The 133,680-nt window shown below is 33.0% G+C and overlaps 7 protein-coding genes and 3 pseudogenes across 13 annotated transcripts; 6 read left to right on the forward strand and 4 right to left on the reverse strand.

Annotated features, from left to right (window-relative positions):
- Window positions 1-10,531: 10,531 nt before the first annotated feature.
- LOC107421030 (amino acid permease 3) lies at window positions 10,532-15,331 on the forward strand. Of its 2 annotated transcripts, none has more exons than XM_016030155.4 (7): window positions 10,532-10,686; window positions 12,936-13,062; window positions 13,285-13,518; window positions 13,611-13,704; window positions 13,847-14,061; window positions 14,179-14,318; window positions 14,439-15,331. In XM_016030155.4, exons 1-7 carry the CDS (start codon window positions 10,681-10,683, stop codon window positions 15,090-15,092), a joined length of 1,470 nt encoding a protein of 489 aa, XP_015885641.1. In that variant the 5' UTR covers window positions 10,532-10,680; the 3' UTR covers window positions 15,093-15,331. The 2 variants fall into 2 exon arrangements, with proteins under 2 accessions (XP_015885641.1, XP_060673352.1); XM_060817369.1 differs by having other exon boundaries at window positions 10,536-10,686; window positions 12,933-13,062.
- Window positions 15,332-21,499: 6,168 nt separating this feature from the next.
- LOC107421025 (auxilin-related protein 2) lies at window positions 21,500-28,137 on the reverse strand. The gene is made up of 9 exons (XM_048475995.2): window positions 27,060-28,137; window positions 25,934-26,133; window positions 25,640-25,857; window positions 25,383-25,518; window positions 25,162-25,259; window positions 24,659-24,724; window positions 24,173-24,262; window positions 23,331-23,507; window positions 21,500-21,952 (listed from the first exon to the last, which is right to left on the reverse strand). The coding sequence occupies exons 1-9, from the start codon at window positions 27,614-27,616 to the stop codon at window positions 21,914-21,916; spliced, it is 1,581 nt and encodes a 526-aa protein (XP_048331952.2). The 5' UTR covers window positions 27,617-28,137; the 3' UTR covers window positions 21,500-21,913.
- A 4,319-nt stretch (window positions 28,138-32,456) lies between these two features.
- On the forward strand, window positions 32,457-34,021 carry LOC125422925 (probable receptor-like protein kinase At1g11050; annotated as a pseudogene).
- An 11,824-nt stretch (window positions 34,022-45,845) lies between these two features.
- LOC125423097 (probable receptor-like protein kinase At1g11050) lies at window positions 45,846-48,267 on the forward strand. The gene has a single exon (XM_048476466.2). The coding sequence runs from the start codon at window positions 46,107-46,109 to the stop codon at window positions 48,006-48,008; it is 1,902 nt and encodes a 633-aa protein (XP_048332423.2). The 5' UTR covers window positions 45,846-46,106; the 3' UTR covers window positions 48,009-48,267.
- Window positions 48,268-55,084: 6,817 nt separating this feature from the next.
- Window positions 55,085-57,677, forward strand: LOC107421103 (probable receptor-like protein kinase At1g11050). The gene has a single exon (XM_016030262.4). The coding sequence runs from the start codon at window positions 55,658-55,660 to the stop codon at window positions 57,593-57,595; it is 1,938 nt and encodes a 645-aa protein (XP_015885748.1). The 5' UTR covers window positions 55,085-55,657; the 3' UTR covers window positions 57,596-57,677.
- A 13,574-nt stretch (window positions 57,678-71,251) lies between these two features.
- On the forward strand, window positions 71,252-74,287 carry LOC125420187 (pentatricopeptide repeat-containing protein At1g77360, mitochondrial). 2 transcript variants are annotated; one of them, XM_060817409.1, is made up of 2 exons: window positions 71,252-73,206; window positions 73,796-74,287. In XM_060817409.1, exon 1 carries the CDS (start codon window positions 71,632-71,634, stop codon window positions 73,072-73,074), a length of 1,443 nt encoding a protein of 480 aa, XP_060673392.1. In that variant the 5' UTR covers window positions 71,252-71,631; the 3' UTR covers window positions 73,075-73,206; window positions 73,796-74,287. The 2 variants fall into 2 exon arrangements, with proteins under 2 accessions (XP_060673392.1, XP_048322706.2); XM_048466749.2 differs by having other exon boundaries at window positions 71,252-73,202; window positions 73,790-74,287.
- A 258-nt stretch (window positions 74,288-74,545) lies between these two features.
- Window positions 74,546-77,783, reverse strand: LOC107421122 (uncharacterized). 2 transcript variants are annotated; one of them, XM_016030291.4, is made up of 5 exons: window positions 77,646-77,783; window positions 76,564-76,722; window positions 76,127-76,178; window positions 75,812-75,878; window positions 74,546-74,850 (listed from the first exon to the last, which is right to left on the reverse strand). In XM_016030291.4, exons 2-5 carry the CDS (start codon window positions 76,717-76,719, stop codon window positions 74,760-74,762), a joined length of 366 nt encoding a protein of 121 aa, XP_015885777.1. In that variant the 5' UTR covers window positions 76,720-76,722; window positions 77,646-77,783; the 3' UTR covers window positions 74,546-74,759. The 2 variants fall into 2 exon arrangements, with proteins under 2 accessions (XP_015885777.1, XP_015885778.1); XM_016030292.4 differs by lacking the exon at window positions 77,646-77,783 and adding an exon at window positions 77,435-77,630.
- Window positions 77,784-77,865: 82 nt separating this feature from the next.
- LOC125423125 (protein translocase subunit SECA2, chloroplastic) lies at window positions 77,866-97,811 on the forward strand. Of its 4 annotated transcripts, XM_016030289.4 has the most exons (36): window positions 77,866-79,587; window positions 80,112-80,167; window positions 80,847-81,119; window positions 81,247-81,483; window positions 82,282-82,401; window positions 82,505-82,633; window positions 86,818-86,952; window positions 87,043-87,112; window positions 87,231-87,295; window positions 87,412-87,532; window positions 87,703-87,794; window positions 88,021-88,086; window positions 88,272-88,336; window positions 88,432-88,519; window positions 88,649-88,714; window positions 88,855-88,970; window positions 89,197-89,287; window positions 90,267-90,350; window positions 90,457-90,549; window positions 90,658-90,753; window positions 90,859-90,944; window positions 91,979-92,057; window positions 92,158-92,271; window positions 92,475-92,570; window positions 92,644-92,707; window positions 92,814-93,103; window positions 93,777-93,832; window positions 95,080-95,197; window positions 95,321-95,401; window positions 95,720-95,799; window positions 96,189-96,243; window positions 96,322-96,391; window positions 96,538-96,730; window positions 96,840-96,963; window positions 97,397-97,471; window positions 97,579-97,811. In XM_016030289.4, exons 1-36 carry the CDS (start codon window positions 77,880-77,882, stop codon window positions 97,738-97,740), a joined length of 5,514 nt encoding a protein of 1,837 aa, XP_015885775.3. In that variant the 5' UTR covers window positions 77,866-77,879; the 3' UTR covers window positions 97,741-97,811. The 4 variants fall into 4 exon arrangements, with proteins under 4 accessions (XP_015885775.3, XP_024930652.3, XP_015885772.3 ...); XM_016030286.4 differs by lacking the exons at window positions 77,866-79,587; window positions 80,112-80,167; window positions 80,847-81,119; ... (1 more) ...; window positions 82,282-82,401; window positions 82,505-82,633 and adding an exon at window positions 86,279-86,685; XM_016030287.4 differs by lacking the exons at window positions 77,866-79,587; window positions 80,112-80,167; window positions 80,847-81,119; ... (1 more) ...; window positions 82,282-82,401; window positions 82,505-82,633 and adding an exon at window positions 86,279-86,685 and having other exon boundaries at window positions 96,550-96,730.
- Window positions 97,812-98,042: 231 nt separating this feature from the next.
- On the reverse strand, window positions 98,043-101,347 carry LOC125423127 (amino-acid permease BAT1 homolog; annotated as a pseudogene).
- A 2,071-nt stretch (window positions 101,348-103,418) lies between these two features.
- LOC125423106 (amino-acid permease BAT1 homolog) lies at window positions 103,419-111,143 on the reverse strand (annotated as a pseudogene).
- Window positions 111,144-133,680: the final 22,537 nt, after the last annotated feature.

Below are 133,680 nucleotides of genomic sequence, written 5' to 3' on the forward strand. Positions count from 1 at the left end.
CAACTAGGTTTGATGGCGTCATATCCTCAGTGACCAATTAAAAACAGAAAGAAAGTAGAAGCAGGGTATTACACAACATGAAGATCTAGGCTGCCAAAACAATGATTAAAAATTAATCTAATATTTTAAAACCAATTGAACATGAAAGGAAAGAAAATAATGAGTATTAGAGTCCTACCAATAATTAAGGGACAATTTTTTCCTATAGACTAACATGGCATCTTAAATGTCCTTCGGCCGCTTCTCTCCCATGGGTACTTCATAAATATATATATATATATATATATATATAATTTTGAAAAGCAGTTCAAAATGTAAATTTTTTTTTTTTCAAAAAGAAAAAATATTGTTTTAGGGCTGATCTATTCACACATTATATAATTTGCTAGACATACTACTTTTGCCAATGATTTTTTTTTTTTTCCCTGAAAGTACGCATTGATAGAAGGTTGGAATTATACTTAAGAATTGAAATAAATATAGTCCAAATTATGTATATCATATGAACCACTATTGTTCACATTATGTAACTACACTGTAACAACGGATCATTATTGTTCACATTATGTAACTACACTCTAACAATGGATACCAAACGGATCAATAATGTCCAAATTATGTGTCATTTTTTAACAAAAAATAAAAATATAAGTTTGGATTGTGTAAATTGAAAAAAGCGTATGCACTTTAATGTATATGCACTGAATAAATTATATAACTATACTTCCAGAGATAAATTTGACATATCTGTGTTGGAAGCAAAAATAAAATTTAATATTAATATTTATATAATATAATATGTTTAATAATTTTTATAGTGTAAATGGAGTTGTCTATTATTTTTACCACCTTTGTTTTTTTTTTTAAAAAAAGAAAACTATGGTAATTATAGTTCGATACTCATACCCATTAAGTCAATGTATCCTTCATATTAGACAGTTATTGCAAATCCATATTAGATAATTATTGTCAATCCCAAATCCCAATTAATAACAACGATGACACGACAAAAAACTGGAGAAATAGTAGAATATAAAATATTAATTGATATTAAATAAAAGGGAATATTTCATTTATATTTTTTAAGGTTTAGAATAAATATAAAAATATTTTTAAATTTGTGATAAATTATCCACATCTTTTGATAGCAACCGAAATTACATTTATATCTTTAGTATAATTAAAGTACCTTCTTGAAATGTTTTGTTCTTTTTTTCTTTTGCCAAAATTAAATTTTTTGATGAATTTACCAAAATTAATTTAAAAACTTGAAGGTTTTGTTAATCTGTATTTTTAATTATTTTATTTAAACTATATGATAGTTTTTCAATTTAAATACAAAACTATGTAATCATGTAAACTTTTTAACTGAGTAAACTAAATATAATAAAATATATTATAATTTATCAAATATATTTAATTAATTTTTTTATTATTTAACCATAAATGTGAATGATTTACCACTTGAACTAATCTCATCTGATATTTAATTAAATGTACTGTAAAACATATAATTTACTTACAAAAGCTTATGTAATTAAAATTATCATATATAATTTTTTTAAGAAATAAAAGAAAAACTATTATAATTTAATTAAAAATAAAAAAATTGAAATCTTCAAATTAATTAATACACAAAAAAAAAAAAGAAACAAAAGACATTTAGAAATAATTTAACTTTAGTAGATATATATAAAGATAAATTTAAATTATTTCAGAGAATGTATATAATTTATTTAAAACATAAGAATAATTTCATATTTATTCTAAATTTGAAAGGATGTATATAAAATATTTGTTATTAAAAAATGAGCCCATAATATATATAAATATATATATATATATATATATATATATATATATATATATATATATATATATATATATATATATGTGAGTGGAAATGTGTAGCATAAGGAAGAGAAGAAAACATATTAGTGACACAAGGTGATGGGGAGAGAGAGAGAGAGACGTGGTAAGACTCATGAATCACAAGTCGTTGTGGTAGTCGTCCTGCACCATCACCACCACGGCCACCAACACCACCACCAAGGCGAGTCGCCGCGTGATGGGGGGATAAGTCAATCAGTAGTCCACTCCAACCCTACCCTCCATCCTTTGCACTTGCTGTCAGGAAAAAAACAAAAACAAAGGGGTCAATTAACAGAATTCTATCAAAAATAAATAAAAATAAACGACAACGTACAAACATAGATAATAAATAATAAAATCAAAAACTGAATCAAACGTGTTGTTGGTATGTGTATTTTTTCCAAGTTGCTGCTGGTATCCTAAATATCCATCATCCATCACAACATATATTAACTTAGAGACTCAGATTAGAAGTTGTAATGGAAGCAGAATAAATTCCAAAATGATTTTTTATTATTATGGGAGTTTTATTATTATGAAGAAGAAAAAGCAGGCGACTGCCATAGTTGACCGGCGTCTACACGAATGGATTATGGATATATAAGTGCATCAATGAGAGTTAAAAAAGAGTTTGAAATTTCATATCTGCTCTCCTTCTTCTTCATCATCCAAAAGTGGGTCCCATCTTTACACTGATCAATGGTTGACTGTTTGCAAAACCATCCATCGTGCACATCCCACTTTTGCAGTTTTCATTCCTACCATCGTACCCTACCTTCCACCTTCTCCAGTTCCCCACTTTCTCTACTTTTTTTCTTTTAAATTAATTTTCTTCTGCAATTTTCAACTTACTTTTTCTTAGCTCTAATCTCCCTAAGTTATTATAATTGATTTTGATGAATAACATTCATTTTTTAATACATAATTTCAAATTGGTAATATAAATATGTGTGTGTGTAATGATCTATTTTTTTTTTTTAATTTATAAAGTGTGAACTGATCACAACTAATTTCATGATCAATTTTCAATATGGAATCTAAAGATAGCATGCATGATTTTAAACTATATATATATTCGAACAGTCTCTTAAAATATTCATATATATATAGTTAATAATATGTGCATCGTATTAACATATTTTTCTTAGTACTTTACAAGACTCGCGAAACATGCATCCTCGATCTAATTATTTCATTACGGTTTCCACGTACAAAACAACAAGGATTAGGTGTCATGCATAGTGTCTGACATATAGTCTATAACATTATGAACTTCTTTTTCATTTAAAGAATTAAAAAAAGGAAAGAAAAAGAAAAGACTAAGTTCTAATCCATGCATATCAAAAGAGAGTGTTATTGTGCTTGCTGCCTCTTAGTTCAATTTCCGTTTCAAAAAAATAAAAATAAAAATAAAAATTCTTTCTCACAATTTTCTTCACTGACTTTGAATTCTATAATCCATTTTCTTTATTTTACCAACCAGCTTTGAATAATTGGTCAAATATCATATGAAAAATTGTCTTAATTTGTTTACAACAGTATATGTGGAAACTTGTCACATGAAAGATGGGGCAGTAGTACCTAATTCTCTTTAACAAAAGTGAAAACCTTTGACATTTCTTTTGTAATTTTTTCTACCTATACTTCCTTACTATATACTTAGAAATATCTTTCTTTCACAATTTTATGCCAATAATATTCAAAACACATGAAAACTTATAAGTTCTCTCTCAAACTTTCTCCAACAACTTGCTCTAGGTGACAGAAAAATATTCCTTCTTATCTCTCTATAGAATTTCCTACCAAATACATATCATATCAATATATTAGACAGCTGAAATTTGTTTAATATACGCACATATAATAGTAATTGAAGAAATTTTGGTAATTTAATTAGATACATAAGTGTTTAGCTTCTTTAGGGTTTGAATTTAATGTTAATTTATAATTTTAGTATATAAAGCTTGTCCTACTATCTCTCTATATGTAAAACTGTCATCATTGCATACATACATACATATATATATATATATATATATATATATATATATTATAGATTCACATTCAATGTTTAGTTTGTCTCTTTCTTTTTTAAATATTATGAAGTCAATACAAAATTAATTAATATAAGCAAAATTAGCTATTAAAATAGCATTGTAAGAAAAAAATTTCTTAGACAATGATCTCAAATTCGAATATTCCACCTATCACGTTAAAAATAATAATAAGAGAAAATAAATAACATTGTAAAATAATGGAAGATACATATATGTACATGTATAGTATAAAAGCACACATACCATTATAAACACTTTTTTTTTTTTTTTTCGCTAAAGAAAAAAGATGCCTCTTGGTAGTATCATAGACATCAGACTGTAGCCCTGCACCACGTAACATCGCTGCATGAGGCCATCCGAGACAATAACGAGGTTTGCCAAGATTCGAACTTCAATTCTTAAACTTGCAGATGTGAAGGATGAATGATTTTTTTTCACTAAGCTACCACTTCAGTGGTATTAAGAGACACACTTTTTGCTCTTATATATGCCTTTAATTCATTGCTTTCTTACTGACTAGTAAGGTCTAGCATGATGGAAGCAAGTAAACTCAACTTTTTACCTCAATATCAACATAATTCCAGACATACAGCATTCCGAAGGTCTTCTTTCTAAAATTCAATAATTGTAGAGTACTACGACGAATGGGTCCCTTTTCAGTACATTGTATTTCTGGTCACTTAGTCTTTTTTGCTTTTTCAAATTATCAAACAAAAAATTATGACCACGTTCACAATGTTCATGCTTTATCAATATCCTTTAATAACTAAAAGTTTTGAGTTATAAACAAGACAGATAACGGTGCTATTCTGTTTTCGCTGGAGGTTACTATAAAAGAAAAACATGTGAAAGGATATGGGGTATGGACTGTGGGGTTATATATGCACTGAAATTTGCTTTTTGTAGAGCATGATTGTTGTCCAAATTGTCAAGTATGTATTAACTTTAGTTCTTGGAAATGCCACAGATTAGAGTACTCTTAAAATTCAATTATTATTTAAATTTATACCAACCATTTTACTATATATATATATATATATATATATATATATATGTATTCTAATTTTCTGCCTCTTTTTACATGGGTCATTGTGTTTTTCCTTTCTATAATTAACCATGAAATCTTGAAGTGTTTAAAACTTTTTTTGTTTGTTTGTTTTTGATAAAGAAGTATTTAAAACTTATATCAGTTATACCTGTACTCCTTTCTCTATTATATATATATATAAAGTTATTTTGCTATTAATTCCAAGGTACTAAGAACTTTGCCGTTCAAAAAAAAAAAAAAAGAAGGTATATAGGACTTTGAGGTGTAAAGTAAACAACAAAATGTACCAAATATTATGCTAAGTTTGACCCAATATTGTTAGAGGCTTCTTTTCTTTTCTTGTAATGTATATATGATGGTTTTTCCCACCCAAAATTAAACACTATATACCAAAGATTTATAAGATTAATTCTTTATGATTGAAGATTACTACCGTCTATCATTAAAGTTTGACGCTTAATTTTGTGTTTCATGCTCATTCATTTACTTATATATATACAAATATTTCCAACATTGATGATGCTCTATGGACTGAGATTTTAATATATTTGATAAATAGGAAAGATAGTGAAGAAGATATACATTATCCATTTTAGATAACTCAAAAGAATATAAAAAATTTTGAAATTATTAGCCTTGGAATTGATGCTCTTGAGAGCTTGAGATTATATTGATCAGGCTATATTTTATATAGACAGCATAAATATGTAAATAGTGATATATATCTTTGTCACAGATTCGAAATTTGAATACCCTTTTTAAGAGACCCTAGGCAAATTGGGGAAGACATTTTTTGTATACTAGGCATAAAGGAATAGCTTGAGTAAAAATCCGAAACTACTTAATTTCTTTGTTCATAAAGCAGCAAAATGTTGTACTCTGATTATGAACGTAACCAAGGGAAAAAAAAAAATATTGGGACAGAGCATAGATTTTTTTGGATTTAATTAGTTTTAACAACCTAAATTTACAACAAAATTAAAGTCCAATATTGTTTAGAGTTATTCAATAAAAAATATTAGTAATAAATATCCAATTCAAATGGGAATTGTTTACTATAGTTAAATGCTAATTGTGACTATAATATGAATGGGGGAATGTGGGGGGGATTTAGGAAAAGAGAAGGTTTGGATATCCATATCTGAGGCAAGCAACTGGGGCTTAAAAAAAATTCTTGGCAGGAGATATATTTTTTTTTCCAAGTAAATTAATTGTCAATTAAAAACCCCCCAACTGGGCATATCCTAGAGAACAACCAACCCAATAGCTTTTAATCTTAGAAAACTGTTTGATGGGGAAAAGATGTGGATAACCATCTTGGAGTATATTTATGGCGTTTAAGACAAAAAGGGCTATCAACTTGAAACCTGCTTTTTTCTCTAGAACATCCACTGTGATTGGTCCCCTCCCCTTGTTGAGTATTAGATATGAAAAAAAAGAAAAAGAAAAAAAAAAAAGGACATTTTCTTTTATTGAAAGGTGCTTCACAAGCGCTTTGCATAAGAGTAGGACACTCACTACAATTTTTTATATTCTCATTGTTTCTTTTTGGGAGATAAAGAAACAATATACATAATAATCTAATTTCGTCTACCTTCTCCGATAGAAGATCCGCAGCATTTTCAAACATTCAGCTGTGCCTTGAAGACCCTTTTGACTGATGTCAGGTTGGGTCTGATTTTTCTCCCATATATATCTTAACAGAAAATAAATTTTATTTTATTACCAACCGGCTGTAATTTTACTTTCAAATATTTAGTTTGTTTGTTTGTTCCTTTTTTTCTTTTTTTGGCTAAAATACTTTGTTAGTTTTATTTACAATGATTATAACTAATGAAGTGCATGGAAATTTACCCCCCCCCCCCAAAAAAAAAAAAAAAAAAAAAAAACCGTGAACTGCATGAAAAGCCCCTTTCTAACTTCCAATATTTATTTAATTTATATATATATACATAGATCCATTTATGTACTTTATATATATATATTACTGTTTTTTTTTTTTTTCTTTTTTGCTTTTAGGTTTGTTGATGCTCTTTCTTTGACACATGTACGCTTCATAACAGCAAAATCATTGTACATAATATTCCTCTGTTTCAATCAAATATATATCTTTACAAAATATATATATATATATATATATATAAGAGTGATTGAAACGGATCCGTTCCAATCACTCTTTTCCTCTATCTTTTTAGTGAAAAACTTCCAAACGAGTCACAATCAAGTGGCAAATTTCAAAGTGAACAAGCAATTAAGTTGTAGAATTTTTGTGAAATTGTCATTTTCCGAATAGATCATTATTGGTGTAAATGTAATACGTACATATTCAGAGAAATGAACCACCTGTAATCTTCTTCACATAAAGTCCTCTCATATACATTCGATTATTTCTTAGTTTCATTCTCTTTTCACACTATCTATCTATCTATCTATATATATATATATATATTAATAATATTAGTTTAACATGTGCACTAGGCTCCAAAATCTGAGGTCACCACGAAATGCTACGTTTAGCCTAATGAAATATATTAAGCTCCATAATTTGGTTGGCACATATCGTGCCAAAATACATACAATGATACCTCCAAATATGGTAGTTTAGTGAAAGAAAATCGATTAATGTTTGGTATTTACAATGATACCTCCAAACATGGTAGTTTAGTGAAAGAAAACCGATTAATATTTGCGGTTGCAAGTTCAGGAGTTGAGATTCAAGTTTTGATAAACTCTATTATTTGAATGGATGGTCCGATTCTATTAATTCAACAAAACTTTGGCATGATGCATATGATACTACCGTGAAGCATCTTTTTCTTTTTCATTAAAAAAAAAAAAAAAACTACTTTAAATCAAAGAAGACCAACACGGTTCCTCATTTTCTGCCTGGGACTTCAAACTTTGTGATTAGATAGTATATCCAGAGTGCGACTTTTTGTCTCTAGCTTATCTATTTCTCTATTGATAATAATCATTTGTACATTAAATTTCTTAGACGCTTCGGATAAATCAACAAAGAAAGTTGATCAGTCTCTAGTCAATGTGGAAATTAATTTATCTAAGTAAAGATTCTCTCCTAAGATAGAAAATTCAGGTCTGGAGAGGATTCTTATCCTTTTTATACATCTAAATGCTTGTAACCAAGTACTTAATTAAGCAACGTGAGGATGTGATAACTTGATTTTGGTCAAACAGCAAATACTTGATTGATATATACAAAATTTACCAGTTGGGAAAATAATTTATAGTTTATGTTGGAAGTCATGTTGACGTGGAGATTGTAAATAGCTAATCAAATTACTATGAAAATATGTAAATCTCATTTTTTTTTATGTCTACATCATCATGTTCACTAGAATCAGATGAAAATAAATCAATATATATATAAATATATAGTTTTAATTTTTTATTTTTTTTCCAAAATTATAATGGTAGACATATTAAAATAAATAAGTATTGTGTTGTATTAGATTTTTAATTTTAAATGAATTTATTGTATCGCCTATAGCATTTGCTATATATGTTACTATATATTTATATGATTCATTATATGAATTTAGTAAATAGTTTCCAAAAGAATAACTATAACATAATATTCCTAATGAGGGACATCTGTGTTGATTGATATATCCTAAACGAGATAGAACCCCATCTTGAATTTGGCTTCCTCTTTGTTATTTTCAGACCCTTAATTATAATGACTTTTCCTCTAATGAATCACACTAATTTTATAGTGGGATGGTCAAAGCATGAATCTAAATTGGCCATGGAATTAATATTTCTCCAATCAATTTCTGTACAGCTAGAAAGTTCTCCTTCCATTTAGAGTTGAAAGTTATGCATCAATATCGACTAGCTAACACATCATAGCTTTTCGGGTTAAAGAATAATTTTTCAGTCACATAAATAAATTATATTTGTCTGCAAACTTTTTTTGAGAAAACAAATTAACTTGATCAGCTACCTTTGTTAGCAATGGAAAAAAGAAAAAAGAAGGACAGAATTCACAAACATTGAGTTGGGTTTGCCACATGTATCGACAAAATGAATTAAACCCCACATATCCTAATTATTTAGAAAATCGAAACATCAATGAGACAAAAAATAAATAAATAAAAACAAAAAAAATAATTACTTAATTATGTTTCCCTCAATTTCATTAAAGGGGGGTTTGTCCACCTTTTGCTTTTTCTTTTATCTTTCTTTCTATATATATGCTTGGAGTCCTTGGAGTTGGGACAAAAATGTTTTCCATATTTACATTTCACTAAAATCTGTTCTTCTAGTATGTAGATCCATACATATTAATAATGAATTCAAGTTTGGTATTTCCAAGTATGTTTTAAAAGAACGGTTCTCCAAAAAAAGTAATGATATACGGAATATTAGAGAAACATAAATAAACTTTTACAATATGTTTGGTTTTAAATACTTAAATTTTTATTTCCTAATTTGTCAAGAGCATTTGCAATTGATATCGAACTTTTCCTTTTGTCAAAAAGACCCAAAAAAAAAAAAAACAAAAAAATTAAATAAAAAATGAGATTGAACTTTCCTAATAGGAAATATCACTTCAAAACTTCAATGATTAATTTATTTAATTAAATAACTTCTTTGGTAATTAATATAAGTAGATAACTACTATACATTCAGTGAGCAAGTTTGGTTAATTTAATTTATGTCAATCGATCTCATAGACTCACATGTAGAATGATATTGTGAATTTAAATCCACATCCCAAATATAAAAAAAAAAAAAGGGCTCACAAAGAAGGGTTAATTAATTGTTTGGAATAATTATTTAATTAACTGCTCTATTTCAAGGACAATACTGCATAATTATTCTTCTTTTCAGAAGAAAAGGACAATTCTGTAAAATTGGTTTCCTAATTCTCTTTCCCAACACACATACAAATTTTTTTTTCTTTTTTCAGAAAAACAAAAAAACAAAAGAAAGGATGCTCTATGCAGGGGAGCTACGAAAGTCATATTAATAAATTGATTAGTAAAAAGAAAAAAAAAAATTTGAAACTTGAAAGATACTCGAAAGTTGCTTTGTGTAATAACCTCTCTTTCCTAAGTCATTGGGAACTAAAGAATAAGATACTGCTCTTGTCCACCTATCAATGGGAATTATTTGCTTCTAATTATCACGATCATGATCATGAACGCCAATGAAGAAAAATAATGGACAACCCATTGTCTCTCTGAATTATTGCAATTCTTTTAAGATCACTATCACATAAATTAAAGAAGCATTTGACTGAGAACATGAATATATATGTATATATACAGAAATTATATTATTATATATGTAGCGTTCTCAATGGCTTATACATAATCTTGGTTATTTATGGGAATAAAAAAAAAAATAATGAAAGAGAACCATATTCTATTTTTCAGTAACGGTGGATGAGAAGCCATACACGTGGGAATAAACTTTGATTCAAAGGTTATCCTTTAAAGAGATATATTATTTTATAGTTTTTGAAATTCTTTTGCTCTCTCATTACTAACTATAAAATGCTAGGAAATTTAACACACATAGGCACCAAGAGAGTTTTGTAACCAATACTTCTTATAGAAAGTATAGTTCAATTCTATCTATTCTCTTCTGGGTTTTCAATATTCTTTCTGGTATATATTTTCAATTTCTTGAAACGAAAGAAGGCATAGAAAGTTAAACGGAAAGAAAGGAGTAAGCATGAAGGTAATGGTCTTAAGAAGCTTCAATTTCCTAGCTTTAATTTTCATGTGAGTAACATTTTGATCGACATGCATATTATATATACAATATAAATGTTGAAAAAGTTTATTTTGGCATGCAAACTTCGATGTGCTTATTAATTAATTAAGGAAGCCATAAAATTTGGCATGCATAATTAATTTTCATATCGATGACTCAAATAAATATTGTAGGCCGGGATATGGGTGGAGTGAGCTAAGCAATAATTTGAGAAAACGATGTAGATTGTAGATCCATAAAGTTTAAATGCATGCATGCATTCATTCATATGAGAAAAAGAATATAACAGAAAACTGAAAAGGGTTTACAATGTCTAATTAATATAAGAGAGATGTATAAAGAAAGTATATATTTATTTTGAAGTAAATAAAGAATAAATATACACACAAACCCTACGCGGAAAAAGGTTAACGTGGGACTAGTCTAGTACTTGTCCTCCGCCAGTAATAAAAGTAGTATTTAGGAATCTCACTTTTAAAACCAAAAAATTGTTTTTTTCTTATTTTCTGTTTTCAAAGTCACATGGCCAAGGATGGACCCAGAAAAACCCACATTCCAAATTCAGAACTGGTATTCTTTAGTTTCATGCTTATCTCTTTTGTTTTTATTTTTATTTTATTTTCTTTGGGATTTTCAATAAATATAATGCTTCTTACTCCAATACAAAACTTGTATTCCACCAATTAAACCTATATAAATAGCTTATTATATCCAAAAATAAAAAAATAAAAAAAATTAATGTTACTTAGAAATAATATTCAAGTAAGAAGATATTTTTTTTTTTTTTAAATTTCTACTTCTCTGCCTTGCTTTTGGTCCAATAAGGGTAACATCTTTGCCTTCAACTTCAAATTATTTTTTTCGATAAGTTTTTTATTCTTTTAAATTTATTTTGAGTTGATTAATTGCCAGTAACTTTATTTTTATGAAGGATTTTATTGTGGATGTCAAATATTTTTATACCAATAGATTTCACTTACGATTTTTTTTTTAAAAATTTGTATGAAATTATTATTTAGTTTTATATTACCTCCGACTTAATTTCATCGATCTGCCACCGCACATGGCTATACCTACTGTACTGTATTGTTTCTGGAAAATTTTCCTACAGGGTTAGTATTGAAAAGAAAAAAGCAGAAAGATATATAACTATTATATTTTTGTAGCAAATATATATATCTCTATATATTTTTGCTTGAATGTAGCAAATATATATTAGTTATACATAATATCGCAGAATAGTTTGCATGTTGACTACTCCATCTAGATAAAAAATACAAAAGGGATAGGGGCAAATAATAGGTATAGCTTGTAAATATTTGCAATGCTGTGAGGTTTCTTACGAACAACTACTACTATACCTGTATTATTTATAAAAAAACAAATAAATAAATAAGGATTGTTGGCATTGGGTAAAAAGAGAAAATATCTAAAAGAAGTTTATATATGAATGTTGAAAAGCAGAGCGAACGGTGAGTGAGAAGGTAGTGAGGGTAGGAAAAAAAGTGGTAAAAATCTTCCCCCAAAAAAAAAAAAGAAAAAAAAAAAAAAAAGAGGGAGTTTCAAAAGCAACACATAAGAGTCAAATTGATTGACGAGAGCTTTTGTCTCCACACGCACACACGGTATTGGCGTCGGTCGTGTGGGACATACGCCCTCTCTTTGTCTTTCTCTCTCATGGGTGTTATTAGACCACGTGCTCGTCTTTGCTGGTCTTTGGGTTTTCCATGTTGCTTGCTTGGGTTATATATACCCCACCCTTCCCATCCTTCTTTCTCCATCCCAAATTCAATTTCTTTTCTCTTCCATCTCTTTCTCCTCTGTTTCTATCTAGCTCTGTTCTTCAAGCTCCACATCTACTTGGGTTTTTGTGATTTTCTTGGTTTGTGTGTCAATCTCACTGTGTCTGTGACTTTTAACTCTCTGACTTTGGCTTATAACTTCCATTAAAGAAGAAAACCCATCTCTTTTTTTTTTTTTTTTTTTTTTTGTTTTTTGATCCTTTTATCTTGTCCATCAATTTTCTTATGCATTTTTTTTGCATTTATATAAGTTGAGAGACTTTGAGAAGATTTGCATATAAAGATTGTTATAAGAGCTACTACTTTTCTATACAAAAACAAAAAAAAAGGAGAAAGAAAATTAAAAAAAAAGAAGAAAAGCTTATCTTTTTGTTTTTTCTGGTTGTTTGTCTTTCATAAACAAAAAAGAAGATGGGTGATAACACTAGCTCAAAGAACAACCAGCTTTCCCACCACCAAGTCTTTGATGTGTCACTTGATGTTTTACCTCAACCTGGTTCCGAGTGCTATGATGATGATGGCCGTCTCAAACGAACCGGTAAGACCAAAAAAAGAAATAATAATAATAAATAAATTGTTTCCATTCTTGAACAAAATGAAAACACTTTTTTTTTTTTTTTTTGACAATGCAGAGTGATAAACAATTTGGGTTTTTTTTTTTCCCCCTTTAATATGAGTCATTCATTTTGTGTTGTTCACCAAATTACATTTTTTTTGTTTTTTGTTTTTATTTATTAATTTTTGGTTTTGGTTTTGGCAGGTACTATGTGGACAGCAAGTTCTCACATAATAACAGCAGTGATTGGTTCAGGAGTTCTATCTTTGGCATGGGCAACTGCTCAGCTTGGATGGATTGCTGGTCCTGCTGTTATGATCCTCTTCTCCTTTGTCACTTACTACACTTCTTCTCTTCTCTCTGTTTGTTACCGTTCCGGCGACTCCATTACCGGAAAAAGGAACTATACTTACATGGATGCTGTTCGATCCAACCTCGGTATGTTTATTTTTCTATTTTCCCAGTTGAATTGTGAGGTGAGTTTCTATTCAGAAAAAAAGTTACTGAAATTGAATCGTTTAAAATTTCAGGTGGAGCTAAGGTCAAAATTTGTGGACTTGTTCAGTACTTGAATCTTTTTGGAGTTGCCATTGGTTACACAATAGCAGCATCTATAAGCATGATGTAAGAAAAAAAAATTTTTTTTTGATAGGTGTTTGATTTTTTTTTTTTTTAAATAGTATTTTTATGGTGGAAAAAAAAAAAAAAAAAAAAAAGATAAATGTAAAAGTACTAATCTTTTGTTTTTTGGGTATTGATAAAACAGGGCAATCAATAGGTCTAACTGTTTCCACAAGAATGGTCATGAAAATCCATGCCGTATAAACGGCAATCCTTATATGATTGCTTTTGGAGCCTTAGAAATCTTTTTCTCTCAAATTCCTGATTTCGATCAGCTATGGTGGCTCTCCATTGTTGCAGCAGTCATGTCCTTCACTTACTCAACAATTGGACTTGGTCTAGGAATTGCTAAAGTTGCAGGTCTAGTAACATTTTTTTATAGAAATCTTTTATTGAATATTATAAGTTTGAAAATTTGAAAAATTTTGTTCTGGGAATCTAACACTTTGATTCCTAATTTTTCTTTCAATCAAACAGAAAGTGGAAAAATCATGGGAAGTGTAACCGGAGTAAGCGTTGGAAGTATAACTCAGACACAAAAGATATGGAGAAGTTTCCAATCACTTGGTGACATGGCTTTTGCCTACTCTTACTCTATCATCCTCATTGAAATTCAGGTATACATATATCTTTTTCTTTGCAACCAAAAACAAACACATTTTTGTTACCTCTTAGAAAATTTAATCCAAACCATTGAACTAATTAATAATAACTTGGTTAAAATGAAAAAAAAACAGGACACAGTCAGATCCCCACCAGCAGAATACAAGACAATGAAGAAGGCAACTCTAATTAGTGTAGCGGTGACAACACTTTTCTACATGCTCTGTGGCTGCATGGGCTATGCTGCTTTCGGTGACCTGTCTCCTGGAAATCTTCTCACTGGTTTCGGTTTCTACAACCCCTTTTGGCTCGTTGACATTGCAAATGCCGCCATTGTTATCCACCTTGTTGGTGCATACCAAGTTTATTGCCAACCCCTTTTCGCTTTCATTGAGAAAAAAGCAGCAAAACGGTTCCCGGACAGCGAATTCATAACCAAAGATATCAAGATCTCAATCCCGTTTTCCCGCCCTTACAACCTTAACCGCTTCAGGTTGGTTTGGAGGACACTTTTCGTGATCATAACCACCGTGATTTCGATGATCCTACCGTTCTTCAATGGCGTTGTTGGACTACTTGGGGCTTTGGGATTTTGGCCTTTGACTGTCTACTTCCCTGTGGAGATGTACATTGTGCAAAAGAAATTGCCAAAATGGAGCACAAAATGGCTCTGTCTCCAAATTCTAAGTGTCGCTTGCCTTATCATATCTATAGCTGCTGCAGCTGGTTCTGTTGCTGGTATAATTGATGATCTCAAATCTTTTAAACCATTCACAACCAGCGAATAATATGAAAGAGATTTCAGCATTGCTGTTCAAGGAATTGGCCATTTAGGATCTCAATTCTTGTTGATGTTCATAACAAGGCTCAAGAATTGGTGATGTTATTGTTGTTGTAGCTTTTGTCTTGGTTATTTTTCTAGTCTTTGAAAAGAAGTACGAAAGAAAGAAAATGAGGCCATGTATATATGTATGTATGTGAAACCAAAGACATGAGTCTCTATCCAAGTAATGTTTTAATTTTTCTCTTTTCTTTTTTTTTTTTCTTTTTTTTTCAAATTCCAAATACAAAGAAATCAATCCCAGAAAAAAAAAATGTAATAATATCTGTCCATTTAAAAATTTCTTCATACATAAATTTCCAGCTAGCTTCCAAGTTCCAATCAAACTCTTAACCCCATCAATTACATTGTGAAAAACCGGTTTTACTCCACTGAAAAAAATTGTTAAAATAATAATAATTGCAAAGTTAAATGGATTTGAAGCAGTATTGCAGATTTGATCAACTCGTGACATGTTCTAGCTGTAGGAATCAATAAAAGGTCAAAATGCCTAATTTGCACATTAAAGAGCCTTTAATAAACAATAAGATTTTTGCGCCTCTGCAATTAATCACCATTGAAGGTGCACATATTGATGAACACCCACTTGCTAAAAACGAAAACGTGACCAATCAAAAACCAACCAATGATTACTGTGGTTTAAGAGTGTTTGGTTTGAGAGAAAGTGATTGATCATGAGATGGGAATGATATGGGAAATCTCTCAAGCTTAGCTCGTGACCACAGGAGTACAAAATTATGATTTTTTTTTCTGAGAGGATCTAAAATATGTCCTTGGTGTAGGGACCAGTAATGGTGAACAGAGACTCAGCTACCAAAGCATCTTTACAATGAACCACCCATATCATATCAGGCCCCACCACCAATAAGTGAATAGTGGATGATAAAATTTATTACTGAATATCAGATATATAAGATATGGCAAATAAAATAATAATAATAATAACAATAATAGTAATAATAGTGGTATAAGTATGCATTTGAAAAAGGATAGGTTAAAAAGAACTTTATTTTATAAAGAATATCCTAAAGGGCACTGACAATTACATGAGAATTGATACTCCTCAGCCATCCATAGCAAACGGGTTTTGGTTTTGAAAGGTTTTACTCTGTCAAAATTTTCTTGTCTCGCGGCCCTAGAATTAGTTGTATCAAGAAGAAAATTACAAAAAAGGCATAGGAGAAAATTAGTACAAAGAGGAAGTGCAATTTGAGACAAAGAGATCAAAGACTTGTATTAGTTACCTGCCACCACCCACTTAAGGATTTCATTAATGTCAAACACTTAAATTAATTTCTTAAACAACATCGATATCATTGACAAAGTTTGAGAATGGTTTTCAGTACCAACCAATACATCAAATATAAGATTCCAAGCTTTATTGAACTCATTGTCATCTAATTATTGTCTCTAAAATGTAATAAATTTTCACATTATTTGAGCATTCACTTACAAATTAACCTGACGTAAAATAAAAAAATAAAATGCAATAAAAGGTTCAAATTAAGAAAGAATCTTTATTCATATAAGTATGGGAATTTCTACCGTTAGATGATTATTTATGCAGTATGTAAGATCATTCAAATGTTACTTATTTTATGAATAATGTTACACAATTTTATGGATTATATATCTCATCTTAATCATAGAAATTTAGAAGCTTTCGGGTTTGAAAACAAAGAATGATGAGTGACACACACTTGAACACGTAGAAAGGTAGGGGGTACATAATTTAGCAATTTGTGAACGGTCAAAAACAAATGCCACGGATCCACTGCCCACCACCATTAATTTGCTACTAAATGTGAAATATCCCTTCCTTCTAAAATTGATGTGTTTTTTGGCATATATTTCACACGGAACTCTTAGTGACAAAGACTCTTGCAAAAAGGATTGTACAATGCATGCATATATATATATATATATATATATATATATATTCCATACAGTGATAGATTACTTTCAGATTTTCAAAATCAATAGGGAGAGGAGAAAAGGTGATGTTACAAAATATAAAAATACACATCATGGATTATGAAAATGTGTCATCGAGAAGACCAAAAATCTTGGATTTTGAATATGATTATGATAATGCAATTGAAAGTGCTGTCCACTTATACACTAATACATATAATATATATATATGTATATATATGTACACATGAGCAAAGAAAAGAGGAAAAGGATGGAACATGTAAGTGACAATATATATAGTGGGAAAGAGTCAGCTAGCCATAGCGGGCTGCCCCGGCCGCCACATGACAGTCGTTATGGTTGGTAAGTGGTAGACCCTTCATAAAGATCGGATACTGCTAAAGAATTCTTGTTAAAGAAAAAATGTAAAACTACATTTTTTGCTGAGTGGGTTGGTGGTGAGGCTTCAAGGAAATGCCTCTTAGTTTCCTTCCCATTTTGCTTTTGCTTAAAGGAAAAAAGAAAGTGCTATTTATTTAATTATTTATTTATTTTCCTGTTGATAATGGGATCATATGAAGAAGAATCTCCAAGATTCAAGGGGACGGAAAGATTCTCTAATCCATTTAGTGGAAAGACAAAGGTGAAAAATTATGATGATAAATAGGAAACCCCAAATTTGACGGAATGGTTTTCTTGTTTAAAAAATTGATTTAAGCATGTGTACTTGGACGAAATCAATCAAATTGGGTTGGAAGCAATTGCTTTGAATCAAGAACTAATTCATTGCAAAACAGCTTATTCCCACAAAAATTTGTGAACATATGCCGATAGGATATAATAATTAAGTTCTTTAATTCTAAATTAAGCTTTGAGGGATTATGTAATTTACAGTTCATGTAATAATTACGAAAACGTTGAAGAAAAGTACCTTTTGGTAAATGTGACAGTGAAATTAAGAAATTTATCAATAAATTCAATAAATGAAATGATTTTTTTTTTTTAACAGTTGGTAGCCATGTTTGAAAGCCATTGAAATTGAAAACAATGTTTAATTAAGTTGGAAAATATTTACGCTGAAGAAAATAAAAATGTCTTCCCACAAGAAGGTTGTTATTTATTTATTTATTTATTATTTATTTAAATTTTTTTTTAATGATTCCCACAAGAAGATTCATAAATATTGATTGATGTGGCAGTGGTCAACTACCCATATGATTTTTTAAAAATTGAAATTATGTAACCTGAACAAGTAAAATTAACAAATATAATATTTACATGTTTCTCATATCGTATGTGAGGATTTCTTATATGGGTTTCATGAGTTTTTTGGTTAACATCAAATTTACTTTCACAAAGGTAAATTACATCTACCAATTTCTTTTAGGAATTAACTTATCAGTTAATGTGATAATATATTCATAAATGGAAAAAAAGAAAAAAAAACAATAATAGGAACTAAGATAGAAAATAAAATTTAACAACAAATCGATGAAATATTCTACATACATTATTTATCATATCAGCTCTCTTTATATATATATATATATATATATATATATATATTGAGGATGAAAAGATTCCAAATCGAATTATTTGTCCAAGATACAATATCTTTTTTGCCACTAGATTGTCTGTGCAGGACCATCGTATAAATTGGTAAACATGTCAGGTGTTTAGCGTTAGTTATTTGTTTGATAATGTCTAGATATATATATATTTTAAAACTGTTGAGAGAAATATAGAAATAATGTAATATCATTTCAGTCTTGAAATGGAAAAAGAAAATGATAATTGGTAGGAATGAGAATAAGAAATTTCAAGTCTGCAAGAAATTTCAAGTTGAAGCCTTGAACGTGTGGCTATCATTAAAAATAAATAAATAAAAAAACCAAAAAAAAAAAAGAAAAAAAGAAAAGAAAAAAGGTTGAAGGTATGGAATCCTTGCTCAAAGCCCATCCTGTTTGAGGTAGCTCCCTTCAATAAATACCCTAATTATTTTATTCCAAAGTCCTCCAGTCCATCGCCAGCCTATTTTTATCTATTCTCAATTACTTCTGATTTTTCTAAAGGTGCCTAACCTTTGAATCTACTTATTTGTTTACTGGAAATTCGATTTGTTTTTCTCTGAGCTTTCCAGCTCAACTAACCAGTTGAAACATCCAATATGTTAATTACAATGATGACATCAGCTATTATTTATTTATTCTAAAACTCTTAAATAATTGTCTTCGGAATGAAAAAAAAAAAAAAGAAAAAAAGATGTCTTTAATAATTAAGGTTCTGCACTTCAGCAAATTACTGAATTACCATATGCTAACGTAGGATGTATTTAGGATTTACACTTAATCTCTAATCAGATCAATCTAATAATATTATTTACTGCATCATATCAACAGTATAGATTTAATTTAGAAAACTTCTTTTTATATTTCAATAGAACTTTATACACTATATAGATTTAAGCTACCATTTAAATATGGACAGTTTTATCTACACTACAAAATATACTAATTGCTTTATAGTTTTAATAATTTTTTGGTTTTTAATAATACCCATGAATGAAATATCTTAAATAGTATTAAGTAATAAAAAATATATCATTAGATATACCACAACTACATGCAAATGCCATTCACTTTTACAAGTAAACCTATATTATCTCTTTTACAATTTAGAAAAAATATAAATTCTAATCAGATTGATGATTTAGAACAAATATATATATATATATATATAGGATAATACTATGGTATGGTTCGTCCGCATACGAACCCGCACCAAAAACAATGTTTTTAAGAAAAAGAGTCGTCTTTGCTGTTACACAAACAAAGCAAATACAACGTTTTTTTTTTAAAGCATCGTCTTTTGTACGAATCCGCATATGGATAGACCACACCATAGACACGTGCTATATATATATATATATATATAAATTAAGTGACTGTTATAAGAACATCTTCGATGATTTTCAATTGAAATTTATATAGCATTGAATATGAAAGTTATCTATCTAATAAACAATATCTATTAAAATTTTACTCTAATAGATTTTGCTCATAATGGAATTAAATAAATGACTATGATATGTACATTTTTAGATAAATATCTTCTTCTTTTTTCTCAATGCATTATACAAAAAGAGCGTGTGAGTGGGGTTCTAATTTGTTCAAAACAAAAGAAGAGAAGAGAAAAAAAGGAAAAGAAAGAAACAGAAAAGATGCAGACGATATGTAGAGTGAATGAGCAAAATCATAAGGAAAAATTAAATTAAAGAAAAGAAATGGGTGAAGAAAAGGACAGGGAGAAGGAAGGTTCTGATTTTGCAAAGATTTAAGGAATGGACTATGGATGGCCTTTACAAGTTGTAGAGTTAAAAGAGCAGCCACTGATCTAACGTGATCAACGTTTGCAATTTTGGATTGGACTGGAAAAAAAATAAATAAGTAATGAATAATAAATAACTTCAATTTTTTTTTTTCCTGCTCTTAAGTTTTCTGGAAACCATTAATCATATATAGCTTTCGGAAAAAAAAAATAAAAAAAAAATAAAAGGTGGAAAGAATCAAAACCAACAGCAACAAGTGGTTTCAAATCGTAGTTTTATGAGAGGAAAAAGAAAAAAATTGTTTTTCTTTATTTTATCATTTTATTTCATCAAGGGTCTTAAGGGAAAATATGAATTGTAATATATGTAAATTTAATTCTAAGTCATTAAAGATAAAATATGTATAAATTATTAAGTTAAAGCTAATAAAAATAATTTTAAAATGGATATGTATAAAGTGTAGTGCAACTTATATGTTTTGTGGTATGTATAAAATCACCTTTTAAACATATAAAAAAATATAAAACTTTATACAATATTCTTGATATTAAATTCATACACTCCCAACTAATTTTTTTTTTTAAATAAATCAAATACCACTTCATAAAAATTCCCCAAGAAAATTGATAATTGATATTGTCCAATGAATCAAAATGCTTTAAACAAAACTGAAAAAATCAAAAACTCTATAAAAAAATTTTTTTCCAATTAGAATGCTTTTGTAGAACTAAAAAATATATTTATAAGGATACTCTGTCAAAATTATGAACATTTTTAAAAATATTTAATTGTATATTTTTAAAAACGTTTAATATATTCAGTTACATATTTTAAACATATTTAAATATTTATCTCTAAAATAGACTAGAACTTCTCTTTAATTTATTTCAAAAGTGCAAAAAAGGAAAAAAAAAAAAAAGTCACTGTAGATTTAATTTTAAAAGATACATACAACAAAATTGAACAAGCCAAGACAAATCCATTTTTTTATAACTAGTAATTTTAGTTTAGTATTTATCATGTCGAATCAGATCGACTTGACAAATTTTTTTTGTATATATATATGTATATAGAATCCATGATTTCAATCCAAAACTACAAGCTATAAAAAATTAAAGAATTTCAACCAAATGTCATTAATTTTGGAGAAAAACAAAAACACTTCAAACAAAATAAGTTACTATGAAATCTAACAACTGTTACAACAGTAGTAAGAGCCTCTTCCCATTCCCCACCCAACTCTGAATTTTTAAGCAAGGAGAGTCTACATGGTTGAATTTGTTCGACAGGGGAGCATCCACCATTAAAACTGTAAAAATTTCTGTATGACCTTTAATTTACATGATAAAAAATCTAGGTATTTTTGACCAATTATCTCAACGTACAATATCTTCTAGCAAACATCACCAAATGCAATCCAGCCAAAAGCAGCATTTTTGGAAGCTGCAAAGCAGCAGCTCTACTAGAACAAGATAAGGCAAGACTGCTTCTTTGTATGAAGGGAAAATTGGATGATTCATAGGAAATTATCTTAGTTCTTCCACGTTGAACTTGTTCCAAGCTTCCTGTTTTCGTATCAAATTGAAGGGAAAAGAAAGTTGAATATGAAAGTAATCACAACTAATGCATCTATAGCTCTCATTCAAAAAGAAAGATTCTTAAAAAGATAAAAAGGTTAAATTGGTAAAGCGCAAGAAAGATTATTCAACAGCTAGATACAGGGCAGAGACAAAGCATCCATTGTGCAAATTAAACAGTATATGCTACTTTTCCTAGAAGACAAGACATCAATATTGCAAAACAGAGAGCATTCAATTTTTCAAATTGATTTTCTGGGACCAATCTCCCAGAGTGACACAAGGAAGCAAAAACTACAAAACTGAAACTCGCATAAAGCTCGACCAACTACCAATGCTTCAACTGAACTACACCTGGCAGTTTGTTAAGTTGAAACTAACTAGCACAGTTAAAATGGAAAGAAAAGTTCCACCTCCAACCATGCATTTTGCAATTCAATTGAGTACAGATTTCCTTTTCAGAGACCATGCATGAACATTTAAGATTCGAGATGAGTCAATTGAACTTATAACACAATTAAGGCACACAAGTGTGAGTATGGGTAGGTAGTCTTGGAATTGGTGAGCAGGAGGGGGGAAGGAAGTAAATGATAATAAAATAAAATGGTTCCTTTATATATCACAATAACTGCCAAATACCCCATGAAGGTTGCACTCAAGATTCTAAGAGACTGTTAAATCATGACAGAATGCAAAAAAGGACGCTGCCTCAGGATAAAACCTAGAATTATAGAAATTATTAATGCATAAAAATGTGATGGAATATGCACCACTAGACTGTTAAGATGTCTCTTTTCGAAGAAATCCCCAATAATTGTATATGTCAGTCTGCCAGCTTCATACTTCCTTACGGATCAAGACAGTCAAACATATGGCCAGGGTAACATAATGTAAGAAATATTAACATTCTCATATAATTGTCTGAAGTTCTGACAAAGCAATCTACAAAATGCATATGTTAATCATTCAAATAAGGGGAGAGGTGAGACCATTTGATGTCTTTATCTAATGCAATGTCTTGAATTTCAAGAGCATTCTTTTATAGCTAGTGCATTTTCACTGATAAATTTCAATAGGTGAGTATATCATGATTGAGTCTAACACTTTGTATTAAATAGAAGAACCACTATACATCTACATAGACAAAAGTTGTTCACATAGCTAGGGAGAAAATCTCTTTCTATGTTAGCTAGGGAAAAAATCTCTTTCTATGTTTCCTCTGATGACATCACCAACACACATACTATCATTGACTCTCTTATAAAAACCAATATAAGATGCATTTTTCAAGGAAAATACAAAACGAAGGAGGTTCTTAAAGTAAATTCCCTATATTTGATAAAATTTTGCTATAGTGATTATTTACCTTAAGGATATCAAAAACCTTCTCTGCAGTATATTTTTGTTCGAGACTGGCACCTTTCTGTTGAACCTTGTCTGGATGGACACACAATGTGGCCTTCCTATAAGCCTTTTTGACAGAGACAGAAGTAATCAAATCTGTCAGTGAAACTGGCTCCCAGCCACATTCAGGCCAAAGCACCTGTTCAATATTCCAGAACAAAGGGATTAACTGCTGCAATGGAAGGTTATTGTTTAATGAAAAAAGATAAGCTGCAATTCTAGAAAGCTCAGGAATAAGGAGTAAATCAACATTATACAAGACACCAAATGAAAGTATGATTTCATAAGAAAAACATTTCAATGTTCTTGCAAAGAATGCAATTCGATGCAAACTTCCAACAATACTGCAATGAAGAATTTAACTGAAAATATTTTCTTATAAAATTTATGAAGGACCTAGCAAGCTTGAGATTTGAACTTTTCAAACTCACCAACTCCAAAGAATACCGACATAATAACCCACAATTTCAACCAGTTTCCTAAAAGAAAAAGAGTTGGACAATTTAAAAAGGTTCTAGAACAACACAAGTCTTTACTAAACTGGGCCATACACACATTTGCTGGTGTAAATCATAAAATTCTTTTCCAATTACCAAATTTCAGAGCTAGTTAATCTACAATTCAATAAACAACAGATTCTAAGACACAGAACAGAAACATATCCTTCCTTAAATCAATTCGAATTTTTAATGTAACAATAATAATGATAAAAAGATAAAATAAATGCCAAAGCGGATTGTTTCTTATGCACTAAAGCACTGGACAATATAAAAAAAAAGCATAATATACAGTTAAAGTGCATACATAATGCAATGATGATAACAGTGCACGCATATTGCCTTCTTTCCCTGCAGCCCAGCGTTTTATTTGTATGTCCATAGTCTCAGCAATTCTCTGCAAGTGAAATTAAAATAGATGTATTAATTTTACAAGATGTGATGTCAAGTAAAAAATTTAGAAATAAACAACCAACCAACCTTGACCCTAACCCACAAAATATATACAACATACATAGTCTTTCTATGGTGTGGATATCCGCACGTTTTTAACATGCAGATACACTTAAAGACAATAGTTTTCAAAGAAACCGTCACCTTTAAGTAGATGTCCACAAGCAAACGCACCTTAAAATTATATATATATATATATATATATATATATGTAAATATATATATACAAATATCACATTAAGATTGAAGAAAAATAATAAATCAACGATGTGGAACATCGTTATTATATGATAATCCTCAAGTACCATCATAATGCTAATATAAGAGCCCAACTACTTACACGCCTCTCTTCTTGCTCGTTTTGAGATAGACGGTCACGCTGGTTCATATCAGCAACAGCTTTTGCCTGGATCACAAATAATCAAAAAACTGTCATTTAGTAGTGTGCAACAAATAATATAAACACCAAGCCAAAATGAAAATTATATAGGTTTCATAGTTGGTAATTCACTATGTGCAGGAATCCTAGCATCAGGATGGTGCATCTAGGCATCAAAGGCTATTTGTTAGCATATGGTAATGGATTCAGGAAGAAAATTAGTAAAATTTGCAGGCAAAACTGCTGCACCACAAGTGAATGGAACTTGTGGAATATTATAATTCTATTATATGGTATGACATATAAATGTCATTTCTGCTGCTATTGCTCTCCACATTCTCTTTCACTCTTGCAGAAATAGAATGTCCTTCCAAAGAAAGATCAAGGCACATCATCCAGGAGTAAAACTCCAGTGATGTCTAAGAAAAAGAGAGTAACAAATGATATGAGGGAGAAACACACACCGCTCGCTCATGGGTTCTTTGGAGACGTCCCAGTCGGGCTCTTCGTCTTTCTTCACTTTCCCCTTCAACTTCATGAAATTCTCCAAAAACATTGGCACCTTAAGCAAAAAGAAATCTTAAAAATATCAGAATTGCACAAGCTATGCCACAAAAGAAGCTACAACCAAAAGAAAACTAAAAACCACAAAACAAAAGAACAACAAACAACAAACATAAATTACCCCCAAACATGAATGAAAGGTCATCAAAAACACCAGCTGGGGAAGAAGACTTCTTTACACTGGATGATCTCCCAGATGACGTCCTCTGGGGCAACCCAGGCCCAGGGCTTGCTCTGTTGTTGGTCCAAGCAGAGTCCTGAAAAGTGGTTCAGAAAGCATATAATACAAGCAGAGTCCTGAAAGGTGGTTCAGAAAGCATATAATAGGATTCCTTCTTTTACAAAAATAGTAGATTTGTTGAAGGATATGGTTCTTACTGAAGTTGTAGGCCGTGATCTCGGTGCACTTTTCGGTCGAGAACTCATACTGAAAAAGGATTCTAGATCATCTCCACTAGATTTACTAGTTCTGTTGGCCGAGGCCTGAACCCCTTCACCACTAGAGCGAACATTTGACCGTTTATTTGCATTCTTTTGCACCCTACCCATGGCAAAGTCCTCAAGTTCATCTATAAAAGACATGCCTGAGCTCTTACCTGCATCAGTGATGAGGGTTATCATGAAACATGAACACTCATTGACCTTTTTTTAAACTGAAAGAAGCAGAAGAACCTTTATATCCATTTGAAACTTGTGTTGCTTTTGGAGGGGATTTCAATCTTGGAGGTTTTGCACCTCCAGAATTTTTCAGCTTATTAATTTGGTCCAGTGGATCTGCGGGTGAATTTGAGGAAGTATAAACGGGTTTTGAAGTTGAAGTTGATTCAAAGATTGAAAAAGGATCTTCTGATGTTGTGAAGGTTGATACAGTTCTGAACAACATTCACAAAAGATAAGAAAAGGAATAACATGATAACATACTAATCAGTAACACAAATACAGTTACTATTTCATGACATTCATACACAAGAAGGTTCAAAGAAACTAATGCATCTACTTTAAGGTAGTATATAACTTATGTTAAACTTCATAAACAAATTGACAACCATTAAATTGACAGGGATAAATATAATATTACCAGGCAAGAACTCAATCGCTCTGGATCAAAGTTAGGGAAAGAGAATATCAATAATACATTACTACTTAATGATTAAACCCATTGGCAATAAAAAGCATCCATATAATCTTCCAATGACTATAAAGCTTTATAGCCAAACCCTGAAACCATTCAATTTTTTTTTTTTTTTTTTTTTTTTTTTTAAAGAGAAACCATCTATGTTAGGAATGTGAAAAAAAACAGAGAAAAAGATGTCCTACAAAAGAACTCTAAAAAGGAAGAACAAAACATACAGACCTGAGAAGGAAAATAAGAAAGTAGAGGGTCTACTAAGAAGCACCCAGACAAAATTTCAATGAAAGAGATAACAAAACCTTTCATTTCTAACCTCACTAATTCCACAGCATTACGGCTAAATCCAACTTCTTTCTTTTTTTTTTTTAATTTTTTTTTTAAGTTTCCCCGAATTCACAAAGTAAGTGCCAAAATCCATATACCATCTAATATAACCATGTCAAGGGGACAAAATGAAATCAAACTAGTGACATTCATATTGTTATCATAAAACAAATATAATGAGCTAGCGCAAAGTAATTAACAACATAAAGAAAGATATTCCATTGTTGTTGCCCTTTCCATGAATATAAGAAAAGACACACCATAATAATTAAACTAACTTTGCAAGAAAATCAACAGCAGCATTGGCAATCTAAATTATTTACTTAGTCAAATCCAACATACCCATTATTTGGAAGATTAATGCCACCAATTCCTGTCATCAAATCATCTAAACTAGATGCATTTTTCACCGCGTTCCCCGACTTCAATCCATTTGGGGTGGCTTTCGATTTTGCATGCGCTCCACCAAAATCACCCAACAAGTCGTCTACAGGAGCACTGCGATTAGGACGCGAAGCGAATACCCCAAAAATATCGTCGTTCCCCAGATCATTGTTCGCAGAAGTTGAGCTCTTAAACCCCGGAATTCCGCCAAATATATCATCGTTGGGATTCGAATCCGAGAAAATTGAATCGTAACCAAAAGATGAATTACCTGATTGTTTTGTGGGTCCGCCGAATATATTATCGTAGTCATCCGAACGATCATAAAGACCATTTTGTTGAGAAGATCTGGACAAATACGAAGACGATTTGGGGTTTAAACCACCCGAATCCGACCCAAAATTCCACGTTTGGGAGTTGTTAGTGTTGACGGATCTTTTGGAAGTGGCCATCGGTGCCGATTTTCCTTGCGGTTTCAATCCGTACCTCTCCGTTAACACTCCAAACTCATCCATATTCTTGGATTACCAATTGAGCTACGAAAGAGGTCGCGGGGGGGTGGGGGGGCCAAAAAAAAAAAATCAAGGGCAGAAAAAAAAATGCAATTAATTTACAAATAAATAAATTCTAAGATTTTCAACAGGTTGATCGAGCTCCAAACAAAACAAAGAAAAAGAAAAAGAGCAGGGGATCTAATTTTGCAGAGAAAAAAAGAAAAAAAGAAGAAAAAAAGAACAAGAAGAAGAAGTTGAAAGGAAGAAAATGGAAAACCGTTTCAGGCGGTGAAGCCCAATTGGCGGGAATTAGGTGATAAAAAAAGAAAAAAAAAAAAAAAAAAAGACGGTCTCGATGATTTTCCGAGAAATTGAAAAGAAAAAGAATAATAATAAAAATAAAATAATGAATGAAAAGAAATGAAAGATGTAAACAAAAATGGAAAAGAGAGGCAGCTCGATCGCTCTCCGTGGATCTTCCTGAAAGAGGTCGTGTGTTGTTGTGTTGTGGCAGACCGTCAATTTTCTTTTTTTCTTTTTTCTTTTTTTTTTTTTTTTGCGGGTTGAGGGCGAATTAATTAGACGTGTCTCTCTGTCGCTGTCTCTCTTTTTGTTTGTGTCGGTGAGGACGCAACCCCACCACCACCACCGTATTCGTACCCTTTTAACCTTATATATGATTATTTAATTTTATCTTACCTAATTATTTCTTGCACAATTTATCACATTGGGTCTCTTTGAAAAAAAAAAAAAATATATATATATATATATATATAAACTTGTCAGAATTTTTCCTTTGTTGAGATAGTAAGAAATTTTATTGAATTAGAATGATTTTTCACAATAAAAGTTTACTATTAGACCATTTCCATTACATTTAGCCAAAATATGGCATTTATCTTTTATTTAACTTTTCAATTTAAAATTAACTTTTAATGCCAAATTACATTTTATCATTGATATTTTTAAATTTTAATATTAATATATTTTTTAATAATAAATATCAATATTAATGTTAAACTTTAATATTATTTTTTTATAGCACATAACAAAAAATAATATTAGCAAATATATATATTTTTTAACTATATTATTTTATTGGATTAAATTTTATTTTTTAAATTTTAATAATTAAAAAAATAAAAATTATATTATTTAATAGTATGATTTCCACATATATTATTGTAGTGGAATTTACTATCAAAAAATATCAATATATATTTTTGGAGCTAAATTTAACATCAAAAATACAATTGATATTTTTTTACAATGTACCATTGAAGAGCCTATAAACTACAAGTATATGATTTTTTAGCATTGTAATGGAAAAATGCAATGCTGTTCAAGATGCTCTAAAATTTACAATTAGTAAAATTTGGCACTAGATCTCATCTTCTTTAATGATTTAATTAACATTATTTGTCTTAAGTATGTAAAAAAGTGGGTTTATTGCTATTTAATAAAATTTAAAATTTGATATTGCTTTTTCTTAACTTATTATTGGAGAATAAATAATAAATTTTACATTTGTAGTGATATTTACTATTAAAAAGCTCAAATGAATATTAAATTGTAAAAATAAAAATGTCAAAATGGCATTTAATATCCAAAATATGGATGCCAAATTGGCAAAATTTAGCATTGATCCCACTTTCATAAAATATGTGGATCGGTCCCATTTTCATAAAGTATGTATCTCATATCAGTAAATGAATTAAATAATATTATTTTACATTTAATCGGTAAAAAATAATCCAAAAACGATCCATCACTATTTAGTAAAATATAAATATAAATTATTATTTTTATACTATCTGCCATTTGATATGGATGATAAATATTTGGTGTGACATTTATTATTAAAAAACTCATTATAATGCCAAATTTTAAAACATTAGCAGTTCGATCAATTAATATCATCTATTATAATTATATTATCTATGATAATATATATTATGTATAGTATAGAAATGAATGCTAGTTAAATATAATGAGAACTTGTGAAAGATAAACACGTTATTGTACAATTTTGAAAAGAAAAGCACTAAATCATTCAAATGTCTTTTAGTTTTTTAAATGAAAAAAATTTCAGTCCATTGAATTTGTATATAACCAACCAATAATTATTATTATTAATTGACAATGATTGATTTACTTTTTAAAACTTTTATAAATTTATTTTCCTGCATGATAGCTTACGTAAATGATGTAGTGTAGTTATGCTAAATAAAATGCAATTCTTTCTCTAATAGTAGGTCACATGTATAGGATCAACTGGGGCATTGGCCATGCAATAAAAAATACTTTAGAGGCTCATAATGGCCCATTTACAAGGTCATAAGGCTTTACATGAGATCCTAACAACATCATGGCATGCTCAGTTATTTATTAATCTAGTTATATTGGGCTCTTTGACCATTGTTGTAGCTCACCATATGTATTCGATGCCCCCTTATTCATATCTAACTACTAAATATGGTACACAATTTTCATTCTTCACACATCACATATGATATATATATATATATATATAGGATAAAGATATATTGTAGACAATCTGCATATAGATCAGCATCAAAACTGATATTTTTTCAAAAAAGCATTAATTTTGTTATTATACATATATATCAAAGTCGATGTTTTTTTTTTAAATGTCGATTTTGATGCTGATCCGCATATAAACCATCCACACTGTAGTCTTATCCTATATATATATATGTATGTATGTATATGTTATGTTATTTTGCACAATCTTTTCTCATCAAACAAACTGATTTTTTTTTTCTCATACACAATATTTCGTATGAAATACAATGAATTTATCGTTTCACATTAGTTAGACAAAATATTTTATGAGTAATAGAATTTACTTTATCATTTTGATGCTATATCAATCTTGAAAATGCTTATCATAGTTACAGTTAAATAGCATTTTAATGATTGCATATAGTTCAATCTATTTGCTGTGATGTGAACATCCATCTGCTATATTTTAATAATTTTCCTTTTTAGAATAGTAACAATGAAGAAAAGTTAATTATATGTTGTGCTTTTGCCATCAAATACTTTTATAATCTTATTTCTTTCTTTCTTTCTTTATTTTTATTATTATTATTACTATCATTCTATTATTATTATTTCATGTGGTGCAGGAGATTGGAACTCTGTATTATTGCTAAAAAAAATAAAAAATAAAAAAAGAAGTAATTTTGCTATTTTGTATATAATCTTACATGGGAGAAAAAAATCCCCTACAAGGATAAAAAGAAAACTTCCTCCACAACAGAATAACATTTTTTATTTTTTTATTTGGGTGAAAAATCTCATTAAAAAACCACTTTCACTAGAAGATAAACTACTAATTTTGTTTTGATAAAAAATGTCACTTATTATAAAATGGGTAGCACACATGCCATTAATTTTGATAGGACATTTAAATTATTTTTCTATATCCCGTTAATATCAGTGGGATAAATTCATTGCTTAACATTAGTTGAACAACAATACTTGATAGAAAACTGGTGGATAAACTACCATGCATATATCCTAATAATAAATTAAAAACGATCATTTCAAATATTGGAAAACATGGCGTCTCAAACTATTGTGCAAGTCAAATTTACATATGGATACCCCAAATGGATTTAACTTTTTTAATCATAATATTTATTTATTTTACCTGGATCCTTCAGAATTTATTAAAACCAGGTCACACTCATTATTCTATTCATTAGTATAATTCTGAAATGAATCAGGAATTGTTCAACTACAATCTTTTTTTTTTTTTTTTTTCTTCTTTTGGGTGGTTCCAAAGGGTCAAGGGTCACCATGGGTTAGATTATAAAATATTATGACTCTGAAATGTTTGGAAGATTTTTTTTTTTTAATTACAAAAAAAAGGAATATTTTTTTTAAAGAGGCTGTTTGTTTTTTGAACAAAAATTCTCATAGACTCTGCCATTAAGTGATAATAAGTTTATACACACATATATATATATATATATATATATTTTTTTTTTTTGGCTCAAAACATAATAATTCTACTAAGATATTTTTATATTAATATATTATATATATATTTTTATAGCCATTCTTTTATGCTTTTTTCTATTTCTCAATATTAACTTTATACCTTTTTTCCATTTTAAAAGTAAACTTCCCTTTATTCAATTAGAAAAACATAGAAACTGATATTATATGTGCAGTGAGCGTGTATTATCTTTCTTATAAATTTTTTTTTTTTATTACCTAAACAATTTTCATATTCATCATGTGGTAAAATAGTATTTTTGAAGAAAATATCATGTTACATTTTTGAAAAACAAAAGTTACTTTTTTTATTTTTATTATAAAAGACCAAGAATAATAGAGCACAGACGTGGTGAGAGTAATAATTGATGATGGAATTTCCAGGCAGGCATATAATTTCGCGGAAATCTCTCGCTAAGGCCAGCGTCTGTTCAATCATCCACATCCCTAAAAACAATGAACAAACAAACAGGAGCAGTTGAGAACTTTCAAAAAAAAAAAAAAAAAAAAAAAATCTTAAACCTGGACAGCTAAAAAGCCTAGCCACTTTGAAATCTTATTATAATTATTTCATAAATGTATTGAAAAATCTTTGAAGAATATCATAAAATCATATTGTATAGAGAACATCTATATGGATTACAGAATAATGTTTGGTTTTGAGGATGACATAAAATGATATATCTGTGCAAAATAGAAAATTCAAACTGCAGAAGACGTTTATGAAATTTATTAATCCTGCCGTATACGGAACTATGCATTTTCAACTACAGGGAGTGAAAAGTGACTTCTGGAGTTTGGAAATCTCATAAAGTTTGTATAGCTCTTTACCATGACACTTCTGGTTTGAATTTTGATTTCAGAAACTAGTCCCGGCAAAGGTGGTTGAATATTCCTTTGGTTTTGGGTTTCTCGTTTCTATCCCCAGGGTTAAAGTTGCTCTAGCATAGGACCATGACATATATATATATATGTGTATATATATATATATATATATAGTATCTGGAAACTTGGCTTTAACCAAATAGAAGCTGTACGTACTTTTCTACCTAACTCTCAGATAATACACATTTTTAATAAGAAAATCTCATACGCACGTGGATTTTGACTTCCGCCAGCCATTGTTGATGGCTCTAGGCAGCTTTTGCTTCCCAAAACTTGCTTCTCTATATACGACTTCAACATGTTCCCACACCAGTTTGCTTTTGAAACCATGAGGATGTTCCTCTCCTTATCTTCCACCCTCTTCTTGATCATCCTTTTTTTTCCATTGATTCAACTTCTTCTTCCTCATGTCCCTTCAACCTCGCCTACGTGGGCACCTTCCCATGGGACACTTCCCTATGCCGTCAACCCGTTCACAGAGATTGCTGCCAGACAGTTCTCAGGCTCTTAAGCGTAGGAATGGCTCAGCTCCTCAAAGAAACCTCCATGTTCCAACTTCCCGATGCAAGCACTTTCTCTTTTTGCCTATCAGAGTTCCAGACCAAAGTTGCTGCCCAGTCGGTTCAGCCATCGTTGGTCACTCAATGCCGTCAAAACTCGACCCAGTTCGTTGTCAATCCTTCGAGCTGTGCTGGGATTATCACAATCAAAGATTGGAAACAGAAGGTCTGATTGACACCCCCTTTGGACACATCTTGTAAGTGGGACTTAACGGGGTTAACCAGGTGCAGCTCATGTGTTGATGCTGGGATAAAGGTGAATTCCCAGTTGGTTGGTTTGGACCCAAATGGAACAAAATGCTTTTACTTCACTGCTCGTTATGCTGCAGGAATTGTTAACGATTTGGGTCCAGAGGATCCCAGAGCAGCTGCTTGCATACTGGGTTTGCCATTGTCTAGATCACCAGAAGACAAGCCATCAAATACTACATTGAAATTTGTTTTTGGGTTGTTGGGGGCTCTCATCAGTGTCTTGCTTTTTCTTGGAGTATTCATTCTCTACAGGAGATGGGACAAGAAGACAAGGCAAAAGGCTTATCATGAAGAACACGTTAGCAATTTCAGGGCAAGTGTGTTTCCCAATTCAGGACCGAAATGGTTTCGTTTATCAGAGCTTGAACGAGCCACAAGTGGGTTCTCTCAGCGCAATCTGAATGGCAAAGGAGCGTATGGGGTTGTCTATAAAGGAACACTCTCTGATGGAACTTTGGTCGCTGTTAAACAAATTCTTGATTTGGATTCCAAAGGGGATGAAGAATTTTCCAATGGTTGAGATAATAAGAAAAATAAGGCACAGGAATCTTCCCTCCCTTCGTGGTTGTTGCGTTACAAGCAACGATTTAGCATATTTTATGAGGAAAAAAAAAGAGCAATGTCATTCTTTTTAAATTTTGGAGGGTAAAATGCAAAATGTAAAAATATGAGATAGTTAAGGGGTTAGCATATTTTACCTTTTTTTATTTTATATTTTCAAACATATGTATATATATATATATATATATATGGTATATTAAGTTGAAGCAATTTGTACCCAGCATGCACACATTCTCAGTCCTTACTCATGGTTTGTGTGAGACGGGTGATACTAATCAGGCTTGTGTGCTAATGCAGGAGATGATAGAGGGGGGAATTCGGCCTTCTGGTCTAGCCTTAGGGAGCTGAGACAATTGTTGATAAAGGAACGAAGAGAAAGATGTGCTCAAATTTCTGCGGCAGAAAATGAATCTTCTGGTCAAAGAGCCTTTATGTGATTGAGGAAACACGGCCAACAAGTTGAAAATCTGTGATGTTTTGGTATATGTTTGTTGTTCCAATGATTAAGAGTTTTGGCGTTGAAATGGCTCTAGTAATGCTTGGTGAATAGAACAAAGATAAAACTCTTTCACGTCTGTTCTTTCCCCTCTCTGTATCAAACTTGATCTTTTAGGTGCATTTTCCCCTTTTTAAGTAATAGGAAATAATACAGTTTGCTGGCAAATTTGGGTTAATGCTATCTGCAAGACTAAGAATTTATAGAAGGAAACGGAAAATCAAATTTTGGCATAATTACGATAAAAACAGTGACATCTAAAGAAGAAGTTCTGATCATGGAAGTAACAAGGGGAAAGTGGCCTTTTAAGTCAGACTAATTTGAAAATATGAAGGATAAAAATTGTTATGAGATGATCGTATTGGTGTATTTCATCACTCCCTAACTAACTATATAAAAAAAAAAATAATATCTAAACTTTTTAAAATAATTAGAGCATCTCCAACAGCTTTATATATTAATTCTATATATTTAAAAATATTTTATTATATTAAATAAATAAATAAGATTTTTAAAAAATCCTTTCAAATGATTCTGTGTATTAGTTCTGTTAAGTTGATATGGTAACAAAAGAAATAAAAACTGTGAAGGATACTACCTATTTCTGAAAGTTCTGTTAAACAGATTAAGTCTGAGTCAGTATTTTATTTATTTTTATTGATTTTTGTTAAAAACAAAATCCTGTGTGGACTTTTGGCATTTTTAATTAGATATAATTTTAAAATAAAAAAATTATACATTAGCATTTTAGAACATTTTAAACAGAACACATTTGAAAGAAATTATCTAAAATATTATCTATTAAATAGAGAGAATGTTATATATGCATGAATACTTTGTAAAATCAATACCACATAAACTTTAGTAAAAAAAATAATTGGACATGCTCTTAGTAGTTTATAATACAATCTATTTAGATAATCCAAATCTAAATATATAAGTATCCTATTTAAAATATTTTATTTGCTTAAATAATATATATATATATATACATATATTTTCAACTGAAACCTTAACTAAAAGCTATATAAAAGCTTTTAAGCCATTACACAAGATAAGAAAGGAATAATTTTTGCAAGCTTATTACCATCATCTTTCTTTTTCTTCTCCTTAAGTCTAATGATCCTCTTCTGACTTGAGTATCGGAGAATCTTTAGCATGATAAGGAGGATGCGTGATTTTTAACCATTTTTTTATGGTTAATTTTTGAGGATTTTCAATTGTAAATTTTTGCATCAACAATTTGACGATACAGATAGGGGATTCAAGCACTCCTACCTCTCTTTCCTCTCAGTTATTGGTGTATCCAATTCCACTGTCGAAAATCTAATCGCACAATCAAAGCTAAGAAAACCTACTTTCTCCTATTCTATTTGATACTCTAGAACGATTTAATTTATTTTGCATTACGCTGAATTTATCTTTCAGAAGTTTATTCCACTTGCTCCATTAATTTACTTGTTTTTTAAATGCTCTGCCTTTTTGTACAATGAGAATGAAAAAGAATGAAGTGCCTCATTCATGAGCGAAGCCAAAGCCAAGGAAAATCGGCTCTTATCAACCACGTCAAGAATGACGTCAAGGAGAAGAAAACTGAGAAACGTCTCTTGTAGTAACAGCTTCAATATCTTCTCTCTTCCAATGAAGATGCATCGGCAATCTCTTTGATGGTACGAAGCAGAACTTAAGGGAAATTTTATCAATATTACTTGCGAAAAATTGAAAAGCTTGGAAAATTCATCATTCATGCATCAAAGATAAGTTTAACCTTTTATTCTTCTAATTGTTTATAAATTCATGATTGCATATAACCAATTGGCCAATTTGATACATACTTTACCAATTTCTATTTTCATGTCCATAATCATAGTTTGGAGCAGCGATAAATTTGTTCCTCTTGAAATAGCTATTGTGGATATGTATTTATATATATGTAATGTATGCAAATAGTTGTTCTAATTGATTCTACCATGAAGGCCGGTGCTAGTAATTTAGTTTTCAGGTTAACACCTCTACAGCTAGTAAAGTGTCCACTAAAAATATTACAAATAAGACAAACATGCACATGTAATGCGAATAATCGGAATAAAAGTGCCCCCCCCCCCCCCCCCCCCCCCCCCCAAAAAAAAAAAAATTCACTATTGAGGGAGCAATTTTTACTTATAAAAAGCATGAGAATTCAATTAGACTAGCTCACTTTAGAGTTTTTATGTGGGAGAATATCAAATTATAATCCCAGAGGTCTTCAAAGCGCGCAAGCTCAGTACAGGCAATTGAAGAAAAGATTTTCAACTTTTAGATAACAACAGGCAGATTATAAAATAAAATACGTAGGCAAAACTCAATGGTTACTCTACTTTAACGGATCACAAATCAAGGGCTTGGGATATTTGTCCAGCACCATGGAAAGATAAGTTTAATTTTAATTTTTATAATGTTTACATATTGATAAATGCATATATTTTTATAATATATTTGTGCATATACATTTGCATAAAATTTATATACAGGTTGTAGCTTAAAACTTCGACTTTTAAATGTCAATTAAAAATTGGAGTATATTCACATTCCATTTCAAGCCATTTTCCAAGTAGGTATGAGGATTCTCAGCTAATTGAGAGATTACCATGGCGCAACTGCACGTGGACCATTGATATAGCGCGACTTTTGAAGATAAAATTAGTATGGTTAAATGATGTGGACTTTCTTAAACCGCACTCTCCTATGAAATTATTTGTATTATATATTTAATATTTGTGATATAAGAGCATGTCTCTCACTGACAATTAAAGTCATTGACTTCCACACTTTGCAAGATATGGACTCGAGCAGCTACACAAAAAGTTATTCGAAAGTCCAAAGTCTTATATCTAACTAATCAAACAGTGGCTACGTCTTGCATGATTGGACCAAATTATTGCCTCTCCTAGCAATTCTCACAAAGATATTGTTGGAAAAATATCATGGATGAATATATGTAAATACATGTGGACAATTTAATACAAAATAAATAAAAATAAATACAAAATCAATAAAGCATTTTAGAACCTATAGGTCTTTGAATTGATCTACTTTCTATAAAGGTTGACCGAGGCCTGTGTGATACCACAGTGTCCTTAAAACGTTTTACGCCCACTGGTGCAGGAGTTTTGTAGCGAACGTCTCCCAGGATACAACAGCTGCAAAAACTTTCAGATACAGCACCTCTGAAGCTTTTCTCTTCGAACTCTCTGTGTATCTTCACTTTACCACTCTTTCTTTTCTTTTTTTTTTCCTTTCTGTATTTCTCTCCAAAAATAAAATTGAAAAAGAACGTTACCGTATGTGCAACCTTCAAACTCTCATAAGGAGTTTTTTTCTCCCGTAAAACTCTCTCCCACTATATCAAAAATATTATTTTATTTAAATAAATAAATAAAAATATTATATCAAAACTCAACAACCAAAAACCCATATCATTCACACTAGTGGGCCTAGGCCCAACTCTAACAATCCCCCACATGAATGATTTGACTTAAAAATACAAACATGACTCTAGTGGTAAAGCTCTACAGTCGGAACCTGCATAGGATAGGTAGATGTTACTCTTTGAACCTTCCCTTGAGAGACTACATTTTCTTTACTGACTTATGGTAGAAGCGATATCTTTGAACCATTTCGTCTTTTGTGTAAATGACAACATAGCCCACACATGATTCCTTTCTGATACACTTCAGTTCTCACTGTTGTGTTCATTTTTGGCCCTGAACACCTCCCTGGTTCTGCGAGAGTTTCTAAAGAATTGTGCCCTAAACAATTCTCCTTTGAAGCGGCCACTCTTCTCTCTCACATAGGTGATTACTATTTCTTTTATAATCAGCATACCTATGCATAGGTTACTAAACACACGCTTATAGGAATCATTAAAAGCATACTTTTATGCTTAACCTCTTTTTATCACTGTTTCATCATAGGAATGGGCAGAGGATTAACCCCCCACAGTGATCCATACTAGTCTTTACAATTGAGTTGTCCCATTGAACCTAGATCTTGGGATCTCCAGTCAACTAGGTTGGGTTTCCATCGTATTGACTTTATTCACGGGCTTCAATCCCATTCCCCTCGATGACTTCTCAACTAGTTCTCTATTTAATCCTTTGGTTAGCGGATCCGCAATGTTATCTTTTGACTTTACATAGTCTATTGAGATAACTCCAGTTGAGATTAATTGTCTAATGGAATTGTGTCTACGACGAATGTGTCTAGACTTTCCATTATACATAATATTCTGTGCCCTGCCAATCGCAGATTGACTATCACAATGTAAACTTATTGCTGGCACAGGTTTAGACCACCTCGGAATGTCCTGTAAAAATTGGCGTAGCCATTCTGCCTCTTCACCACATTTATCCAGAGCAATAAACTCGGATTCCATAGTGGATCTAGCTATCACAGTTTGTTTCGAGGACTTCCATGTCACAGTTGCACCTGCTAATGTGAATACATAGCCACTAGTGGATTTTGAATCCTTTATATCTGATATCCAATTTGCATCACTGTATCCTTCTAATATAGCAGGATATCTTGTATAGTGCAGTCCGTATTCACGAGTATATCGTAGATATCTTAGTACTCTAACGATCCCTTTCCAATGATCTTCATTTGGATTACTCGTGTATCTACTTAGTCTACTTATTGAGTAGGCTAAGTCTGGTCTGGTACAACTCATCAAGTACATCAGACTTCCAATCACCCTAGCATATTCTACTTGAGATACACCTTCTCCTTTATTTTTGGATAAGCGTAAACTCATATCTATGGGTGTTCTGGCTATACTAGTATCATCATTATTAAACTTAGCCAGTATTTTATCTACATAATGAGTTTGACTAAGAATGATTCCATTCGAAGTTCTCGTGATTTTCATACCTAAAATCACATCTGCAAGCCCCATATCTTTCATGTCAAATTTAGAATTTAACATGGCTTTTGTAGTTCGGACCATATTGTCGTCACTACCTACTATGAGTATGTCATCTACATACAAACATAGAATAACATATCCATTCTCTGTATCTTTTACATAGATACACTTGTCACATTCATTTATTTTGAACCCATCTTTTAGCATGGCATTATCAAATTTTTGATGCCATTGCTTTGGAGCTTGTTTAAGTCCATATAAGGACTTTACCAATCTACAAACTTTCCTTTCTTGTCCTGGAGCAGTAAAACCCTCAGGTTGCTCCATGTAGATCTCTTCTTCTAGATCTCCATTCAGAAAGGCTGTTTTCACATCCATTTGATGTACTACAAGATCCCGCAATGCTGCGATTGCCAGTACCATCCTTATGGAATTTATCCTCATTACTGGAGAATAAGTGTCAAAATAATCAAGGCCTTCCTTTTGCTTGTATCCCTTAATTACAAGCCTTGCCTTGTATTTATCTATTGTTCCATCTGCTTTCATCTTTCTTTTAAAAATCCATTTGTAACCCAAAGGTTTACAACCTGGAGGAAGATCTACCAACTCCCAAGTGTGATTCTGCAGGATGAAATCAATTTCACTTTTAACCGCTTCTTTCCATAAATTCCTTTCAGGAGAATTTATGGCCTCTTGGAAGCTTTGAGGTTCACTTTCTAGCATATAAGTAAGAAAATCTGGACCGTAGGAATTTTCAGTTCTTACTCTCTTGCTACGTCTAAGCTCAACTTCAATTTCTTGTTCTTGATCACTATCATGATTATCATCATAAATAGTATCATAAGTTCGTTTAGACGTACTCAGTCCTTCTTCCACTTTATATGGAAAAATGTGTTCGAAAAATGATGCATTTCTCGATTCCATTATTGTGTTCTTGTGTATATCAGAAATTTCTTACCTATACACAAGAAACCGATATGCATTACTATTCTGTGCATATCCTATGAAGATGCAATCAACAGTTTTGGGACCTATCTTCACCTTCTTAGGTGTAGGTACTACTACTTTAGCTAGACACCCCCACACTCGTAAATATTTGTAGGAGGGTTGTCTTCCCTTCCATACCTCATAAGGTGTTTTTACCTTATCTTTCCGGGGCACCTTATTTAAAAGGTCATTTGCTGACAAAATGGCTTCTCCCCACAAGTTCTGAGGTACTCCAGAACTTATCAACATTGCATTCATCATTTCTTTCAAGGTTCTATTTTTCCGTTCAGCCACACCATTTGATTGTGGCAAATATGGTGGAGTAACTTCATGTATTATGCCATGTTGAGCACAATACTCTCCGAAAGGAGTTACATACTCTCCACCACGATCACTTCTGATCACTTTAACTTTCCTGTTGAGTTGATTCTCAACTTCCGTTTTATAGAGAATAAATTTCTCTATAGCCTCATCCTTGCTTTTAAGCAAGTATACATAGCAGTATTTCATGCTATCATCAATAAAGGTGATAAAATACTTATTACCACCTCTAGTCGGTGCGAATTTTAAATCACATATATCACTATGTATTAAATCCAAAGGTTCGTTATTTCTATCAATTGTTTGATATGATGACCTCGTTAATTTTGCTTCCACACAAGTTTCACACTTATGATTGGAATCAATTTCAAATGTGGGAATATGATTTAAGTTAATTAATCTCCGCAGAGAATTAAAATTAACATGTCCTAGTCTACCATGCCATAAAATGGAAGACTCAAGCAAGTAAACAGAAGAACTACTAGCTTTATTCATATCTTTAGGCTTTACAGTCATTACATTCAGCTTAAATAAATCATTGACTACATAGCCCTTTCCCACAAACATCCCAAATTTAGACAAAATAACCTTGTCTGACTCGAACACTAAGCGAATACCATGTTTGCTCAGCAGCGATCCAGATACCAGATTCTTGCGAATGTCTGGAACATACAATACATTATTCAGAGTCAGCTCTTTCCCTGAGGTCATCTTCAGGATTACTTTGCCCTAACCTTGGATTTCTGAGGTAGCGGAGTTACCCATAAATAGCTTCTCCCCATTCTTCTTTGGTTCGAAGGAAGTGAACATACTCCTATCCGAACACACGTGGCGGGTCGCACCAGTATCTATCCACCACTCTCTAGGATTAGATCCCACCAAGTTCACCTCAGATATCACAGCACTTAGGTCAATATCGTCAACCTCTTTAGTGATGTCCTCCATCACTTGTGCCTGGTTCCTCTTTCTTTTTGGCAGCCTACATTCAGTAGCTCTGTGACCCATCTTGTCACAGTTGAAGCACCTGCCTTGAAATTTGACCTTCTTGGAGATTCCTCCTTTTGGCCCTAGCTTAGAAGCTTTTCCAATTTGCTTCTTATTCTTGGAGCCCTGACCATGCTCCACAACATTAGCCTTCAACACGGCCTTCGAAGTTCTCTTATCAGACTTCCTGTTGTCATCTTCTATGCGAAGCTTGCTAATAAGAGCCTCCATATCCATCTCCTTTCTTTGTGCTTCAGATAATTCCTGAAGTCACTCCAACTCGGAGGTAGTTTCTCAATCATGCAGGCCACTTGCAATGCTTCATTCATTATCAACCCTTCAGCAAGCATTTCCTGAATTAGCACATGCAACTCATGTACTTGATTCATTATTGGCTTTGCATCCACCATCATGTAATCCAAGAATCGGCCTGTAATAAACTTTCCTGAACCCGCATTCTCGGTCTTGTACTTTCGGTCCAGTGTTTCCCACAGCTCCTTTGCTGATTTCGTACCACAGTATACACCATACAGGGCATCAGACAGGCCATTCAGGACATAATTCCGACATAAGTAATCGGAATTATTCCACGCATCCACCGCCATGAGAGTCTCCTTATCACTCTCTTCATTACTGGGTGGGGCATCTTTAGTCAAGTACCGCGCAAGTCCCAGGGTGGTCAAATAAAATAGCATCTTCTGCTGCCATCTTTTAAAGTTTGCTCCATTAAACTTCTCAGGTTTCTCCGCATGACTAGCAGAAGGAGGCATCTGAATTCCAGAAGTCTGAGTGGGCACAGTCCTGTTGTCTCCACTTGCTATTTCTGTATCATCACAAAAACAGAAATCAATTAGTTGTTATTTTCTATATTAACAAACTAATTATATGCAATTTCCATAAGGAAAACACACAAAAAATGATTTTTAGGGTTTCTGAATACACCACAAAAAATTACTGTATACACCCCAGAATACTATTCACAGTCACTATTCACCTGCACTTTTCATGCCACGTGTCACCATGCTGACGTGGCTGACCACAGGCTGACGTGGCACCCATGCCACGTCATCATGCTGCTGACGTGGCACCGCCACATAATCAAAGTGATGACGTGGCACCACGCCACGTCATCGCTCGGCATACGTGGCTCCATGCCACGTCATCATCCTGGTGACGTGTCACAGCCACATCATACCCATGCTGACGTGGCACCAAGCCACGTCATCACACTGATGATGTGGACCTGTCACGTGGCGATCCTGTTGGCACTATTTATGACACGTGGCACTACTAGAGACAGACACGTGTCACCTGTAGCAGGTCGACACGTGGACTGTCCAGAGCATGAAATATGGCCTTCCGAGAATGAGACACGTGTCATCTGTATCAGGTCGACACGTGTTCCGTCCATTGGGCGACACGTGGCTCATTGTTTTTGCGACACGTGTAAGCCCATTTGCCATTGGACCGGGTCTCTTGGGCCTTGATCTCAATCGGGCCTGGGTCCTGGGTTGAACAGTAGCCTGTTCTAACCTGCTCTGGGCTTTAAAACTGGGCCTGACCCAATAACATTGAAAAACTGGCCCAGCCTTTTAGATACAGCCCAAACTCTATTTCTTTTCTTCTTCAACCTTCAACCGGGTCATTTTGACCCGGTTTCTCTGGTAAACGGGTCATACAACCCAGCAACAATTTTCCTTCTCTTTTCCACACTCCCAGTGGCCAAAAAATTACCAAAAATACACCAAAATGTTTAAAAATTTATGGGTAATTCAATTTTGGAAAGATTTTTGATCAAAAACAAAAAATTAATAATTACCCATAAATTTTTATACCCACGGGTTTAATAAATTTTTTTTTCTTGTTTCAACGATGAAACACACATAGAAATATTTAACAATAAACAATAACATAATAAACAACTTAAATTTCCACATTATATTTACATATATAAAAATTATAAAACGTCTTAAGATTGTTGGGAAAATATCATGGGTGAATATATGTAAATACATGTGGACAATTTAATACAAAATAAATAAAAATAAATACAAAATCAATAAAGCATTTTAGAACCTGTAGGTTTTTTGAAATTGATCTACTTTCTACAAAGGTTGACCGAGGCCTGTGTGATACCACAGTGTCCTTAAGACGTTTTACGACCACCGGTGCAGGAGTTTTGTAGCGAACGTCTCACAGGATACAACGGCTGCAAAAACTTTCAGATACAGCACCTCTGAAGCTTTTCTCTTCGAACTCTCTGTGTATCTTCACTTTACCACTGTTTTTTTTTTCCTTTTTGTATTTCTCTCCAAAAATAAAATTGAAAAAGAACGTTACTGTTTTTGCAACCTTCAAACTCTCATTAGGAGTTATTCTCCCGTAAAATTCTCTCCCACTATATCAAAAAGATTATTTTATTTAAATAAATAAATAAAAATATTATATCAAAACTCAACAACCAAAACACAAATCATTCACACCAGTGGGCCTAGGCCCAACTCTAACAACGTCTTAAGATTGTTGGGAAAATATCATGGATGAATATATGTAAATACATGTGGACAATTTAATACAAAATAAATAAAAATAAATACAAAATCAATAAAGCATTTTAGAACATGTAGGTCTTTGAAATTGATCTACTTTCTATAAAGGTTGACCGAGGCCTGTGTGATACCACAGTGTCCTTAAGACGTTTTACGCCCACCGGTGCAGGAGTTTTGTAGCGAACGTCTCCCAGGATACAACGGCTGCAAAAACTTTCAGATACAGCACCTCTGAAGCTTTCTCTTCGAACTCTCTGTGTATCTTCACTTTACCACTCTTTCTTTTCTTTTCTTTTTTTCCTTTCTGTATTTCTCTCCAAAAATAAAATTGAAAAAGAACGTTACCGTACGTGCAACCTTCAAACTCTCATAAGGAGTTTTTTTCTCCCGTAAAACTCTCTCCCACTATATCAAAAATATTATTTTATTTAAATAAATAAATAAAAATATTATATCAAAACTCAACAACCAAAAACCCATATCATTCACACTAGTGGGCCTAGGCCCAACTCTAACAGATATAGCAGCATTAATTTAGTTCTGAAGATTATTTAGGTGTCATTGCAGCCTATCATCTCATTTTGGTATGTCTTTTTCAATTAAATAATAATGTTGTATATATTTGTATATATGGAAACTTTCTATAGCAGCGGGTAGAGATTTATTTATACTTTAACTATAATAACGCCTCATAAAAAGCTATTATAAAGCTCATTCAAAGCTTTTCAAAGCACTTTTCTAAAGCTACCAAGACTCATATTGCGCATTTATCAACGGATTTATTGGTTAATTATAATTGAATTGTCAGCACAAACTCATCTCGTATGGCAAGGAAAAACGGAAGTGGTTTGCGGTACAGTATTGTCATATTGGATTATGACTAGACAGTCTTAGATTGATGATCTTGTTCTCAGTGAGATCAATGCTAATAGGGCACCATTCGAATTAGACGACCTGTCACACCAACTACTTTCAATTTATGAGCATTCATTAGATCTTAGTTCATTTGTCATTCATATGAGCGTTCATTAGGTGTTAGTTCATTTGTCATTCCTACTCATTAGGTGTTGATCTCATTGTTTATTCATATGCATTCATATCATTTGCATTTTGTATATGCATATTCGATATTATACCTGCATGCAAAAATGATTTGATACTGTACTGTCTTTTCTTTCTTCAATTAATGAAGGCTCCAAGTCATATGTATTATTGTAAGATTATAAGCTGGTCTCGAATTTTCATAACTATTAATTTCATCTAAAAGTATTACGAAGAGTTTTTATAAAGTGATATTTGTTTTGTAAGCATTTTGTAGGAAAGAGAAAATAATGTATGTTTTGGTTTATTTAAAAGTTTATAAACAATGGATATTTTAGGTATTAAAAATATTATATAAAATTATTTTATATACTTTTATATCTAAATGATACATAAAAATCGAAACTGTATAGAAATTTTTTTAACATTGTAAAATAACTTCTCTTTCTATATATGTATATTTTTTTAAAGACCATGTGCCACCTATGTGTTCGATCAAGCCAATTTAGGGAAATCTGAGTCTGATGTATACTCTATGGGCTGAATAGTGCATCAGCCGAACCATTTCACTTGGGCCGAACCCTTGGAATGAATGTAAGTTATGAAGGCATAAAATCGACCTATATATTTATTCATATTTTATCAAGGTGGATTTCTATAAGTATAGATTATAATGTATCTTGTATCTTCAACTTTTTAAGTTGAAAATAAATAGGTTTAGATATTTAAAATTTTTGAATTACAGTTTGATGTGATATATATACACTGTACTTGGAAACTTGCTTTGACCCAATAGAAGTTGTATGTACTTTTCAACCTAACTCTCAGATAATACACATTGTTAATAAATAAATAAAAACTTTCAGATATACGTGGATTTTGACTTCCGCCAGCCATTGTTGATGACCCTAGCAGCTCTTGCTTCTCTGTAGACGACTTCAACATGTCCCCACACCATTTTGCTTTTGACACCATGAGGATGTTCCTCTCCTTATCTTTCTCTCTCTTCTTGATCATTCTAGTTTTCTCCATTGATTCAGCTTCTTCTTCCTCATGTCCCTTCGACCTTGGCTACGTCGACACCTTCCCATGGGACACTTCCCTATGCCGCCGACCCGTTCACAAAGATTGCTGCCAGACACTTATCAACCTCTTTGGCCTAGGAATGGCTCAGCACCTCAACGAAACCTCCATGTTTCAACTTCCTGATGCAGACACTTCCTCTTCTTGCCTATCAGATTTTCAGACCAAAGTTACTGCCCTGTCGGTTCAGCTATCGTTGGTAACTCAGTGCTTTCAAAACACGACCCAGTTGTTCGTTGTCAATCCTTCTAGCTGTGCTGGGATTATCACAATCGAAGATTGGAAACAGAAGGTCGGATTGACATCCCCGTTAGACATATCTTGTAAGGGGGACTTGATGAGGTTAACCAGGTGCAGCTCATGTGTGGATGCAGGGATGAAGGTGACTTCCCAGTTGAATGGTTTGGACCCAAATGGAACAAAATGCTTTTACTTCACTGTTCTTTATGCTGCAGGAATTGTTAACGATTTGGGTCCACAGGATCCGAGAGCAGCTGCTTGTATAATGGATTTGCCATTGTCTAGATCATCAAAAGGCAAGCCATCAAATACAACATTGAAATTGGTTTTTGGATTGCTGGGGGCTCTCATCGGTGTCTTGCTTTTTCTTGGAGTATTCATTCTCTACAGAAGATGGGACAAGAAAAGGAGGCAAAAGGCTTTTCATGAAGAATATGTTAGCAATTTCAGGGCAAGTGTGTTGCCAAATTCAGAAGCAGAATGGTTTCGTTTATCAGAGCTTGAACGAGCCACAAATGGGTTCTCTCAGCGCAATCTGATTGGCCAAGGAGCACATGGGGTTGTCTATAAAGGAACACTCTCTGATGGAACTTTGGTCGCTGTTAAACAAATTCTTGATTTGGATTCCAAAGGCGATGAAGAATTTTCCAACGAGGTTGAGATCATGAGCAAAATAAGGCACAGGAATCTTCTTTCCCTTCGAGGTTGCTGCGTAACAAGCAACGATTTCACAGGTAAAAGGAGGTACCTAGTCTACGACTTCATGTCAAACGGTAGTCTCAGCGACCATTTACCAAACACATTAGGCTCAACCAAACAAGGAAGCAAAAAGCCATTAACTTGGCCACAAAGGAAAAACATAATCCTCGACGTGGCCAAAGGGCTCGCCTACTTACACTACGGAATCAAACCCGCCATTTATCACCGAGATATCAAAGCAACGAACATATTTCTAGACTCGGAAATGAAAGCGAAAGTGGCGGATTTCGGGCTAGCGAAACAGAGCACGGAAGGGCAATCCCATCTCACCACGAGGGTCGCCGGCACACACGGCTACTTGGCACCGGAGTACGCTCTGTACGGTCATCTAACGGAAAAGAGCGACGTGTACAGTTTCGGGATTCTGATTCTCGAAATCATGAGCGGAAGGAAAGTGCTGGAGGCGTCGTTGAACCAATCGGTGGTTCGGATCACAGACTGGGCTTGGATGCTGATGAAATCTGGGAAAGTGGGAGAGATAGTGGAGGAATGGTTGAGGGAAAGTGGGGGGCCAAAAGGGGTTATGGAGAGGTTCGTGTTTGTGGGTATTCTCTGTGCACATGTAATGGTGGCTTTGAGACCCACCATGGATGAAGCGTTGAAGATGTTGGAAGGGGATATTGATATTCCAAGAATCGCAGATCGGCCATTGCCGCTTGGTCACGAATCGTTAAGATCTTCGTTTGGGTTTGGCAGTGCTAGCATATCGTCGACAGGTAAAAGATCAAGATCTTTGTTGAATTCAAGCGTGAGATATAGTTAGGCAACATTTTAGTTACGATAGTTCGAAGAAATACTGTATGGTACAGAAGAATATACATCAGCCATGCACGAACAACTTCTTCCTCACATCAGTTATTAACTATTCAACTATCATACATTTTGCATTTCACCTCTAAAACTGTGAAAAATGTAACATTATATTTGAACTATTATTTTATTTTATTTTTTTTTGTAAATTTTATGATTTAATCATATATAATATAACTAATGAAACTCTATTAAAAAAATATTTTATTTCATTTTAGATTTGTGTGTATGTTTAAATTTCACTAAATTTAGCAGACAAAATTGATGAATTTAACTAAAATATATAATAATAATAATAAAAAGAAAAAAAAAAAAAAGAGCAATGTGTTTCTTTTTAAATTTTGGAGGGTAAAATGCAAAATGTAAAAATATGAGATAGTTAAGGGGTAAGCATATTTTACCTTTTTTTATTTTATATTTTCAAATATGTGTATATATATATATATATATATATGGTACATGAAGCGATTTGTACCAGCATGCAAACATTTTCAGTCCTTACTCATGGTTTGTGTGAGAAGGGTGATGCTAATCAGGCTTGTGTGCTAATGGAGGAGATGATAGAGAAAGGACCACGGCCTTCGGGTCTAACATTAGGGAGATTAAGACAATTGTTGATAAAGGAAGGAAAAGAAGATGTGCACAAATTTGTTCGGCAGAAAATGAATCTTCTGGACAAAGAGCCCTTATGTGATTGAGGACACACGGCAAACAAGTTGAAAATCTGTGATGTTTTGGTATATGTTGTTGTTCCAATGATTAAGAGTTTTGGCGTTGAAGTGGCTCTAGCAATGCTTGGTGAATAAAGCAAAGATCAACTCTTTCACGTCTGTTCTTTCCCCTCCTTACATTTAGATCTCGTTGGTGATACGTGTTAGGCACGTTACAACTTGAGATTTTTCTCATTTTCATACTTGATCTTTAAGTGCATTTTACCCTTTTTAAGTAATAGGAAGTTATACAATTTGCAGGCAAATCAGAGATAATGCTATCCGCAAGACTAAGACTTTATAACGGAAATGGAAAATTATGTTTTTGGCATAATTACGATAAAAACAGTTACATCTAAAAAAGTTCTAATGATGGTAGTAATAAGGGGAAAGTGGCATTTTAAGTCATGGTATATTTTATTACTCCCTATATATCTGTACAAAACATAAAAGTACATTTAAATTGTTTAAAACAATTATAATTTTATGATATAATCTATTTGAATTATATAGGTCGAAATTGTAATTAAATTATTATTTTTAAATATTATATTGTTATTTATTTTTTTTTTCTATTAGAACTTTAATTAAAAGCCCATATATAAAGACTTTAACCTATCATACAAGGTACGAAGAAATAATTTTTGTAAGCCTATTACTATCTCGCTTTTTCTTTTTCTTTGTTTTTCACAAAAAAAATTCAATGGTCTTTTCTAACTTGAGTAATTGAGAGTCGATGGTTTTTTTGAATTGAGTGTTTTAGAGTTGGATGGTCTGTTTTGAGTGTTTGATGGTCGGAGAATGGATCTTTGCCGGCATCACACGAGCGCCCCAAAAGCCTTTTAATGTAACAAAGCCAAAGCCAAGGATAATTGGCTCTTAACAACGACATCAAGAACGATGTCAAGGAGAAGAAAACTAAGAAAATTGAGAAACGTCTCTTATAGTAACTCTTAATAGTAACATCTTCAATATCTTCTTTCTTTCAATGAAGATGCATTGGCAATCTCTTTAATGGTACAAGGCAAAACCCAAGAGAAATTATTGCTTGCGGAAAATTGAAAAGCTTGGAACATTCATCATTCATGCATCAAAGATAAGTTTAACCTTTTAATTCTTTTAAATGCTTATAAATTCATGATTGCATATGTAAAAGATGTGCTATATGAGGAAAAGTTCTATTGTGTTTTATTAGAATGAAAAGTGATGAATATATAGTACATGACAGAGGATCTCACGTGAGTCTCATACATATGTGATAAGCTCAACTTTATCATTATTGTTATCACATCTAGAATACAAAGGCTGAAGCATACATATATATATATATATATGAAAATTCTATGGTAAGGACGGTCCGCATGAATATCGCAATATTAGTGACGGTTTTTCATAATACATACATGCGCATGAGAATCGCAATATTAGTGACGGTTTTTCATAATACATATATGCGCATGTATGTACGTAATTTTTCTAATTAATTCTATCAAGGAGGCCTGTGCTAATAATTTAGTTTTCAGGTTAATTAATACCTCTGCTGTTAGTAAAGGGTCTACAAAAAGGATTACAAAGAAGACAAATATTCACATATGTGATGCTAAGAATTGGAATAAAAAAAATAATAATAATAACGACGCCTCCTGTGATTCAATTAAAGGGAGTAGTGGCTGATTCATGTCACGCCCAAATAAAAAAAATAAAAAAATAAAAAATTTGTTTCACTATTGAGGGAGCAATTTTTACTCATCAGAAGCCTGAGAATTCGAACCCACCTGGAAGGATATGAAATTATAATCCCAGAAATCCTCAAAGTGTGCAAGCTCAATATAGGTAATCGAAGAAAAGATTTTCAACTTTCAGATAACAACGTGCAGATTGTAAAATAAATATGAAAGCAAAACTCAATAGCTACTCTTTTATTCATGGATCATAAATCAAGGGCTTCTGATATTTGTCTAGCACCATGGAAAGATAAGTACAATTTTAATTTTTATAATATATATATATATATATTCATAAATGCATATATTTTTATAATATACTTCTGTACATACATTTGCATTCGGGTTGTAGCTTACAATTTGGACTTTTAAATGTCAATTATTTCCTTTCAAGCCATTTTTAAGTATGTATGAGAACTCTCAGCTAATAGAGAAATTACCATGGCGCATCTGCACGTGGACCATGGATATAGCTCGGCTTTTGAAGATAATATGGTTAAATGACTATTTGGACTTCCTTAAACTGCACTCCCCTGTGGAATCTTTTGTATTATGTATTTAATATTTGTGATATAAGAGCAGGTCTCTCACTAACGATTAAAGTCATTGACTTCCACACTTTACAAGATATGTTTCGATCAGCTACACAAAAAGTTGTTCCAAAGACAAAAGTCTTATATCCAACTAATCAAACAGTGGCTAAGTCTCGCGTGATTGGACTAAATTATCGCCTCTCCTATCAATTCGCACAAAAGTATAGCAACGCTAATTTAGTTCTGAAGATTATTAGGGTCGTTGCAGCATATCATGTCATTCTAGTATATTTTTTCGATTAAATAATATTACTGTATATATTTGTATGAGTGGAAAATTTCTGTAGTGGTAAGTGGAGATTTATTTACACTTTTATTATAACGCCTCATAATAAGCTTTTATAAAGGTCATTCAAAGCTTTCCAAAGCACTGTTTTTAAAGCTACAAAAACTCATATTGCGCCCTTATCAGCAGATTTATTAGCCAATTAAATAATTGAATTATCAGTACAAACTCATCATATAAGAAGGAAAAAAAGCACAAGATCATTATAAAACAAGCGGAAAATGGAAGTAGTTTTATGACTAGACAATTTCAGATTAATGGTCTCGTTCTTAGTGAGATCAATGCTAATTGGGCACCATTCAAATTAGAAGACCCATCACACCAACTTTTTTTAATATATGAGCATTCATTAAGTGTTAGTTCATCCGTCATTCGTATGAGCATTTATAAGGTGTTAGTTCATTTGTTATTCATATTCATTAGGTGTTGGTCTCATTATTCATTTATAAGCAGTTATATCACATACATTTTTTGTATGCATATCCGATATTAAACCTCCATGCAAAAATCATTCGGTATTGCACTGCCTTGTCCTCTTTCAATTAATGAAGGTTACAAGCCATATGTATGACGGTAAGATTACAAGCTGATCTCGAACCAGAATAACTACAAACCAGTCTCAGACACCAGTTTCAAATTGGAATAACTACAAGACTATGGGTGATCTTAGTTGTCTTTTTTCACACACAGTAAAGACAACATGCTCGTCTCAAACTAGTAAAGACTATGAACCACATACATTATGGGGATTTCACTTGTCTCGGGGCCGGTTTTTGACTTTAAGTGAGGCGCTAACTTGGTAATTCATGTGGTGAAACAATTGCGAAGTCTATAATCTCAAACTATATGCTAGTCCTTAACATGTAACTGATAATCCATGAGCAATTTTTAATATCAACATATTCGAACACTGTTTAATTAATCAGCACTATGTTTGATATCGGCCAAGTTAGTATTTGTACAATGAATATGAAATCAGCATAACAATAATTTTGGTACAAGCAGTAGACTATGAAATTAGCATAAGAATGATAAATATGAAATCAGCATGAAGATATTCGTCTACTCAAACAAATCAAAGAATCCTTAATTCAGAAGTCAACACTCATTACATTCACTCAGTGAAGTGGGGGTTAACTGTGTGGGTATATTTCATCATTCCCTAAATAATTTTATAAATAAGGAATGTAAATCTAAACTGCCTAAAATAATTAAGATTATGTGGTCCAATCTATTTGGATTGTCCAAATCTGTATAGATTGGGGATCCTAATCAAAATATTTTCTTTTCTTAAATAATATTTTTATTTATTTATTTTATTTGCTACTAAATCCTGATTAAAAGCCTATATAAAGAACTTAAGCCATCAAACAAGATATGAAAGAAATAATTTTTGCAAGTCTATTACTATCTCACTTTTTTTTAAGTTGGAGGGTTTTTGGCTGGCACCACCAAAAGCCTTCTAACATACTTTTGGCCTTCCAATGTACTTTTTCCTTTTATTCCTATATTTCAGGCTTACAGGGTTTATCAATAATAAAAAAGAATACACGATTTTTGATTGTTGATTTTTGCATCAACAATGATAAAGTTGCTTGAAGAGAATCTGTTTATCCTTATTAACCTATGCAATTTCTCTAGTCGAATATCCAATCGTTTGAAATTATTCCATAATGAACAAAGTTGGATAAATAGCAGTTACGTTGAATTTGACTTTTCGAATAGTATAAAAATAAAATACTTTAGTGCAAGACAAGTAGCTTCTCACTGATCTGAAGTTGTTTGAGGGTAGATGTTTTTGATGTTATTATCCTTCAGGAGTCTGTCATTTGACTTTGCAATCATGGAGAGTATAACTAGTAAAGCCCAAATCATGCACCAAATTTAGAACTTCCAATTTACATAATGTAACAAGAATTTCGTGATTGCTAATTGGCATAGATTTCACATTGCCAAGGCTTTTTTTTTTTTTTTTCTCTCTTTTTTCAATTTTAAAAGTTACAGTTGTGGATCTGGAATTAGAGGTGCAAGTTAATTCTAAACCTGATTGGTGATACAAAGAGATGCATGAATATTTTATTGGAACCTTTTGCATTCCGTCAACTAATCGGCGGTGCTGTTTTGCAGGTTTAGAGGAAGAAATGAAGAGGAAACTACCCAAAATTTGGCCTGAATCTGGACTCTCATATTCGGTTAAGGCAAGTGCAATCCCATTATTCAGTGTCATTAGCAACTGCAAGGTCAGCCCTTTTTGGAGCTGCAAGCAGATCACAACTGAAGCCATAGCAGAACAGAAAATCGCAATTATTTGCCCTTAGAACACTAGAATAAATTGCAACAATGCAACTTAATCCTCATTCTTAACCAATATAGAATTTGAATTATTTTAGATTTCGTTTGGTAACACATTGTTTTCTGGTTTATGGTTAGCGGTTTGTACAAACGGAACTTAATCCTCATTCTTTCTTTTATATGAAATGAAATCACTTAATTTGTGTTTATGAATGATCATACCATCAATATCCTATATTATCAATAGGATTGTGGAGGAACCTCACACTTATTTACTGGGTTGAGCCCATAGAGATACATGACAGAAGAAAAGTTTGCAAAAGGATTTTTGGCTTTTATTCTTGCGTCGTTGATGTTGTCTCGTTTGTAGAAAAGGCAATCGTTTGAAAAAAGAGCATATGCCTGCTTGTCTTGTGTTCGATCAAGCCGATTTAGAGAAATCGGAGTCTGGTGTATAGTCTATGGACTCGTTTGAATAAAATGCATATAGATAAATAGGCTGAATTTTGTATCAACAAAACCATTTTTGGGCCCTGCTCATGTAAAAAACAAAAAATGTCTCTTAATATTATCATGGGCATCATATTATAATTCTATATCATGCAGCATTACGGCATAGGAAGCAATAACTGAACTGGCTAAAACTCGAACCTTAACTCCCGAACTCACAAATGTGAAGGTTAAGAGATTTCTTTCGGTTAAGTTAAAATCCATCTCTATCTTTATTTATATTTTATCAAGATAGATCTTATATATTTATATATATATATATATATATATATTATAATGTGGCTTACGAGGATAACATCAACTTTTCAAATTGAAAATAAATAAGTTTAATTATTCACAATTTTTGAATTATAGTATATATAAATCCCATGGATTTAGTGAGTTTAATTATTTACAGTTGTATAGCCATTCTTTTACGCTTTTTTCTGTTTCTCAATATTAAACTTACAGCTTTTTCCATTTTAAAAGTAAACTTCCCGTTATTCAATTAGAAGACCATAGCAGCTGATTATTTGTGCGGCAAGCATACCATATGTCTTCTTATAAAATATATCTTTATTACCTAAACAATTTTCATATTCATCATGTGGTAAAATAGTATTTTTGAAGAAAATATCACGTTACTTTTTAGAAAAAAACCAAAAGGTATTTATTATTATTATTATTATAATAGAGCACAGACGTGGCAAGAGTAACAATTGATGATGGAATTTCCAGGCAGGCATATAATTTCGTGGATATCTCTCGTTAAGGCCAGCATGTGTTCAACCATCTACACTCCAAAAACAATGTGAACAAACAAACAGGAGCAGTTGAGCAACCTTTTTTTTTTTTTTTTATATGTAAAGAATATCATAAAATGATATATAGATTACATAATAATGTTTGGTTTTGAGGATGATATAAAATGATATAATTGTGCAAAATAGAAAATTCAAACTGCAAAAGATGTTTATGCAATTTATCAATTCTGCTGTATATGGAACTACGCATTTTCAACTACAAAAAAGAGAGTGAAAACTGACCTCTAAAGTTTGGAAATTTCACAAAGTTTGTATTGCTCATTACCTTGACACTTCGGGTTTGAATTTTGATGGGCTTTTTCATTTTCTTCAGAAAATAGTCCTAGCGAAGGTAGTTGAATATTCCTTCGGTTTTGGATCTCTCTAGTTTCTATCCCCAGAGTTAAAGTCGCTCTAGCATGGTCTCGTGCCAAAATTATCCGCAACATATATAGGACCATGACATATATATATATAAAGTCGCTCTGGCATGGTCTCGTGCCAAAATTATCCGCAACACATATAGGACCATGACATATATATATATATATATATACACACACACACACACACCGTACTTGGAAACTTGGCTTTGACCCAACAGAAGTTGTATGTACTTTTCTACCTAACTCTTAAGATAATACACATTGTTAATAAAAAAAATCTCAGATACACGTGGATTTTGACTTCCGCCAGCCATTGTTGATGGCTCTAGCAGCTCTTGCTTCTCTATATACGACTTCAACATGTTCCAACCATTTTGCTTTTGACACCATGAGGATGTTCCTCTCCTTATCTTTCTCTCTCTTCTTGATCATCCTAGTTTTCTCCATTGATTCAGCTTCTTCTTCCTCATGTCCCTTCGACCTTGGCTACGTCCAGACCTTCCCATGGGACACTTCCCTATGCCGGCATCCCGTTCACAAAGATTGCTGCCAGACACTTCTCAGCCTCTTTGGCATAGGAATGGCTCAGCACCTCAAAGAAACCTCCATGTTCCAACTTCCTGATGCAGACACTTCCTCTTCTTGCCTATCAGATTTTCAGACCAGAGTTGCTGACCTGTCGGTTCAGCCATCGTTGGTAACTCAGTGCTTTCAAAACTCGACCCAGTTCGTCGTCAATCCTTCGAGCTGTGCTGGGATTACCACAATCGAAGATTGGAAACAGAAGGTCGGATTGACATCCCCGTTAGACACATCTTGTAAGGGGGACTTAATGGGGATAACCAGGTGCAGCTCCTGTGTTGATGCAGGGATGAAGGTGAATTCCAAGTTGATTGGTTTGGACCCAAATGGAACAAAGTGCTTTTACTTCACTGTTCTTTATGCTGCAGGAATTGTTAATGATTTGGGTCCAGAGGACCCCAGAGCAGCTGCTTGTATACTGGGTTTGCCATTGTCTAGATCATCAAAAGACAAGCCATCAAATAAAACATTGAAATTGGTTTTTGGGTTGTTGGGGTCTCTGATCGGTGTCTTGCTTTTTCTTGGACTATTCATTCTCTACAGAAGATGGGACAAGAAGAGGAGGCAAAAGGCTTTTCATGAAGAATATGTTAGCAATTTCAGGGCAAGTGTGTTGCCTAATTCAGGATCAAAATGGTTTAGTTTATCAGAGCTTGAACGAGCCACAAATGGGTTCTCTCAGCGCAATCTGATTGGCCAAGGAGCATATGGGGTTGTCTATAAAGGAACACTCTCTGATGGAACTTTGGTCGCTGTTAAACAAATTCTTGATTTGGATTCCAAAGGCGATGAAGAATTTTCCAACGAGGTTGAGATCATAAGCAAAATAAGGCACAGGAATCTTCTTTCCCTTCGAGGTTGCTGCGTAACAAGCAACGATTTCACAGGTAAAAGGAGGTACCTCGTCTACGACTTCATGTCGAACGGTAGTCTCAGCGACCATTTACCAAACACATCAGGCTCAACCAAACAAGGAAGCAAAAAGCCATTAACTTGGCCACAAAGGAAAAACATAATCCTCGACGTGGCCAAAGGGCTCGCCTACTTACACTACGGAATCAAACCCGCCATTTATCACCGAGATATCAAAGCCACGAACATACTTCTAGACTCGGAAATGAAAGCGAAAGTGGCGGATTTCGGGCTAGCGAAACAGAGCACGGAAGGGCAATCCCATCTCACCACGAGGGTCGCCGGAACACATGGCTATTTGGCACCGGAATACGCTCTGTACGGTCAGCTAACGGAGAAGAGCGATGTGTACAGTTTTGGGATTCTGATTCTGGAAATCATGAGCGGAAGGAAAGTGCTGGACACGTCGTCAAACCAATCGGTGGTTCTGATCACGGACTGGGCTTGGATGCTGATGAAATCTGGGAAAGTGGGAGAGATAGTGGAGGAGTGGTTGAGGGAAAGTGGGGGGCCAAAAGGGGTTATGGAGAGGTTCGTGTTTGTGGGTATTCTATGTGCACATGTAATGGTGGCTTTGAGACCCACCATGGATGAAGTGTTGAAGATGTTGGAAGGGGATATTGATATTCCGAGAATTGCAGATCGGCCATTGCCGCTTGGTCACGAATCGTTCAGATCTTCGTTCGGGTTTGGTGGTGCTAGTATATCGTCGACCGGTGAAGGATTAAGATCGTTGTTGAATTCAAGCGTGAGATATGTTTAGGGAACATTTTAATTATGATAGTTCCACAAATACTGTATAGATTCTCTAATGCTATCTCCTGTCGGAGTCAAAGTTTCTAATATGTCGTGTACTTTTTTTTTAATTATTATTATTATTTTTAAAATTTAAAAATTATATTATTTTTTTATTAAATTATTTATTTTTTTTAATCTTTGATATGATTAGAATTTGTGTTTTGTACTTTTATATGGATACAAATAAAAGTATTGTACGAAGCTAATCCGTTTTATCAAAATTATATTATTTTAAATAACATATTTTTGGGTAAATTTTTGACCTTATATATATATATATATATATGGTGTTGTGGTTGAAGTACTGTGGGCAGTCAAAAAGCATATCATATCTAGTCAATGGCTGCAAATTTGACCTTTTTTTTTCTTTTCTTTTTTTTTCCGAAGAATATAAGCTGCAGAGGAATACTGGTCAATTTTCGAGATTAGTCAATATATGGTAATTGAAAAAAACATTCTAGAGGTAAATTGAGGCACGTTTAGAAGAACAAAAAAGAAAAAATGAGCGAGAATTCATTTTTTTTTTTCAAAAAGAATAAACTTTGTAATCATCTTAACAAATTTAATTGTAGTTTTATAACATTTTTTTATTAATACTGTAGTTTTATAATATTAATTATGTCATTAAATCGGTCAATAATTCAATTCTAAGTCACATCATTTAATTTATTAGGCTTTGAACATAAAATTTTATAATTATTATTAATGATTATTGCTAACTAAATTATTTCAAACGGACATATTAGACCTTCTATAAATTTAATAAATTTTATAGTTATGGTTTTTAATCCTAATGCATTTATGAGATATAGATTGCATTGTTTACAAATTGAATTTGTTATTTTACATTTTATTAACAATTAGATCAATGTACAACAAATCTAAACTAAAAAGGTCAAATGCGACCAGTTTTAAAATCAAGGCTCTAAATTTCAAAATTTAAAATTGGATACCAAAGTGCATTTACCTTTAAACTATGTATAACCCAATACTAATATGTCTAAAATAATTTAGATATAAAATAATTTAAAATATTAAATTAATTAAACATATTAACTATGGACTAAAAAAAAATTAGTTTATAAATTGTTATCTCGAATTGATAAAACAAACTGAATCTAATCAATTTAATTTGAATTTCATTTTTTACAATTACCGCTAAATTTGGAGATGATAACGTGGAGGATAATGTGGATTTTAATTTAATTTGGAGAGATGATAACGTGGAGGAGAGGTGCTTGGTTTGGAAAACTTTCCCATACAACATGTGATGGAAATCTGTATGTTGAAGGCAACCAAAATGTAGATGCCAATCATTTCAGGTTATGAATAGACAATATATATCTTTTTCTTATTTTCAGTTTTAATATGATGTTCCACACTACCATGGTTATAATTTATTCTTAATTAGTAAAGTGATAGGATAATGATTAAGTTTATTGAACTATTTAGAAATTTTGCATTTTTATAATAACTAAAGATTTTAATTTTGGATTAACCATTTTATGCCATGTAGATACAATGAATTCAATGATTAAAAAAAATCTTGCAAATACTCTTTTAAAACATGGATACCAAAAACATTTAAGAGAAAATTATATACATACATATATATATATATGTGTGTGTGTGTAGAAATGATATGGTAAAGGATATATAAAAAGGAATTATTGCTATATCTATATAATTTTCATAATCTGATAATCGTAAATGACTATCTCATACAATTCTTCTTCATAAATTCTTTATCATATAAAAACTATATATATCTATATATATACACCAAATTCACCATAATTTCAAAATAAAACATCATCAACAACAAAGGTTTCTAATCTATAAATCAAAGGTTACAAAATAACACAAGGTCCAAAGAACTACATAACAATATATCCAAAGATCACAAATCCAACCAAATATAGATGAAAATATTATGAAAGAAAAAGTACAATATATGAAATAAAAACTGTACTCAAGAGATAAGTTCTTAGGTACACATTGTATACCATGTTGGATTATATGTTGGTGCACATGGTCAATGAACTAGTTATATGCGTAGCACCACATCTTTGTCATTTAAGAAAAATCCATATTAAACTATTTTTAATGATTTTATGTATTACTATATTTTTTTAGGACCGATCCTAGAATTTTGGGCATCTCAGGCCAACTTTATGGTCATAAATTGAATAACATAATTTTTTATAATTTATTCTTAATTAGTAAAGTGATAGGATAATAATTAAGTTTATTGAAATATTTAGAAACTATGCATTTTTGTAATAACTAAGGATTTTAATTTTGGATTAACCATTTTATGCCATATAGATACAATGAATTCAATGATTAAAATCTTGCAAATACTCTTTTAAAGCATGGACTACCAAAAAACATGTAAGAGAAAATTATATAAATGATTATATATATATATATATATATGCAGAAATGATAAGATAAAATATTTATGAAAAAGAAAAAAAGAGAAAATTAATTATGCGGAAATATTATTTTAAACCCTACCATTATATTTGGATTGGTGGAATAGAAGAAAAAAGAAAGCAAAAGATTCAATTCTCTTTCTTTGGATTGTTAAAATTAATGGAAAAGAAATGATAATGAAGGAAAGGGGAGGACATGAGAGCGTTAAATTATGCAAATTTTAATGAACTTAGCTTTTTACTCAAATTTGACAGGAAATTGAAGGGAAAAAAATTAATGAAACTTTTAAATATTCCAAAACTATTCCTATATTATGTTTGATTTGAAAAAAGAAAAAAAAAAGAAAAGAAAAGAAAAGATAAGTTTAATAAGGAAAAGATAGGATATGATAGTTTTTAAAATAGTTGTTGTTCGGATAAATTTTGAAGGAAAGGAGAGGAAATGAAAAAAATAATTAATGCAATTGATGGAGTTTATAAAAATATTCTCCATAAATAATATCCCAATTATATAACAACAAGGCTAGTTTTAAAAATTTTATTAAATTTCATTACACTTTTTTTCTTTCCCTCATCCTCCTCTCAATTTAGGGATACTAACACCAATGCAGTTTAAACTTTATATGTTTTAGCATTTTGCACTCTAATTTTTTTTTTTGTTTTTTTTTTTTTTGGGTATTATGCACCCTAAATTTCATTTTTTGTTTTTTGGCATATTACACAATCTACCTTTTTCGTTGAACTAAATTATCACAAGATCGACACGTGAAACCAGAAATGAGGGTGTAAAATGCGATTCTGTAGTTAAAAATGCAAAGTGCAAAAATTTCCAAATAAAAAATTCAATGAAAAATCGATAAACATTTTGTTATTAAAAAGAATTATTACTCTTTTAATAAATTAATAAAATCTTAAAGGAATGAAAAATGTAATTTTTGAAAACTAAAGATTTTGTAAAATCTAAAAAATACTGGAAATCATTATTTATAAAATGCATTTTTTTATTTATTACATTTTTTTTAATATTTATATTTATTATATTAAAAAAATAATTACAAGATTTTTTTATTTTGCAAAAAAAAAGTATTTTTCATAAAATTTTTACATTTCCCAAAGAAATATTTTTTAATGCATGTTCAAATTTTTTTTATAGGTCTTTATTATTTTTTTTTAAGATATCTATTAAATGTAAATAATTTATTTTTATTTTTTAAAATTTACATTCTATTTTTTTTTACTAACTTATTTTAAAAAAAATAGTATTATTTAGAAGTTTTAAATTTTAATAGATTTTTTATTTAGAAATTTTTGTATTTTAAACCCTAAACTTTACAAAATTGTATTTTGCACCCTTACATTTGATCTCATGTACCAATTATGTAACAATTCTGTTAAAAAGTTAACAAAAAAAAGAGGAGAACATAACGTGCAAAACAAAACAAAAAATAAAATAAAAAAGAAAGTGAAATTTAAAGTGCAAAATGCTAACAAAAAAAAGTTTAGAGTGTAAAATGTTAAATTGTATATAGTTTTTTATTTCTCTTATCTTTATTAATTAAAAACTAATTAATTGAGATAATTTGTATGTAAGGTATATTTATAAAAAACTACATAAATTACTTTACTTATTCTTTTTTATTTTCCTTTTATTTTCATTAAACAATAATTATTATAAATACTTTCTTTTCCTTTACTTTCACTTCCATTTGTTAATATCCAAATAATAATTATTCATATATATATATATATATATATATTTCTTTTTCGTTAAACTTATCCATTCTTTTTTTTTTCCCCCTTCCAATCCAAATATAACGTAAAACTCTTATTCATCATTTACACATCATCGGTGGATGAATATGCAATGAACTTTCCAAATCTTGCAAAAGATTTATATTACATTAAGGCTCGGCTCAATCAACGTAATTTAATATTGTCAAAGAGAATAAAGAAGAAAACAAAAAGGGACAGAAGAAAAACGCAAACGCGTTTCTGCTAGAGATATCTCCATCTTGCTGCCGGAGGGTTAAAGAAAGAAAGAAAAAAAAAAAAAAAAAAAAAGATATAGAATGTGGCAATCTATTATTCTACTTTTCTACAGCAGAGACAAAGATAGAAGAACGAACCAAACAGAAAAATAAAAGGAAAAAAAAAAAATGGTTGGCCAAAATGGGATGGCGTTAGAATTTTGGTGAATGCTGATTTGGATTTTTTTTTTTTAAATTATATGGATGTGATGCTATATATGACACATTGGGTATGTGGTCGATTGGCCATGTGCACTAATACAGAATCTTAGCATGGAATATATTTTGTACCTAGGAATTTTTCACTTAAAGAGAAATAAAAAATAAAGGTAAATATCATAATAGCTTCTTTATTTTGTTTTGTTTTGTTTTGTTTTTTTTAAATAATACTACATTCCTATTAACAAAAACATCGATATAGCCTCTTTGCATTTCCTTTTTATTTGAATATAACCCTTTGGTGATTAATTTGTACATAAATGTACAAAAATTTTTCTAGAATAACATTTTTAACATTTTCCTTATTCATATATATCCAAACAATCCATGTTATTATTCAGATTTTATAATTTACTATACTTGTTTTATTTATAAGTTATTATTACTTTATTTTTTTCAAAAAAAAAAACTTTAGACGGTGTGCACATATTTCTGTTTAGGCAATTATTCTTCAATAATTATTTTTTATTAAGGGATTTTGTCTAGCATTGCAAAATGGAGATGCCAATGCTTTTTTGGTGAACCTTCTAGGTCTTTTTCGAATGAAGAAGCAAACTAGCAATGGCACTTCTTTTGTTTCCTCATGGATTGAATTAGAAAAATACAATCAAGTTTAAATTGATATCATAAAACTATTGAAGAAACATGCTCTTTGTCCTATAATTTCCTTCACTACATTTGCATTATTTTTCACAGTGAAGCTATTAGTTATCTACCAAGGATCTTTACTTCAACTAATTCATAATGAAATATATGTTAGAGTTGGGCCTAGGCCCACTAGTGTGAATGATTTAGGTTTTTGGTTGTTGAGTTTTGATATAATATTTTTATTTATTTATTTAAATAAAATAATAATTTTGATATAGTGGGAGAGAGTTTTACGGGAGAATAACTCCTTATGAGAGTTTGAAGGTTACATGAGAAAAATAACGTTCTTTTCCAATTTTAATTTTGGAAGAAAATACAGAGAAAAAAAAAATAGTGGTAAAGTGAAGATACACAGAAAGTTCGAAGAGAAAAGCTTCAGAGGTGCTGAATCTGAAAGCTTTTGCAGCCGTTATATCCTGGGAGACGTTCGCTATAAAACTCCTGCACCGGTGGGCGTAAAACGTCTTAAGGACACTGTGGTATCACACAGGCCTCGGTCAACCTTTCTAGAAAGTAGATCAATTTCAAAGACCTACAGCTTCTAAAATGCTTTATTTATTTTGTATTTATTTTTATTTATTTTGTATTAAATTGTCCACATGTATTTACATATATTCATCCATGATATTTTCCCAACAATCTTAAGACGTTTTATAATTGTTATATATGTAAATATAATGTGGAAATTTAAGTTGTTTATTTATTGTTTACTGTTAAATATTTCTACGTGTGTTTCACCGTTGAAACAAAGAAAAAAAAATTTATTAAACCCGTGGGTATAAAAATTTATGGGTAATTATTAATTTTTTGTTTTTGATCAAAAATCTTTCTAAAATTGAATTACCCATAAATTTTTAAACATTTTGGTGTATTTTTGATAATTTTTTGGCCACTGGGAGAGTGGAAAAGAGAAGGAAAATTGTTACTGGGTCGTATGACCCATTTACCAGAGAAACCGGGTCAAAATGACCCGGTTGAAGGTTGAAGAAGAAAAGAAATAGGGTTTGGGCTGTATCTGAAAGGCTGGACCGGTTTTTCAATGTTATTGGGTCAGGCCCAGTTCTAAATCCCAGAGCAGGTTAGAACAGGCTACTGTTTAACCCAGGACCCAGGCCCGATTGAGATCAAGGCCCAAGAGACCCGGTCCAATGGCAAATGGGCTTACACGTGTCGCCAAAACAATGAGCCACGTGTCGCCCAATGGATGGAACACGTGTCGATCTGATACAGATGCCACGTGTCTCATTCTCGGACGGCCACGTTTCATGCTCTGCACAGTCCACGTGTCGACCTGCTACAGGTGACGCGTGTCTGTCTCTAGTAGCGACACGTGTCGTAAATAGTGCCAACAGGATCGCAATGTGGCATGTCCACGTCATCAGTGTGATGACGTGGCCTGGCGCCACGTCAGCATGGGTATGGCGTGGCGGTGACATGTCACCAGGATGATGACGTGGCATGGAGCCACGTCAGCGGGCTGATGACGTGGCATGGTGCCACATATGCCGAGCGATGACGTGGAGTGGTGCCACGTCATCACTTTGATTATGTGGCCGGTGCCACGTCAGCGGCATGATGACGTGGCATGGGTGCCACGTCAGCATGGTGACGCGTGGTATGAACAGTGACTATGAATAGTGATTGTGAATAGTATTTTTGGGGTGTATACAGTAATTTTTTGTGGTGTATTCAGAAACCCTAAAAATCATTTTTTGTGTGTTTTCCTTATGGAAATTGCATATAATTAGTTTGTTAATATAGAAAATAACAACTAATATATTTCTGTTTTTGTGATGATACAGAAATGGCAAGTGGAGACAACAGGACTGTGCCCACTCAGACTTCTGGAATTCAGATGCCTCCTTCTGCTAGTCATGCAGAGAAACCTGAGAAGTTTAATGGAGCAAACTTCAAAAGATGGCAGCAGAAGATGCTATTTTATTTGACCACCCTGGGACTTGCGCGGTACTTGACTGAAGATGCGCCACCCAGTAATGAAGAGAGTGATAAGGAGACTCTCATGGCGGTGGATGCGTGGAATAATTCCGATTACTTATGTCGGAATTATGTCCTGAATGGCCTGTCTGATGCCCTGTATGGTGTATACTGTGGCACGAAATCAGCAAAGGAGCTGTGGGAAACACTGGACCGAAAGTACAAGACCGAGAATGCAGGTTCAGGAAAGTTTATTACAGGCCGATTCTTGGATTACATGATGGTGGATGCAAAGCCAATAATGAATCAAGTACATGAGTTGCAAGTGCTAATTCAGGAAATGCTTGCTGAAGGGATGATAATGAATGAAGCATTGCAAGTGGCCTGCATGATTGAGAAACTACCTCCGAGTTGGAGTGACTTCAGGAATTATCTGAAGCACAAGAGAAAGGAGATGGATATGGAAGCTCTTATTAGCAAGCTTCGCATAGAAGATGACAACAGGAAGTCTGATAAGAGAACTTCGAAGGCCGTGTTGAAGGCTAATGTTGTGGAGCATGATCAGGGCTCCAAGAATAAGTAGCAAATTGGAAAAAGCTTCTAAGCTAGGGCCAAAAGGAGGAATCTCCAAGAAGGCCAAATTTCAAGGCAGGTGCTTCAACTGTGACAAGATGGGTCACAGAGCTACTGAATGTAGGCTGCCAAAAAGAAAGAGGAACCAGGCACAAGTGATGGAGGACATCACTAAAGAGGTTGACGATATTGACCTAAGTGCTGTGATATCTGAGGTGAACTTGGTGGGATCTAATCCTAGAGAGTGGTGGATAGATACTGGTGCGACCCGCCACGTGTGTTCGGATAGGAGTATGTTCACTTCCTTCGAACCAAAGAAGAATGGGGAGAAGCTATTTATGGGTAACTCCGTTACCTCAGAAATCCAAGGTGAGGGCAAAGTAATCCTGAAGATGACCTCAGGGAAAGAGCTGACTCTGAATAATGTATTGTATGTTCCAGACATTCGCAAGAATCTGGTATCTGGATCGATGCTGAGCAAACATGGTTTTCGCTTAGTGTTTGAGTCAGACAAGGTTATTTTGTCTAAATTTGGGATGTTTGTGGGAAAGGGCTATGTAGTCAATGGTTTATTTAAGCTGAATGTAATGACTGTAAAGCCTAAAGAAATGAATAAAGCTAGTAGTTCTTCTGTTTACTTGCTTGAGTCTTCCATTTTATGGCATGGTAGACTAGGACATGTTAATTTTAATTCTCTGCGGAGATTAATTAACTTAAATCATATTCCCACATTTGAAATTGATTCCAATCATAAGTGTGAAACTTGTGTGGAAGCAAAATTAACGAGGTCATCATATCAAACAATTGATAGAAATAACGAACCTTTGGATTTAATACATAGTGATATATGTGATTTAAAATTTGCACCGACTAGAGGTGGTAATAAGTATTTTATCACCTTTATTGATGATAGCACGAAATACTGCTATGTATACTTGCTTAAAAGCAAGGATGAGGCTATAGAGAAATTTATTCTCTATAAAAAGGAAGTTGAGAATCAACTCAACAAGAAAGTTAAAGTGATCGTGGTGGAGAGTATGTAACTCCTTTCGGAGAGTATTGTGCTCAACATGGCATAATACATGAAGTTACTCCACCATATTCGCCACAATCAAATGGTGTGGCTGAACGGAAAAATAGAACCTTGAAAGAAATGATGAATGCAATGTTGATAAGTTCTGGAGTACTTAAGAACTTGTGGGGGGAAGCCATTTTGTCGGCAAATGACCTTTTAAATAAGGTGCCCCGAAAAGATAAGGTAAAGACACCTTATAAGGTATGGAAGGGAAGACAACCCTCCTACAAATATTTACGAGTGTGGGGGTGTCTAGCTAAAGTAGTAGTACCTACACCTAAGAAGGTGAAGATAGGTACCAAAACTGTTGATTGCATCTTCATAGGATATGCACAGAATAGTAATGCATATCGGTTTCTCGTGTATAGGTCAGAAATTTCTGATATACACAAGAACACAATAATGGAATCGAGAAATGCATCATTTTTCGAACACATTTTTCCATATAAAGTGGAAGAAGGATCGAGTACGTCTAAACGAACTTATGATACTATTTATGATGATAATCATGATAGTGATCAAGAACAAGAAACTGAAGTTGAGCTTAGACGTAGCAAGAGAGTAAGAACTGAAAATTCCTACGGTCCGGTTTTTCTTACTTATATGCTAGAAAGTGAACCTCAAAGCTTCCAAGAGGCCATAAATTCTCCTGAAGGGAATTTATGGAAAGAAGCGGTTAAAAGTGAAATTGATTCCATCCTGCAGAATCACACTTGGGAGTTGGTAGATCTTCCTCCAGGTTGTAAACCTTTGGGTTACAAATGGATTTTTAAAAGAAAGATGAAAGCAGATGGAACAATAGATAAATACAAGACAAGGCTTGTAATTAAGGGATACAAGCAAAAGGAAGGCCTTGATTATTTTGACACTTATTCTCCAGTAACGAGGATAAATTCCATAAGGATGGTACTGGCAATCGCAGCATTGCGGGATCTTGCAGTACATCAAATGGATGTGAAAACAGCCTTTCTGAATGGAGATCTAGAGGAAGAGATCTACATGGAGCAACCTGAGGGTTTTACTGCTCCAGGACAAGAAAGGAAAGTTTGTAGATTGGTAAAGTCCTTATATGGACTTAAACAAGCTCCAAAGCAATGGCATCAAAAATTTGAGAATGCCATGCTAAAAGATGGGTTTAAAATAAATGAATGTGACAAGTGTATCTACGTAAAAGATACAGAGAATGGATATGTTATTCTATGTTTGTATGTAGATGACATACTTATAGTAGGTAGTGACGACAATATTGTCCGAACTACAAAAGCCATGTTAAATTCTAAATTTGACATGAAAGATATGGGGCTTGCAGATGTGATTTTAGGTATGAAAATCACGAGAACTTCGAATGGAATCATTCTTAGTCAAACTCATTATGTAGATAAAATACTGGCTAAGTTTAGTAATGATGATACTAGTATAGCCAGAACACCCATAGATATGAGTTTACGCTTATCCAAAAATAAAGGAGAAGGTGTATCTCAAGTAGAATATGCTAGGGTGATTGGAAGTCTGATGTACTTAATGAGTTGTACCAGACCAGACTTAGCCTACGCATTAAGTAGACTAAGTAGATACACGAGTAATCCAAATGAAGATCATTGGAAAGGGATCGTTAGAGTACTAAGATATCTACGATATACTCGTGAATACGGACTGCACTATACAAGATATCCTGCTGTATTAGAAGGATACAGTGATGCAAATTGGATATCAGATATAAAGGATTCAAAATCCACTAGTGGCTATGTATTCACATTAGCAGGTGCAGCTGTGACATGGAAGTCCTCGAAACAAACTGTGATAGCTCGATCCACTATGGAATCCGAGTTTATTGCTCTAGATAAATGTGGTGAAGAGGCAGAATGGCTGCGCCAATTTTTAGAGGACATTTCGAGGTGGCCTAAACCTGTGCCAGCAATAAGTTTACATTGTGATAGTCAATCTGCGATTGGCAGGGCACAGAATATTATGTATAATGGAAAGTCTAGACACATTCGTCGTAGACACAATTCCATTAGACAATTAATCTCAACTGGAGTTATCTCAATAGACTATGTAAAGTCAAAAGATAACATTGCGGATCCGCTAACCAAAGGGTTAAATAGAGAACTAGTTGAGAAGTCATCGAGGGGAATGGGATTGAAGCCCGTGAATAAAATCAATACGATGGAAACCCAACCTAGTTGACTGGAGATCCCAAGATCTAGGTTCAATGGGACAACTCAATTGTAAAGACTAGTATGGATCACTGTGGGGGGTTAATCCTCTGCCCATTCCTATGATGAAACAGTGATAAAAAGAGGTTAAGTATAAAAGTATGCTTTTAATGATTCCTATAAGAGTGTGTTTAGTAATTTATGCATAGGTATGCTGATTATATAAGAAATAGGAATCACCTATGTGAGAGAGAAGAGTGGCCGCTTCAAAGGAGAATTGTTTAGGGCACAATTCTTTAGAAACTCTCGCAGAACCATGGAGGTGTTCAGGGCCAAAATGAACACAATAGTGAGAACTGAAGTGTATCAGGAAGGAATCATGTGTGGGCTATGTTGTCATTTGCACAAAAGACGAAATGGTTCAAAGATATCGCTTCTACCATAAGTCAGTAAAGAAAATGTAGTCTCGCAAGGGAAGGTTCAAAGAGTAACATCTACCTATCCTATGCAGGTTCCGACTGTAGAGCTTTATCACTAGCGTCATGTTTGTATTTTAAATCAAATCATTCATGTGGGGGATTGTTAGAGTTGGACCTAGACCCACTAGTGTGAATGATTTGGGTTTTTGGTTGTTGAGTTTTGATATAATATTTTTATTTATTTATTTAAATAAAATAATAATTTTGATATAGTGGGAGAGAGTTTTACGGGAGAATAACTCCTTATGAGAGTTTGAAGGTTACACGAGAAAAATAACGTTCTTTTTCAATTTTAATTTTGGAAGAAAATACAGAGAAAAAAAAAATAGTGGTAAAGTGAAGGTACTCAGAAAGTTCGAAGAGAAAAGCTTCAGAGGTGCTGAATCTGAAAGCTTTTGCAGCCGTTGTATCCTGGAAGACGTTCGCTACAAAACTCCTGCACCGGTGGGCGTAAAACGTCTTAAGGACACTGTGGTATCACACAGGCCTCGGTCAACCTTTCTAGAAAGTAGATCAATTTCAAAGACCTACAGGTTCTAAAATGCTTTATTTATTTTGTATTTATTTGTATTTATTTTGTATTAAATTGTCCACATGTATTTACATATATTCATCCATGATATTTTCCCAACAATATATACGAATTAAATCTCATAACTTTCCTGATCGGCTTGGAGAGAATTAGGAAAATATTTTATAGTAGCTTCTTCGAAGAGTTGCCACATTTTTATTTTCGATTTTATTCTCATTTCTCAAGGCTAAATTACCAGAAGAAAGATGAAAAAGTCACATAGAGCAGGGTTATATATGTTGTTTATCTCTGGATGAGCACAATTCAATTCTGACAAAGACTTTGAAGATTCACCAATGAAGGCAAACTACGCATCTCCACTTTAGACAAAATCTCTAATAGAAAAAATAATAAAGTTCTTTCAAAACAATAACAAAATAATAAAAAATTATAAATAAAACAAATACAATAAAACATAAAAACTGAATAATTAATACATATCGTTTGGATGCATGGATAAGAAAAAAGTTAAAAATGTCATTCTAAAAAAATTATTCTAAAAAAATTGTATACATTTGTATATAATTTTAACTATCAAAGGATTATATTGAAATGAAAAATTAAATGTTAAAAAAATTATATTGATATTTTTCATAATAAAAATGTAGTATTGAAATATGAATAAAATAAAACAAACTATATTCATATCTATCCTAAAAACTAAGAATGATTTGAAAATGTGATGCCGAATTAGTGCCCATCTGTTAGTTAAAGCCTACAAGAAAATAATAAAAAATAAAAAATAAAAACCGTAAAGCTCTCTTGGATAGTAAAATAAGCATAAAAACATATTTAATTTTCATAAAAAGAAAATATATAGTATTTAATTAAACTAAAACAACTTCTCTTAGTTTTGAGAATAAAGTAAAGGTTAAAATATATTTTATCCTTTTGAATTTTTATATATTTGATATGTTACCATCTACATTTTTAAAAATTATCACGCTACTTAATTTATTATTTTTTATGCTATTTTGATATAATTTGTAACAAAAATGTTAAATGCCTAACACAATTTACATCTGTGCTCACATGACCTTTTTAAGTGTATTTAATGGAATTTAAGAAAAAATTCATTACTTCCAAGCTTACCTGCTGACAAACAGAGCACAGGAGTTCTTCAATCTTCCTTCTTTTATATATGTTTTTATGTTTTTCATTTTAAAAATTGTATGAAATTTATCTCTGATTTAATACCACAGCCACCTAAAAGGTTTGAATTTTTTTATTTCTTTTTCTATATTACCCTAATGGTCCAATGGGGTAAAAATAAAAAAATAAAAAAAATTAAAAATTAAAAATAAAAAGAAGAAACTTGATTTGTTTCATTAGGACTTAGAAACCCAACGAATCATAGAGTTGTTGGTCTTTTTAAGAAGCTTGAATACTTTTTTGGCTTTGAGGCTCCTGATTTGTTTAATGGAATGTGTTATTTAATTTTTAATTTCTTGGATGTTTCTTTAATCTGTAATTTTTTTGTGAGTGCTGAATTTTGAACATTTCTCTCACAAATTAGACCGAAATGACTAAAAAACAAAAAAAAAGAAAAAAAAAAAAGAGGAAAAAAAAAAAAGAGGTGAAATACATGGAAGTATATTTGACCCTGAAATAAAATGGGCAGTGAAGGGGAAACGCAGAGCGAGTATTTTTCATTTCATAGACAACGCCGCTGAGAAAGCGCAAAAAACACTCAACACTGCAACATGTCCTTCTCTTCAGTGAGATAGATAGAGAGTGTGGAGCTATCTATGTTGCAAAGAAGACAAAGTTCAAAGCAGTTTGGCATAACACCAAACGCCTTGGGCACAAGCCAAAGCTCCACAGATTCATGATTCAGAAGCGTTTGGGTCTAACTCTGATTCCCAAATTGCTTAACAAACATGAACCCCAAATTCCACACCTTTACCCACAAATTATGGTTTTCTTCGAAAAGGTACTACACCTCCACAAAGCCAATGCCGGCCGAAATTTCGGAGCCCACAACTAGAATATACAAAATCATGACGCGTACCCCAATAGCCGCACTCGACACAGCCCTCGATCAAAGCGGCGTCAGAGTGTCGCCGGAAATCGTCGAGCATGTCCTCAAAAGATTCGAGAACGCCGGCATGCTCGCCTACCGGTTCTTCTCCTGGGCCGGCAAGCAGCGGAACTACTGCGACCACAGCATTCGTGCCTACCACGCCATGATCGAGTCTCTGGCCAAGATACGTCAGTACCAGCTGATGTGGGAGCTTGTGAACGCTATGAGATCCAAAGGGTTGCTGAATGTGGAAACTTTTTGCATCGTCATGAGGAAATACGCAAGGGCTCGCAAGGTTGACGAAGCTCTTTACACCTTCAATGTCATGGAGAAGTACGACGTAAGGCCCAATCTAGCTGCATTCAATGGGTTGCTGAGTGCCCTTTGCAAATCCAAGAATGTGAGGAAGGCACAGGAGGTGTTCGACAAAATGAAAGATGGGTTTGTTCCGGATTCCAAGACTTATAGTATTCTGATTGATGGGTGGGGAAAAGAACCCAATTTGCCTAAGGCCAGGGAGGTCTTTAGAGAAATGGTTAATGGGGGTTGTGACCCTGATGCTGTAACTTATGGAATTATGGTTGATGTGCTTTGCAAAGCAGGGAGGGTTGATGAAGCTATTGAGGTTGTGAGGAATATGGATGGTAGTGGCTGTAGGCCCACAACATTTATCTATAGTGTTTTGGTGCATACTTATGGTGTGGAGAACAGGATTCAAGATGCTATGGATGCATTCATGGAGATGGAAAGTAGAGGTGTTAAGGCTGATGTTGTTGTGTATAACTCATTGATTGGTGCTTTTTGTAAGGTGGACAAGTTGAAGAATGTGTTTAGGGTCTTGAATGAGATGGAATCCAAGGGTGTTTCACCCAATACAAGGACTTATAATATCATCTTAAATGGGTTGATTAGTCGTGGAATGAAGGAGAAGGCATTTAGTGTTTTCCGTAGGATGATTAAGGTGTGCGAGCCAGATGCAGACACATATACTATGATGATTAAGATGTTTTGCGAGAAGGATGACTTAGATATGGCTCTTAAAGTGTGGAAGTACATGAAGTTGAAGCGGTTTGTACCCAGCATGCACACATTCTCGGTCCTTATTAATGGTTTGTGTGAGAAGGGTGATGCTAATCAGGCTTGTGTGCTAATGGAGGAGATGATAGAGAAGGGGATTCGGCCTTCGGGTCTAACGTTTGGGAGATTAAGACAATTGTTGATAAAGGAAAGAAGAGAAGATGTGCTCAAATTTCTTCAGCAGAAAATGAATCTTCTGGTCAAAGAACCTTTATGTGACTGAGGAAACACGGCCACCAAGTTGAAAATCTATGATTTTTGGTATATGTTGTTGTTCCAATGGTTAAGAGTTTTGGCGTTGAAATGGCTCTAGCAATGCTTGGTAAATAGAGCAAAGATCAACCCTTTCAGGTCTGTTCTTTCCCCGCTTTATATTTAGATCTCGTTAGGGATACTTGATAGGCATGTTGCATCTTGAGAATTTCTCTATTCCAAACTTGATCTTTAAGTGCATTTTTCCCTTTTAAGTAATAGGAAATTATACAATTTGCTGGCAAATTTGAGTTAATGCTACCTGCAAGACTAAGAATTTATAGAAGGAAATGGAAAATTATATTTCTGGCATAATTACAATAAAAAAAGAGTTTTGCTTTTTGTTTTTTTTTTTTTTTTTTGTCATGAGGGTTGATGTTTTTGGTTTATTTATCCTTCGAGAATCTGTCGTGTGACTTTGCAATCATGGAGAGTATAACTAGTAAGGCCCAAATCAGGCCCCAATTGTAGAACTTCTAATTTACATAATATGACAAGAATTTTGTGATTGCTGATTGGCATAGATTTCTTACTGGTAAGGTTTTTTTAATTTTAAAGTACAGTTGTGGATCTGGAATTAGAGGTGCAAGTTCATTCTAAACCTGATCGATGATACAGAGAAATGCACGAATATTTTATTGGAACTTTTTGAATTCTGTTGACTAATCGACGGGAATGTTTTGCAGGTTCAGAGAGAGAGAGAAATGAAGAGGAAACTACCCAAATTTGGCCTGATTCTCAACTCTCATATTTGGTTAAGGCAAGTGTGGGTGATCCCATCATTCACAGTGTCATTAGGAACTGCAAGGTCAGCCCTTTTGGAGCTGCAAGCAGTTCACAACTGAAGCCATAGCAGATCAGAAGATGGCAATTATTTGCCTTAGAACCACCAGAATAAATTGCAACAATGCAACTTTTATCCAAAGGTTCCAGACCCTTTTAGAGGGGCATGTTATTGATGGCCCAATGTCTTCCAGCTACGGTTTTTGGATCCGTAGTTTGCTTAGACTTCAAATGGAGGAGCTGAAAGGAGCCTTCTTTTAAGATCTTGTTCTCATTTCTCGTAGTTGTAACTTCACAAGATACAAAAGCTCGATTTTCCCACTTCCCTTATAAAATTTGTAGTTATATTTTATAAATTGTTTAGGATTCCATATAAGGATCAAATGACTTCCCTTTCATTACTGTGGCTATTTGTTTCGTAACAATTTTCTGTTAGCCCATCATCAACTCAGTAAATCTAATTGTTATCGCACTGTCATTTATGTATCATATAGTTTTTCAATTAGTTATAAATGGAAAATCACGGACCCTCTGTCGATGAAGATGAAATATGTTGTGCCATGTGAAATGGAGTTGAACTCGTTTGCACAACAACCAGAAAACAAAGTTTTAACCATATCATAACACCATTATCTCTCGAATAAGTAATGCCTCAGAACTTAGAAGTAACCACTTAAAAAATGATAATTAGGAATACCAATAAACTCCAAGTGCTATAGAATATCATCGTTTCTAAGTTTAAGTTGTTAGCAAAAATCTGATAAGACATAAAAGTATTCTTTAGCTACTGTATGTATCTAAGGTATGATAAAACGGAACAGAAAAATACAATGCCACAGGACATTCTTCTCAAAAAAAGATAGATTTCCCAATTCAGTGCCTCTTTGTTTTAGATTCACTTTTGGAAAGCGCAATTCCTGAAAGCTTGTTGACTTCATATAATAATCCAACCGAAAACAAGAAACTGCATTGAAAACCAAGTTTATAAACCAACAGACCATGTAAGCATAAAAATGTACACACACACACACACACACACACACACACACACAGAGACATATATATATATATATATATATATATATATATAGACAGGGTGAGAGAGAAAGAGAGGCTGTTGTTAGCTTATACACTGAAACCAGAGAGACCTGCCATCTTTGGTATTCATTAAAAGTCTAATCTAGGAAATTTAAATATCATCTGTGCCTATTTTCCAATCATGAAAATAATCGTAGAGAAGAGAGAATAATAAAATAATAAGTAAATTTTAATTGTCTCCTTTGCACCTTTTGGGGAAAGGAAAAAGATAACACAGTAATTCATAACTTTTTTTTGAGTCCAACCTTTGAACTAAAATTCCCTCAATTTCCACATAACCCCATAAAAGAAACTGTTACAACTTCATCCTCTTGTTCCATATTATTTTCTTAAACTTTTGGTTCAATTAACACATCATAAAATTTGTTTGCAACAGGGGTTTAGAGTGATTGCAATTCCAAAATTCAAACAATTTGAAATAATATACTTTAGTTAATGTGGAAGAGAGTTTTAAAAGTCAAACAATGAAATTAACGCTATTTTCTTTTATTAATTTTAGTAACTAAAACAACTCTCCCAGGGGGTCTTTTTCTTTTCTTCTAAGAGATCTAAATTCTGCACGATGAATTATTTGTGCCTCGGCTGATATGGGAGTGGAACCAAAAGGATAGTATATGTGTTCTATTTCAGATAGATCAATGCTTTAAAAACTAAGAGATCCGTGTGGCAAATAAGAACAAAACAATGAAAAATAATAGCAGAGCATTACCACGTAGTGGTACAAACTCGATGAACACAAAACAATGAAAAATGATAGCAGAGCATTACCATGTAGTGGTACAAACTTGATGAACACAAAACAATGAAAAACGATAGCAGAGCATTACCATGTAGTGATACAAACTCGATGAACAGTGCTAGCAGCAATAAGAGCAACTGCTTCTGCTATAATAACTGCAAGAAAAATATAAATAAATTTATTCAGCTGCAGGCAAATTGAATAATGCACCATTATAAAAAAAATAACTTCGTATATTGACAGTAAGGGGTGACCTAGAGTTCAAGCATTCCATCAAAATAAACTGCATGCTTGCACATAGGATAAGGAAAATGATTAAGTGTGAAGTGTTTTAAAGTGTCACAATCTATTACATTCTGCTCTGCCTTAATGCTATTGTTCTCATAACAAAAACAAAACTCACCAGCACCCCACCCACTCCTCATTCCACATGTCTCCTGAAAGTTACCAATGAACTACAAGAAAAAAAAAACCAAGCAAATGCAAATTATCATGTTAGACAACAATAAAATGAATAAGCTGTATGAAATCAACAAGTTCAGCTTGTCAATACATGGAAAACTGAACTAATAGTTATGCTATCTAAATTTAGCTGTTGAATAAAAGCATTATTTTTCCCATGTTAGAAACCAAATTTCAAAAAAAAAGTTCAGGAAACAAGTCCTAGAAATCTTTAAAATTTGAGATAATCCAATTAAAAATTCTTCAGGAAAAACCAAATAAATAAAGCATTCGTAACATTGTTGCTGGCTTGAATACTATCACACAGTTGTCAACATTTCATGATCAATGTAGTTATCACAAAAGAGAAGGAAGAAGTTGATGGAATTTAAAGCTTACTGTCAACAGCACAAGGAATATGAGAGAACTAATGAAACCCCCAAGTATGGTGAATAATTCTGTTGATGCTAACTTCCCTCTATACATTTCTTGAAGTGAGAGAATGACAGTGAATAGAAGAAAGGAATACAGCATCGAACTCCCGGAATTCGCCATGGACTTTTAGCAACAATTTCAAGAACACCGGAAACATCATTAGAATCATGTTAGCAAAAAAAACATAATATTTAGTAATTTAGTACTAGAAGCAGTAGCAGTATCTTTCATTCATACTATCGAAGCAGCAATCATCATCCAGAAGCCGATAACCAACCTTCAGATAGGTACATATTTTAAACAATAAAAAATAGAAATTCACGAAGGGGTAATCAAGTTATGTCATATATGTTATTTTGACAAATAGAGGCTGACAGTTTTCACTGATAAAGGAGACTTCCATTTATAAGAATCACAGGCTGTTAAAGTACGACGTCTCGCCAATCTATTGGTTTTGTTAAGTTCTTGCTAAATTTCAAGGCAAGTCAACAAACTAAAGCTTTCAATTTCATGGATGGAAATTTATCTTCCAAACAATAAAATGTGTACAAATGCCAAACGCATCACTATTTTGACACTAAGAAGCATACTCCAACGCGTCAAAATTCAATTCTGTGTGTTTATTTATTTATTTTTTTGGTAATTTGTGTATTTTATGTGTATAGTATACGCACAATATATATATATATATATATATATTCCATGATTCTAAGATGCATTTGGCCACGCCACTCAGAAATCCACTAATTGAATCAAAATCAAACACGAAATTCGTCCATCAGCAACGATCAACTTCATCGAATAAAATGAAAACCAACAAAAAAGAAAACAATACCGGATCAAAAACCCTAAACCCGCTGTATGATCGCCACAAGAAAATTTCAACTGATCCGAAAATAATCTATATTCGAACTATCAAAGCACGTGAACAAACCGCCTTCATTTATATTTTTCACTCTCTTTTCCAACCATTTCCTACATTTTCTCGGCAAGCAAACAGAGCATAGCGATAAACCAGAGAGATAGAAAGAAAGTAGTGCTTTTACCTTAGAACCGTAGCTGACGCTGAGAGCTCCTTTAGATCCCCTTTGCCGTCACAAATGCGAATGAACCGTGTTTTGGCTTCGTGCGGGGCACTAGTCATATAAAATAAAATTAAATAAAATAAAAATAAGATAACAGAGCAAACGGCGTCGTTTATCTAATACGTTGCCGTTTTAACATCCATTAAGTACTGGGTCTCTCACTCTATCTATAGAAGATCGTCGAGGACCTCGACGATGGAGTCGCCGGAGTGTCCAGTATGCCTGCAGAACTACGACGGCGAGTACACAATTCCACGCGTACTCGCTTGTGGGCATTCGGCATGCGAGTCCTGCCTTTCAAAACTCCCACAGAGATTCTCTAACACCATTCGCTGCCCTGCCTGTACCCAACTGGTCAAGTTTCCTCCCCAAGGTCCCTCCGCTCTTCCCAAGAACATAGACCTTCTCTCCTTTTGTCTCCCCAAAAACCATGGCTCTGATCCTTCCGATTCTTCCCAGAAGCCTCGAAAGGTTTCCGAAGATATCTGCGCCTATGACTTCTTGCCTCGGTTTTGGTCGGAGGAGTTTTACGCCGCCTGGAAGGACTGGATCCTCCCACATGACGCCGTTTTGGTGGATGTGAAAGTAGATGGCGAAGAAAATGGTGGTGTTTTTGACGTTTTGGATGGGAAGACTGGTTCTGGTTTTTCTTCTTCATTGTGGGTTCGGGTTTGTTTAGGAGATGAACAGAGGGTGGGTCTTGTTCGGGTTGTTGCCTTACCGGCTTTGGATGGTTCGGGTTTTGAGCTTGGCTACGTTGCGAGGGTTATGAAATGCTTGAGTGAAATGAGAGAGGAGCCGAGGAATGAGTTGAGTTCGATGTTTAGAGCTTCTGTAAGGCAGTGTAGGAATATAGGTAAAGTTTATGGCTTGTGGGGTAATTTGGAAGATGGGTTTTTGTACATTGTTTGTAAGAAACAAGGTGGGAGTTTCTTGAAGGAGTTGGTTAATTTGAGAAATGGGTTTGACGATGGAGATGGTTTTGTTTCAAGCAAAAATGGCGTGTCTGCTTTTCCGATGATTGGCATGGAAATGTGTGAAGCAGTGATGGGTTTGCATTCAGAAGGGTTTACTGCAGGTTGTATTGCTCTTTCGTGCTTTAGTTTTGATGACTTTGGTCATGCTTATTTGGATTTGAATGAGATTTTGGTGTTGGGAAGGAAGATTCGTAAGACTATTATGGATACTGCTTCAAGTGGAACAAGAATTGACGATGAAGAACTGGAACTGATCATTAATAATCTATTGAAAAATGATGTTTTTTTGAGTCCAGAGCTATTGCTCGAGTTACTGCACAAAGAGGGTGTTGCAGTAGAATGTGACAAATACAGATATTCAACTGGATATGGCTCAGATATTTGGGGATTAGCTTGTCTCCTAATTAGGTTTCTTCTTGGAAAAATTTTAACTGAGAAGGTCCCCAAGATGAGTAGAAACGATTGTTCTGATTATTCAACAATGTATTCGAGCTGGATGAATGAAGTTACTTCTTTATTGGAAACCGAATTGGGTTCAGATTATGCATTGCTGATAGATATACTTTTGGAATGTTTGATTTATGATCCAGGAAGCCGCCCACTTGTGAATGATGTGAGGAAGTGCATCAGAGAACTGATAATTAAAGCTCCATTTGACATCACGTCCAGTTGTTTGGAAGGAGCAGTTGATGGTGATAGCACCTCCTGTTGCATAATTCTAGGGGAACTGTGTCAGCCTCCCAAGAAAATGTCACCCACAAAGAAGGAAGATGGTTTGCGGGGAAGTGAAGCAGGAAATGAGGCAGATTTTGGTCAAGAAGAAGAAAGACCTGATAAACATTTCTTTGAGGACCTCTCTCGGGGAAGTGTCAAATTCAAAGATTTGCATGGTCATCGTGACTGTATAACAGGAGTAGCTGTTGGAGGTAGAGTATATATCCACAGCTTTTTAGGGTGCATTTATAAGACCATCTCTGATGATATCTTGCTATATAAAATATTTTCTTGTTGATCATTACTTTGTTTAGCCACCGCTGAAACCAATATTAAAGTGCTCCCATGTTGGCAAGCTTGAGGTTCACCCAGTTTCCAATATTATATGCCTTCGAAGTTAAAAAAAAGAAGCATAAAGGAAAAACTAAATAAATAAACTTGCATATCGGGTTTTTAATTTTTTTCTGTAAACTGGATAAAGCTTTCGAGCTAATGTTCAAAATATCTGGCCATTATGCTTGAGACTTGCTTTTCTTTGATAGGTTGCTTGGCAGACCTAAGATTTCTGAATTTCAGTTTATTTTATGCCTTTACCTTCATGAAATATTATCCTGTGCATATGCATAATAATGAATTTCTGCCATTAGGTAAAAAGGGAAAGCATTTTATGATTTAGATAATTTGGCCTATTCATTGAGTATGACAATCTAAATGCATATTTTTCTCTGCTTTTTAGGTGGTTTTCTTTTTAGCTCCTCATTCGACAAAACCATCCGTGTATGGTCCTTGCAGGTTTGCATTTAATAGCATTGTGTTTTGAACTTATGTTTTATTGTTAATTTGAGGTAAAATCTTTCTTCTATTATTTTACTAATAATCTGCTTCCAGTGTTGGTAATGAAATCCCTAAGGACTTTGGAATGATTAAAATGATCTGCCACTTATATTTTCTATCATATAGTTTTTCCTTCATGTTTCTTAAACTGATAAAATGCCTTGCTTTTTTTAGTGGACTCAGTAAGTAGCTACATGCATTAATTAAATTGTTTGGAGAGTTCAAAGTGGTACATAATTTTCCTGGAGAGTTCAAAGTGGTACATAATTTTCCTGTTCTTACATATGAGACTATAAGATGATATTGTTTTTTTTTTTTTTTTTTTTTTTTTTGATCTCTAGTGCTTTGATGTTGTAGCATTATAATTTGACGTTTATAAATGCTGGATGGTCTTTTCATATTTTTTGCTTGACAAATATATGTATGGCTGAAGGTTAAATTCTTACATAGGAACAGAAAGGGACTAATTTATGAGCGACTGCTGGAAAAACTATTTTATTATAAATGTTGCTAATAACTTATTACCATATTTTTCTGAAAGTTGATGTCTACCTGTTTGCTTCAAAGTGGTGTGTGAATAATCCACTAGAGTATTACAACCTTTTTCTTACCCTTTGTCGATTCCTTTATCTTGCAGGACTTCTCGCATGTACATACATTTGAAGGCCATGAACATAGAGTCATGGCTCTAATTTATGTGGATCAAGAGAAACCTTTGTGCGTAAGTGGTGATAATGGAGGTGGCATATTTGTCTGGGGCACTAGTATTCCTCTTGGCCAAGAGCCATTAAAGAAATGGTATGAGCAGAAGGACTGGCGCTATAGTGGTATTCATGCCCTGTCCTCTTCAGGAAATGGATATATCTATACAGGTAGTGGAGACAAGTCAATAAAAGCATGGTTATTACAGGTATGGACTTGCATTTATCTATTGTATGCTACGTAAAGATATTTATCAGATGCTACAAGAGTATAAATTATCTGGATTTTTTTTTTATTTTTTATTTTTTATGCATGTGTCTGTTTTTTTATTCAAGGATGGTACGTTGTCATGCACTATGAATGGTCATAAATCAGTAGTTTCCACACTTGCGGTATGCGATGAGGTACTTTATAGTGGCAGTTGGGATGGAACCATTCGACTCTGGAGTCTTATTGATCACAGTCCTTTGACAGTTTTGGGGGAAGACACATCTGGAACTGTGACATCCATCTTGGCCCTTGCTGTTGACAGGCATATGCTTATTGCAGCTCAAGAAAATGGACGTATAAAGGTGCTATATTCTTTGAATCTTGAGCTAAATTGGTTTTTATTTTTGTCAAGTTACTATCAATCCCAAAAGTTAAGTTTATAGAAAATGGATCTATTATGTGGATCAAATTAACAACACGGTTAATACGCTCATCTTGCCTAGACTTATCCAATAAGCAGCAAAATATATTACTTGGATTAAGACTAACAAAAATTGAATATAAGACTAAAGACAGCTTGGCTTAAATGCCATGTTTAATTACCATCAATCCATTAAGCTTAATCTTATAGAATTGACCCAATTATGTAAATCAAGGACCAAATAATGCTAGAGAGCACACTAATCAAGTTGACAATGTTACAGAGCACACTAATCACAGTTGACAATGTTCATTTACAGCATTTGACTTCACTGGAAATGTAATGAATTAAAGGTTTGAAATTATTCATTTAATAGCCTGTCATAGCAAATTTGTCTTGCAAAAAGTAGAACATAATGATGATCAAGAAATGGGATGATTGATTTTTCTACATCCTAAAATTACCTTGTGTAAGTTTAAAGAAAGTGAGACTCAATCTAACGATGTAAAGATGATGTTCTACTTACATAACGCATATAATTTGAAGTTTGATCAATTGTTGAAGTCAACATAGGGCTGGTATTAGCCTGCACCTTTTTCAACTTGAGACTTGAGAGGCTGGTATAAATCTTCTGCTATTGCCACTTTTATGATACTTCCATCGATAACTTCATTAACAATTTTTTCTTTATAAAAAATCACTCACAAATAAACATATTTCTTTGTCCTTGCTTCTTCAGGTCTGGAGGAATGAGATGTTTATGAAATCCATTCATATGCATGATGGTGCTGTTTTTGCTATTGGAAAGGAAGGGAAAGGGCTATTTACTGGAGGTTGGGATAAAACTGTCAGTGTCCAGGTACATGTGAAAAATGTAGTTTCATTCCTTCAAATATCTTATAGTGGGAGGTATACTGATTAAAATTTTGCACAGTTTCACTAATACAACTGTCTGCGTGCAGGAATTATGTGGAGATGAGTTTCAGGTGGATGCCAGACCTATTGGATCCATCCCTTGTGATTCTGTCATAACTGCTTTGTTATGCTGGCAGGGAAAACTTTTTGTTGGATATGCCAATAAGCTTGTCAAGGTATGCATCAATTTTGTTCTTCCGGTGTGTCCATGAAAAATCTCATGGACTTGTAGAGGGTGATACTATGTACATTTTTATGTAAATGCAAAATGTTTAATTTGATTTTGCCAACAATTGTATTCATTTATGCTATAATTTTCATACATTCTCCTTGCTGGATGAAAAAGTTTCAAATTGTCATCTGTTTATGGCAGACCCATCTCAGTCATCCATTTTTTTTTTTTTTTTTATAATCTTTTTAAAAAAAATTTTGCTCCTTCCCCATCTAAGCATTCTGTTTTATACTTGCGGTCCAATTCTTTGTCCTAATCATTAAATATACTTTTCTTGATAGTTTCTAATCGGAAAATTTTGTGCATTTGATTTGAAAACATATATTGAAGGACGATAAATGTGATTCGTTGTGCTTGTTTTAATACTTGTCGTGGTTGACAAGATTGTTGGACTGATCCTCCTAGTGAACTCTATGAGACACGTTGACATCATCTGATGTTCTAGCAATGCATCATTATTTTTTCCATTTGATGGCAACTGACAAAAGAAAATGAATAGACATAGAAACGTTTGTCTTAAATGCTATCATTTAGAGGAATAACATCTTTATTGGAAATGAAGTCTTGTTACCTTCCATCAAAAAATAAAAGAACAGGGCAAAGGCAATGTGAAGGATGATGACAAAGTATGAAAAGAAAATCTTCTAGTATCCAAAGCATTTTTTAGGGTGATAAAAATAGTAGGAAATTAAAAATTAACTTTCAAGGAAGATTGTTTTGTGTGTTGATATTCTCATTTAAATGTGTATTACACATACCAATGTGCATTTTGTTGTCTTTTATTTATTGGAAATATGGAATGAATGAATGAATTTTGATGCGGTTGCAACAGGTGTATTATCATGGAAAATGACTCAAGTTTCACATCCATATCGTGGTTTTCTTTCTTGCATATGAAGCACTTGCCAATCATACGTACTTTGCTTTGAGAGAGTTGAGTAGTGCAGATGCAAAGCTAATTAGCTTTGCAAATGTATGTTTAACTCCAAGGCTCGGTATCATGGGTAAGCATTGAAGTCTGTGATCCGAGAGTTTTGTAGAGCATCATGTAGCTGAAGAAATCAATAAACCAGATGGACTTCCATCGGCAAAGTAGAAGAAATCTACGGTGAATACTGTGAATTTGTGTTAATAGAATACAGCACTTTCTCTTTGAGGGAAAGCATTGATGTAAAATGTTAATGTATATAGAATAAATTAGTGATAAACTAAGTTGTAAGTTACATGCAGTAAATATATGATTTTGTTGTCCCTGTTGTTTGTTCAGCTAAACTCAATTATATTATTTATGCTTGCTTCTCTTCTTTAAATTTGTTCCCACTTTTGTAGAATCAGTTTGGTCCACCGACTATGAAAGAATGGAGAGGGAGTTGTATGAGAGTTTTCCCATCAGGTAGAATGATAGTTTGAAATTTATATCTCATTTGTCAAAGTTTATTACATTCAAACTTATTTATACTGAAATGTAAACAAATGTTTTGCTCGTTAAATATATAATTTAAAAAAAAAAAAGACAAATATATATATATATTTGTTTTCTTTCTTGTGATATTAAAGTGTAGAAATGCGAATTCACAGCATAAATACCGTCTTCTTTTTCTTTTTTTTTTTTTTTTTTTTTTTATTGACTGTAAAAGAAAAAAGGAAAAAAAGAACATTTGTGACAATCAGTTTCTTGTCGCTACCAACCTTACCTCTTCAAGCTAGGTAATATTATAACAAAGTTTTAATATAATTTAAACTAATATCCGTAAGGAACTAAGTAGGATATAAAAAGAAAAAAAAATCGAATATCGAAATTGTTAATCTTATAAAAACAAATTAATTAACAATGATATGTAAAACCTGATTCTCTATATTGCAGTTTCAGTAAGAAATCTCAAATTTTTTTTTTATTTTCTTTTTAAACAATGAGGTTTATTAATCAGTTTGTTGTGAATTTTTGTTTGGAAGGTAATTATGGCAGAAATATGAGGTTTATTATTATTATTATTATTATTTGAAATTTATATTTTGTGAAAGGAATAATTAGGGCAAAAAGATGATGTGTATATATATATATATATATATAAAATCTGTTTATAGTACAAATGTCTGTATATTTTTATCATTTAAATTTTAATATTAATAATAGTGTTTAAAAAATCATCATTGATATTATCATATAGAATATATGATTTTTATACGGTTAAATTTTTTTATATATATTGAGAATTTTTATAATGTAGACCATCCGTATGCAAATCGTATTTAAAATTAATATTTTTTTTAAAAAATAATCAATTTCATCTATATGTAAATGATATACGGACGATCCACGTCATATAATTATTTTTGTTATGTATATCACCATAACCGTCAGTTTTTGTTGAGAAATTTTCTGCATTTTTCTTCTTCTTGGGTGTGCTTCTTTTATTTATTTATTTATTTTGCGAAGGTTGGATGATCTTTAATTTGTGTTGGATTTAATTAATTTTGTGTACTGAATGGCTGAGATATTATTCAATTTGTGGCAAAGCCATACTTTTGTCTTCTTCTTAGACGTCAGAGCTTCGAAGCCGCAGCCATGAAGGTTTTGTATATGTTGCTGCTACTGATACCATATCGCTCCTCAAAACGAATTCTTCCCAAATCATAATTATCATCACCTTCAACACAACTACTTTCAGTGCTTTGATGACCAGTTAATAAATTGATCAGACGGTCAGGAGATTACCATCATCATCTTCTTCATCATCATCATCGGGGTTCAAGTACTACTGGAACTAGGGCGGTTGTTGACAGGTTGAGGATGAGCTTCTGGGAAGTTGCTGCAGCATCTGTTCGGTGGAGTTCAGTGCTGGTACTGAATTGCTACGTTTTTGGTTGTAAACATGTTTTTCACCAAAGCAGTGAAACATGATTCAGGTCCTCCGGCCAGGGAACGATACGGTTATGGAGGATTATACATTATCTTAGCTTTTAATTCTCTTCTTTAATTTTGGTCTTTATTTTTTTTTTATTTTTATATTTTTTGTATTTCATAAAGTTTGAAGATTTTAACAATTTTGTAATTTGTTATAAGATAAAAAAAAAGATTAAATTACATTCTTTCTTTTGAAATTGCTCTCAACTAACTATACTACTAATTTTATTTATGATTTATATTTATATGGTTCAAGTATCAGTACCAATGGAGCAAAATAAGATTAAAAAAAACAAAAACTGAAAATTAAACTCCTACATTTAATCAGTCTGCATCAGGGAATGGAGTCTGCAAAGAGAAGAACAAATTAATTTTATACATTTTCAATATTTGAATGAGAGAAAATTTTGAACTAAATAGATGCAAAAATATTCATGAAAAAAATATAAACATTGATAAATTAAAATTGCAATTAAACCAACTCAAAAAAATATATATATATATATATATATATGAGAAACATTATTATCATTATTATAAATTTTCTTATTCACCAAAAAAAAAAAAAAAAAATTATGTGAAAACATTATTTTTTAATATATATATATATATGTATTTTTTTTTTTTTTTTCTTTGCAGATATGCATTTTAGAAAACAAATGGTATAACTTCTAAAGACGAACCTTTTATTATGTCCAAAAAAGAGATGTAATAATATTGAGCATATATGGGTAGCGAAAAAGTTTGTGGGCAGCGAAAGAGTTTTGGTTCGTCGAGACCTGACCTGAGGTGAGGGTGTGAGGGTAACGGCTAGCGAGCAATGTTAGTAGTGTTACTGAAATTTGAATTAATATAGCAGTTTGGAAGGTCTGCGAAGAGACTGCAATTCCATGGCTACTATTCCTTCTTCGCTTCAACACCCCTCCTCCTTCCTCGCCCCAAACACACCGCCTCAGTGGCTCAGCCACACCAATACCAATTTCGCCTTCACTCCTCTGCCTTCTTTCTTTTATTCTTCTCGGCAACCACGACGACGTCGTCTCACTCTTACTGCCACTCCCACTTCCACTCCCATTGCTGCGTCTCTTAAGGTAAAACCGCTTCTGGTTCTGGGTTCTTGTTTATTCGCTCACCATGCGTTCGTTGGTATGCTTATATGTGTTCTTTTTTTTTTTTTTTTTTTTTTTTGAAACTGCTTCTTTTACTTGTTTGGTTTGCTTTAGGAGTATTTGGGTGGTCTTAGAAAGACTTGGAGTGATCTTACGAGCTTGAACTATTGGGTGGTTCGGGACTACTATCGCCTTGTTAACTCCGTTAATGCCTTTGAGCCGCAAATACAGAGTCTCACTGATGAGCAGGTTTGTGGGCTTTCTCTATTTGGTTTGCCATCTTTATTAGTTTTTTCCTTTTTGACAATTCGAACGATGGATTTTGGTTGTTTCTTGTAGCTTACTGCTAAAACTGTGGAGTTCCGGCGAAGGTTGCGACAGGGTCAAACACTTGCAGATATTCAAGCTGGTTGAAAGCCATTTACCAATCATGCCTTTTGATTTGAAAACGTTTTCTTTTAAAAAATGGCTTCCTAATAATCTTGTAACACCATCATGGTCTGTTAATCATTGATATTATTTTCCAGAGGCTTTTGCTGTCGTTCGTGAAGCTGCAAAAAGGAAGCTTGGGATGCGTCATTTTGATGTGCAGGTATCTTTCTATCTTTTATCATGTTGTGAATGTAGTTACAATTGTTTTCCTACACATATCTGTTGTTGTTTTTTGTTCTAATTCATGTTTCCTTTCGTTGTCATTGTTTATTCCAGATCATTGGTGGGGCAGTGCTTCATGATGGTTCCATTGCAGAGATGAAAACTGGGGAGGGAAAAACATTGGTTTCTACGCTGGCAGCATATCTTAATGCTTTGACGGGTGAAGGTGTTCATGGTATGTTTTTTATAGTAGTACTTCAAAAATAATTGACATTGCTCCTATATAAACGACTTCTGTGGCATATTATGTTATTTTACGTTTTTCCCTTTTCTTTTTTAAATTTATTGTGAGAACTATAAAATTTTAAATGATTATTTGTACTCTCTCTCTCTGTATGTATGCAGTGGTAACTGTGAATGATTATCTAGCTCAACGAGATGCTGAGTGGATGGGTCGTGTTCATCATTTCTTAGGTCTTTCAGTAGGCCTTATTCAGGTGATTTCCTGTTTTTTATCTATTAATGGAGGGGTCAGCTGTACTCAACATTGTCTAAATAATAGTAGGATATTTGTGGGACAAGATAGCCTAAGGTTGAATCTAATCCAATAACCTTCTTGTGTTCTAGAGATATTGCATTTCTTTTAATGTTCCGAATTCCAATCAACATTTGCTTACTGTGGTTTATGGATTTTTCTTGTTTTAATTCTGTTCCTGCACATAGAGGGGGATGAAAGCTGAAGAGAGGAGATCAAATTATAATTGTGACATAACGTATACAAATAATTCAGTAAGTCATGATTAATTTATAATGCTTGTTAATGCTGTCACATTTGATTCTGTGATGGTTTCTCAGCAGTTCTTTAGCCATTTTCTTAGTGTAGTCATCTAGTAATTACTGCATCCTTAGCATTCAGCACTTTTCCTAACCTAACCAAATGTTTGAAATATCATAATTATTCTCCATATCACCAGGAACTTGGTTTTGATTATCTACGAGATAATCTTGCTGGGGCAAGTGGACAGCTTGTGATGAGATGGTAAGTTATAATCCTTAACTAAATTTCTTTATTTGCTTCTCTTTTTTTTTTTTTTGGGTGGTCTGAGAAGCTAGTTGTTTACTATGGAAACACAGGCCAAAGCCTTTCCATTTTGCCATAGTTGATGAAGTTGATTCAGTCCTCATTGACGAAGGAAGAAATCCTTTGTTAATAAGTGGTGAGGTAATTCCTAACTCTATTTTTTCTTTAGAAGTTTTGAATTTCAGAACTTTAATACTAGAAAATTCACTCATCATTAGTGTTGGAGTAGATGGTAAGTTGGCTTTTTTATTGTCCCCTTATCTAACTCAGGCGAGTAAAGATGCTGCACGTTATCCAGTTGCTGCCAAAGTGGCTGAGCTGCTTGTCCGTGGTCTTGTAAGTTCTGTTTCTTCCTTCTTATTTTCATGGTAAACTAATGCTTTATTGGCTCGTTGTTGACTGTTGCTTCACAGTTATATATGCAAATTGATATATCTTGGCGCCGTTGTTTGCTATGTTATGAATCATGATAACAGCATTACAATGTGGAGCTTAAAGATAACTCAGTGGAGTTGACAGAAGAAGGAATAGAGCTCGCCGAGATGGCTCTTGAAACACATGACTTATGGGATGAAAATGATCCCTGGGCTAGGTGAAGATGGACTCTCTCTGTCACTTTTTTTTTCCTTTTTTGTTTTTTCTCTTTTGCCATAAAGTTTATATGTTATATCTATCTGTACACAATCAATTAGTAGCTAAGTGAAGCTGCAATATTGCGTTAAAAGATTGATTTATTATTTTTTTCTAGACAGTTGCATATAGTTATTTACCAATTTAATTTGATTTTTCAAATTATTAATGGTATTGGAAATATGTAGATTTGTGATGAATGCACTGAAAGCTAAAGAGTTTTATCGGCGGGATGTACAGTATATTGTTAGAAATGGGAAGGCTCTCATAATCAATGAGGTAGGGCTCTAATTTGTATTTTGTAATTTTACATTCTCTCTCCTTACTACTTAGCACTTCCGATTTCTTCTAATTGAGTGTTGAAATTTTCTTGGTCTTTTAAATATCGTTCTTTTTTATGCTCACATGATATTTTCGCTCATTTGTTGAGGTCTCCAAATACATTAATTGTATGGGAGTTGTACAGGAGATTCAGTATGGGTAGTTCTTTTGATTATTTGTTATACTCAAATATTGTTGAACAAATATGTGAGGATCCTTAAAAGATACACAATGTTAGAGGCAGATTCCTTGTCATCCAGCCCTCAGCTAAACAACAGCAACAACAACAAAAAAGAAAAAAGAAAAAAAAGAAAGAAAAAGGAAAGAAAGAAATAAAGAAAGAAAGAGAAGTATGTTGAGAGATAATGTATAGGGTCATAACTCTCCCTTTCCAAATATATCAGTCAATTTCTAGTTCATAAAGTTTTTGCTTATGAGGCTTTAGTATATTCTAGTATATGCAACTCCTTTTCTAACTCATCCATAATATCCTTTAATCCAAGTTTATAGTTAAGATATGATATCCCATGCTAATTAATTTATTTTCTAGTTACTGGCTTTTTTATTTTTTATCCATTTAATTATCTTTCTAGCTTGGATAAAGTTTTGGATCACACCACTTGCAATACTTTTGGACTAGGTCTTGTAGAAATTTATGTAAATCAACAAGTTTTAAATCTCCATGCCTGCATTATGAAAGCAATATGTGTGTTACAATTATGCCTAGTCTAAATAGATTCAGTGAAGGATAAGATTTTAACAAATTTTTAGAGCCCTAAAACATTTTTTTATCAACTATGCATCAAACTAAGTGATTCTTAGATTGGCAGCATGAAAGATATGAATATTATGATGGTTGATGAAATATGTTTCATAAGCAAGTATAACATAAGTGTTTCATTGAAATTAAAATAAAAAACATTAAAAATATTTGCAGTTGACAGGCAGAGTTGAAGAAAAAAGAAGATGGTCTGAGGGCATTCATCAAGCTGTAGAGGCCAAAGAAGGTTTGAAAATTCAGGTATGTCTTGATGTTTGAAATTTACTTCCTGACTTTTTCTTTGGGGCTTTATTACATTGAAACAAATTATCCTTGGTCAAAGTTGTAACCTCTGTGTATTTGTTAGGCCGATTCAGTTATTGTGGCGCAAATCACATATCAGTCGCTTTTCAAGCTCTATCCAAAACTCTCTGGAATGACCGGGACTGCAAAAACTGAAGTAGATAATTGATTGTTATATGGATTCTGTTGTTATTATGTAATTGTTTTCAGTAATATCTTATTACTCATTGTGCATAAATCATGCAAAATGTCAATTTTATTTCAGGAGAAAGAGTTCCTGAAAATGTTTCAGATTCCAGTTATTGAAGTGCCCACAAATCTGCCAAACATTCGAAAAGATTTACCTATTCAAGCTTTTGCTGTAGGGTGTAGTTTACTTGCTATCAATTATATTCGATTATCATGCCCATTGATGGAAGTCCTTTAGTTGAGCTTGACTAACGTTTTGAATTTTGTATTGTTTTAGACTGCGCGGGGAAAATGGGAACATGTTCGTCGGGAAGTTGAATACATGTTCAGACAGGGCCGCCCTGTTTTAGTTGGGACCACAAGGTAAATGAAGTTTTGATGGTCTCTTGCCCTAGGTTTCTGTAGCTTAGGTTCAATATCCTCCTATAATGCATCAAACATCATAATAGATATTTGTATGTGACTCCATGGGCACTTTATAGATTCAACTAAATGCAATTTCATTTTAGCTTGCATAATGATGCATTCATTATATTCTGTTACACCTGCTACCTTACTTTTGTCTCAATGCCCACCACCTTGGAAAAAATTAAAGAGGTGTTGATGATGCTTGCTATGAAAAATAAATTGATGAAAGAATTGCCCAATTTGATTGAAAAATTTATGGACATGATTATGGAATTTTAATTTTGACAGACTACTGAACTAATTTCTTTTAGAACCTCTAATTGTTTTTAATGTGTTATGTGGTTTCAGAGGTAAAAGAGCCCTGTTAATGCTGGGAGATTCATACTTTATTTCCACTTCTAATTAGTCATATCTAGAATAATGAAGCAATTTTCTTCCCCTAGTTATAGAAACTAAAATCCCAAAGGTTTGTGTTTATAAGTTCTATACCATCAAGGATCTAAAGTTTGAGATAAGCCTGCTAATTTATGTGTAACGAGTGTTAGATTCTTGATAAGGTTTGAGCCATGTTGTAGAATTTATTAGATGACATGTGTTTTTAGTACTTAGGAATGTGCTTTGTAAGAATAATAAGTGGAGGAATCCAAAGTGTGGCTCATAGTGCCCAATTCTGGATTGCATGTCTTTTCAGTACGAATTGCATACCTTTTTCATCATATATTATATAATATATATATAAATGAATACTTTATAAGCAGTTGTTTAGTGTAATGTTTGATTACTTTGCAAATGCTGATTGCCTTGCCTATGGTCTTTCATCTATATCTGCTATCCTTTACTCTTGTTGTTGGATGCTTATTGCTTGGGTTTTTATACAATTATTAAATTGTGTATGATGAGAATTTACTATTATTGTGGTTTTGTCTTTGTCGATGGGTGTTCAGAGGTTACTGGTTCATGATTATGATCTCTCATCTTCATGCATGCAGTGTTGAGAATTCTGAACACTTATCTGATCTGTTGAAGGAACAAAATATCCCCCACAATGTCCTAAATGCACGACCTAAGGTGATATGTGTAGAGGAGCTTTAGCTTGAATGTACAGTCAATCTTTTACCAAATTTCTCAAATAACAGTCAATTTTACATTTGTTTGCATTTTGAATCAGTATGCTGCAAGGGAGGCTGAAATTGTGGCCCAAGCAGGACGAAAATATGCAATCACCATTTCTACTAATATGGCTGGCAGAGGCACTGACATAATCTTAGGAGGAAATCCAAAGGTAGTATACTGTTAATTATTATATAATTCCCCATTCAACATACTTTGAGAATAAATCATCAATGCAATGTCTGGACAATTTATAAAAGTTTGTTACATATGTTTTCCATGAATCTTTATGTGTTTCAACTTTGCTATTCATTTTCTGGAACCTATGAGGATGAATAAGAGGTTTAATGTATTTTCTGGTTGCAAATTCTAAAGATGCTTGCCAAAGAGATAATAGAGGACAGCTTGCTTTCATTCCTAACTAAAGAAACTCCTAATGTTGATGTTGATGGAGAGGCAGTTTCCCAAAAGGTAAATCACTTGTGGTTTTGCAAGCCAAACAAGAAGTTTCTTTTTGCCATTAATCTTTTAGATTTTGCTGTAGGTATTGTCCAAGATAAAGGTTGGACCATCATCATTAGCTTTGCTGGCTAAGACAGCTCTAATGGGTTTGTAATCTAATCTTTTCTTTTGAGCTCATTCTGTTGATGTGTGATATTTAGTGATGTATTTTCAAATTTTTGACATTCTGTTAATTTAATATGGATTTCCCAGCTAAATACGTATGTAAAAGTGAATGTAAGACGTGGACATATAAGGAGGCAAAATCTATAATATCAGAGTCTGTAGAATTGAGTCAGACAAGTAATTTGAAAGAGCTAGAGAGGCTGGTTGATGAACAGTCAGAGACGTATCCTCTTGGCCCTACAATAGCATTAGCTTATCTGTCAGTTTTGAAGGATTGTGAGGTACATTGTTTCAATGAAGGGTCTGAAGTTAAAAGGCTTGGGGGCCTTCATGTGATTGGGACGTCTTTGCATGAGTCCCGACGAATCGATAACCAGGTAAGCCACTTTTGCATCCTGTTCTGGATGAAGAAAATATTGCAGATCCAGTTTTGAATTCATTTTTCTTGTGTTTAGATTAAATTTGCTGGAAAAAGCTCTAATGCGTTTTCAAGGGTAAATTCTTTCATGCTTAAACATTTTTGCCAAACGAAGTGCTTTTCTTTCTTGTTTTGGTGTTGTTGAACATCTAAGCATAATATAATTATTATAATGCATAATATATACTGCGAATGCATGAAGAAATGAATGTGGATTCTCTTATCCAGTAGATGCTAAGAATTTGCTTATTCTTGGCCATCATTAGGCAACCTAGAAGCTAATACACATGGTAAGTCTGTCAAAATGCTTCATTCTATTCCCTTGACTGTTAGAACGGCTACTTAGGGTGTTTGTCATAAGGGGAAAAAAAATGTTAAATTAGCTTATTTATCATTATTTTTATGAGGATTTGGTTCGTAAAAGTTTTCCAGCTATTTCTCTCAATATATGCTAATTAGTGATGCTAATTTTTCTGGATTTGGCAGGAATTCTCGAATTCTTTGCTTGTTACTTCCACTTTTTAAAAATAATTACAAGTTATTGCTTTTCTATGTATCTTGTTCTTGTTTCCTTGTCATGGTATGAAATATTAAATATGGTTCTCATAAAAAAAGGTCATGTCATTTTATAGCTTCGTGGAAGAGCGGGAAGGCAAGGTGATCCTGGATCAACACGTTTTATGGTGAGGTAGTTAACTGTTCAATGATTTGGACTCTAGCATCATATGCAGACATTTATATGCACTCACACTGTCTATTGACATGTCAAAAATTACATTTATGAATGTTTGGTGAAGTGGCATTGTGATCTGAAATACTAACACCTAGATAAGTTAGTGTATTCCTGACTGCTTGATTTGGAACTTTGTTGTCTGAATGGGCATGAAGCTCTCTGTGTGTTGCATTTTTCACTATGTTGTTTTTTGTGGATCTTCCAAGTGGTTCACATCTGTTATGCTGTACCATGTCTTTTTTTTTTTTTTTTTTTTCCTTTTCCTTTTTCTTTTCCTCCTTTGCGCAATTCCATGGTTAGGGAAATTTTTTTTTTTTACTAAAAGTGAACTCAGGTACAATGGATGGCCTGCTGTGCTTATTAACAGCAGTTTGGCAACTATTAAGACCACCCTTTACCTAAAATATATACAATTGAGACACTATAGCAACAGATTATGGGAGGGATCAAACCCTTAAAGTTTTTATTTTAGAACAGTACTTTGTAGGATTGAACTTATGGAACATTCTTCCTTTATTGCTAACTTACAATCTACCCTATTGTCTGTTTCAGTCTTGATCTGCTTGTTTATACATCCCAGGCTTCTTGTATCCTTGTGGCACCTTTAAATGAAGCTATGCATGTCAAGGCAATAATTATTTGCTTAGCCCAAAGTTTTTGCAATTATTATTTTAGCCAAATATTGATCTATTAATTCCCTTATTATGGAAGGATAGTTTAAGCTGAAATGCTGACATTAGATAATCGTAGATTATAAAATTACCTCTTGTTGGAAGATTGACAAAAATGATAGAATTTTGTGGTTGAATTTATTGGATTCTGAAATACATAATTATGCATCTATGCCCATTTATTGTTATAATAGGTAGTGAGTACTTAATTGTTATAATAAACAGTAACACTAGAGCAATGATTCTCTTATTAATTAGCTAAAATTCTTGATTAAGACAAGTTTTCAGTTTTCATTGCTTAAAGCAGAACTGCTGTAACTAAATGTATATAGGGAAGGTTGAAAATGTTGTCGCAGAAGGAATAGGAAAAGACTGATTGTTCATTTTGTAATAGAGCATATGGCTCTAGACTTGGTTGGCTTGTTCATTTTGCTACACGCCACCTGAATTATTTAGCTATGTTAAGCTATGAGATGTTCTACAAACTAGGGAAGTCCTTTTCCTAATTCTTATATTTTTATATGTTAACAGCTTGCAGGATGAGATGTTTCAAAAGTTTAATTTTGACACTGAGTGGGCTGTCAGACTCATTTCCAAAATTACAAATGATGAGGATATCCCGATTGAAGGTGATACAATAGTGAAACAGGTGATTTTCTTGCTTATGTCAACGATAACCTTTTTTGTTTCTTCAGTTCTTTCTTAGTTTTGTTTTATCGACCCATAAATAATCATCTCTTTATCACTAAATTATACAATTGTCAAATTTCAGCTGTTGGCTCTGCAAGTTAATGCTGAGAAATACTTCTTTGGCATAAGAAAGAGCTTGGTTGAGTTTGATGAAGTATTAGAGGTATGCTGTTGAGAGCAAAAATGTCTTATGAAGTATCTATCCTCAATAATTGATGTATAATTTAGTTACTTCCATGAAGAAAAACCATTGTTACAAAACGTTTTGTGTATGATTCTGAAGAGCTAATATACATAATTTATCATCTGTTAGAAACATTATTGCCATTAGGTAATCTGGAATTTTCATGCATAACAGAAAAATAATAAATTCTGATCTGAATTAAATCTTTGGAAGGTAAAAATTTTAAGGGAGAGATGAAAGAAAGTCTTTTTTACTAACGTTACTGGTTCATTATATTGCTTATCTTCTTTTCACCAGGTGCAGAGAAAGCATGTCTATGACCTTAGGCAGTCACTTTTAACAGGCGATAATGAAAGTTGTTCCCAACACATATTTCAGTGAGTCCCTTTTCACATATCCTGACTCCACTTGCTACTCAACCATTATGATATCTAACTCTGGTGGAGGTTTATCGGCATATTACATGAATGATGCAATTTAGTATTTTGACTTTTCTGCTTATTAGAAATGTAAACTACTTTAAACTATATGAGGATAATTCGGTTCATGATGTAATACTGTTGAAGGTATCATCTATCCCTAAAACTTGAATTGTTAGGAAGCAGGCCTGCTGTTTATCAAGCGTTACATGGAGAATATTAAATTAAAGTAGGATATGAGCACAAGACCACTTAGAAGCTTTATTACCATGTTAAGACACCACAAAATATTGCTCTCACTGTTGATATTGTTTCTTAAATTTCACTTGGAAGAACATTGTTTGTAGGTATATGCAGGCAGTAGTAGATGAAATTGTCTTTGCAAATGCAGATCCACTGAAGGTAATATGAGTTTTTCTTATAGAATGTTCCATGTTCTTTGACCACAAATTCATTATACTATTTGGCTAATTTTTGTAGCATCCTAGAAGTTGGAGCTTGGGTAAGCTCTTGAAGGAGTTTGTCACAATAGCAGGAAAATTATTGAACGGTGAGGTTACACATAATCAACGCTCATTCCTCTTGTCTACCATATACATACATATATAGATATATATATATATATACATATATGAAATGCATTATAAAAATAAATAAATAAATAAAACAATCCTCATGAAGTGAATCTTTTTCCAGACTCTTTTGCAGGTATAACAGAGGAAACTTTATTGGAATCACTTGCCCAGTCGCATGAACTGAGTACTGTAGGTGGTATAAGTGATATTCATCTTCCAAACTTACCAACACCACCAAATTCTTTTAGAGGAATTCACAAAAAAAGCTCTTCATTGAAACGGTGGCTTGCCATATGCTCCGATGAATTGACCAAGTCAGTATACTCTTGCTAATCTACACAAATTACTATCTTGTTTGAGCTTATCGTTGTAAATTTCTGAAATATTTTTCAGTCATATAACCCACCAACATGTTCAATGTAGGAATGGCAGGTACCGAGCATCTATTAATCTCCTTCGCAAGTATCTTGGAGACTTTTTAATTGCCTCATATTTGGATGTTGTACAAGAATCTGGTTATGATAATGTATATGTGAAGGAAGTTGAGGTAAGACTAATGACAAGAAATAATGGACATGAACATTATATCATTTACTTATATAAGTTAAAAGAGTAGCTTAAAAGTGTTGCAAGTAAAATATTCCATTATTGTGGCTTTGTTTGATTAATTTGCTGGGCATAACTCATTGTAGGGCATGAATTGATAATTTTTACTTGCTTTTGCATATATATTTGTTTGTTTGGGGTTTGAAAATGATGAGGTTAAACGGTGATACTGAAGATTGTCAACTTTTTGCATTTTTTTAAGTTTACCATATTTTCTTATTTAAAGGTGAAGTGAATTTTGATCTTAGTTGTCCAGGGAGAATTCTCAGGCTGTCTAGAGTCTCTAAACATTGTTTCGGAGAAATAGACTGTGGTCAGCTTATTCGTTGTTAAGTGTTTCTTTAGTTCTCATACTCTTTTTTGTTTGAATACAGAAAGCAGTACTTGTGAAGACCCTGGATTGTTTTTGGAGAGATCATCTAGTAAACATGAACAGGCTTAGTTCAGCGGTATTAAAATAATTATGTTTTCTTGATTTGAATTGATCTAGTATTTATTTTTATTTTTATTTTTATTTGTCCAAGTGGTTACATACTTGAATGGAATTTTCTGGCAGGTGAATGTAAGGAGTTTTGGGCATAGGAATCCCCTGGAAGAATACAAAATTGATGGGTGTCGATTTTTCATATCGATGCTTAGTGCAACTCGAAGGCTAACCGTTGAATCACTCTTGCAGTATTGGTCATCTCCCATGGAGTCCCAAGAAATATTTCTTTAAGAAACTTTTTGCTTTGGATGTTTGTACATCAAAATGTATGTTTCAGCTATTGCTAAGTTTTCATTCAATTCTCTATCCTTCTACTATAGATGTACGTTTGACCACTTTTTTCAGAAACATTGTATATAAAACTGACATGGCCACATTTGGCTACTTTTGTATGTAGTATTATTCGACAAAATTATTTATCATACTAAACAAACTAACTTTTGGACAGTGTGCAAAACTAATTTTACCAAATTCATAAAGGAAAATTACATGATTGGAAAAAACTGATATAAAATTAATAGTTTAGAGAGCAATCTGAGGAGTTCTGTAGTTTGGAGACAAGGTTTAAAGGACAATATAGTTCTGAGGGGGATAAAATGTAGTCACCCTTAAAAATAATAATTTGAATAAAACAAATTAAGAATAATAGTTCCCAATGTTCCCATTATTTTGGTGGGACAGGTTCCCATCATTCGGTATGTCAATGTTCCTGACTGGTCCTTTGAACCATTTTCTAGCATCCACAAACCACCAAAGCATTATCAATGTCAAACACACACCCAAAGCAATCGGTGCATAATTGAAAGTTTTCAAACGGAGAGGATACACAGTAGGCAATAAGAACACTGAACAAGTATAGCATATCCACAAAAATGCCACCAAACATATTGGCCTTCTTGCTTTCCCCAGATAGAAAGGTCCTGGTTTGAATTTCTCTTCTTCCATAACCAGCCTCGCTAAAATTGGTACAGCATACCCGCCAACCCATCCAACTGTGCTTATAGAAATGATAGCCGTGAAGACCACATCCAGTTTCAAAATGGGCAGTCCTAGAAGCATTGAAATGGCTGCACATAACCACACTGCATTTTTTGGAACTTTATTTTTTGGGTCTAGTTTTCTCCAAACTGGTGAAAATGGAATGCCCTTGTCTCTTGATAGTGCATATACATAAGTCCAATGAAGAATGAGATTTTGTCAAAATATTTGGTAATCAAAATTTGATACAGATGTTTACGTTACTATTGATCCTAAAAATTTTAAGATAGGAAGCAGACTTGATTATTTATGTTATGCATATTTAAGAATCAACCTATAACATATAATGGCCATACACTTAAGTACTTGGATTTGAACACAAGGTCTCATGGTTACCAAAACTCTAATACCATGTTAAGTTATCATTGCTCCAAGAAGCTTCTATTGATAAGGAGTGGGTCTAATTATGTATTCCAATCCTCACATTCACATGTAAGCCTACTATAGAAAGAAAAGAATCAAACATACCATGTATAATAGCATTAAACGTGCTAAACAAGTAATTAAAACAAATGCAAATGGGTAGGATTTGAACACGAAACTAACCCCCCCCCCCCAAAAAAAAAAAAGCACAAGATCTCACAGTGAGCTAGATCTAATACTATGCTAACCCACCATCAATTTCAAAAGCTTAAGCTGATAGGAAGTAAGCCTAACTATGCATATTGATTGTATTTTTAAAAGTAGGAGATTGATTATTGGTGGTGAATATGTATGTGTAAGAGAGAGAGAGAGAGAGAGAGAGATTATAGACTTTTCTTACTACTCTGGCAGCTGTTGTGGTGACTGACAAGCCACAAAAGAAGTAGGATACCCAGATGATACAAAGGAAAATTATAGCTCCAGAGGAATTATGAAACCTCCCTTGAAATGCATCATACATTATCTGTGCTGGCACAAGTACACCTGCTGTCTCATTTTTTGGGTCATAAAGATAGTCTAAATCCTGCATTCAAAATCAGAGCCTTTATTCCCTGGATTTAGCTTTAAACATTTCCCAGAAAAAAAAAAAAAAAAAAAAAAACTTTCTTCCAAATTAAACGCATACCCGGATGCTGAAAGTAAGAGCCAGATTATATGCCCAGCCAAAAACTGTAACAATCCCAATACTAGAAAGAATTGCAACAGGACCAGCTTTATCAGCACCTTTGGTCTCTTCAGTAAGATGAGCTGCAGCATCATAGCCATAGAGAGCGTAATGGCTGAGCAGGAGTGACAAAATTGCTGCATAAGGTATGCTGGATATTCCTGTTGATTCAGGGGATGTTTCAAAGTGAGTGAAGACATAAGAAGCTGATCTTGTTGGTTGTGCAACCAGTGGAAGCATTATTATCACAATTAGACCACCAATAACCTGCATATATTTGATTTCTTATCGGAATTGTACTTTTTTTTCCCAATACCTAGTAGTAAGAAATCTATTTAAGTAAGAAAATGGTAAGAGAAAATTAAGAATAAAATAGTTGGAAAGAAATCCAAACCTGCCACCAAATGGAAATTATGTTGAGAAATGCTATTACTTGTAATGCAAAGGTATTGAGTATTGCCCATATGATGATCAGGCACATATACATGCACAAAAACACCTCTCTTGAAGCAAAGTAGCCTCCTCCTTTGTTTGTCCCAGTGCATAAAAGAATGATCATCTGCAATGCCTGTGATCCTGAATATGCCTATGGCGATAACCCCAAATAATTAATTAATTATTAATAACAATAAGAATTTCATACTTAACTGCATTGAATTAAAGAAGGAAAATTGCTATGAATATATAGTTTTATTACGATGGCCATCACATGCATAGCTTAGAGGAATATTTGGTGCCTGATTACATGTAATTTGGAAAATATTACCCATAAATTATATGTAATCCGATGCTGGACACTTAGCTTATTTTGGGAGACATTTCTTACCCTAGTAGGACTACATATATGTATGTATGTGTATAAATATATACCTGGGCACCCATTCCACCTATAACGCCAATAGTCTCAAGCCATGCACAGCACCATGAAGCAAATGGACCCCACTTTGGTCCAGCCAAATGGGCAGCCCAAAAGTAAAGAGAACCTGTGGTCTGTTCAATGTTGAATTAATTTCAATTGATCTAGATATAGGATTCAATATAAGTAAGGATGTGATAGTTTATAGGGAAAATTTACAGGGAAAGAGGAGCAAATCTCAGCCATTGCAATCCCCACAAACCATGTGAAAAAGGAAACGACTACCCAACCCCATAGTAAGCATGCAGGACCTGCATATCTCAAGCTTTGGCCATACAGAGGTGTTCCTGAGAACACTGATATGCATGAAAATGTTATTGCCAATGTTTTGAACAGAGTCTGCACAGGAAAAAATTGAAAATAAAAAAAATTGAAAAAAAATTATCAAATATTGAAGTCCGAATATTAGCCAAAAAAGAAAACAAAGGAAAAAAAGAAAAAGTTACGATTAGATGAAAACATGCAGATTATAATTAATTACCATCTCTCTTCTGAGTTCTTGCTTGTATCCGAGCTCATTGAGACGTTTCTCTCCTGAATCCATTTCAGAAACCTGCATACTAGTCGCTAATCTAATATGCTCCTCTAACGAACCCATATAAGTAGAACCATGACAGATGCAGAAAGAAAGTTTTTGTCATGCTTCTTTCCAAGTTTTTGGATTTTTATTAGAATATATGCACCAGACTATAGTAGTTGTGGTCAACAAGTCATTGAAAATCATAATCAAGGCAAAAAGAAAGTGAAAAATGGATTAAATCATTAACAAGTGGAAGAAGACTTCTGGTTAAAATCAAGAAATTAGTTATATTATATGTATATGCATAATGCAAGTGGGTATATTTGACAAATAGAAAAATATGTGTCTGGGTTTGTATATAAATATAATAATAGGATTCAACCCAGCACTTGCAGTTTTTTAGCACCATTTGCATTATCATTTAATTTTTTTATTATTATTATTATTTTTTGAAACTAGCACCATTTTTATTTAAGAAAGGGTTATATACTTTAATAGTGCATATATAGTATTGGCTTATTCAAAAGGAGCCTTGATTTTTTGGAAGATCTATCACGTGTCAGTACGGCATGGTTCTAATCTACAAAAACTCTGAATCATTATTTTGAAGGCCATCTTCTTCATCATAAATGATTTGCTTCCCCAAAAATGATCTGGTCCAATAGGGAAATTCAAATTCATTAGGCCCTTTTGATACAATCAAATAGAAAACTTCTGGGGTGACATATTATAGGGGCCTGATTGAATAAATTCTCCATCCTTTTGGGTCGAGGACTCCTTCCCCTTTTATAATTTCGGATTTGTTGAGAGCTCTTATATTTGAGTTAGGGCTGTTTGGGAAGCTTTTTTCAAAAAAGGTGCTTTAGAAGTTACACTTCAATAGTATACTTTTGCCTTTTTTTTTTTTATGGCCTAAAGCTCTTGTAAACTATTAATTGTCCATACAACTTTATAAGCTGCTTCGAAATCCAGAAATAGGATTTTTGAAACCATACCAATGCGGGTATTAAAATAACATGCATTAATCTAGTAAACTAAAAGATTATAATTAGAAATGTCTTTATCTATTTGGTTAATTTGAAATATTACTGAACAGTTTTTTTTAGAACAGCCAAGTTGACAATAATCGTTATTGATAATTTCTCAAGTTTTAAGTTCAGGACCTGGTGCTAAAATCTCTCCTTACTAATTTATCAAAAAACAAAAAACCATCAACTAAAAGATTACGTCTAAAAGATCACTGATTTTCTCTTGCTTAATAATCCAAGCATTATGCAGTCAAAAATTTGAATTTTAAGTGAAATTAAAGTTTCCTCAAGTTTGAATATTCCATGCATACATTGTTAGAAACTTGCTTCATTAGAACAGAGAAAGATCGGAACCTCTTTCTATAGCTTTCATCTTTATAAATTAAAAGTGAATTGTTAAGCTATATAAATTTTCTTCAGGTCGTTATAAAAAATTACTTAACTTTTCCAAACAAAAAAAAAAAAAAAAAAAAGGGTAAAATCCCAAAAGGGACCAGGGATTTGACATGATTTTATAACTTTCCGTGTTTAAGTCTTGCTGGTCTACAAATAAGAAACTCAAAATTTTGTTAAAGATAATTAGGACAGTTCATGTGTTTGCGTATCCAAAATAAAATAAAAATAAAAGTCATATATTGTTAGCGAAAATTTCATTTATACATTTTCAATTTTGTAGTTATTTTATTTATATCTTATAACTTTTAAAAAGCATTATTAATCTTCTTTAGTTATCTAAAATTATCAAGAAAGACTAATTTGTTAGTTTTTATCACTTTTACATATTAATTTTAACATTTAAAAACAAAAATTATATTTTTACAATATTATTCAATTATAAAATACAGATTTTTTTAACTTTTTTTTTAATTATTAAAATAAAATTCAGATTCTTTTATTTTTTTAACTATTAAAATTAATTAGTAAAAACTGGAAAATAAATTTAAAAATAATAAACTAGTAAAAATTAATTGGAATAAACTGACATAATATATAATAAATGTTAAAATTGTGTAATTGGAATAAATACGAGGTTTCTTGTAGTTTCAGAAATGATGTTAAAGGACAGCATAGTTGAAGGGTGTAAAATATAGCTATCCCTAAGAAGTAAGAATAATAATTTGAGCAAAACAAATTAAGAATAACACTAATAATAGTATAGTACTGAAGTTTAAAATTTTGTAATAAATAATTAAAAATATTTATATATTTTTTTTTCTTCAACCTTTTTACTTCAATATGTTTTTCCTCTTTTTTTTTTTTTTTTTCTTGTTCCTTTTTTTTTTTTTAAATAAAAAATTAAATAAACGAAGGACCAAAACTACAAATTAATCTTTTACATTTTAGTGCGATAGGTTCCCATCACTCGGTATGTCAATGTTCCTTACTGGTCCTTTGAACCATTTTCTGGCATCCAAAAACCACCAAAGAATTATCAATGTCAAACACACACCCAAAGCAATTGGTGCATAATTGAAAGTTTTCAAACGGAGAGGATATACAGTAGGTAAGAAGAACACTGAACAAGTATAGCATACCCACAAAAATGCCACCAAACATATTGGCCTTCTTGCTTTCCCCAAATAGAAAGGTCCTGGTTTGAATTTCTCTTCCTTCATAATAAACCTTGCTAAAATTGGTACAGCATACCCACCAAACCATCCAACTGTGCTTATGGAAATGATGGCTGTGAAAACCACATCCAGTTTCAACATTGGTAGTCCTAGAAACATGCAAATGGTTGCACAGAACCACACTGCATTTTTTGGAACTTTGTTCTGTGGGTCTACTTTTCTCCAAACTGGTGAAAATGGAATGCCCTTGTCCCTTGATAGTGCATAAACCTAAAAGCAGTATAGAATGAGATTTTGTCATAAACATTTGACATCCAAAATTTGATAAAGATGTTTAAGTTACTGTTGATGCAGAAATTTAAGTAGATTCCAACTAAAATCTAATCTAACTCTTACCAAAACTTTAATACCATGTTAAGTTATTTATCATTTAAAAAAGTTTCAATTGATAACCAGTGGGTCTAGTTGTGTATATTAAGCATATTTTCGAGCTCTAATACTATATTAAATCATCATCAATTTCAAAAGTTTATAGGAATTAAGCCTAATTATGCATATGGAGTATATTTTCAATAAAAGAAAAGTAATAGATTGATTATTGATAGAGAATATATATGAGAGAGAGAGAGAGAGAGAGAGAGAGAGGGACAGGGTGATTATAATTTTTTTCTTACAACTCTGGCAGCTGCTGTGGTGACTGATAACCCACAAAAGAGGAAGGATACCCAGATGATAGAAAGGAAAATTATAGCTCCACAGGAATTATTAAACCTCCCTTGAAATGCATCATAAATTATCTGTGCAGGTACAAGTGCACCTGCTGTCTCATTGTTTGGGTTATAAAGATAGTCTAGATCCTGCATTCAAAATCACAGCCTTTATTTCCTGGATTCAGCTCTAAAACGTTTCCCAGAACGAAAGATCAAAATTCTTTTGAAATTAAAGCATACCCGGATGCTGAAAGTAAGAGCCAGATTATAAGCCCAGCCAAAAACTGTTATAATCCCAATATTAGAAAGAATTGCTATAGGACCAGCTCTATCAGCACCTTTGGTCTCTTCAGTAAGATGAGCTGCAGCATCATAACCATATAGAGAGTAATGGCTGAGTAGAAGTGACAAAATTGCTGCATAAGGTATGCTGGATATTCCTGTTGATTCAGGGGATGTTTCGAAGTGAGTGAAAACATAAGAAGCTGATTTTGTTTGTTGCGCTATCAGTGGAAGCATTATTATCACAATTAGACCACCAATAACCTGCATATGTTTGATTTCTTATCAGAATTGTACTTTTCTCCCCCTTTTTTGTTTTTTTTCATTCTCATTTATAAATTTGTTGGTAAGAATAAAGTAGGAGAATTTAATAATAAACAGTTGGAAACAAATGATCCAAACCTGCCACCAAATGGAAATTACGTTGAGAAATGCTATTACTTGTGTTAGAGTTAATGACCCGAATTCTTGTTGACCCGACCCGAAAAGCTCGCGGTGCGACCCATTTGGTGAAACTAATTTTGGAGAAAAAAATTTGGGGCTCTGTTCAATTTTAGGGTTTCTTCCATACAATATATATTGTTATGTTTTTGGGGTTTTTCAGCCGTCATTGGGGGTTTTAGGGTATCACGAAATTTAGCTCACATTTGTACCAATCTTTTCGATATTGGATTTGCTTCTCCCTGCCCGTGGTTTTTCCCGTCAAGGGTTTCCACGTAAATTGTGTGTTTGTTCTTCGCTTTCTTTGTTTCCGTTACTATTTATTTTTCTCCCAATTCCGTAACAAGTGGTATCAGAGCCGCGTCGATCTATTTGGAAATTTTTTTTTTCTTTTTCGATCATGGCAACAAAGTTCGACATTGAGAAATTTGAGCGCAACATGAGTTTCTCCATGTGGCAAGTCAAGATGAAGGCGATTTTGACACAGAACGGTTTACACAAGGCGTTGGTTGGCAAGGAGCAGATGCCGTCTTCGTGGGATGCCGAAAAGAAAGCCGAGGTTGATGAGCGTGCCCTATCCACCATTCAGCTATGCTTGTCCAATGAAGTTTTGAGGGAGGTCCTTGATCAGAAGACAACAAAGGACTTATGGGACAAGTTGGAATCTTTGTACATCACAAAGAATCTCACAACGAAACTGATTGCGAAGCACCGTCTATACACCCTTTTCTATGGTTGAAGGTACGTCTATTAAAACACACATAGATGACTTTTCTACTATTTTGTTGGATCTGGCGAACATGGACATTAAATATGATGATGAAGATCAGGCCCTAATGCTACTGCGTTCCTTACCTCCATCGTATAAAAAATTTAGGGAGACTTTGATTTACAGTAATAAAACCCTAAAATTGGAGGACGTGAAAGCTTCTTTATATTCTAAGGAGTTGTTTGATAAGGAGTTGACCAGCAGTTCGGATAACAATAATTTTGGGAGTTCCGGAGGAGAGGGTTTGATTGTTAGAGGTAGAACATCATCTAGAGATCAAAATAACAATGGTGGTAGTCGGCCAAGATCGAAGTCAAGGTTCAGAAAAAAGGGCACATCAAAACTGAATGTCATAAGCTTCAGAATAAAAATAATGAAAAGAGTAAGGAACATGCCGAAGCCAGTGTCGCACATGAGGAAATTGAAGATGGAGATGTTTATTCAGTGACTGAGGATAGTTCGGGCAAGCAGGGATGGATTTTGGATTCAGCCTGTTCGTTTCACATCTGTCTCCATAGGGATTGGTTCTCTTCTTATGTTCCGGTGGATAAAGGTGTTGTGCTGATGGGAGATGATCATCCTTGCTGTGTCATCGGCATTGGAACTGTAAGGGTGAAGATGCATGATGGAATTATCAGAACACTATCTGAGGTACGTCACGTTTCAGATATGTCTAAAAATTTAATTTCTTTATCTGCTTTGGACAAGTCTGGTTGTTCTTTTGCTGGTGGAGGTGGAGTTTTGAGGGTTCTGAAGGGTGCTTTGGTGGTGATGAAAGCTAGCCTGGTTGGTACATTATACAGGCTACAGGGTTCTGTGGTAATGGGGTCGGCTGCTGTTTCAGTATCCATGTCAGATTCGGATGTTACTCGTTTGTGGCATATGAGATTGGGCCATATTAGTGAGAAAGGTTTGGCGATGTTGAGCAAACGGAGTTTGCTTGGTGATCGGAGTATCTTGAAGTTGGAGTTTTGTGAACATTGTGTGTTTAGGAAGCAGAAGAGAGTTAGCTTCAGTACTAGAATTCACAAAACCAAAGGTACTCTAGACTACATTCATTTAGATCTTTGGGGACCTGCACGTACTGCTTCTAAGGGTGGTGGCAGATATATGTTGACCTTCATTGATGATTTCTCCAGGAAGGTCTGGGTATATTTCTTGAAGCACAAGAATGATGTATTTGCTATCTTCAAGCAATGGAAAGCTTTGGTAGAGAAGCAGACGGAAAGAAGGGTGAAGCGCCTTCGTACAGATAATGGATTGGAGTTCTGTGATGGTGTTTTCAATGAGTTTTGTAGAAACGAAGGGATTGTTAGACATCTCACAGTTAGAGGAACTCCGCAGCAAAATGGTGTGGCTGAGCGGATGAACAGAACTCTTATGGAGAAAGTGCGATGCATGTTGTCGAATTCTGGGTTAGCACAGGAATTTTGGGCAGAAGCAGCTGCTACAGCTTGCTACTTGGTGAATCGTTCTCCATCGACAGCAATCGATTGCAAGACTCCTGAAGAGGTATGGTCTGAAAAACCTGCTAATTATTTAGATTTGAAGGTGTTTGGATGCCCTGCCTATGTTCATGTTAATGATGGTAAGCTTGAGCCTAGATCGAAGAAGGGCATATTTCTTGGTTACCCGCAGGGTGTAAAAGGATACAGAGTTTGGCTTCCTGATCCAAAGTCATCTAAGGTTGTGATTAGCAGGGATGTTGTGTTTGATGAGATGGCAATGCTGCATCCGAAAAAGGAGCTCGTTGTTTCAGACAGTATGCCAAAGCAGGTGGAGTTTAGGGTGGAGGAAGTAAGTACTTCACAGAATGGTTCAGTTTCAGGCCCATTTGAGACACCCACTCATGTGGAAGAAGAGAGAATTGAGGAGGTGCAGGAGCATTCGATTGCCAAGGATAGACCTCGCAGGGAGATCAAGAAGCCCTCTAGTTTAGCAGACTATGTCACTTTTGCTTGTGTTGCAGCACAGGAGATCGAGAGTCCCAGTGATCCTTGCAACTATTATGAAGCCATCTCATGTTAGGATTCTGCAAAGTGGTTAATTGCTATGCAGGAAGAGGTGGAGTCGCTTCATAAGAACCACACTTGGGAGTTAGCATTACCTCCAGAGGGTAAGAAGATTGTGGGATGCAAGTGGGTCTACAAAAAGAAAGAAGGCATTCCTGGTGTTGAAGATGCGAGGTACAAAGCACGTTTAGTAGCGAAGGGGTATTCACAGGTACAGGGAGTTGATTTTAATGATATATTTTCCCCTGTCGTTAAACATACTTCTATTCGTGCTTTGTTAGCGCTAGTTGCTATGCATGATTTAGAGTTGGAGCAACTAGATGTGAAGACTGCTTTCTTGCATGGTGAGCTTGAGGAGACAATTTATATGCAGCAACCCGAAGGTTTCGAGGTTGAAGGAAAAGAGGATCATGTGTGTTTGTTGAAAAGGTCCTTGTATGGTTTGAAGCAATCCCCTCGTCAGTGGTACAAGCGGTTTGATGGGTTTATGGTTAGCCATGGCTATTCTAGAAGCCAATATGATAGCTGTGTGTATTTTAGGAAGTTGGAAGATGGCTCATTTATCTATTTGTTGCTTTATGTTGATGATATGCTGATAGTGGCCAAGAAGAAATCCGATATCAACAGATTGAAAGCAGAATTGAGTGGTGAATTTGAGATGAAAGATTTGGGAGCGGCAAAGAAGATTCTTGGTATGGAGATTGAGAGAGATAGATCTGCAGGTAAACTTTTCTTGACTCAAAGATCTTTTGTTGAGAAAGTTCTGGAGCGTTTTGGAATGAAGAACGCTAAACCTGTAAGTACTCCATTAGCTACTCATTTTAGATTGTCTGCTGATATGTCACCATAGTCGGATAGAGATATTGAGTATATGTCACATGTTCCTTATTCTAGTGCTGTTGGTAGTTTGATGTATGCTATGGTGTGTACTCGTCCTGACATTGCACATGCTGTTAGTGTTGTGAGCCGGTATATGGCTAATCCTGGCAAACAACACTGGCAAGCTGTCAAGTGGATTCTAAGGTACTTGAGAGGCACTACTAACACTTGTTTAGAGTTTGGTGGAAGTAAGGAGGGTGTAAATGGATATGTTGATGCAGATTTTGCTGGGGACCTTGATAGAAGGAGGTCCACTACTGGTTATGTATTTACTCTTGGAGATACTTCTATTAGTTGGAAGTCTGTTTTGCAAGCAACAGTTGCACTATCAACTACAGAAGCTGAATATATGGCTATAGCTGAAGCGGTGAAAGAAGCTATTTGGTTAAGGGCGTTGATAGGTGAGTTGAGCTCTGAGCAGGAGAGCACGGTCATCAATTGTGATAGTCAGAGTGCTATCTATCTCACTAAGGATCAGATGTTTCACGAGAGGACAAAACATATAGATGTTCGGTATCATTTTGTACGTGATGTTATTGCTCGTGGAGATATTGCTGTCAGCAAGGTGAGTACTCATGATAATCCTGCTGACATGATGACCAAGGCACTTCCAGTAGCCAAGTTTGAGCATTGCTTGGACTTGGTTGGTGTTTGTTGTTAAGCTTTGCTTTTAGGGGTTTTTGTGGAAGAGGATGGCAATTTTTATTGAAGATTGGAGTTTTGTATGTTTTTTCATTCCTTATATGGAATTCGTGTCAAGGTGGAGATTGTTAGAGTTAGTGACCCGAATTCTTGTTGACCCGACCCGAAAAGCTCGCGGTGCGACCCATTTGGTGAAACTAATTTTGGAGAAAAAAATTTGGGGCTCTGTGGTGGAAGCGGAGGTCTCGGGCCGATAGGCCCGAGACCGTTTTTAGGGTTTTTCAGCCGTCATTGGGGGTTTTAGGGTATCACGAAATTTAGCTCACATTTGTACCAATCTTTTCAATATTGGATTTGCTTCTCCCTGCCCATGGTTTTTCCCGTCAAGGGTTTCCACGTAAATTGTGTGTTTGTTCTTCGCTTTCTTTGTTTCCGTTGCTATTTATTTTTCTCCCAGTTCCGTAACAACTTGTAATGCAAAGGTATTGAGTATTGCCCATATGATGGTTAGGCACATATATATGCACAAGAACACTTCTCTTGAAGCAAAGTAGCCTCCTCCTTTGTTTGTTCCAGTGGTTAACAGAATGACCATCTGCATTGTCTGTGATCCTGAATATGCCTAATAGGGATAACCACCAAATAATTAGCTAACTATTAATAACAATAAGAATTTCATACTTATTTGAATTGAATTAAAGAAAGAAAATTGCTTTGTATATAAATAGTTTTGTTATGATGGAAATTGCAAGCACAACCTATAACTTGTATTTAACATCTGATTACAAGTAATTTGGATAATATATCTATAAATTATATGCAATCATATGTTAGAAACTCAGAACTCACAACAATAGAACAATATTTATGTATCTATCTGTGTAAATATTTACCTAGGCACCAATTCCAGTTATGACACCAATAGTCTCAAGCCAAGCACAGCACCATGAAGCAAATGGACCCCACTTTGGTCCAGCCAAATGGGCAGCCCAAAAGTAAAGAGAACCAGTGGTCTGTTCAATGTTAAATTAATTTCCATGAATATATATATATATCCAAGGAATCAATATATTATATAGAAGGATGCGATAGTTTCTAGGGAATATTTACAGGAAAAGAGGAGCAAATCTCAGCTATGGCAATCCCCACAAACCATGTGAAAAAGGAAACGATTACCCAACCCCATACTAAGCATGCAGGACCTGCATATCTCAAGCTTTGGCCATACAGAGGTGTTCCTGAGAACACTGACATGCATGAAAATGTTATTGCCAGTGTTTTGAGCAGAGTCTGCAAAGGGGCAAAAAATAATAATAATAATTTGATCGAATATTGAAGTCAACTAGTAGCCAAAAAAATAAATAAATAAATAAAAAATAGTGATTATTAGCTGAAATCATGTAGATTATAATAAATTACCATCTCTCTTCTGAGTTCTTGCTTGTATCCGAGCTCATTGAGACGTTTCTCTCCTGAATCCATTTCAGAAACCTGCATACTAGTGACTAATCTAATATGTTCCTCTGACGAACCCATATAAATAGTATGATCATGATAGATATAGAAAAAAAAAAAGTTTTTGAAAAGTTTCTTTCCAAGTGTTTTTTTGGATTATTATGAGAATATATACACCCAGTTTTGTAGTTTTTATCAACAAGTCATTGAACACTATAATCAAGACAAGAAAAAAGAGAAAGGAAGTTGAAAATGGACTTAATCATTGAAAAGTGGAAGAAGAAGACTACTGTTACGGTATAAGATAAAAATCAAGAAATTAGTTATATTATATGTATGTGCATAATGCAAGTGGGGTCCACTTGACACAAACAAAAGTTTTTGTATGTATACATATAATATAGAAATAGGAATATAATGAACCCAGACACGGGGCACCATTTTCATAAAAACAGAAGCTTACCCAACAAAGTTTTATATAATTTAATAGTGCACATAATGCAAGCGGGGTACACTTGACACAAACAAAAGTTTTTATATGCATACATATAATGTAGAATAGGAATATAATGCACCAAAACACTAGGCACCATTTTCATAAAAACTGAAGCTTACTCAACAAAGTTTTACATAATTTAATAGTGGATACACAATCCTGCTTTTATACACTTGGATGCAGCTAAAAGCCAACCACAACGTAGGCATCATGCCCATTATAAAAAATCAAGTATACTCTTGATGGGCATGATATGACAGAAGTCGTTCAAAGTCAAGTTGCAGCAGGTTTATGTCTAAAAATTCTAAGGACACACATACCAAAAGCAAGAAGTATGTGGAACGCTAAAATTGTGGAAAGTTTGGGCATTCCAATCTCAGTGCGAGGCTCCTAAAAAAGACAATATATCGAAGAAGCAAATGTTGTTTCAAAAGACTATGATAATGAATTAATTTGTTCTATAGAAAGCAAGATCAAATCGTGGGTACTTGATTTAGGGGCATCATTTCATGCAATCTTAAGCAGAGAATTACTTGATAAGTATGTTTCAAGTAATTTATGAAATGTATATCTTTATGATGACTAAGCATGTGGTTGTTGGTAGTGGTGAGGTACAACTCAATTTGAATAGGTCAAAATGGAAGCTGAAAAAAGTGAGGCATGTTCCCAACTTGAGGAAAATTTTTATTTCCATTAGCTAGTTGGCAAAAGAATGTTATGTGACAACGTTTACAAGTGACAGGTGGAAGATATCAAAAGGTGTTATGACTGTTGCCCATGGTGAGAAGAATGAGACTCTTTACCTGACAACAGATGGTTGTGGGTTTCTTGCAGTTGCAAAAAGTTAAAAAACAAAAAAGGAAAAGTCAAATCTTTGGTATTAAGAGGATTGGTATTATGTGAGTCTCTCTTTTAACAACCATATATTTTTAGTGACTATTTTTTAGTGTCTCTAAATTAGCGTCTCATGAATTTTTAGCGACGCTTTTTTGTCGCCTATTTAGCTACGTATTATTTTTAGCGACAAATTTTGTGGATCGGTTTTTTAACGACCCGTAACAATTAGCGAGGAGTTTTTAGTGTCGCCATATTAGCGACCGTTCATGTTTTAGCGACAAATTATAAGAGTCGCATATTTATTAATTTTTAGCGACTCTTTTACCTATTTAGCAACGTATACAACAATATATTTATGTCGCTAAAAATTATATGAGTCGCCAAATTGATCTTATTATATGTCGTTATATATTTTAGGCGTCGTTTAGTTATATTCATAAACCGCCATTTCTTTTATATTTTTTTAGATTTATCTTCATAAAAATTTATTAAAATATAAAATTAATTATAATAGCAAAAAACCCAAACTAACTTCGTCCAAAATAATTAGAATATAAAAATTTAAAATAAATACTTGTTCATAACAAAACAATAATCAATATAATTAAATATCATCTCATTGACATATTTTTACATATGCATACTTATTGAGATGAAAGTTGATGTACTCGAGTTGACGATATTACGCCCTCATACTGCATATGGAAAAATAAAAAAATTTGTTAGCACTGACACAAAATAAATTAATAAAAACTTAATCATAATTAATAAATTAAATTGTAATTTGGCAAATGAAAATTTAATGAATATTTACCTTCTTAAGGTTTGGCGTGGCACATATTCTCCTAATTAAAGTGGAAAACACATAAGAAAAAAACACACAATGAATAAATAAATATTACTTAAAATATAATTATAAGTTAATAAATATACGTACCAATTTATTTAGAAGATATTGTTTATCCATATCCCCTCACAATCATTACGAACATAGCCACTCTCACATTCATCCTTATTATCATTTTCATCAACACTTGGCAATTGTATGGCAAATGGATTGTGAGCCATTGTAGTATCGCCAAGAACATCTTCTTCAACCAATTCTTCTTCAACCAAAGTACAATGTCGTGGTGGAGTTAAAACAACAGACCATCTCGAGTCAAGTTGATCTTCAACATAAAATATTTGTTGAACTTGTGAAGCCATGATGAATGGGTCAGATTTATATCCAATTTTACTAAAGTTAACAAATGTAAACCCCATCTCATCAACTTTCACACCACTGCTGTCAACCCAATCACACTTGAACACTGGAATTCGAAACATAGTGTAATCGACGTCCCAAATCTCTCTTATGATCCCATAGTATGTCATCTCGGCTAAAATTGGGTTATTATCCTTAGCACTAGCAAAATGCTCACTTTTGGCAATAACTTTGACACCACTATTCTGGGTGACCCTCTTATTATCCATATTTATAGTGTTGAATCTAACCCCTCTAATGACATATCCTTCATGTTTCGTTACCACCCATTGCGGACCATGGGCTAACCATCGTAATGTTTCAGACACCGTGTGATTAGGTTGACTTCGCTCTTGTGCAATCTAGTCAATAGAAAAATATGAAAAATTAAAGCTAAAACAATGATATTATATATTGAATATTTAACTTTCCCATACCTTATCACGTAACCAGTACGTAAATGTACGTTTGTGTTCGTCTTGAAACCATTTTGCTTTTTTTCCTCGATTTTTTTTGCTTGACTTCAAGACTTCAAAATGAATACTAAAACAAATAAAAGTTGTTGTAATTAATAAAAATATCCAACATATCAACTTATCGATGCCTATTAATATATTCAAAATATCAACTAAATTATACATGTTGATATATATATATATATATTAAAAATATCAACTATTTTATACATTAACATGTATATACGCACCTGACATACGGTTCCACTTCTGGTGTATTCAAAAGTATATATCTATGAACTTGCTCCCAAAGTTGTTGATCAATTGATTGATTTTTTCCACCTTTAAATGGGGCACCAACATCATCCTTATCATTTAACTTTTGATATCTACCAATTGGGTTTCCAACTGCATCTAATCCTCTCTGAAATTCACTACAAAACTCAATCACTTCTTCACATATGTAACCCTCGGCAATACAACCTTCTGGCCAATTTTTGTTTCGAACATAACTTTTCAATACTTTCATGTACCTCTCAAATGGGTACATCCACCTGAAATGCACTGGTCCACACAATCTTACCTCTCGAACCAAATGTACAGTTAGATGAACCATTACATCAAAAAATGATGGTGGAAAGAATTTCTCTAAAAGGCACAAAGTTGTGACAAGATCATTTTGAATATTTTCCAATTCAGCAACAATGATAGACTTCTTGAAAATTGCATTGAAGAAAAAACAAAGTCTTGCACTTGCATGTCTCACATGTTTAGGAAGGATTGCACGAATTGCAAGAGGCAAGAGTTGTTGCATCAATGTATGACAATCATGAGATTTCAATCCTACCATCTTTAAGTCCTCCATTGAAACAAGATTCCTAAAGTTTGAAGAATAACCATCTGGAACCTTTAAGTTCGCTAAACACTTACAAAACAATTTCTTCTCATGCTTTGATAATGTATAGCAGGCCGGTGGTAGGAAAGTTCGATTACCTTGAGGCTTAGGGGCCAAGTCTTTCCACAAACCCATTTCTTGTAAATCTAACCGAGCATTAACTCCGTCCTTCGTCTTACCAGGAATATTGAGCAATGTACCATATATGCTCTCACAAACATTTTTCTCAATATGCATGATATCTAAATTATGTCGCACATGGAGAAATTTCCAATATTCCAATTCAAAAAAAATGGACTTCCTCTTCCAACATTCTTCAGAATCAACAGTCCTTTTCCTCTTGTGTGAGTTATCAAATCTCATTGCATTAAGCTTATCTAATATTTCTTCTCCAGTCAACGGTTTTGGAGGCACTCCAAATTCTTGAAATCCAATGAAAGCCTTCTTTTGCCTTCTATATTGATGATTTGGAGGAAGAAATCTTCTATGCCCGGTAAAACTCATTTTTTTTCCATGCTTTAGCCTTGTAGCAAAAGTATTTTCACTGCAAATTGGACAAGCATAATATCCCTTCACCGCATGACCGGACAAGTTACCATAAGCTGGGAAATCATTTATTGTCCATAGCAACACTGCCTTCAACGTGAATTTCTCCTGACGGTAAGCATCGAAGACCGTAACACCCTCATTCCACAACCGCTGCAGGTCTTCAACTAACGGCTCCATGTATACATCAATTTGATTTCCTGGTTGCTTCGGTCCAGAAATTAGAAGACTTAACATCATAAATTTCTGCTTCATACACAACCAAGGAGGAAGATTATACACAACCGTCATCACAGGCCAACAACTATACCTACTACTCAACATATTATGTGGATTAACTCCATTGGCCGCGATCCCAAGTCTCAAATTCCTATCTTCGGATGCAAAGTTTGGCCATAAACGATCAACCAACTTCCAAGATGGAGAATCCACAGGGTGTTGCATTTCCCCTGTCTTAACCTTTCTCCCATTGGCATGCCATGTCAAATTCTTAGCTGTTTCAACACTACGAAACATTCGTTTAAAACGCGGAATAATAGGAAAGTACCATAAAACTTTATTTGGAATATTGCTAGCAACTCCATTCTTATCAATTTTCCATCTAGCATATCCACATTTAGGACATTCATTAAGGTCCACATATTCCTTCCTAAACAGAATACAACTTTTAGGACATGCATGAATCTTGATGTACTCCATTCCCAAAGCACTCAAAGTCTTCTTAACATTGTACATGGAGGTTGGCAACACATTGTCATTTGGCAACATCTGGGATAACAATTGCAACAGTACATCAAAGCTCTTATCAGAATATCCATATCTTACCTTTAAGTTGTATAATTTAACCAAAGCCGACAACTTGGTAAATTTGGTACAACCTAGGTACAAAGGTTTCTTCGCATCCTCCAATAAGGTAGCAAATTCATTAGGATCATTATCAAAAGTTTCTAATGCAGCACGGGTCATGTCTAAGCTATCGAAAGCCACGTCTTCCTTACTACTACTATCATTTTCATTATATTCTACATTAATATTCCCAAAATGAGAAGATGGTCTAATACCATCAGCACATGACTCACCATGCCAAATCCATCGCCGATAGTTGACATCAAACCCATTCCAATATATATGGCCTTTAATATCCCTAATAGTATGGATTTTCATATTCCCGCATTGCATGCAAGGACACCGTATGGCATTACAATCATTGGCATTCTCCATGCTAAATTTTAAAAATTCACTCACCCCCTTAGCAAAATCGCTTGAGGTTCTATCCTTCGTTATCCACGATTTATCCATTTCCCTACCAATCTAATTAAACAGAACAATATCAAACAATATCATAAAAAAAATTTGAGACAAAAGCAAGATTAAGAAAACCCATCGCAAACAAATTATCGAAAAAAGCAAGATTAAGAAACCCATCGAAGCAAGATTAAGAAAACCCATTGCAAACAAATTATCGACAAAAGCAAGATTAAGAAAACCCATCTCAAACAAATTATCGACAAAAGCAAGATTAAGAAACCCATCGAAGCAAGATTAAAAAAACCCATCGCAAACAAATTATCCATAAAAGCGAGATTAAGAAAACCCATCGCAAACAAATTATTGACAAAAGCAAAATTAAGATAACCCATCGAAAACAAATTATCCACAAAAACAAGATTAAGAAAACCCAGCGAACCTAACCTTCGGGTATAATGAATAAATAAATAAAAAATAACCCAATCCACCACATGTCACCGCCAATCATAAAGCGAAAAGAAACTCACCGAAACCATGGAGACGAAGAAAGAAGAATCCAAGCTAACCACGAGGGAGACGAAGAAAGAAGAATCCAAGCTAACCATGAGGTTGACGAAGAAAGAAGAATCCACGAAGAAAGAAATCCAACTTCCAGATAGCAATGCAAGCAAATGGAAAATTAAACACGAAATATCCCACTCTTCAAGTCTCTTTTAGATTGCTTCCAATTCTAACACCTATTATGAAGTGTACTAACACATATTTTGTGAAAAGAAATGGTATTCAAAATCCCGCGTAAATTTTGAAAACGCGCCAAAAATTTTAAGAAATTGGATAAACAGGCGACGTATTCAGATAAACTGTGTCGCTAAAGGATAAACAGTTCATAGACGCTCTTTTTTTAATTCGTTTAAAACAAATAAGTTTCTCCAAGTACTGTTTATTTCCTTCTTAATCTTTTGGCAATAATTCTAAAATGGTAATTTTACATTTAAAAAGGTATATGATCTAGCGACTCATTGATAGAAACAGGTGACGCATTTACGTATATAAGGGTCGCCTTATCCAATAGTAATTAAAATTTATTTTTTAATTTGTGTCACTTTTTTTAAAATTACATTCAAAAAAAATTTTCACATAGCATTCCAATGAACACCAAGTCAATTAATCTAAAAATATAAAACAGTTCTATCAATGCTCTTTTCAATTATTCTCATATATGATGAGTATACACAAACACAAAAACACATCTCACGACATAATTTGAGATAGGATATAACAATTGTAAATTGGTCTAAAGCAAGGACCCATAGTCCAATTGCTCGATGTAAGTATGTTCAACGAGTTGCACTTTCATGTTTTCGGCTATCAGTGATAGTTTATATGAACCCAAATAAACTAATAGATTACATTTGGGAAGGACATTTCAAATAAAAAGCGACTCATTAAAATATTAATGAGTCGCTTATGAACAAATAATTTGTTTTTTTGGGTTTGTGATCTTTCTGTTTAATCAATCTGATATTATTTCAGCATCAAATAACCAGTGAAAATATTTAAAGATGATAAGCAGAGTTTTTTTTTTTTTTAAATTATAGTAACAGGCGACGCATAAACATCCTTATGCGTCGCCTAATACCCATTTTTTCCCCCCCCAAAAAAAACCATCTTTTTTAACAATTTCATTTTCTAGGAGCATCAAATAACCAGTGAAGATATTTAAACAAGATAAAGAGAGTTTTTTTTTTTTTAATTATAGTAATAGGCGACGCATAAGAATCATTATGCGTCGCCTAATACCCTTTTTTTGTCCCCCAAAAAAAACCATCTTTTTTAACAATTTGATTTTCTTGGAGTATCAAATAACCAGTGAAGATATTTAAACAAGATAAAGAGAGTTTTTTTTTTTTTTTTAATTATAGTAATAGGCGACGCATAATCATGCTTATGCGTCGCCTAATACCCTATATATTTTTTTTTTAAACCTTCATTTTTAACAATTGGATTTTAGTTGAGCATCAAATAACCAGTGAAAATATTTAAACAATATAAAGGGAGTTTTTTTTTTTTTAATTATAGTAATAAGCGACGCATAAGCAGTATTATGCGTCGCCTAATACCCAATTTTTTTTTTCTTTCAAAAAAACCATGCTTTTTAACAATTTGATTTTCTTCCAGCATCAAATAAGCAGTGAAAATATTTAAACAACATAAATGAGTTTTGTTTTTTTATTTTTTTAATCAATCTGATTTTATCTCAGCATCAAATAACTAGTTAAAATATTTAAACTAGTTAGAGAAGGTTTTTTTTTTTTTTAAATCTTGCTGTTTAACAATTTGATTTTCTTCCAGCATCAAATGACCAGTGAAAATATTTAAAGATGATAAACAGAGTTTGTTTTTTAAAAAAAAATTACAGTAATAGGCGACGCATAATCTATCTTATGCGTCGCCTAATACCCATTTATTTTTCATATATTTTTTTAAAACCTTCATTTTTAACAATTTGATTTTGTTGGAGTATCAAATAACCAGTGAAAATATTTAAACAAGATAAAGAGAGTTTTTTTTTTTTTTAAATTATAGTAATAGGCGACGCATAAACATCCTTATGTGTCGCCTAATACCCTTTTTTTTTTCCCCAAAAAAAACCATCTTTTTTAACAATTTGATTTTCTAGGAGCATCAAATAACCGGTGAAGATATTTAAACAAGATAAAGAGAGTTTTTTTTTTTTTTTTTTGAATTTTAGTAATAGGCGACGCATAATCATACTTATGCGTCGCCTAATACCCTATATATATATATATATATATATTTTAAACCTTCATTTATAACAATTGGATTTTAGTTGAGCATCAAATAACCAGTGAAAATATTTAAACAATATAAAGGGAGTTTTTTTTTTTTAATTATAGTAATAGGCGACGCATAAGCAGTATTATGCGTCGCCTAATACCCTATTTTTTTTTTTTGTTCTTTCAAAAAAACCATACCTTTTAACAATTTGATTTTCTTCCAGCATCAAATAAGCAGTGAAAATATTTAAACAACATAAATGAGTTTTGTTTTTTTATTTTTTAATCAATCTGATTTTATCTCAGCATCAAATAACCAGTTAAAATATTTAAACTAGTTAGAGAAGGTTTTTTTTTTTTTTTAAATCTTCCTGTTTAACAATTTGATTTTCTTCCAGCATCAAATGATCAGTGAAAATATTTAAAGATGATAAACAGAGTTTTTTTTTTAAAAAAAAAATTACAGTAATAGGCGACGCATAATCTATCTTATGCGTCGCCTAATACCCATTTATTTTTCATATATTTTTTTAAAACCTTCCTTTTTAACAATTTGATTTTGTTGGAGCATCAAATAACCAGTGAAAATATTTAAACAAGATAAAGAGAGTTTTTTTTTTTATTAAATTATAGTAATAGGCGACGCATAAACATCCTTATGCGTCGCCTAATACCCATTTTTTTTTTCCCCAAAAAAAACCATCTTTTTTAACAATTTGATTTTCTAGGAGCATCAAATAACCAGTGAAGATATTTAAACAAGATAAAGAGAGTTTTTTTTTTTTTTAATTTTAGTAATAGGCGACGCATAATCATGCTTATGCGTCGCCTAATACCCTATATATATATATATATATATATTTTTTTTTTAAACCTTCATTTTTAACAATTGGATTTTAGTTGAGCATCAAATAACCAGTGAAAATATTTAAATAATATAAAGAGAGTTTTTTTTTTTAATTATAGTAATAGGCGACGCATAATACTGATTATGCGTCGCCTAATACCCAATTTTTTTTTTTTTGTTCTTTCAAAAAAACCATGCTTTTTAACAATTTGATTTTCTTCCAGCATCAAATAAGCAGTGAAAATATTTAAACAACATAAATGAGTTTTGTTTTTTTATTTTTTTAATCGATCTGATTTTATCTCAGCATCAGATAACTAGTTAAAATATTTAAACTAGTTAAAGAAGGTTTTTTTTTTTTTTTAAATCTTCCTGTTTAACAATTTGATTTTCTTCCAGCATCAAATGATCAGTGAAAATATTTAAAGATGATAAACAGAGTTTTTTTTTTAAAAAAAAAATTACAGTAATAGGCGACGCATAATCTATCTTATGCGTCGCCTAATACCCATTTATTTTTCATATATTTTTTTAAAACCTTCCTTTTTAACAATTTGATTTTGTTGGAGCATCAAATAACCAGTGAAAATATTTAAACAAGATAAAGAGAGTTTTTTTTTTATTAAATTATAGTAATAGGCGACGCATAAACATCCTTATGCGTCGCCTAATACCCATTTTTTTTTTCCCCAAAAAAAACCATCTTTTTTAACAATTTGATTTTCTAGGAGCATCAAATAACCAGTGAAGATATTTAAACAAGATAAAGAGAGTTTTTTTTTTTTAAATTTTAGTAATAGGCGACGCATAATCATGCTTATGCGTCGCCTAATACCCTATATATATATATATATATATTTTTTTAAACCTTCATTTTTAACAATTGGATTTTAGTTGAGCATCAAATAACCAGTGAAAATATTTAAATAATATAAAGAGAGTTTTTTTTTTTTAATTATAGTAATAGGCGACGCATAAGCAGTATTATGCGTCGCCTAATACCCAATTTTTTTTTTTTTTGTTCTTTCAAAAAAACCATGCTTTTTAACAATTTGATTTTCTTCCAGCATCAAATAAGCAGTGAAAATATTTAAACAACATAAATGAGTTTTGTTTTTTTATTTTTTTAATCGATCTGATTTTATCTCAGCATCAGATAACTAGTTAAAATATTTTAACAACGTGAGTGAGTTTTTTTTTATATTTTTTAATCAGTCTGATTTTCTTTCAAGTATATTTATTTTTTATTTAACATTTCAAAACACTTAAAATTTATATGCTTTTTAATTTTTATAGGCGATGTATTTTATTCTTTATACGTCGCTTTTTCTGATTTATTTATTTATTTTTTTTTTGTATTTCCATTTTTTCGTTTGTAAGTGTCTTTAAATATTTTTATTTGCCCCTAAAATGTTTTTAATAACATTTTTTTATTCCCCAATATTCATGAAATATTATAAATAAAATGGCACGTTAATCTATGGGCTTTCTTTTCAACCATTAACCATTAGTACGGAAACTAGAGAGTTGGAAGCAATCTAGGGGGTATGAGAAGATTTTGAAGGATCACTCTCATTATGCATTCTTGTTTCTTTCAAGGGTTTGAAGGATTTTGTGGGTTTCTTTCCTAAATACCCAAAGTTCCTTCTTCTTCCTTCTTGCCGGTGGTTGAGTTGGAAGAACTTCACCTTCTCTCCGTCGCCATCGCCGTCGCACTGGGTGGCTGGGGTTTTTGCCGTCTCGTCGCCGGGATTTGGTTGCTGGGTTTCTGTCGTGCCGTCGCCGTCGCTGCTGTGGTGGCTTGAAGTTCCTCTTGATTGCTGGATTTGTAAAGGTGTGCTGTTTTTGTGTGCTGTTTTTCATCCCTTTTGGGGTTCGGTGGTGTATGTGTTTGCTGGAAAAAAAATTATGTTTGCTGGTGTTTTTGTTTTTTTTTAAATATTTGTTTGTTACTGTAATTTTGGTGGGGTTTTATGTTGTCAAAATCATGGCTTGTTGTCGATAATGGGTTAGCTAAATTTTGTTTGGAAAAATAGCTATATTTATTAAGTGGGGTTCGATTGTATGTAAAGCAAAATTATATGCTATTATTTGTATTATGTGTTTATATGGTTAAATTTGCGTGGGAAATGTCAAAGGTGGTGCTCTGTTTTGAGTCTTAAAACGACGTCGTTTGTGCGACTCAAAATCCATTAGTGATTTAGTCGCCGGATGCAAAGTTTGAAAATGTTAATGACTGTTAAAGAGGATAGATGTTAAGAGAATATACTATTACTGCATCACTTGGTAAATAAATTACATGAATTTATCGTTTATTATTGTTATTAATGGTTTATTCATTATACTACACCCTATATTGTTAGTAATATTAATTTGTGTTTATGTTTTTTGTATGTAGAATTATGGATTCTTTTAATGAACATGTCCTCTCAGATGGGGATGGCGCTGGATCACCATCCAGTGATATGGAAATGCCGAATACATCATCCCCAAGGCGTAGAAAACGAGGGGCCACAACAATGAAAGGCCTTAGGAAGCATTTGGCGGGAAACAAAAGCTTGGAACCTCAATATAATGAGGTTGGAGTTGCTATTAACTCTGAGGCCATTCGACTAAACAATTTGGAGGGCTCGTTGGCTAGGAGCACAATACCAATTAATATACCTAATTGGAGAGATGTGTCCGATAGGTTAAAAGATAACCTATGGGCATCAATAAAGGTACGGAGTGCATTATTGTTAGATATTGTTTATTATAAATAATATTTAATTGATGGAGATTTTATAATTCTTTTTTTGCATTTGCAGCTTGTATATATGCATTTTACTTGCATTTCTAACTTACCGCATTTACTTGTCAATCAATGTTACTAAATATATATATATATATATATATATATATATATATTTTTTAATTTTGCAGCAATATACGGGTAAGGATGATAGTTTTAGGAAGGCAACTTTAAAAGATTGTTGTGACAAATGGAGAAAATTCAAGAATTAATTGTATAGATCTTTTGTTCGACCATATATTGACACACCCGAAAAGTTGAAGCATCGACCCTCAATTTATGAATTCATAAGCCAAGAGGTGTGGGATGATTTTGTACAACAAAGGTTGTCAGATAAATTCCAGGTATAGTTTTATTTAACGCACGGTACTGTTGTATTAAATTGCGCTGGCATTATTTATATAAAAATTGAAATTTGTTATGGTGACTTATGTTATTTGGGTTTTCTAATATGTTTGTTTATAACTTTTGTAGGCATTAAGTCAAAAATATTCGGAAAAACGGCAATTAAACAAGTATCAGCATAGGATGGGTGCAATGGGCTACGCGAGATTAGAAAGAGCCATTGTATGCAATTTATTTTTATTTACATTTAACCATAATAATTTTGTCATTGTTACTATATCAGTTGCATGCATTATTAAAATTAATTTATTTGTAATTTTGAAGCAACTTGAAAGAGGCACTGAAGATTATGTAGACCGAGATGACCTGTGGATACGGGCATGTATGGGGAAGGATGGAAAATATGCAAATGAAGAAACTGAACATGTAGCGGAAAAAATTGTGAGTATTGTATTTTATATGAATATTTGTTGCATATATTATTATTTACTTCATTATTATATAAACTGATATATTCAATCATTTAAACAATATATTATAGAATGACTTAAAGAAGAAGGCAACAGAAGGAGAAATTCGGCCTTCACCTCCTGTGGATATCCTAACACAAGCTTTGGGAAAAGAGGAGTATGGAGGTAGGCTTAGGAGTCGAGGCAAAGGATACACGGTGAATAACTTTTTCCATACTCCTAAGCCGAGTTCACAAAAAAAGACCAAGTCGGAGGGAAGTGGAAACAATTCAATCTATGAGACGCTGCTCAAAGGTCTGATGGCGATCGTCAGAAATTCAAGCAGCAGCAGCGCTGCCCAAGTTGATGCGCTCATATCGGCATGTGGTATTCAGATTTCGTCACTCGCTCATCTAGTTGATACTGTTGCTGCTCCTGGGACCCAAGTCGATGATGTTGCTGGTCTAGGGACCCCTCCAGCCGATGATGTTAATGCTCGTGGGACCCAAGTCGATGATGTTGCTGCTCATGGGACCCCCCCAGCTGATGATGTTGATGCTCCGGGCACCCAATTCGATGATGTTGCTGCTCATGGGACCCAATCTACATCTTGGATTGATGCCCCTCGGATCTATCCTGAGGTGATTATTTCATATTATTTATTTATTTATTTATTTGTTTATTTATTTATATATATACATATATATATATATATATATATATATATGTATGTATATATGTTTAAGTGGGTTATTACTATCTATATAGCTCCCATGGTTGAAGGGTCTTACCTACCGCCATGAGGTCATGGGATCGAGTCTTTAAGTTGAAGGAATATTGTCATGTGAACATATATTAATCTTTTTTTTTTTAAAAAAAACTTTGCAGGGTGTAAAATGCAATCTTGCACAAGGCAATGTTGGCCATATAGTAGCACGTGGCACTTTGGTACCTTCGCTGCCAACGGATATGTGCCATGGTGTGAAGCTAGGTGCAGCAAATTATAAGGTAACTGTTGATGACGTTATTGATGGATTTGCACCTTTGCCTATTCCGTCATTTGACATCATACGTGTCGGTGATGCTGAAGGTGCATTTGTTGCATGGCCAAGAGATCTTGTTATCTTGCCATCTGAGGAGGTATTGTTCGATGCAGCTATATATATTAATGAAGTTTAAAATAATTTCATTTTTGTTCTATTTTAAATGTTGTTTGTTGATATTTTGTAGGGAAGCTCGAACAGGTCAAATGTTGAGAATGATGAAGATGATAATGTTGATCCCTTAATCGTTAACCCAACGATCCGAGAGTTGCTACGTCGGATCAAGGACGTTGATAGCGATCATTTATGGTTTTTTAATATGAAAAAAGAGATCTTTGGGGAAGAACAACAGTTGGCCATAGCGAGTAGCGATATAAACGATTTTTGTTACATGCAAGAATTATCTTCTGAATGCATCTCATTCTACATAAGGTAAACTAAATTTGGATGTCTTTATAACTAATTCTTTAATTTAATTAATTAAACACTATAATTATTTGTAATCGGATTATGTAGGCATTTATGTGAGGGATTGACGGGCTCCTTCGAAGGGAAATATTGCTTTGTTCATCCGGATATTATTGCTTCGGTTGGTCATCAAAACCCTCATGAACGAATATCAAATATATTGAGTAGATGGCAAGATGCAAGAAATAATCAACTATGGTTATTTCCCTACTGTGCAAGGTAATATTGTGTTAGTTTTATTGAATTATGTTATGAAAATATTCATTTCGAGAAACATCATATTAACTAAAATATTTATTGGTGTTTTTAGGAATCATTGGATGCTATGTGTTGTTGATTTATACAAAGCAGTAGCATGGTTTTTTGATTCTTTGAAGACTCATAAGAATATAATTGATAAGGATCTAAAATCTTTGATCGATGAGTAAGTTAATTAATAACTCTAATATTTTTACTTAATTGTTCTTATATATATTGGATTTGTACTTTTGAAGCTATTGTATAATCTTATACAATATTTATATTTCTATATAGTTCCTTCGTTGCATGGAACCAAGGAAAGACATTTGAAAAGAAACTTCGGTGGCAAAATACTAAGGTAATTAATTATTATATATAAAAACTTAGCATTATTAGTTGTTAGTTAATTTAAATACTTGTATATATTTGTATCTAATATTACACATAATTTACTGTTTGCAAATTTAGACACCGATGCAGCCCGGGAATACGGAATGCAGTTACTATATGATGATGATAATGCGAGATATCATTAGGCGCAAAGTTCCTCCCCGGGACTTAAGAGGAATGGTAAATTATTATTAATTTAATGATTTCATCATATTTCTATTATGTAATAATTAATATTTATGATTATTTTTATATGTATTAACATAAGTTTCTCATGTTCAGTACGAAGGTGTCACTTGGTTACAAGCTGAAAATGTCAACGAATTTAGAGATGAATGGGCAACAGCGATGATCACAAGTATCTCAAACCAATGATTATATATATATGCATGGTAGTGAAATAACTAGATTTTGTTAATAGCTTTTGTTTGTACATATAAAATATCGTAGACAAATTTGTGAAAATCGCTCATAAGGTAGTATTTGTTTTGCATGAACTTTGGTTTCAAACATACCAATTTTACAAAATTTCAAACAATATTAAAAATAATTAAAATAAACGATGAACAGGCGACGCACAATATGCTTCAGAGTCGCCTGATACAAATAATGCAAAAAAAAAAAAAAAAACCATCACAGTTATGTGCTTCAATATTTTAACAGATTATTTGATGCCAAAAGTAAAACAGATTGATAAATATTTTCACAAAACCAAAGGAAAAAATATATTTAAATAAAAAGTCAATAGACGCACAAAAAGCTTGAGGGTCGCCTGAGGGAAATAAGAAAAAAAAAACAAAAAAAAAAAGCGTTGTGATGCTGCTTAAACATTTTCACTTGTTATTTAAAGTTGAAAGAAAATCACCTGTTTAATACTTAGAAAAAAAAATATATTTTCACAATTATAGGTGACGCATAATGGTATTTATGCGTCGCCATATATCAATAACATATTTTCTAAAACTTTATTTGAAAAAACAAAAAAAAAAAAGCACTGTGAAGTAGCTATAACATTTTCACTTGTTATTTAAAGTTGAAAGAAATTAACTGTTTAATACTTAGAAAAAAAAAACAAAAAAAAAATTTCACAATAATAGGCAACGCATAATAGTATTTATGCGTCGCCATATATCAATAACATATTTTCTAAATATTTATTTGAAAAAACAAAAAAAAAAAAAAGCACTGTGAAGCAGCTATAACATTTTCACTTGTTATTTAAAGTTGAAAGAAATTAACTGTCTAATACAAAAAAAAAAAATTTCACAATAATAGGCGACGCATAATGGTATTTATGCGTCGCCATACATCAATAACATATTTTCTAAATATTTATTTGTTATTTTCTAAAAAAGCACTGTGAAGCAGCTATAACATTTTCACTTGTTATTTAAAGTTGAAAGAAATCAACTGTTTAATACTTAGAAAAAAACAAAAAAAAAATTCACAATAATAGGCGACGCATAATAGTATTTATGCATCACCATATATCAATAACATATTTTCTAAATATTTATTTGAAAAAACAATAAAAAAAAAGCACTGTGAAGCAGCTATAACATTTTCACTTGTTATTTAAAGTTGAAAGAAATCAACTGTTTAATACAAAAAAAAAAAATTTTCACAATAATAGGCGACGCATAATGGTATTTATGCGTCGCCATACATCAATAACATATTTTCTAAAAATTTATTTGAAAAAACAAAAAAAAAAAGCATTATGAAGCAGCTATAACATTTTCACTTGTTATTTAAAGTTGAAAGAAATCAACTGTTTAATACTTAGAAAAACAAAAAAAAAAAAAAATTTCACAATAATAGGTGACGCATAATGGTATTTATGCGTCGCCATATATCAATAACATATTTGCTAAAAATTTATTTGAAAAAACAAAAAAAAAAAGCACTGTGAAGCAGCTATAACATTTTCACTTGTTATTTAAAGTTGAAAGAAATCAGAAAAACACAAAAAAAAAAATTTTCACAATAATAGGTGACGCATAATGGTATTTATACGTCGCCATATATCAATAACATATTTGCTAAAAATTTATTTGAAAAACAAAAACAAAAGCACTGTGAAGCAGCTATAACATTTTCACTTGTTATTTAAAGTTGAAAGAAATCAACTGTTTAATACTTAGAAAAAAACAAAAAAAAAAAATTTTCACAATAATAGGCGACGCATAATGGTATTTATGCGTCGCCATACATCAATAACATATTTTCTAAAATTTTATTTGAAAAAACAAAAAAAAAAGCACTGTGAAGCAGCTATAACATTTTCACTTATTATTTAAAGTTGAAAGAAATCAACTGTTTAATACTTAGAAAAAAACAACAAAAAAAAATTTCACAGTAATAGGCGACGCCTAATAGTATTGATGCGTCGCCATATATCAATAACGTATTTTCTAAAAATTTATTTGAAAAAAAAAAAAAAGCACTGTGAAGCAGCTATAACATTTTCACTTGTTATTTAAAGTTGAAAGAAATCAACTGTTTAATACTTAGAAAAAAACAAAAAAAAAATTTCACAATAATAGGCGATGCATAATGGTATTTATGCGTCGCCATATATCAATAACATATTTTCTAAAAATTTATTTGAATAAACAAAGAAAAAAAAAGCACTGTGAAGCAGCTATAACATTTTCACTTGTTATTTAAAGTTGAAAGAAATCAACTGTTTAATACTTACTAAAAATTTCAAAAAAAATATATGATAATAGACTAATAGGCGACGCACAATTCTTCTTGTCGCCTGATATCATTAATAAATCTTTTAAAATATTTTTTTCAAAAAAAAAAATGTCATGCTGCTTAAACATTTTCACTTGTTATTTAAAGTTGAAAGAATATCAACTGTTTAATACTTAGAAAAAACACCCAAAAATATAAATTTATTCCCTAATGGGCGACCCATAATTGTGTATACGTCGCCTTATATCAATAAAATATTTTCTGAAATATTTAAATATTTTCACTTGTTATTTAAATTTGAAAGAAAATCAACTGTACATACTTAAAAAAACGCAAAAAAAAAAAAAATGTTACACTAATAGGCGACGCATAACTGTGTTTATTCAGTGACTCTAAATCTTATGCGTCGTGTGTGTTTGTTTCTCGCGACTTCTCGACGACAACGTTTTTTTTATGCGTTGTCGATTGGTTGAATTTTTCTGACGTATTAACCTCAGAGTCGTGGTTTTATTTTTTTAGACACATTTATCTCGTAGCGTCGCTAATAATGTGTCGCTAGAGCTTATTTTTCACGTAGTGACTCCAAAGGAACAGAAGCTTTTAAGTTAGTTTACAAAGATGTTTAAGGACCAGTTTCAGTTTCATCATTGGATGGAAAGTCCTACTTTGATGACAATTCGAGGAAGATTTGGGTATACTTTCTAAGCAAAAATTAGAAGTATTCAAGGTGTTTAAAATGCGAAAAGCAATAGTAGAGATGAAACAAGGTTGAGAATCAAAAAGCTGAAATCAAATAATTGTGGAGAGTATGAAGACAACGAGTTCAAGAGGCTTTGTAATGAGAGTGGAATCAAATTGGAGAGAACTGTGCCAAGGATGCCATAGCAGAATAGTGTAGCACAAAAAATGAACAGAACATTGATTGGAAAGGCCAAGAGTATATGGTGCAAGTCCTCCAAAGTAGTTTTAGGCTGAGGCAGTCAAACAGCAGCTTACTTGATTAATCGTGAATGGTCAGTACCATTGGAGTACAAAATATGAGAAGAAATAAAGAGTGGGAAAAAGATGGATCTTTCTTAATTAAACGTATTTAGATGTGTCTTATATTTCCATGTAAGTGATTAGGCTATGAACAAGTTGGATGCTAAAGCACAAAAGTATACATTTATTCGATATGGTGGTGATGACTTTAGGTTCAAATTCTGGGATGCTCATAAGAGAAAAGTCATCAAAAGCAGAGATGTAGCCTTCGATAAGAAGGCTATTTATAAGTATAGAGATGCAGCACAACCTATAAGTTTTGGTACAACTTGAATCTGTTTACTTTGAGCCAGATGATGTTCTAGATGATATTTGGTAGATATAATTGGTCAGGCTCCTCAGGTTGAGAAAACTAGAACACATAAAGTGAAGCTACCATAGGAACCGGTCCAACTTAGAATATCCAGTCAACTACGTGTACCAAATAGGAAGTATATGAATTATCTGTTGCTAACAAATGATGGTGAACTTGAGTGCAACAATGAAGCGCATCGAGTAAATGATGCAAGTAGTTAGGAGCTTGCAATGAATAAAAGGTGCAATCTTTAATGCATGACCAAACTTGGCAGTTGGCCAAGTTACCAAAGTCATATGAAAACCCTATGGAACAAATGGGTTTACTAAGTGAGAGAAACATGATGGTTCTAAGAGATACAAGGCCAAATTGATGGTCAAAAGCTTTCAGTAAAAGTATAAGATAGACGACACAAAGGTATTCTCCCCAGTGGTGAAATTGACAACTATTTGAGGTACAAAAAGTTTGATGGCTTTATGAAGGAGAATGGATATTGTAAGTGCAATGCAAATCATTATTGCAATTTAAAGAGGTCTGGTAAGAGTTAGATTAGTTTGTTATTTTACATTGATGACATGTTAATAGCTGAGTCAGATATTAATGAGATTAATAAGATAAAGAAATAGTTGTCTAGTAGATTTTAAATAAAAGACTTGGGCATCACAAAGAAGATACTTACATGAGATCTGCAAGGATAGGAAGAATGATACTTTACAATTATCATAGGTAAAGTACATTCACAAGGTGTTGGAAAGGTTTGTTATAAGTGATATTAAACTAGTGAGAACTTCTTTAGTAATCATTTCAAGTTATAAAAGGAGCAATATCAAAAGACAACTAAAAAGGTAGATTACATGATATTAAGATTTCTTATACTTCAGCCATTGAAAGTCTAATGTATGTCATGGTGTGCATGAGACCAGATATTGCTCATGTAGTGGGAATGATTAGTAGATACATATTAAATCTAGGCAAGCAGTACTAGGAAGTGGTAAGGTGGATACTCAGGTACTTGCAAATGTTGATTATGGTAGAAATTTGGATAACAAAAGGAGCACTACCAATTATATGTTCTCTCTGGGTGGTACTATCATTATTGGGGTACCTTAGTTGTAGAAAATTGTTACTTTGTCCACAATTGAAGTAGAATATGTGGCAATGATAAAAGCTAGCAAAGTGATGATCTGGTTACAAGGTTTGTTGTTAGAGTTGTGATTCGATAAAGAGGTATATGCTTTTGTAGAAAGGAGCTGAATAGTTTGTATATATTAGGAAAGTGTTTATTTTGTAATATGGTAGATTAGGATTTATTATTTAGTTTCCTAATAAATAGGATCAGTTATTAATTGATTACTAATTAGTTACTTTCCTAGTTTGTTGAGATTCCTATCTTTATGGGATTCTCCTCTTATTTCCTTATAATAGTGGACTGGAATGCTGGCTACTCCAGTATAAATATTGGGGTTGTATTTCTTTATGTTAATGAGAATTTCTCTTTACCAACATTCTCATGGTATCAGAGCCTATGTGAATAGTAATCTTCACATGAATAGTAGCTGATGTGAATAATACTCTTTGCATGAACAGTTTTTTCACTTTCCTGGGCAGATTTTTTCACTTTATGGCTTTAATTGTCATTCTCATCATGACAAAACATGGCATGAATATCCAAATTGATAATCCCTCAGCCAATATCATCGACAACTCACCTTTTCTTGTTACCAGTCACGAACTTAATGGTCACAACTTCCTTCAGTGGTTGCAATCCATCCTCATGTATGTATCTGGCAGAGGAAAAGATGAATATCTCACCGGAAAGGTGCCTGTTCCAGAGGCAATAGATTCCAAATATCGCTCGTGGAAGACTGAAAATCACATGGTCATCTCATGACTAATAAACTCCATGACCACGGAAGTTGGAGAGAATTTCCTTCTCTACAAAACAACCAAGGAAATTTAGGGTGCAGCTCGTGAAACCTACTCCAGTTCCAAGAATATCTCTGAACTTTTTGAGATTGAAACTCGACTTTATGATCTGTGACAAGGAGAGATGACTATCACTCAATATTTCAACACAATAACCCGGTACTGGCAGCACCTTGACATGTTTGAAATATATTCCCGGAAATGTCCTGATGATGCAGCTTTATACAAAAAGATTGTTAATTAAAAGAGAACATTCAAATTTCTCCTTGGCCTCAATAAGGATCTAGATGAAGTAAAGGGGAGAATCATGGGAAGCAGGCCACTGCCTCCCATCCGAGAGGCATTTGCCAAAGTCAGAAGAGAAGAAAGAAGGAAGAACCTAATGATGACAGAAAATATGAGCTCTTCAGTTGCTGACGACTCAAATTTCTTCAGTTGCTGACAGCTCGAATTTGTATACACATAACTCATCTCAGGATAACAAGCAGAGAAAAGGAAGGCCATAGTGCAACCATTGCAAGAAACCTAATCACACCAGAGAAACTTGTTGGAAAATACACGAGAAGCCCACTGATTGGAAGCCAAATCGTGCATGCTAGGATCAGGACAGCCGTGCAAACATTGTCACCACTTCAAACAACACCAACACTATTGAAAACAGTCCGTTCACTAGGGAGTAAATTGAGGTACTACAGAAACTACTCGGGCAGATATCAATCCCCTCACAATCCGCATCACCCACTGTTGAACAGTATACTAGCATGCTAGTACATCAAGGTACATTTTTCTTTGTTCATATTGCAGAAATCAGGAAATTAAGACCATGGATAGTTGATTATGGAGCTTCTGATCCCATGACAAGGGATATTAATGTCTTTCACAAGTTTAGTCCATATTTAAGTTTCTTTACAATATGATTTCTATTAGTAAACTCACCCATTATTCAAAATGTGTGACTAAATTCTATCCAAATCTTTGTGAATTTCAGGCAGCAAATTCGGGGAAGGTGATTGGCAGTGCTGAAATGTGTGGTGGTTTCTACTTGCTCAAAGGGAATCCTCTTCCACATGGACAAGTTCATTCAAGTTGTGTTTCTAAGTCTGTTCCCAATTCTATTTTTGTTCAAATGAGAGTCAAGTCATGTTATGGCATTTTCACCTTGGTCATCCAAATTTTGTGTACCTTGAAAAATTGTTTCCTCATTTATTCATCAATAAAAATATATTCCAAGTTTTTTCATTGTGAAATATGTCAACTTGCTAAGCTCCTCTTTTGGCTTAAGAAAGATGGTCATAAAAACGAGATCTTCATCAGCCAAGCCAAACTAGGTGACATATTTGGGGACCCTCACAAGTGAAAAATATTAATGGGGCTCATTGGTTCATATATTTCATAAACGATCATACTAGAACCACCACGCTCGTCTGCAGAGTTTCAATGTCCTTCAGAACAGGTATCTCGTTACTAGGTGTTACCTCTAGGAACGTATACCCCTGGCACTGCGCTATCAGAGGACATCTTATTTGAGCAATTGATATAGGAGCTCTAGATTTCATTGCAGTTAGCTTGCGAGGAGACAGCTTCAGGCTAGCTTATGTGATAGTTCCAAGGTTGTCAACGAGAAGTAGCTCTACTAGAGGAATGAATCTTGAAAGCTCGACTACCTGGATAGGATCATAATATCCTGCTCGAGTCGTAATAGCTCTTGTCCTGAACTTTTTAGATAGTTCACTCTGCTTCGCGTCGGGTCGGGCTGGCTTTTGAG

This window comes from Ziziphus jujuba, chromosome 5 (assembly GCF_031755915.1).
Source record: "Ziziphus jujuba cultivar Dongzao chromosome 5, ASM3175591v1".
Lineage (NCBI taxonomy): Eukaryota > Viridiplantae > Streptophyta > Magnoliopsida > Rosales > Rhamnaceae > Ziziphus > Ziziphus jujuba.

Bases quoted from the DNA above. Each gene is read 5' to 3' on its own strand.
- LOC125423097 (XM_048476466.2), top strand. From the start codon at position 46,107: ATGTCCCCACACCATTTTGCTTTTGACACCATGAGGATGTTCCTCTCC.
- LOC107421122 (XM_016030291.4), bottom strand. From the start codon at position 76,719: ATGGCGAATTCCGGGAGTTCGATGCTGTATTCCTTTCTTCTATTCACT. The intron at 76,179-76,563 runs GTAAGCTTTAAA...TTTTTCTTGTAG, and splicing joins TATTCCTTGTGCTGTTGACA to TTCATTGGTAACTTTCAGGA. The intron at 75,879-76,126 runs GTGAGTTTTGTT...TTTTTCTTGCAG, and splicing joins GAGGAGTGGGTGGGGTGCTG to TTATTATAGCAGAAGCAGTT.
- LOC107421030 (XM_060817369.1), top strand. The intron at 14,062-14,178 runs GTCTAGTAACAT...TCAATCAAACAG, and splicing joins AGGAATTGCTAAAGTTGCAG to AAAGTGGAAAAATCATGGGA. The intron at 14,319-14,438 runs GTATACATATAT...AAAAAAAAACAG, and splicing joins TCATCCTCATTGAAATTCAG to GACACAGTCAGATCCCCACC.
- LOC125423125 (XM_016030289.4), top strand. From the start codon at position 77,880: ATGGAGTCGCCGGAGTGTCCAGTATGCCTGCAGAACTACGACGGCGAG. The intron at 92,058-92,157 runs GTGATATGTGTA...ATTTTGAATCAG, and splicing joins TCCTAAATGCACGACCTAAG to TATGCTGCAAGGGAGGCTGA. The intron at 97,472-97,578 runs GTATTAAAATAA...ATTTTCTGGCAG, and splicing joins TGAACAGGCTTAGTTCAGCG to GTGAATGTAAGGAGTTTTGG.
- LOC125420187 (XM_060817409.1), top strand. From the start codon at position 71,632: ATGAACCCCAAATTCCACACCTTTACCCACAAATTATGGTTTTCTTCG.
- LOC107421025 (XM_048475995.2), bottom strand. From the start codon at position 27,616: ATGGATGAGTTTGGAGTGTTAACGGAGAGGTACGGATTGAAACCGCAA. The intron at 25,858-25,933 runs GTTCTTCTGCTT...TCACTGATGCAG, and splicing joins AGTTTCAAATGGATATAAAG to GTAAGAGCTCAGGCATGTCT. The intron at 23,508-24,172 runs GTATGCACTTTA...AATATTGAACAG, and splicing joins TGTTATCATCATTGCATTAT to GTGCTTTGGCCTGAATGTGG.
- LOC107421103 (XM_016030262.4), top strand. From the start codon at position 55,658: ATGGCTCTAGCAGCTCTTGCTTCTCTATATACGACTTCAACATGTTCC.